The sequence below is a fragment of the Pelecanus crispus genome, chromosome 3, assembly GCF_030463565.1.
Source record: "Pelecanus crispus isolate bPelCri1 chromosome 3, bPelCri1.pri, whole genome shotgun sequence".
Lineage (NCBI taxonomy): Eukaryota > Metazoa > Chordata > Aves > Pelecaniformes > Pelecanidae > Pelecanus > Pelecanus crispus.
The window spans coordinates 97,388,091-97,509,986 of NC_134645.1; the positions used below are offsets into that span (position 1 = coordinate 97,388,091).

Consider the following 121,896-nt stretch of genomic DNA (forward strand, 5'->3'; position numbering starts at 1 on the left):
GGCATCAGTGTCAGAAAGTTCAAGGCCACCTAGTGCAAATATTTGTTTGACGTCATGTGATGTACACTGTTCCTTTAAAATAGTTTAGTACAGAGGCAGATTTCGATGTCTGTAATGATATGCCTGCTATATAGAAAAAAGTAAAATAAAAGAGGATGTTTGTTCACTGACTCCGACAATTTCCATGACATGGTGCATTATGACTGATGCTTCTTAGTAGGGCATGCAAGGCAGCCAAGAGTCATTTAAAAACATGTGTTGTTTGTCTCAAAAACAAATGTAAGGGAATACAAATAAAAGCTGCCCTGTCTGAAATTAGGCTGAGCAGTTTAAATCCATTTTTCTTGAGGATATTCAGGATGCTGGGACTGCCTGCAAAATTAAACTAATTTATTCCTACTATCTACTGCAAAGGAGTAGTTTACCTCCAGTACATCTTGTCTAGAAAATAAGCCTCTTTATCCTAACATTAATCAGGTATCAATGTCCCTACATGTAGTAAAAACTGAAAGTATGTGAGCTTTGGGTTCTTGAAATGGAGGCAAATGACATGTCAAAGCTCCTGTCCCCAAAGGCAAAAGAGGACCTGCTTTCACAGTTCACCCACAGCAAAACACATCCCAGTTCAGAGTGTGAATGTTTTCCAGATCTTACACTTGACACAATTCAATCTGTGCTCCCATAAAGGGTAAAGGATTTGAGATGCAAAGATATATTTTGGTTTGCACCTTGGTTTCTGGATTCATGTAACCAAGGGCATGACTTACAGAGGGTCAGATCCTGCATCCTATTGACTAAGTAGTGCTTTGGATTTCAATAAATACGCTATTACTTCATGTGGGTCAGAGAGCAGCACGGGCACTTGTGTTAAGACACTAAACCACTATTCAAGGGGCTAGATCCAAAGTGCACTAAAGGCAAGTGAAAAGCATGAACCGACTACAACGAATCAGGCCTAAGCTCTGCCAGAGAGACAGAACAGAACTCCAAGTTTGTGAAAAACATTGTAAATTCTAAATACAGCTGAAGTAAAACAAATAACCCCACCTAAAATAGTTTTGCAGTTAAAAACCTATACATCGGTATTAGAAGGCACCCAGTTCAGGAAGTTCAGGCCTCTTCCCATGCTACCATGCACTAATTTCCTTTTTAAACAAAAGTATAGATGAGCATAAAATACAAAAATATACATTTTAAGCAGTAGCAGAATTTGAATGAGAATTAGAAATTGCTCAAGGAAAGGGACTGCCTTATGCACAAATGTGCACATGTATACACTCCATCTCAAAAAGGTATGAAAGAAAGGAAATCAATAGCCTTAAAATTTCTGTTAGCTGGTATGACAGCTATTAACTTCATTTTAGTAACTAGGAATGTTATCAGCTTGGCTTCCTTATCAAAAAGAAGTAAGCATTAGATATTACAGGCAGTGTTCAAGAAGGATAAATAGGCTGCCAGACAGGAAAGACGTTCATACGCTCACTCAGGAGGGAAGAGCTCCCACGCTCACACGATTCCACATTCATAGACACCTGAAATTCTCCCCATGTGCAAAAGAGCAGGTCTGGGAGGAAAAGTGCCTGCTGCTCTTCACCGTCCCTCTCCTCCATCCCACTTCAGCAAAGCACTTAAGCATACCAGGATGGGCTTAAAAGTTAGGCAAGCATGTCAGTTGTTTTGCTGGACTGAATGTAAGTCCAGCCCACACCTCCTAAAAGCCTTGCCAACCAACAGCAGGAGTTGCATGCACAGATGGTGTTCAGGGCCAACCAGCTGATATGGCACAGAGAGCAGTAAACAGCTGTTTAGGGTTATGCCACTTAAATCGTTGATAAGACAACACTGCGAATGCAAGACATCAATGATGCCCCAGAGTGACATTTCTAGAAGACTTCCGAAAACCAGAAAAGGATCAAAGTAATCTTCATCCTGCTGGCCATAAATATGCCAGTGGACACCAGCATTGTCATATGGAAAGAGAATTAGGATTGAATAGCCCTGGAAAAAATGTCTCAAACATAGACTCCATCTTTGATACATTTACAGTAAAAGCCTTTCAGAGTAAAATGCATGAGAACATCCTGAGGCCTTATTTTCAAACATGATTAGCTTACGAATTGGCAAAAAATCTAGCTCCTCTGTAATGATAAAAAAAGACTGACAATTTTCTGGAGCATTCAGCAGTTTGTGAATGCAGCACTTTTTGGCTCTTGGATCTGCTCTGAAGCCAGCTCCTTCTATTTTTCTTATTATTCCCCAGGAGAGCATACAGCAAAATTCAATATTAACATCAAGTGTCATGTCTGCAGAACGGAACAAAGCGAGCGCTGATACTAAGCTCCCAACACTCTGCTTACCAAAACCCCAGTGGAGAAGCAGATAGTGTTTCAGAAAAGCATGGTAAACTAACATTAAGTCCCTAAAAACCAAGCACAATTGAAAGCTGGGGTGAAAAGGGAGTGGAAACATGGAGCTAGGTTTGTATTTTCTCAGACTGCTTTCTTGGTTAACTCTGTGCTTCTTCAGAAAATAACTTCAGTATGAAACTAACACTTGGAAAGTTTTTCCAGCAGACACTTAAAGAATTTTTCTGGCACAGCCAGAAATTTACCATATGGGCCAGCCCAGCTCTCCCCAAACGCAGCAGGAGTTTGGTCACTGTAATCACTAAAGACGGGCTGGTATCTGAACATAAAATTTTCTTTGGATAATTTATGGAAACCTCAGATGTGAAACATAATCTGTTTCCTTTTACAGCACCCAACCGCACAGCAAGTTTACATGGAGGACAAATAGCACACAGAACAAGGAGGCCAACGAAGAGTGCTGAAGCAAGGCTGGAGAACCATCTCGGTGGCAAAGACTGCAATCACTTTCACAGAAGTCACAAGGGGTTATACTTTGCATTACTGCTGAATTGTAGCTTCTCACCGCTCTTCTCCCTGTTCAGAAAGGTTAGTTAACATTAGTCAATGAACTTCTGAGAACTGACCAACAAATTACCTTCACAAAGAAAGCATTTTTAAAGGATGCACTAAACTCTGATGCAGATCTCATCATACACTGCAAAATACTTCCCAGAGTGGTGGGTGTTTAAGCCTAAGCATTCATCTTTGTTCTTTTCCCAAAACATCAAAACGTTCTCATTATCATTCAGGCAAATGCTTAGTGAAAGGCACACTTTCATAGACTCAATCTCAACTGTCAGACCCAATCTGTTCAGAAACCTCGGTCAAACATTTTAAAAGGAATTTTGCCCCTACCTACGCAGTAACCCCCCTGACAAAGGAATCGGGATGCTTTACCTGGCAGGTTACTGGCTATGACATTTGAGAGCTAGGTCTCTCACAACTGACGCTTTCTCTCTCACTATTATGTTTGGGAGCTTCAGCTTCCTGAATCTGGGACTGCCCACCTCACCTACCTCCTGCTCCTGTATTTTGCTCCCCAGTTTCCTGAAGGGTTGCTACAGACCTGAACAGACTAGAAGCCTGGAAAGCCATATTCATTTCAAAAACATCAGTGTATGGTAATTGCTGACAGAACAAGCTTTTGTGAAGTTTCATTCCCATAGTGGGTTTTGTGGTTTGAAGGTTGTCATTCCAACTAGGGACACTGTACTTTCTTTTTTTATTAGTAGTATTTTTTAACTGAAATTATATTCAGTTTCTTTTCAAGCCTCAAGATTTTTAAAAAATAAAAATAGAAGATGCATCTTTATGGGGCATAATGCTTACCCAACAGTGACACCCAACTAGCTCTGAACCAAGTCAGGTAAGAGAAGCAGCACAGTCATTTGAACATGCTGAGCAGCTGTGTATATTAACCCTGGCAGATCTCCTTGTTGGCACTGCTATATTGGCATCCAACCCAGTTCTTATACCTATACCAGCTGTAACATCTGCCACACAGATGTAACTTTTTGATAAATGCGAGAGCATGAGGAATCCTTAGACATCGCCGAGCTCTGAATATGACGTGAATCTTACTGCCACCATCACATAAAATATACACCTGCAGCTTGGGTCACCAGCTATGAGAGTGATGGAAAATAATAGATTAAAATAAAAGCATGTTCCTGTATTAGATAGGAAGGAGTTCTTTCAGAAGAACTCAGAATCATGGCATATGTATATATGTTGACCAATAATATGTCTGTGCTAAATAGTAATAGGAATGGTGTCTTGTAAAATAATATTTGAAGCAATCTTTTTCTTAAAGTTGAAGCCTTCTATTGCAGCACTGATTACATCATACAAATTTTAGTCCTTATGGATATTAATATCTTTAAATTAATATTGATGTATTGAGAATTTATAGACACTAGATGTATTTAAACAGAATAAAAGTATTTACACATGTGCATTTATATGTGACTTTTTTATACACGTATTCATTAGCCTATCTAACAGGATTCTTACAAAAAAATAGGTCCTGACCTCTTCTCCTAGTCATTGCAGCATGTGGAAATTCATTTTGGCCATAGATTCTAAGTGTTATGTGTTTTTCTCAAATAAAAATTACTTTAATTTGTTAAGCCACTAGGACTTAAAACATGCTCTAGGTTAATGGACAGTTTTGTTACATCTGCTAATTTCCTATCTACCCTAAAGGAGGGTAGATTTAGGCTGGATATAAGGAAGAAATTTTTTACAGGGAGGGTGGTGAGGCACTGGAACAGGTTGCCCAGAGACGTAGTGGAGGCCCCATCCCTAGAAACATTCAAGGTCAGGTTGGATGGGGCTCTGAGCAACTTGATCTGGTTAAGGCTGTCCCTGCTTACTGCAGGGGGGTTGGGCTAGATGACCTCTAAAGGTCCCTTCCAACCCAAAGCATTCTATGATTCTATTTTAGTTTAAACTTCTGTGATTGAACAAACATTTCAGCCTACATAGAATAAATGTGATCTTCACCTAGCTAAAGTAGAACACATCATAGCATATTTGGTTGCCTTCTGTCTTGTGCTAAAACAAACCAGTGTGAAGATAATTGCCTATAAAACTTTTTTATGCTTATCTCAAACCAAGCCCAAATCCTTAATAATGTTTCAGCTGGCTGGTGTAATGAAAACCACTCTAATATCTTCTCCAGCAGCTTGTAATCTTTCTTTGCTTTTATTTTGCCCAAGAGCTTTGTACATTGCTGCCTTTCTCTAAAACACACTCTATAAAAAAAAAAAAAACCAACCACCAAAAACCCAACCAAAAACAAATCAGAAAACTTTGAAACTGTTTTTCCCAGGTACATCTTTTTTACATAACTATACAACCAAAACACTGGCATTTTCTCCAGTGAAGGACTCTTAGATTAAATAAGAAACAGATGAAAAAGACACTTGAAAGATAATCATTAACTTGGTAAGTGAACCACAGTGAAGTTCCTGCTTCATTTTGGTAGTTTTGGGAACACATTGGGCCAGATTGAAGCCCATTTATACCAGCTGACAATTAAGTTATGACAATTCACACCAGCTGAGGAACCAACCCATTAGGACAGTAAACATGTATATGGAAAAACACTACTATTTGTTAGAATATTTGGCATGTCAGTGTCCAAAAAGGCAGCAGTTCAATGAAAAAAGTAAATTTCAGTGCAATGTGGCTTTCTCTTCACTATAATTTGCCCTATTTCCACAAAAATAAACTTTCTTTTAAACTTCTGAATCACTAAGATCCATTTGGAATGACTGACACTTACTAGGTTCATAGTAATCCACTATAGTCACTGAAGCATCTTGGATATTTGCCACTTTGAAGTCTCTCACAGCCGGAATATCCACACAAACCTGTGTTTCATTTAGCTAGAAAAACATAAGAGAAACATCCTGAGAAGTCTGGTGATGGGGGTTTCATGGAAGAGGTAAGGAATTCTAGCTCAGTGGTAGTCCCCTTCATTTCTAAAGACTTGGAGTCAGGATGCATATAAAGATACTTATTTCATTTGTAGTTATTTTGGCCGAATTACAGACTTCTTGAAAGGTCTACCTTCTTATATATGATTTTTAAGAGGCTTAATCTAGAAACCCCTTACAAATATAACTGAGTTGTACCTACCCAATCAGTCCCACTAAAAACAGTGGAACTATTAATTCAATGTGAATAGCAGGTGTTGACTTCCCCAAATACAATCCATAATGTCTTTTCAATTTTAAACCAAACAATGGCAGAGTCAAGATTAACATCACTACAAACACATTTCTTTGTTATTTTCAACTTACAGAGTCTAAGTATAGGTTGACTTTTCCATTGTCCTTTTCCATCTTCTTAACTCTATTGTCTAATGGAATGAAATCTGGTGACACAGAGAAACCACTGAGTAAGCCAACCTCCATGAGGACCATACCACTACTGGGAGCTGTGCCAGAACCCAAGTACCTTTCCAAAACACAGAGACAAAGAAACTTTTAGTAGAAATACAGTAGTCCACTCTCCAAAGACTTAAATCCCAACCATGGAAGCAATACTGCTTAAGAATACTTAAGAAACAAATGGAACAAAATGCCCACAAGAAAATTTCTAATGATGAAGAGTTAAGAATTGATTTCTCTATTATTCTGCTTGATAATTTCAACTACATATGCAAAAGCAGGTTTAGCACTGAGAGAACTACAGTACATAAACCATATGAGAGACTACACTGACACCACTAGGAGCTTTCCATTGGCATCAGGTGCCAGGTTTCCATATATGTGCAGGTTTACATCACAAATATGCAGGAAATACTGCAATTAAACACGTTTCAAAAGAAGTAATTAAGAAACTGTTGTAGGAACTCTTGAACTGAAATATACATATTTCCTCTTATGGACGGATTGTTTTGCTTTTATTCATTTTTGGAGGGTGAGATAAAGGTATACACCAAAAATGTCTCCCAAATCTTTTCATATTTCCTTCATAGAGATTGATGGTTCCGTTAACAAAGTCATCATCAGATTATTTCTCAAAGGTTGAGTTTTAAAATGCATAGCCATGTTATTCATCCAGTTTTGGAAAAAGAAGGTTTAATAAGTTGAGTTCTTTCTTTTTTCCTAAATAATACTTATTATTACATATTCTTCCAATATGAGAATCAGATGCTGGACTAAAAAGCTGTGCTCTTTTGAGCAAGCCTTACATACTATGGTGCACAGCAGAACTAGCAAAATATATTTATGGTGTTCTGTGCTACAAGTGATACTTAAATGACCTGCAAAAGATTGTATTGCTTTAAACAAAGTAGGTGGCAGAAGAGGTTTCCTGCCCTTGGCATGGAGGGTCAATGATTATTGTTATAATAGAATAGAAGTGTCTCCAAACCTCATTTTGAAGGTTTGACAGTAGTTGAAAGTAATTGGATAAAACTGTTTCTTTGTAGACCTGGATGGTTTAAAAAAGGGAAGGCTTGCTTTCAAAGCAATGCTGTTAAGCCTGGCAGCATGGCTGATTGAACGCAGATATGACTTTGAAAGAAATACAGCACAACTGCTGACTTCAGTTGGCTCATGAGATTAGAAACAAATGAAACCATCTGTTGGATGATGTGCTGTGCCAAAGCAGATGCTATTGAAAACAAATAACTGAATTGGAACTGGATGTAATTATTTCTGCATAATTACCAATAAGAGGGGAGGAAAATACCCAAGCTGTCTAGCCAGCCTGGGATGCTACCAAAATACCAACAGGTAACCAAACCAGCTTGGTATTGTCAAGAAGTGAGTAAGATATATCCCTAGAAGTTATGAGGATCTGGCTGTCTTAACAAAGAAGACAGACAGCCTTAGGGGTGGCTCCTGGTATCATCTCTTCAACTCCATAGTCTCCTAAAAAAGAAAAAAAATCACTATGCAAGAAGAATGACCAGTAAGAGAATGAAAGAAGACTTGAAACTTGTACCCGAAGAGAACTGAGAACCTTTTGAATTGAATTTTATGTTTCAGCTCTTCAGCAACATGAGATCTGTGTGAGACTCTCTCATAGATGATGCAAAGAGGAGAAAATAAATACCAAGCTAGTGTAGGCAGAAAGCATAAACAAGAGAGCGAGTAGAACCATCAGCAATCAGCTTCCCATGCCTGGAAATGGTATGCGGGCAACAAGACCAACCAGAGAAGAAAGCGGCAGCCCTGGGGATTTGCCTCTCAGACAGTGAGTTAGCTCCTCTAACCAAGAATCAGTTCAATTTGAATGAGACATTATCTGTCCCAGTGTCATAAATGATACCCAGTTGAGATGACCATGGCCAATCACTATCAAGCCGGTTGAAAGAAGGCAGAATATTCTGCAGATTAGAGAAAGAAAAAAATTGCGAAGCTGCAGCCTCCATTACCTGACTATGCATACCCACAGCTAGCTAAACTGGTTGAGATTTCAGCAGTCTTTCTGTATTTGCCTACTTGGTTTCTCTACCAGAAAGCCACATCACACTGTAAAGATTATGAGTGGACCAACTTTAAACTAATTCAGGAATTTAATACAGATAATGCATATATTATATACAATATATAGGGGGAAAAAGAAGAGGATGACTAGTCTACCAAGCCAAGCAACCAGAGACAAAGTCTCAGCCTAAAGAATAGAAACATGGATTTACTAGAACTTATACCAGTCCACTTTCCATGATGAGTTGATGGATCTTAATGTTCCAAATACTCTCCTGGGGCAGTTTTATAATGCCACTAGATTTTTCCCCTATCATTTGAATACTTTACAATTAAAACATCATCACCCTAGAGCCTTCCCAGAGGGATGAAGCCCTTCCTGTCTGTATTCCTGAGCCAAAGGTCTTAGCTAGAAAATCAGAATGCTCAGCCAAGACTTATCCCAGACCCATCATGTAAGCCTTTTACTTGTCAGGAGTTTGTGCTAGACTTTAGAAAGCTGTTGACACTTCATAGAAAACTTTTAAAGAGAAAAAGCTCATTCTATTTCAAGAGCTCTCATGTATTCTAGTGTCCCTGCCCACCATCTGTATCACTGAATTGGTTACCAGAAACACATAAAAACAGGGCTCTGGCTTTGTGCCTGCTGACTATTTCCCAAATTAAATCAATCCTCTCTGTACTGAAATCATATTCGCTATAGCTGATTATTAGTATGATGGTGTCACCTAGAGGCTCCATCTCCAGTCACAGCTCCTTGTGGTAGGCAGAGCATAAAATTAGTTCTAGGCATATGGTGTTTAAAGTTTAAATAAATAACAAAAAGAGGATGTGGAGGAAAGGAATGCAAGAGTAATCATGGCAGATCAGGTGGTACTTTGCAAATCTTGCATTTACAAGGAACCCATTGTAATATCACAAGAAGAAAAAAGTGTTTCTAGAGGAAGTATTCACAAACAGATGAAATCGTAAAATACAAAGAATGTAGTCATCTCAACATTCTTGTATATAATAAAAGATAGAAGATAAAAAACATAAATATATGTAGATATAATGTCCCATCGGGTTTTCTGTGAAATATGCAGTGCTCTAAGTACAATAAGAAGTGCATACTGAAGAAATTGCCAGAGAACAAACAACTTCATATATTTCTTTTAAATACATGTATAAACACTTTCACAGCAAGTAAAAATGAGGCAGCAAAGCAGAGAAACAACTTGGTCTAATGACTGGCTGACGTAGGAATACACAATATGACTGTTCAATGTCACCTGTTCTCATCTGATCCAAATTCCATCCAGGTAACATCTGGTGGCTGTTCTGTGGTCTCTGAGATGATGCTTCAGCACTCTGAGTTCAGTTCTTAGTAGGTGTTTACTGAACAAGAAACATCATCCTAGATGCACCCCTCCCTCCCTTATTCAGCAGAAAGAATAGAATTAGACTGGCCAAAAAACTCATCACCTCTTTCAACTCTAGAATGATGCTTACATTATATTGTATTACCAAATTCACAACTGTAAGGCATATTGGTAAATGAAAGACCACAAAGATACTTGCAAAATAAGACAAAACCCCAGCTGAATTTATCATTATGTAAACATGGATTTTGACTCCTGCCAAAATTGTTCCAAGCAAAGTTTATTAACAGACATGACCAAAGAATGATTACTTCTATTGCATGGTGTTTTCAGCACTTCAGAACTTCCTTCTCTTTTTACAAAAAAAAAAGAAGTATCTATTTCTAGATCAAAGCAAAGCATTCTGTTCATGAAAGGTAAAGAGTAATGGGCAGTTGTCACAGTCTGTTACTAGAAGTTAGAATGTGGAAGACATCGGTTCCATTTTCAAGTCTGTCCACAGCTCTCCATACAGCTAAGCAGCACTTGCTCCGAAGAGCCTTTAAGGGTTTTTTTGTATTTCACACAAACTCTTGAATATCCCTCTGTCATTTAGGGTACCACTATCTTTATGCATACCAGTAAAAAAATATGACCTGGCCAGCAACAATTTTGCACAAAAGATCTATCACTCTATTTATTGACTTATGAATTGCTTCTTAGTTTAACTACACCCATTTTTACAAATTCTTTTATTCTCTTTAGTTATATGTTTATATCCCATACATTAGCAACTCCACACAAACAAAGGGGTAATTCAGCTCATTTTAAATCATTTTAAAGCTGTACAGACAAAGAGGTGTATGAGATGCTCCAACTGAATTACCTACCTTGTGCACACATTCAAGGTCAAATGGTTTTTATCGTCTTTGTCATCCTTTACATCAACATTCAAGTCAAAGGCTTCTTGTTTTCGGACAGATCTGAGCCTCTGATCAGTGTGTTTTGTGTTGTAAATAACATTGAGCTGTGGATTGCAAGTAGAGGCATTAGATGACATGCATAAAGCAAATCTGTGTGGTTAAAACACTACGTTTGTAACAGTCTAACGCCAGAGGAGTGCTCACATGAGACAGGATACATGGCCTTGTATTTGACAGTTGCACACATGAGATTTACAGGAATTCTCTGAAAGAAATATCCTTTCCGAACACTTGGTAATGCAGCAGCACCAATGCAATTAGCAGGACACAACTGAGGCAAACACAAGGGAGCTCCAGGACAACCAGCAATTTTCTCCCTAGTTGCTGTCTGCTGGTTTATAATGTGTGCAGCTACTTCCTGACAGTGTGAAATGGGATGAATAAAGGCAAACTTCAGAGACTGACACCCACTGGGTTAAAAGAGACAGGCTGTGTATGAAAGCAGAGGAACAGCAAATACATAGCGTATGTCCAGAATTTGTCTTCAGTCTTCATGTCATAGCATACATACACTCAAAACAGATGAGGAATAGCATGCTACTCCAAGCTCAGAACAACAGTTTTCTTGCAGTTAAGTAAGTAATTTCATCAGCTGGTTCATCTCTGCAAAGACAAAGCTACAGTCATCAGTCTGCCTCAAGGACAGAGCTTTCACTCTTTCTGCTCAACAACTGCCACGCTGTGCTAAGTGAGCCAAGCAAGGAAGTATAACTGGATGTCCAATGGAAGACAGTAACATTAATACAAAATAAGCTCATCTGTTAGGCACAGTTTGAAGTTTCCAATTCTTCTAGTGTAGATGTGTATAAGATGCTTGAAACAGTGGTAGAAAAGTGGTAAAACCACAAGCCCTTAAAAGAGATCTGAATAATTAGGAGATAGCCTGATTATCTCAATATCCTGTAAAATTACCAATGCCAACAGCCAAAGCAGAAATGCTGGAGCTGGAATTGAGCAACCAGTGAGTACTCTCACATTATCAGCCACGACAGAAAATTATGCCGTAAAAAACCAGGCTGTACTGCCTACAGAATTGAACTTGATGAGGTAAAGAAACAGATGAATCATTACCTGCAGTGTTTCTTTAAAGCTGCCTTGGTACCAGACTGGAGGATGACAAGTGCAACAGCAATTTTTACAAGAGTACTGGGGGTCTAGAGAACTGTGGATATCAAGTAAACTTGGTATCTGTACCAGAAAACACAGTCAAAACTATAATAAAGAGTCAAATTATTGGATAAATAAGTAAATATGACATGTTGGATAATAGGTTGTTGCTATAAACCCACCAGCTACCCAAATCAAATGAAAAAATGTGGACAACGGAGCTCTGTCTAATATAAGCTACCTGGATGTTACATTGGCATGTAGCTGGTTAGGAAGATTATTAGCCAAAGGTACCGGAACAAGAGAAGCTGCCAAGGGATAAAGGGCTGTTAAAAGACAGGAATAGAGGGTAGGAATGAATGTTCATACATGAAAGGAGCGGAGTCCTAAACTAATCTGTGCTGGGTGACCAGCGTTAAACACATCCATACATGATGTAGAAAACAGGGTAAATCTGATGTGATAAAGTTTGCTGATTATACTAATGTATTTGAGGTAGTAAAGACTAGGATTACTGCAAAGAGTTGCAGAATGAAAGAATTTTTATGAACATAATAATGGGTTTTGAACTGATTACTACCAGATATGTTTACCATTTAAGAAATGGTAAAAAAGATGAAAAATCAGCCATAAACAGGTAAGTTGGAAGAAGGACACAGTAAAGGTCTACAGAATAATGACCTGCATGGGAAAGATGAAGGAAACAGCTTCTCATGCAATGCAAGATTAAACTGTGGAATTCCTGCCCACAAGATGCCGCAGATACTAAACTGTACAAGCATTCAAGGGCAAAATAGACAACTTCATGGAGTCAAAATTTTCTAAGCCCGCAGAAACTATCTCCAGCTGAAGGTTTTGAATAATACATGGTAAGAGGTGGAAGACAGTCAGGTAGTATATTACATGTATTTATCTTATACTCCCTCCTGAGCATCCACCTCTGGCTGTTGTGGAAAACAGAACATTGGGCTAGACTGAGCTTTGCTCTGACCCAACAGAGTCCCTCTTATGCCTTCTTTCCAAACACAAGAACTAGGGGAGCAGACTCAAGAGGAGAAAGAGGTAGTGCTTCTTCATGCAATACACCATTATCTGCAGAACTACTTGCTGCAAGAAGCTGTGGTTCTTAAAAGCTTAGAAATATTTAAAAAGTTTTTCGTTCATTTATGGAAGGAAAAAAAGCTATCAGGAAATATCTACCAAGCCAGAGAGAGCACACAGAGATGACCTGTGCATTGGGAAGGTCCTGTGTTGCAAACTGGTGAAGGCCAAGAGGATATACCAGTGAGATATCACTTCATGCTTGCCCTGTCTAGTAGCCTTCATTGGTCATCCTCTCTCTACTGGCCGCTATGGGATACAGCATAATGAAGTATATCAGTTGTCCCAGCACACCTGCTCTAGCATACTCGTGTACCTATACCCAATAAAAGACACCAAAAATTAAATTTAACTTTGAGAAAACATTCTAAGGTGCTTCAGGCTGATTAACACCCAATGTGACGTTGATGGCAACTGCAGCATCCCTTTGCTGTGGCACAAATGGGACACCACCTCTGACAAAGGACAAGGGAATGGGTTGCTGACTCAGCACTTCAGTGTGATGAATCAGAAAGCTCAACTTTCAAAACCTTAGAAAGACAAAATCAAATTCTTCAAGAAACTAAGAAAAAAATCTACTATCAAAGAATAGTTGGCATTATTTGGTGAAACAGTGATTTTCACCAACGACAGAACAGTAAGTTTGCATACAGTTTTTGCATCCAAATAATCACTACCTGTTCCTTTAGTCATCAAGATAAAACAAATGGCAGGGCAGGGGGGGGATCTTCTTTGATTTTGGTAGAAAGATTATCAGAAAGTGGCTCAAATAGCTCCCCTTGCAAGACCCCAACATGCACTTTGCTTGGCTAAGGAAAAGAGAATGAAGAGCGTTTCTGGAAAATCACAGTCCCTTTACAACATTTTCTGGCAGCAAATGGAAAACTGTCAGTCCAAATTTCAAGGTATGACAGGGGCTTGTCCAAGTTATAGGTTAGCAAGTCAGTTATAGGCCAGCAAGACTGTGCAAACAGAGGAGTCTTTAATTTCTGATTTTTGCTTTTGCTGTTACGTCTCTCACTCCTTGACATGAAAGTTATGCTCTTTCTTTCAATCTACACACGATTGCCATTGCCGTGCCCTGCATTGCTGAATTTAGCATGCTGTATGAGTACAGAGCCAATCCTGTACAGGCGCTCAGGACAACCACGGTGCAACAGTGAAGATTTATCCTGTAAAACTGCTCCGCAGGAGACGGCAGTACCAAGGATGAAGCCAATTTAGAAAGCCTGCCAGTTAAAGGCATGCAGAAAGTTTGGTAAAGACAAGCTGGCAGTGCCTCAAAGATCTGTCATCACAGAAACAAAGCTGTTTTAACTTTTGCCAGATAAAGCCAATGAATGGGAATTTACTGCCAATGCAGGATGTCTGAAACCACATACTGAACAGGTCAATCAGCTAGTATTTTTATGGCATAAGTTATTGCTGTTATGGTCTGAATTTCCTTTCCTGATTTCTCATGACAATGAAGGAAAAATCTTTTTCACAACACAGTTTAATTAAAGCTGCCTTCTTTATACACTCTTACTTTGGGGACAGAAGGCTATTATACAGAAACTAGCATTAAATTAACAAAACGAGCAACTGCATTTCTTCTTCACCCTTTTAAGAAGCAGCTGCCAAAGCGAAAGGCAAAACTGGTCCAGTCTTGTCATATTGCAACCAGCTCTGGTAAGAGGACCAAAAAGAGAAAACGAGAAGATAATCTTCTGCATGAGAGAGATGCTTGTAATAGTACCTGACCCAATCAAGTGAACTACGTTTCAAAAAAACATGACTCATTTATAATGCCCTAATCAATGTCTCTTTCCTTATCCTTTTTGTTCTTCAACTAGCAGCACAAATGTGCTTGACCAAGGGCATGAATTCAATGAAATCATCTCCAATATTTTTCTGCCCCTCTTTGACTACTTAGTATCCACTCAAATTGTGACAAAGAAAATATGTGTGCATTTCGCAGCGTACCTTTTTCAGTACCATCACACTGAATAACATTCAGTCCCTTGCCTAAGTCTAGTAAAAATACACTGAGTGGAAAAAACAGTCCATGTGTTTCAGCAACAAGTAACAGGTAATTCTCACTTTTTTCCTCACTCCCTCTCTATATATGACCGGGAGATCAGGGAGATCTTGTTCACTTATCCACTTTGCCCATACCCATCCTCCTTGAGCCTGCCCACCCTCCCCTCATTGCTAGTCCTGGATTTCAGTGGCATTTTCCTTCCATCCAGAAGGCATGGGCCATGCCAAATTTTTGAGGCATTTGCCAAGCCCAGTTCACAGTGGTTCCAGACAGCAGAGAGGTGTTTCTTCCAAGACTTTCAGCAGGTCACCTAGGGAAGATCGCTTCTTCGACTCCCTTCTCTAGAGTGCCTTTCATATATCCTAACCCTACAATCTCTTTCCTCTTGCAGAGTCAGTGTCTTAGGTCATCTGGCACTTAGGGACATGGTTTAATGGTGGACTTGGCAGTGTTAGGTTTACGGTTGGACTCGATGATCTTAAAGGTCTTTTCCAACCTAAATGATTCTATGACAGTATGTGCCCACATAATGAAGGGATGAGCTAGGAGACTTTGTTGACAGCAGGACCACAAAGCTACAAGTAAATGTCTGCTTTTGCAATTATACTATCCAAAATAAATACATTTTATGAGATCCTGCAGGGTCCAGAGTGAATGCACTGCCAACTCGCACACACAGTGAGATTTCACAGAAAAATAAGGGCTTTTTTCCTAAGAATCCATTCTGTTGGGAAAGCAGCCTTTTCCATTAATGGACCGAATCTTGTGTTTTGTGATATTTAAATGAATTACTGTTTTGACATGCTACATTTGGTCAGGAAGTCAAATCCCAGAACAGTGAATCTCACCACTGTACTTTGGCGGGCCTAAGACAATGAAACCCAGCTGAAGAAATGTGATCACAGTGTCATATGCTATCTAATTTATTAAATGCGACCCAGATCTAGCTTGTGTCTGGGAAAAAGAGAAATCTCATTCAAATGGCATCAGTGCTCTTTCTTTTAGAATACCAGACCTGCCAAAGAAGCAGACGGAAAGAATATATCCCAGCAAAGAAAAGGTTTTGGAGAAGATACTCCAGTATGTTAAGTACAATATTTTGAATCAAGTCACAGCATCTCTGACTCAAAGCTGCAGGAAAAAAGGCAACAGCACAGTGACCTAAATGAAGAAGATAACCTGGCATTGGTTCTTGAACACTAGCTGTTTGGGAGCACATTTGCATGTTCATACAACAAATCAGAAACATAAACCATGGTGCTATACACCCCCAAGGAGCCCTCTAATCACAGAGTCAACTACTGGCTATTCTGGGTGGAAGACTTCTGCTCAGTCTTCACCAGACATGCCGGTTTGTATGTGAAATTTTCTTGCTGGCAAAAGCCTAATTGGAACTAGTGTGCTTCCACAAAAGGCATTCACTTCAACAGATTAGCATCTTCCAGCAAGAAACAATTTGCTGAAAAGTTTTTGATCAGCTTGCCTGACAAATTAGTTGACTTAATATCAGGGAGTATTTCTCAACAATGAGTAAGTTTAAGTAGTCTTAACTGTTCTGGAGCCCCAGTTTGTTACATTCCACATACACACACACACACTGAAACCACAGATGTGTGAACGCAGTCCTGCTGAGATGTTCATTCCTATCTTGGCTTGCAGGTCTGAATCTAAACTATCCTCTGAAATTTTTGAACTTTGCTGTAAACTTCATTTGTACTTCTGGGAATTAATAAACACGGGTCATGATTTATGGCACTGCAGGTTTTGCAGACTGGTGCTGAATCAATAAGGTGTATCTCTAGCTGCTGTTCACTGCTGACAGGCAGCTGTGAAGATTTCTCTGTGAAGGTCTTTTATCCAAAAATGTATTTACCAACCATCACCATGCTTTTTTGTTTCCCAGATGCACAAGAACACTGAAGTGAAGGTCAGGTTGGAAGGAACTTGAGAAGGAATCTGACCTGGCACAAAACTTTGAGACCATTAAAGGCAGCCTAAGTTCAGTTTTCCAAAATATGACTAGAAGGAGTCTAGTAGGAACTCACTCTGGTTTTGCAATACACTCAGCAATTATGAGTTTATCTATATACTTCCAATAAAATGAGTCTCTCATGCTCAGAGACTAATATTTCTGTATTATCCATAGCTTTTCAAAGTTATTCTCTTTCACCTGTGTGGTTCTAAGCCACTATCATGGACAGGACAGCAGGGAAGGGAGACCCATTAGTGGCCATATCAAATCAGATCCAATACTGTCGTCTTCTCACATGATATTTCTCATATGGTTAGAGAAAATCCTGGACACGGAATTTCTTCAGAACATAATCTCTGATATGGGGGAAGAACAAGTAGTTGAAAAGCATAAAAAGGCTATTTAGGGTTTGCATAAATATTTACAGAGGACAGGGCTGCTTTGATACGGCTCTGGCCCATGGAAGTGCCCCAGAATTGTCAATCATCCAGCAGCACTTAAAAGGCCAGGCCACTGGGCATAAACAATCACGTGAACATGTCCATTCACACAATATTTGGTTCACAGCATTCTTCAATTAGTAAAGTGCTTTGGTACTGATTTAAGACATTTCAGAAGATTGTTCTTATTAACATGTTTTATAAAGCTTCCAAACTATACCTTCCTTATAGAGAGCATATCTTTAGCAAGAATAACTGCACTGCGTACCTGAAAGACAGCAAATCCTGTTCCCTCCGCTGTCACTGTAATTGTCATTGGTTGTACAGCGGCAATCTGAAAGAAAGATGAGTAAAACAGTATTTTCAAAGTACTTTCAGTCAGCAGACTTTACAAAAGCATTCCTCACTTTCTACAGTACCTCCTTGGTCTGAAGCAGAAAACGGTTTCGAGTATCAATTGAAAATGTTTCTGGTGTTTCCAAAGAAGGTGCTGTCACTGTCACATCCATTTCTGTTTTGCTTGCAGTAGTGACTGTTGCGAATAGACTCAAGGCTTGCAGAGCCACCACTGTGTCCTGTTGAGAGAAACAAATCCTTCTGTATTAAACAGAAGAAGCCTGCACAGTGAACTACCTGTGTACAGGCCATGCCTTGGGGAGCTCACAGTCCCTGCATTGTCCCATTTGTTGATTATGATGGAGTCCTCATGCAGCCACCTCCACATTCCCATTGGGATTCCATTGGCATGAAGGATCCCAGCACAGGGACAACAGGACAACAAGTTAGCTACTGTGGCATGCAATGGAGAATGAGGTGGGAGCCAGCTAAGGAAGTTTTCCTCTTGTGCAAGGTATGTGGAAGACCTGACACGCCAGTAGACACAACAGTCAGAATCACACACCACATAGACTGTGAAGAGAAAGCCAATGAGGAAAGTAATGATACTGCTACTTTCTAGATTTATTTAGTGACTATGCATTAAATATCCAGTTCTGCACAGGAGTTATTCAGGGTACCTTGATCACTGAAGCAAAAGCTATAGGTCTGAAAAACTATGAACATTTACTTAAAAAAAGCCTGAAACGAGGTTTTATCAGACCCTGGCAACAATTTCAAAGGGGTTCAGCCTAGTTTTTATACTCCACATTTGATCAAAAGGTTTTGTGCAATTGTTTAACCACTGCAGAATATGCTTATAAGCACATTATTTTATATATATAAAAAAATATTTTTTGTTTGTCTTTCTGTATGATTGCAGGCTTAGCTCTCCAGGTTTTGAACATAAGAGGCAGTTTTTGAACATTTGGTCCAGCACAGTTTAGTGAATGAGAATTTTAACATCTACTATTTTCTGGAAAAAAAATACAGTAATTAATTATATGTCTCTAATGCTTCTCAGGGATTTTTGCTGTTCGTGTAGTTCATTTTGCACCTATTTTTAACCAGTGACAGTGAAGGAATTGGCCTTGCAGGCTTGGCCTACAGAGGTGTTTTATTCATTCTTAGGTCACTTCTAGTAACAAAATTCTAACATAACAGAAGCTCATTAACTCTGACATGGTGACTGTGCCATACCTTAAGGTACCAGTACATGCTCCTATTCACTCTAAATGATTAGAAACCACTTTCCTTCCCATGCCATGTCCTTGTCTGAGATGAGCTGCTTCACTGATTAAAATCCAGAAAGATCAGCTGATTAGCAACAGTGACAAAGTTGCTGGTACACTGAACCAGTACAGCTGGGATCCCAACTCCAGTGCTTAACGTGGTGTGACAGAATAGATGCAACTAATGGGCTACAGGAAGATTTAATAGTCTGGAGTAAGTGGCAGACTTTTTCAGTAGGAGGCCAATATTTACCCTGAAAGAATGTCTTCAGTTACTCCTTTGCAGAAGACAGTGACAACGCATCCGAATGACTAGGCACTTACTCATACTACTCATATATCAGTTTCTGAAGCCCAAATTTACAAAACTTCTTTCACACTGAAGTGAATGAAACTACAGCGACCTATCACATCTCTATATCTGATCCATCTTATAGACCTAAGGAGCTATGAGATCTTGTTGGAGAATCTGATCTTACACATCTGAAAGCAGAAATATACCTGCCCTTACCTAAGCTGTGGAAACCAAGGAATCCCTTGAAGCGTCTTTTGCAAGCCCTTACAATTACATTTCTCACATTTACATTTCTCACCCTAAATTAAGACAGAGTTCAAGATGTCTAGAAATGCTTTCTACCATTGCTGAAGGTAACTTCAGAGCTCTTCCACATCATAGGTACAAATGACTCTCAGAAACACAAATGAAAAACAAGAGGGCAAAGAACCACCTACAGAGAAGATAAACGTGCCCCCGGGCATGCTCTAAAGCAGAAGGCATACCCAAGGCTTTTCACCAGGAGACATTCACAGCTGAAGCATGAGGTACATGGCTCAGTATGACAATCCTGCATCTAATACACAACCTGAAAAGTTAGGGAATACAGTCTCAACCTAGACCCATACGCCCCTCTTGCCCAGCAGGCTTTGCAGAATTTGCTACTCTTCCCTACCATTTAAATCTACATTCATATATACGCTATTTTTTGTATGGATTGTTTTCCTGTGTATGAGATATGTACATTTTAAGCTCAAACATAAGCATTATAAAGCAAAATATACTCATTGCAAATACATAGTAAGCTATACCACATATAGAAATTGCAGTGAGTTATCATATACCCTAACTTACAAAACATCACACATGCAACTGATTACTTTCCTCCTTATTGTTTAACAATATATTAAGTTTCTAATGTAATAAACTCATGGAAGGAAACACTTCAAACATTTTTTTTTAAGGCAATCTTAGAAGTTAACAAAAACTATGGGGTCATTTCCACAAATTAAAAACGGCATCTAGAGAGACACTGGAGTAATTTTGAAATCAAAATAGTTTAGACTATGGAAGAACAAAAGGATTAAATCCATTTCTTAACTTCACCCTCAGGGGTAAATGGTACACTGCTGGACTTTCAAATTTTCAAGTAAAACTGGTTTCTGGAGAATAGAGAAAGGCTTTTTCAACTCATTGAGTGCTTCAATCAGCCTCTTCAAATAATAAGCAAGAATTAACACATTAGAAAAATACTAGAACTTCAGGGGAACCAGGCTGGTTCTTAAATTGTGTTTTATTTAGTAGAACTAATTTCTCTCAGCTTAATACCAACAAACATTTGAAAATAATGAAGGATAGTCTGTACAGCTTGGTACCAAGCAGCATGATGAAATGTGACCAGCATTTGTAGTTAATTTAAAAGCTAGTTTAAATTAATGCAATCCAAAGTACTATATAAATTTTCTGGATGCCAGCACAGCTTACAAGATGTGGTTTCAGTAACATGGAAACCTCCTGGAGATAATGTAGATCTTCCAAATTTCATGGGCCATCAAAAATCTACATAATAATGAGGACAAAGTGCATTATTAAGTTAAGACCAACTGCCAACAGAGGCACTAGGTTAGGCTGTTTCTCTAAAACCTACTCCCTTTTCTTATCTTAAGTTAAAATAGCCTTTCAGGAGTTTGAGGACCCACATATGGAAAGAATAGAAAGACGTTTCTCTCCTTGGAAAGAAAGTAAGCACAGATATTTATCACACTTGCTTGGAAAATCTGATTAATTATTTTTCCATGGGCATCACTACTTAATTTAAGATCTTTTGTTATTAATATTTTATATAATCAAGGTGACCCTCTAATTCTGTTTTTTATTATACTTGCCAAAATACTAAAACTGGTAGTCCAGCTTTAAGATGCCAATATCGCAAAGAATGCAAACCTGCATGTAACCAAGGCTGTTACAGCAAAACAAAACTCAGTAATTGTGATGTAAAAAACAAATGGTCCCTTTTTTCTTTTTCTTTTTTTAATATACAGTGCTCATTTAGAAAGTATAACAAAGCCCCTTGAGACAAGATATTACCTGAGTAGATGAAAATCCCCCAAGGTGATTTCTTTGCCGACTTAACCATTTCATAATAGGGATCCCCTCTGCTAATCTGTCTTGATGAAAGTGTGAGAGCAGAGCATATGCTGCAAGTTCAATATCAATGGACCGTGGCTGCCATGAATCAGAAATTTCAGAAGCAGGTGTTATCCAGAAACTAAATTCTCCTGCAAAAGGAACCAATAATAACCTCAGATCCATGGACTGAAGTCTTTGGACTTCTGGGAAAGACTTAAGGGAAACATCCTAATTACCGCTTATGTATGGGATCTAGCAAGGTTCTTTAAAATTGTGTTAATGTTTAGGCGTATGTCCCATAAATGACTGACTTAAGCACTTCTTCAGCCATCAGCCATGGCTGATCTAGATACAAAATAGTCACTCCCATTGATTTCAGTGAACTTTACATCAATCCTTTTGTTGTCAGCCTGAAGTGCTCACGTAAAGGAGCCCTTGTGGAAAGGCCACCTTGTTGCCGGAGTGCTCCTTTCTCTTCAGGACTAGAGAAGGCATCGCAGGCAGCACAGCTGCTCACTAGGCTCATTCTTGAGTGAAGGCTTCCAAAAAAGTGACTTCCTCCCTTCCCAAAACTGACTGTCCAAAAGGCCTAACTCAGTAAACACAGAGCAACACCCAAGAGGCTCCATTTCCAAGCTAGAACATTAATTCCTTTGGATTTTTCAAGAGGACAGCTACTATTTTGAACCAAACCCTTGCATTTTTGATACTCCATATGGTCTGTTCTTCCCCCAAAACAGGGAACAAAGTTCAGTCGTGCCGAACTTGGAAGAGGTTAAACATAATGAGATGATGGGTCCCTGCAGAAAATGCAACACACCTCTGTATTGTCTTACAGAGAGTCCAATCCTTCAAACCGCGCCCCCACCACCTCCTGATCTATCTGAACTACTTTGGAATAGCTAACCCCATCCATCTCTCTTTAATCAGGCTGATCTTGCAAGTGCACATAACAACATGGAAAAACTGCTAAGTAATGTTCTTCAACAGCACGATGGTACTCCCATCAGGAACATGGTAATTGAGACTGAAAGGTCTAGCTTTGTTGTGAGTTGTTATTCATTTATGGACACTTTTCATTAAGGCTGTCTTGGAAGTTCTTAGCTTATTCTCTATATCATACTCAAAACAGGTTTGAATTTAGAAGAAGGATTCTCTTAATCTCTAATTCTATATGCAGCGTAGATATATGATAGATATTTTTAAATTTGACAAAAATCTATACAACTGTATAAGATAGTGCGCAATACCTTGGTGTTCTGCCCTCTGGTTCAGTATATTCAGTGCTTCCTTTGCTTTTGTACTTTTTGCCCAGGACAATGCGTATGTCACAAGTGCCAAAGTGTAATTATCTGAAATGCCTTCTTCTAATTTATCTTCTAGAAAGTTTGTAGCCCTCTTTATGACATAAACATGCTGGAAATGAAGATCATATTGAAGAATGTAGAGTGAATAAAATATATATTGAAATATTATAATTTAAAAGAAAAATTTGTACAGAAACATTACTATCACCAAACAATAACCAAGAAATACTGAAAATCTCTTTCAGAGTCACAGGCACGAACCTCAAAGGCAAACCTTTTGATCTGGCACTGTCTTTTATGAATGTGAGTAATCTCAATTAAATCAGTTGGAATGACTTAATATCTCTAAGGATAGTTCCCCCCATAAATTTCTTTGCAAGTTCTTGGACTAAAGCCACAACAATATTCTTGCTAAAAGCAACTGCCTTTAGATTTTGCAAAGGCACATAAAAGTGAAGGGCCTAACAGCACAACTTTGTATTGTCTCAGGTAGATAAACTAAAGTACAGGGAAGTTTAACAAAATCAGGTTAAATTTTGTCTCTGTTCAGATGTCCCTCTATTTCCTTAAACTACCAAGTGTTTGCCAGGTAGTATGACAATTTATGAAGTGTTCCGGTAACTATGAATTCTATTTATGAATTCCAATACCTGTTTATCTGGGAACCCTAGGAGGGATGACATGATGTAAGCTGTGAGAGTGACTGGGTTATTGGTGCCTCCTTGAAGATCACTGTGTAACACTTTCCCAGGCTCATGAAATTCTCCACTTAATTTCTGATGCTGGACAATCCATTTAGCTGTATCCATGAGTACATCTTGGTCAATATCTATGAATGGACGAGCTTGAAGGAAACATCTTAATACAAAAGCTGATAACCTTGGGGAAAAGGTTAATCAAATATGACAAAATTAGCAACATATTACAGCTTCTTCTGTTTAAGATGATGTAAGAATATTGTGATGCGTAAGGTGTTCTACACACACTTCCCAAGCACAGAGGAAAACACATGCCTCAACCAGACAAGCAAGTAGACTAAGCTTAATCCACCAAAAAACGAAGCTATGTCCTTGTTCCTAAAGATCATCCCTTTTGCAGCTCTTATGTTTCAAAAATAAACACAGAGTATAGACTCCAAGTCTGCCAGCACACGTTTATCTTTATTCAAATGTCGCTTTCCTGCCTTCTGCTGCTAGGCTGAAGTGGCAAAAATCATAGTTTACACAGTAATGCAGTTAGGAGTGTGATGTTAATTATCATGATTACCCCTGTAATTATACCATTGAAACAACCTTTGATGTTTTATTCATTAATAATCCCAAGTTCTGCTTTGACTCCTTTCTTTGCCAAACATGCATTTATGCAACCTGACACTGCACTACTTAAGCACTAGAGTTGCCAGTATAGTTAAATTATCTTCATTTTCCAGTCCATCAATACTCAGTCTAAGGCAAATCCTGCTGATGTCAATGAAAGATGCTCACTGACTCCAGAAGGAGTGACTCAGTCAGTGGTACAGTAACTGTCATGGTTCTATTTAAAGTCAGCAGCATGTACTGAAATACATAAATATATTTAAACTAACTGAACACGGATTAGCTGAACAAAGTCTGGAACATGTCTCTGTTATCTATCTAGCTTCCACTACTATGCTCACTCTGCCTCTCAGGGTAAAATTCAGCACTGAAAAGGCTTTTTTAGCTGTATTTACAATCTCAAAAAAAGCAGGTGTAAGAGAGGTAAGTAGGACAAATTTTTACCATCAGTAACTCTGTTTATCCCCTAGGAAATGCCTCAGTCAGTCTTCTGCCTCAAGTATAGAGAGAACTGAAAATCTGTTTGAAGCAATGATGATCACATAGCCCTAAATGGTTTCAGTCAACTGCAAGAATCAGTCATTTAATTATTATTCTTCGTTCCTTTGAGGAAAGCAACAGAAAAGGTTTTAGACCAAGCTGTTCCCCTGACTAAAATAATTCATCATTCATCTTTTGCAAAATTAAAAAGCCCTGCCCTAATAATGGACTTGACAGCACATTATCCAGCAGAATGACCTTAGAGTTGGCCTAAACATCTAATGAAAACCAGGCAGAAGGCTAATACAGCTGGAAATTTTTACCAGCTTCACAAAAAATTTTTAGTCACAGGGAAAATATCTAAAATACTCAAATTCCACAGTGAATCTGGCAGAACTACTTACCATGTGCTCCCAGAGGGATCTTCATTTCCAAAGGCACTAAAAGAGCCATCATCCCTCTGAAAAAGCAGCTCTCTCTGGTAGCCTGAAGTGGAAAAGCAGAGACAGGTATTGAACACTTTCCTCTCATGTGGGTTCCAGCACAAACTGTCTGTTGATGTGAAGCGAGGCACTTTCTAAGGCTGAGAAGGGCAGAACTTGAGCTTGTATTTCATAAAAAAATCTCCCAAATATGTGGGAACACACAAAACTGTGCAGAAGATGATGAGAAAGCGGGCAGCAGTAACGCGAAGGATCCATCTACAAAAGCAGAACTGGAAGCTCCTGCTCCTGCTCCTGCTCATCTGCCACCAAACACGACAGCGCAGTGCAGAGAGACACATTCCCACATAACTCAGTGGCTCCGGGAGCACAGCAGCAAGCACAGAGCAAAGCAGCAGCTATAGTTTAGTGCTTCATCACTTTGGGGAGCTGGAGTTGTGCACCTACAGAAACACTCTATCTTTCCAGCAAAAGGAAGGACAAGGAAAAATGAAGTATTTTCCACCTGGAAGGGCAAGGGTACAGCAAAGCTACGAATGCTGCTCAGAAAGAGACCCTTTCAGCAGCTTGCTTTTGCCAAATCAAAGGACTAGCTATCAGAAAAAGCATGCTGGAAGAAGCTGTTCTGAAATGAGTGAAAATTTTCAAAAGACCTGAAGTTCCTGAAATCCTGAGAAGCACCCATTTAAAATGTATCAAAAGATTTTTCAGTATCCAGAACAAGTGCAGCTTTCTCCTGACTGCTGAACATCTATAATAAAAGGGCCCCAAGGGCTCACTGGCTGCTCATGACCACCAGCAGCATCCTTACTCAACAGCTGACTTCAGTGCAGAATGAATGCTCATTAATGTTACAAATGAAGAGCTTCCTATGATGTGCTGCTCACTGTAGTTTCTGATATCTAAAGCCTTCCTTCCATTTTGCTTGCCATTTGTGTATGCAGAACAATAATTGTATTTATTTATAGCATTTCACAAGACATCTTTTCTTCTTTCCCCCCACCTTGTCTTTTTCCTTGGCTTTACTCTTTTGGTTATTTTAATTAAGTAAGTATATTCATTAGTCTAACACTTGACAGATACAGACACAATACTGAATCAGCCAGGCAGAAGGAAAACCCTCAGGAAACCATCATTAAGTCCTACAGGAATGAATGAATTTACAAATATGTCTTGTGAGGTCCATCCAACTACAACTGTTCCCCTGTGTGCTAGCTTCATAGAAGCTAGAATGGGGCTGCTTTCAATTTGTGCTGGAAACAGCATTGATAACACAGGGATGTTTTCGCTATTGCTGAGCAGTGCTTACACACAGTCAAGGCCTTTTCTGCCTCTCCCACCACCCCACCAGCGAGTAGGCTGGGGGTGCATAAGAAGCTGGGAGAGGACACAGCCGGGACAGCTGACCCCAACTGACCAAAGGGATATTTCACACCAGATGATGTCATGCTCAGCATATAAAGCTGGGGGAAGAAGAAGGAAGAGGGGGGGGGGGGGGGCGTTTGGAGTGATGGCGTTTGTCTTCCCAAATAAGCGTTACGCGTGATGGAGCCCTGCTTTCCTGGAGATGGCTGAACACCTGCCTGCCCATGGGAAGCAGTGAATGAATTCCTTCCTTTGCTCTGCTTATGTGTGTGGCTTTTGTTTTACCTATTAAACTGTCTTTATCTCAACCCATGAGTTTTCTCACTTTTCGCCTTCTGATTCTCTCCCCCATCCTACGAGGGAGGGAGTGAGCGAGCAGCTGTGTGGTGCTTAGTTGCCAGCTGGGGTTAAATGACACCCTGCAAAATGTTCCTTGCTTTCACTGATAAAGGATTAATCACCCGCTTACATACTATCCTGAATATAGATACATAGTGACTGAACCACAGCCTTAATTACTGAGGAAAAATGGCCTGGCCCCTCAATCTAATTTACAGTGTAAGATGAAATCCTAGTCAGGGTCTCTCTATAATAGAAGAGATATAGATATAAAGATGTGAATCTGAACTGCTACAGTATACCAGTGCACCTTCCCATATAAACTCTTAGCCCTTACCCCAGTAGCATCAGGCTTAGTTTCTGTCTCTTTAGAAGAGTTTGAAATTACAATTTCAAATATAGGGGGTTTATAACATATTTAGCACAATGACAGTGGTTAATTACATGATTAAAACTGGTCATTCTTTCCCATACAGATGACAAATCTGTCATCTCAGTTAATGATTTTGAAGAGTCAAGCACTCTTTAGTGGGAGGGAAAAAGAAGGAATGAGTGGCATTTCTCACCAAGGAAAGCAAAAGTCACTGTCAACGTTTAATAATGCGCTATGAGGAACATGAATACATGTATATATACAAATAGATCGCTTCCTCTTCAAAACTATCTGACTGCAAGGCCTGAAAACTGAGATCTGCTTTGCAGAACAGGCAATATACAGCAATAAGTAGTATAACCACCACGCCGCTTGTAAAAGCACTAAACCAAGACCAATAGCCTGCTTAACAAAGAATGCTGAGCAGCCCTTACACAGGGATGAATTTATCTCAGAATTTGTTAAGACTGGGAGGGATCAGAAGAATGAGCAGAACCAGAGGGAGGACGGAGCAATCACTCAGCTATTTCCTACAGTCTGCTTGCTTTCTTCTCAACGCCAACCCCACTGCAGTCACGCAAAAGTCTCCAAACACGAGCGTATCTAAGACAGGGAAGCCTGCAGAGATGCTGGAACAGGAGACCTGGGCGCTGTGAACTACCATGTTCGTTCCAACGGACAGTCAATCAGACATGAAAAATGATAGTTCAAATGTCAACACATACAAGTGGAAAGGCAAGAAAAAGAAGGTTCCTATTACAAAGATGTACACTAGTACTCCCAGAGGACTGGCTGGAACCCAAGAGATGTAGGAGGCTCGCTGAGCAAGGCTGAAAGAGGAGTGCATCAGGAGGACTTCAGAAATGTGTGAAAGACTAAATGGTCTCGCATTTCAAACAGCTTGGAAATACCGCTCAGACTCGTTGCTTGCTTTGGGTCTAGCACCAAAGTTTTCAGACTAACCAGGGTTTTTTTTATTTCTGAAGAAGTGATTTCAAGATGGGATCTGTCATTCCCACAACTGAAGGAATTTTTTTAAAAGGCAGCTTTTCTCTTGCTTTGCCTTCGTTCTAGGTAAATAAAAACTGCTAAAAGAAAGATCATATAGCAATCTCTGCTAGCTATATGATCCCTTCTTCTCACAAGCATTTAGCCTTAAAATTAATTGCATACTTCAGATTATGAGGTCACTTTTCCAAATATTTAGTGAATCCTGACATGTGAAATAAAGTTTGGTTTAAATTAAACTTCATGACAATCCTTTCAAAAACTGAGCTTATAAAATTTACATTTCAAACTAAAGATAAATTTCAACTTTAAGATTACAACAAGTGAAATCAATTGTTAAAATAAAGCAAAAAAACAGAATTTTTTTAGATTGTGGTTCTTTTCTATCTTAAGGTTACAAATATTTCATTATACTCACTGTTTTGGCTACTACAGTGTTAAAAACACATACCTAAATTCAAAGCCCCAGGAACAAGTTAAGTAACACAATGATTTGTATATAAGTGACATTTAATCCTGTAATTTTCACTTGATTTGAAATAACTTTAATAAATCTGTTACTGGAAAACTTCAGAAAATTATGGTAGCAAAACTCAGGCTTCAAAGAGTGGTAGATTGCTTACAAACTTCAGAGTAGTTGTTTACATAACATATCTCTTCTCCCCCACCTTACTTTTCAACTAAACCATGTAGTAGGAAGGGTTTAAAAAAATCACTTAACTGCTTTTGACAGAAAATTGGGATCTTGATGAAAGGAAAATTTATTTGAGCTGTGTCTTTTCTAAGGGAAACGTCAACAACTTTAAAAAAAATCAAATACAAAAAAAAAAAATCAAAGATTTACAGAGAGTAAACAAAGTTTGAAAATGTCATCATGGTGCCTCAGTGGGGGTGTAGCTCACATGAGGACGGTCTCATTCCTCTCTGTGGACCAGCCTCTCAGCATGCAGACTCACATGTGGCAAGCATGGTACATCGCAATTAGACACTGTCTGATCCAAAAGGCACAGAGAAGCATAGTGCAACTATGTTCTCCACACTTTGTGATGCCCTGGAGTATTTCCTGATTAAAATATACAACAATTTCCAACTAAAATTTTCCAGCTTTTGATTTCCAGCAGAGTTCACTTCTGACCAAGTCTAAAACTTCAGTGGGTGAAAGCCAGCCACCAGAGCAAACGCCACTCCTTGAGCTCTACAGGGACAAGGCAGGATGGGGATGGTGTCACTGAAGACAGATACATAGGTGGGATGAATATGGTTCACTCTGCCCACTGACTAATTTTCAACCTCAGTGCCTCAAGCAGAGGTCAGAAATGTTTGCTCATACATGGTTTTATCAAAGGAGAAATAACAGCCGCCTAGGAAATCCATATGAATTACATTCTAAAATGCATTTTTCATCTAAAAAAAAGGAACTATATACAACCAACATGTTTTTTCTAAGCAAATTTGCCTTTGTAAACAAAATCATTTGCTCTTTAATTCTGTCAGCCCAGAAGAAAGAGGAAAAGAAAGAGAAGATGGGCTTTTCTTCCAGTTCTCATGACACCAACAGAGCAGTATTTCAAATACCAAATGCAGAGTCACAGATATTTTTTTACTAGTAAGAGTTCTTAAAGATCTAACATCTTTCTTTTAAGCATACAGACCTTTTCTCATAAATGATACAGCTTTTGACTTAATATCCTCTCTCAGCTGCCTGGTTTTAGTCAGGTATTGCAAAACATAAACATTTGGAGCAAAATTGATCATATTCTGTTCACCACAGCCATAAGGCATCTTAATCAATGATGACAAACCATTGATAGAAGGCCCAAGTAAATCACCTGGAAGATAAAATTTAATAGAAATAAATTAAAGCTTATTGCAAATAAATGCATACATCACACATAAAGGGTGGTATCATCTAAACAGGGAGAAAATATGATACATTAGGAATGTTTGTACTAAACACCACTAACCAGCCAGAAAAGATACTTCCATCTTCTGATCAACTTTGTGCCCACTGACCCATCTCCCCACAGACCTTTCCAACTACAGAATAATTTCAAACAGCCACCATTTAAAAAAAAAAAAAAACAAACCAAAAGATACAAAAGATATTTAATCCAGGAAAATGTTTCAGTAATGGTACATCTTTGAAACTTCCTGTATTTCTTCTCTAACCCACATCAAAGCCTAGGTGTCACAAAAAAACCCAGTCAGTCGGGTTTTAGGTTTTATTCTGCAGACAAACAGAATTAAAACAGGATATTAGCCAACTTTGCAGGACCTTTCTTACTAAAATCCCACTCTCTCTCTAACTCTGAAAATGGATAGTCAATGCCATAATATCATAAATTAAATAAATTAAAGGAGTAACACACTCCATCCATAAGGTCTTCCTATACTTAGTCTAATGCATGATGGTAAATTATTTTGAATTAATGATTCAACTATTAATATAGCAATTAATTAAAAATTAATGCAGTTCCCTAAAAACCTATGAAGCAACAGCCATACTGGTCAAAATCTTTTAAGGTTCCTTCAGCAGGGGCTCTGAGAGAAGCTCTGGCAAATCCTGCTAGGGTAGCTCAGGTTATTACACACCAGCCTCCCTGCTCTACTTGACAGAGTTTACTACTTCTAGTTATTATTGGCAACTGCTCTGTTCTTTAAAAACCACATATGCCTGCAGTGCAGAAGATGCCAGCAGCTGGATTATGGACACATATATCTTAGATACTGAGTTCAACAAGAGCCCAGCAGGCAAAAAACTATTTAAAAAAAAATATAGCTGACCAGTAAATAATAAAGATGGAAACAGAATAAAATAATCCTTACCAACAGCAGTGACCTGCACTCTCTCACTGCCACTTACAACATCAGAAAGGAAAAGTGAAATCCAAAGTTTTTGACACTGCTTGTGGTTTATTCCGAGTCAAATCCAAAAGGACTGTCTGAGAATATGTCTGTTCCAATCCTTCAGCCTATCAAAATTAAGACAGGATTATTGTAATGTCCAACAGTTTGTTGTTTTTTAGGACAGGATTTGTGTGCTTACTGTACTGAGGGATCTAAAACACTGTATGGTATTTTGTGCTGCTTGCTAACACATCAAGAACCTGAGCTATTGGCCCGTCCAAACTCCTACAGAAATGTTTTCTCCTTATAATCATAGAATCATAGAATCGTTTAGGTTGGAAAAGACCTTTAAGATCATCCAGTCCAACCATTAACCTACACTACCAAGTCTACTCTAAGCCAATCAAGGGTAGACTAGACTAAACCATGTCCCGAAGTGCCACATCTACCCGTTAAAGACCTACCTCCATGATTTGCTTCTCAAGACCATGTGTCAATTACAAAAATACACCTGCAAAGTCAATGAGAGCACCTCCAATTCCAGTGAGCTCCACACCAAGCACAGAGCTCCATGGCCAAGCATATGCCAAGGCCAGAGGTGGAACCTTTCATGCTGTCTGCAATCCTACAGCCTGTCATACAAGGAGGACTTAAACTGAAGTTAGGTACATGACCATAAAGGTCATGCAAAGTCCCTTGAGAAAAACTGTCCTTGAAGCAGAGAAAATAAATGGGTTTCTTTCCTCAGCCTACACCTTAGTCTAACAGGCTTTTATTCTGTTCTGCACAACAACTGAACTTCAACAGAAAGGGCAGTAAGTGGCTCCAGATGAAAACAGCTCACAACCCGGCACAACAGTGGTTTTAAGCGGTCTAAGGCGAGGCCAAGAGAGCTGGCCCTGTTCAGCCTGGAGAAGGCTCAGGGGGATCTCATCAATGTGTATAAATACCTGAAGGGAGAATGTAAAGACGACGGAGCTACGTTCTTCTCAGTGGTGCCCAATAGCAGAATACGAGGCAACACACATAAATTGAAATAAAGGGGATTTCCTTTTAAACATAAAAACATGCTTTTTTAACTGCGAGGGTGTTCAAACACTGGAATAAGCTGCCCAGAGAGGCTATGAAGTCCCTCTCCTTGGGGATATTAAAAACCTGATTGTACATGGTTCTGAACATTCTGCTGCAGTTGACCCTGCCCTGAGCAGGAAAGTTGGACTACTCCCTTCCAACCTCAACCATTCTCTGATTCTCAATGATCTTAAGCATGAGGTGTACAAATGTCTACCACCTTCCACTGAAATGGAGTCTAACATGAATCAGACTTAGATGTCCAAAGTTAGGCAAGTCTTATCAGCTTCTGGTTTATCAGAAAGTCTGAGGGCTAAATTTCCGCCACTAGCAAAATACAGAAATGTTCGTGCAAAATACAGAAATATTCATACAAAATAGGCTTTGAACTAAAGCCAGCTGCATGGCAACATTGATCATACTTATGCATAACAGAGTTATTTGGTCCACTCTCCACAGATTATTAAGCTAGCTGTAGCACCAGGGGTTCACTGATGCACAAATAGGTTTCACCTTGCTTTCAGAAGCATCTGTTGTAGAACAAATCTATGTGTTCATTCCTGGAAGGGGATCTAAAGAATTTTAAAGGAGAAATTACTTTAAAAGAAGTGTTTTCTACTTAAAGCCACCTGACCCAAAACCAACCTTACAGAACAAGAGGCAGACAAGTAAATTGGTTTGCCTTTTTGCTGCACTCTGTTGTTTATTTTAGGAACAATTTATTTCAGGAACAAGCCAAGCTGCAGACTGTTTACCTTTACTAAAACTTTCTGGATGATAGCATCAGAAGCAGCAGATGATATTGCTGTCACTTTGATTGGAATCTCTCCCAGCTGTTTTGGCTTGATTGGGAATTGAACAGTTTTCCCATCTTCACTTGGTACAGATATAGACTGTTGATTTTCTGTAGCATTTATTTCATTGGATGTTAGAATAATTTCAAAAGCATCATTCATATCCAGGATCACAGTAACCTGTAAATACAGTAACATTTGCAATACAAAGTGTTAATTTTGAAAAACTGCTTTCAGAAGCTGACACCTTTTTTGTGTATAGAGAAATAGCTTTATGGTCCACTCACTGAAGAAAATATTGAAGTTCTCACAAGAGAAAGACATCGTCTCCACCAGTGATGAAAACCCTGCGGTGTCTAGTAACATTCAAGTACAAAGAGACTGTTATTTTACCTCAGCTTCTTCTTTCAAATAATTAAAGATGTTCACTTCCAAAATGAACTGCTCTCCTCTGATCACAGAGTATGGAAGGTTCAGAAAAATGAAGAAAGGTTGAAAAGCTTCTAGCTGTAAAACAAAATCAGCAGTGAACCCCTACAATCAGATACTAGCAAGAAAATGACTATACAACTTGTCTTCTAATCCCTTTTAAATTCAGATGACAGAGTACGTTTACTTGTACTCTACAGTTAACAAAATGTATTTCTGCAGGGCTGAAGCAGAAGCCAAAGATGCTTCTGGTCGTTAGCACCTTTGTGGGAACTCAGCAGTGCCTTTCAGATGAGAGCTGCTGACAGCTTTGACAGGACAAGTTCCAACAGAGGCACCTGAATTGGGACTAAGAGTCTATCATCTGGCAAGTTTGGAAGCTGTGATGTGTCCTGAGATCTCTTTAAGGTAACTGGGAATTGTTTTGAGTGCACAAGTAATGGATGATTAAGAATCTGTCAGTTGCCCTATCTCCATGTCAATACAGAAACCCATGTTGGAATACAAAAGAACTCTCCCGAATTCTGTAATTCACCAGCACCTTAGAATGATGTGTTATTTTGTATGAGTAATCTTGGCATGAGTTCTTTAGTTATATTTCTAAAAATACATCTTTTCTTAATTAGAAGAAAAACTGCAGAAATATACCAGCAAGCAGTTACTTTTATCTGTGAACAGAGGTTTTTGGATGAAGTCTTGGCTCCAAGAAGTCAGTGGTAAGTTCTCATCAAGCTGAATGGGATCAAAATTTCACTGTTTATGAACATCTGTACAATAAGAATGGCTGAAGCATGATATCCTTTATTACTGAAATGTCAACTAAAAATGGTTTTAATTTGGTTTTCATTAAAAAAATTCTTCCAAGTGTTTTGAGTTTCAGATCCAAAAACCCCTCAGCTTGCTTTCTAGCTAGCAAATATGCCAACATTTTCTTTTTAAAACTTTGAAAAGTTGTTTGCTAAAGCTTTCAGTGTCAAAAACTTCTTTAGATATTAGACATTAGAGAAGTTCTGAGGGAGAATTTTTGGTTAGTTCTTAGTCCAGGTTTTCCCTATGTACCTATTTGTCTTTTTTTTTTTGCTTTTCTCTAAAACACTTGCAATACTGAAGTTTTACACTCAAGAATATTCTGGTATATTACAATAAAATACGATAGGGTAAAATTATCAACACTCCATGTAGTAGAAGTCAAATAAAAACAAGATGCAAAGCAGTAAATGACATTAAGCACACAGATGTCACTTATTTATTTCCCCATTACCGTTTCCATGCATTTCTTTTATTTGCCTCTCTGTATGGTACTGATTAACATGTTTCAGCCATATGGAACTCTAAGCGCAATCTAAACATCCCAACAAGGGTGAAGTACTGAACAGTACATGTGGGTGATTATAGTTAAATAATAATCTCAACATCTGTTCTGCTTGCAGCCTTCTCAAATTTGAGGATGAGAGGCCAAGTATATATTTTCATACAGTTTGAATCAGAAAACTATTCCTCTTTCTGTCCCATCTCTGCCAAACTGAGTGAAAGAAATGAGAATCATGATTCCAGTCTCAAAGGAGCCTTAGCCGCAAAATCCAGATCAGGCTCCAAATTCTGTGGTGGAGTTATGATCAGGATGTTCAAAGCACATGGTCTGTGTCTGGTGTAGCAGCCAACTATGAAATCTGGACCTAGATCTCGCTTTGGATCCCAAAAGTTGCCCCTCCCCAAGAATCTGAGGGCATGAGAACTTAATGGGTAAGTGGCTGTCTCCAAGCTATGCTTGCACTAGTCCTGGCATCAAGCTGTAAATCTATGACCCAGTACTGCACAGTCTCAACCTTTCTAACCTTAGGCACTTAAGTGGAGCTGTCTCAGCCAGGAACATAGTTTCTCTAGGGTCTTTACATAATGAATGGAAGGAGACAACTACCTTCAGAGGATTATTCAACATATATAAAATACTAGCTAAATGAGACTTCAAAAGTAATTCCTATTTTAAAGAAGCTAAATAACTCTCTCTAAGTAGCTGTTTCCATGAATACAGAGTGAGCCTAGGACAACCACACTTGAATGTTGGGAAACTCAGGTTAGAGATCTAACCTGAGGAGTGCTGAATTTAGCTTAAATTGCTAAACTTCTCAAACACTTGGAAGCACAAAAAGAGCATCAGGAGAAAGGAACTTGGCAGCAAGAAGCATCTCATCCACCACTGGCTCTCAGTGTCCACTCTGCTCCTCAAGCTAAGTCACCCAAAAAGTAGCACCTATGTTTTGTCCAAGCCTGGTTTTGACAGATAAATGAAAGCAAGGCGAGAATTTAATCTTTAAGCAATTCTCCTATCCTCCCTCCTGGGGTTAAGTGTCAGCAGTAGCATGATCTTTCCAGCAGACAACATGCCTCTCCCATCGCAGCCACCTCTTCCCAGCTAGTCGGTGCAAACCTCTCTGCATGCACTATCAACTCATGGAAAGCCCTCCTGGCAGAGCCAGGAAAACATAGAAACACGCTGTCCTCAGGCAGTCATTCCCCCCTTTTTACATACAAAGATTCTGAAGTGGGCACATCCTGAAAGTGCTCTAACAAAACAACTGCTCCAAAGGAAATAGGCACCCAAGTATCTGTGCAATGTCTGAGACATTCATAGGAGCAGGAAGGGGAGGCAGATACAGTATCACATATGTTTTCAGTGATGATGTCTTCTTTACAGTTTCAATACACACGGCCTCTCAATCACTTTATTAGTATAAGGAGATGAATGCTGTTAGAACTAAAATACAGCTTCCAGTAATAACCTACAGTGCTACTAGCATTTAAAGGAGAACTGTCTAGTGCCATGGTACCTCCACTGGAGCAGTCGTCATTCCAAGCCCATTGTTTTCAGACATCACAAAAGCACTGGCTACCCAGGATGTGATGGTATCAGGTACAACGACTTCCATTGTGGTGTCTGTGTCAGATCTGATGGCAGAAGGAGAGAGCAGACTTCAAAAGCATCCATTTACAGACATCAGTAAGTAGACATGAATGTTTAAAATGCATCACAACTTAAGTCCAAACTCTTGGCCGGAAAAGCTGTTGATTATCTGTTTTTCTTTTCCTAATCATTTAGAAATATTTGTGATGGGATCAAAATGATTAAAAAAAATTAAAATTACTTTAAATCACATGAATTGAAGGTAATTACATTGAATCACATTACATGTAATCAACTTTTACAGATCCTTTAAAACAATCCCAGATGATGGCTGCTTCCCGAACTTCTCGGCTGTGAAAGAATACAAGATTTGTGCTTCATGACACAGGTCAGATTTCACCATCATTTGACAGTTTGAACTGCTCACTGAATTAAGTGTAGACAGGAACAGATTTCCCTTTCTGGGCTAAAACCCATCTTCTCACATACTGTAGTGGAAAAGACTGGGTCTCCCTATCTGTTATCTCCACATCTGTAAAAGGAAGAGAGTTTCTTTTGTCTCCAGGATTTTTATCTAGTTTCTCTTGAAACTACAAGGCCTTCAGTCAGCCATTGTCCTATTTTGTGCAGTTGTACAACGCCTCATTTGGTGGGTCTCCAATCTTACTTGTGGCCTCTAGGTGGTAGTAGAATATAAATAATAATACATTTTTAAGCAGTGTTCTTCAGCATCAGTGCAGAATGCTACTAAAACCTACAAAATAACAATGGCAAGTATAATCAGTTTCCATTTGCTTCTAATCTTATACCTAGTTTTAGTGTCAATCCAAAGCCAAGTCTCTGGAAAATGTGTCCTCACATATGGATTGCTGAAATCAGGAGGTCCATTTTTAGATACTGGCATATCACCACCGAAACCATCTTCTATGGATATCATTCCATCATCTACAAAATAAAAAATATTGTGCTACTTATAAATATCTAGGTTTAAGAAAAATCAAATTAATACACTTAAGAAAAGTCCAATTAATACAGTGTTTGGAGTATAATCTATAGCTTTGTTACATTTGGTAACACTACTCCATGACATTAGGAACTATTTCTTTTTTCTTGCTTGTTTGTTTTTAAGAATAAAAAAAGTTTCACACAAACTTAAATTTCTACATGGCCTCTCTGGAGTGCTTATGGAACTAGTGTAATATGGCTACACATGATAAACCACTGCAACATATATCAACTGGAACTGCAAATAAAAACTCCATTCACCCTCAGGCCTTTAAGGGGTAGCGTCACTCAGGACAGCAGCAAAACCTAATTTTTTAAAATACTAGTCATATGCATTTTGTATGTCTTGAACCTCAGAAATGGTAATGGTTTGCAAGGCTGGATGCAGCCTGTATGCAGTACAGTAAGTAGGACTAATAGGGGCCCTAACCCATGGACCTCCTTCCCCACTCAGTAAATTAGATTTGGCTACATTTATTTTTATTACTTACAAAGATAATGTTCCTCATCCTCCTCAAGAATTGCATCAGTTGATACCCAAAGGCTGCATTTCTGGATAAAATTTATACAGTATATCTCAATACAGGACATTCAGGACATCAACAGCGCTTATCTATTTTTCTTTTGTTTCTTTTTAAGAAACAAAAATCATAATAAAGCAATCATAGGACTAAAGCAAGTAATATACAGGAACCAACAAACTGAGATCATCTGAATCTGAATATTGCCTTAATGACTGAAAACTTCAAAGGGAAGACAATATCAAGCATAAACCAATCCATATTTATGAAAGTATAAACACATTTCTTTGCATTCAGGGTATTTACATATTGAGAAATTTCACAATTCAAAACCCATATAAGCCATGAAAACAGTACATTGTCTACAGTCCCAAACTTTAAAAAGGGCATTTTCTTCTAGCAAGTGATGTGCAAATCACTAAGCAGTAAAAAAACCCAGCTTAGAATTTAGAAAAAAAGTACCTGAAAGACACCAAAAGAACCTTTGACCAGGGGGAAATACTGCACTGTGCTGTATAAATTGAGCTCATGGAAGACCTAAGACAAGAAAAACAAAATCATCCAAAGAGTGAATGCAAACTCACATTTTTCAGAACTTTCACTGTTGTGGATGCTAATTCACAGAGTTGTACCTCAAGCAGCAGCTCGCTTAGCTCTTATGTCAAAGAGAAAAGAATCTGTGACAGGATGAAGGGGATTAGGCTGCAATTGTTTCAGGATTAATGGAAGAGTGACCAAGACTATATACCTAAAATAGGAGCCTACAGCCCACTGATATTCTATGGCAATTACGCTACGTCATTTGAGCACTTTAGGAATGATGTATATTGTCAGCTCTTTCAAACTGTTGATGCATGAGAGCTTCTGCAGTTAAAGGGAATTCAAAAAGATGAATAATTTATTCTGCTCTTCAAAAAATAAAATTCTTTATTTTATATTACTAATTTTAAAGAGCACAAAGCACAAATCATTAGGGAGTTTTTCTGACTTTTTTGCCTTTCCTGAAAGAAGAAACTGCCACATGTTAACTGAGCAGTTTATCAAATGGAAGAACAATAAAGTATTAATTGGAATCAGAAATGCTGGGCCTATTACCTTGTAAGCCTTACAGTCTTTTCCACTCGTGTTGGTAAACTACTTGCAGAAGTAAAGGAATATTTGCATAATTAAGGACTAAAAGTCCTGCCCAAAGAACATTACTCATTCAGCATATAAACTGTAACATTTCCATAAACATACATCTTTCATACACACAATAATGAAAACCTTTTTTCCCATTTACTTACAGAATCTTCTGTTATGTCACTACTTTGTCCTAGAAGCTTTGTACTTTTATCAACAACTGCAAGTCCAATTACTGATCCTGGTTCTGTTGTACTGATTTTAAGGGAGACTTTCTCAGATGGCTTGACCTTATCTTTGCTCCAAGAGATTTTAATCTAGAAAAAAAAACAAACAAACAAACAGCACTGGTTTAAATTATACAGTGATATTTACAGCCACTAACAGCTCCAAGGAAGCATTTTCTTAGCTTAATTGGCTGTAATTGAGAGTCTGGATTTGCTTTTCCTGGGACCTTTGGGAAAATACTGTGGCATTCATTTTGCTCTCTTGCTCTCCTAGCTCATCAGTTCCTTGGACTGGTGGGAAGTCAGCATCAGGATCCGTTGTCATTTCAACCAGCTCTTAGTATACAAGCAGCAATCTCTTGAGCCACAAGGATACAACCAGTTTCTACAGCTGACAGCAGTAAAAGAAACGCATTCACTGTTTATCAATGCACAACACAGCGTGTAACATAGTTAGGGAAAGACTATTTTGGGAAAAAATTCAGCCCTCAAAGATTATAAATAAGTGTTCCACAGTGCAATCAATACAGAAAAGGGATATATGTAATAGGTACATGGGTACGGAAGAAGGAAATGAATAGGCTAATACAGCATCAGCATGCCTTCCCTGGGATACTGAAGAAAGGGTCATCTGCTGTAAGGTCTCTCTTATGCATCCCATCTCCATAGCATCAGATGATAATGCAGATTTTCTCTTTAAAATGAACAATTTTACTCTTTTTTCCTCACCACTACTAAAAAGTCTTGAGGTAGAATTCAGCTCCACACTTAAGTTACCTACATTTAGCTGTCCATGTTTCAGTTCAGTGTTTAAGCTCCCATCACACACAGAGTCAAAAGAAATAATGGGGACTAGATAGCAGTTTGGCTCAGCATGAAGCATAAATCCAAGCGGTGGTGAAGAAAACAGTCCTACAGGTTCCGCTGACTGTACTGGCTGCAGGTGGGATTCAGTTACATAAACACTGGCACTTAGTGACATTTGAGACATTCAAAGGTATCTAAGACATCTCCAGTGGTGCTGCCAGACAGGACATGTAATTTACCCTTCTGGAGTAGGCACTGGAGTCCAGGAAGAATAACTTAAAATCACACTCTTTTGGGGCAACTATTTTCTGTAAACTGAGTTTAGGCACATAACTCACAGAGATGAGACTCAGTTGCCTGAAGGCACCTGGAACCACTTGAGATGTCCCACAGCACGCTGTCTGACCCTCAGCTCCCATTCCAGGAAGGGGTATGTCTCCCATAGGACCTTTCAAACATCCACCCTTCCCATGATGACATCTTGAATACCCTGTGGCCTCTTGGACAACACTAGATGTCTGAGCTTAAGCAACTGAATCCTGAACCTCCATGTAAATACATGTATTTAGATGTCTGAATCTACAGCCCCATCACACCCTTCCTCTGATAAATCTGTGTAATGGTATCTTCCAAGCACATTCAGCATGAAAATCACAGAGCAACAGTAAACACACTAATGCTGCCAACATAAATGGGATTAGCACCATGTACTTCACTGTAAATGGGCATCAGACTGATTCATGCAGAAAAATGGTTTGTTTCTGGATATGCTGTGGCACTGGAGCTCTGTATATTTAATTTTACCAACTCATTTACAGAAATTAAATGCTTGGCAAGGCTACAGATTAGAGAGACAGCAGCTTTCCACAGTACTGAATTCATTTCAGTGGCTAGCATTGAAATGGCAAAATGGAAATAGCTTGAAATTTTGAAGCTTTTGAGATCAGTTCTTTCCTTATCTTACATTTTTTCACTATCCAGTGAAATATAGCAAACACAGTAAGGCTGATCTTAAACTCTCATAATTTATCGTCTCAATTTTTCATCCTCTCTATATATGCACTAGGATCGTGTTTTTCATCCATAAACTACATTTAATCAAATTGGTATTTTCAAGATCAGGCCTTACCTCATTGCTACAAAATACAATGCAATCTTATTTGTGGACACTGCAACCAGTGGAAAGATTTAAATTTGTTTCCGGAAGGCTGAACCAAACTGTTATGCCTTCCTCATTAGAAATATCTTCTTATGTCTACAAAACTCCCAAGTTTCAACTAAACTATCTAATTTGCTTTCTATTAATTTAGATTCTTTAGACACTGGTACGTAATAACTATAATCAACAAACGTGTGCCTGCAGCTCTCTCGCCATCCTGCCTCTCCACTTCCTTATCCTGTGATAATAATGCTCATATCCTGAGTTTGGATAAATCATGAAGTGAATGGAGAAATTTTCCATGCAGGGGTAAGACAAACAGTCCCCCTACTGATGTCTGGTTATAAGTGTTAAAGTTTCCATAGGGAAGGAAGAATCTGAACCCATCAAGAGCCTTTGGGTGGTCTCAGCTGTCAAAGTCACAGTGCATCTTTTATTTGCACAAAGGACCAAATCTCATCCTGGTAAGTAAGCTGGAAAAATCAATTCATTGCTGCAATAGTAGTTTTCGCACTCCTCTTCAAGCTTTTTTGAGTTAAAGTATGCATGGTCACATGAAACACAAACACTGGTCATGTTCACGGATGACACATCACATACAATGTGACCACTGCCTGGCTAGAACAAGGTCTTCATAAACATTTATAGTTTCACACTTAGAGCACTTATGAGTACCTTTCCACTATACTGGCCAGAGCAACCTTTAGCTCAGTAATTGGCCAAACTATTAAAAACACAAGGAGATGCTGTGCGTCTGTTTATGTGGGAAACAAAGGGCTAGAAGAAATTTCTTTCAGATATGCAATAGCTGGACCCTAAATGCACTGGTATTATCAAGTCTTTCCAAGGACTGACACAAACCTCAGATGAGATCCTCAGTGAGGAAGTTTTTACGTTTACAATCCTATGATCTAAAATACTGTCTACCATGCAACAAACAGACAAAAACATGATCCTGACTCAAGTTCAACACTTACCTTGTCATCCAAAACAGGCTGAATGGGGACAGTGAGAGCATCATTTACAACCACTCCAAGCTCATCAACGTAGAATACAAGTATACATGCCGAAGGAGCCCAGGAATTTTCTGCTGTTAAACTGAATGTTTTTGCAGCCTTTGTGCCAAATGCCATAATTTGTTCCTTAGATAACACCTGAAAGGGAAAAATTAAATACTCAGTCTGTTGATATCTCAGTATGTCATAAGTTCTGCAATTCCTTCTACAAATAGCTGTTAAAAGAAGAGACATATAGCTGTGATATTGGTTTTTTCACTAAGTGGTTGACCAGTTCTATGAGACTGGGTATGGAACAGATGGGTAATACAATATTTAAATATTAGAAATAGATTTTTTTTCATGCTTTAATTCCTGTATCACTATGGACAAGTAAAGAACTACGAGTGTACAGCACAAAATATGCTATGAGAACATAAAAATATAACAGTAACATGGCTGGGTCATGTGGGTCATCTATAATAGCATTTGAGTTTCATCAGGAATACAATTTTAAAAGCAAATCTCCCAAACACCTCTACTTACCAGACTTGGGTTTGCACCGTGGAAAGTGTGAACTGGAGCCCACTAACGTGTTCCAGTTAAAAATAGGCATTCATTTTACCAGACCAGATTAGAGCTAGTCTGAAGGTACCTTGAAACACCTGGAGTTCAGGCCCACAGCATCAACTTTTTCACTCTAACTCTGTTCCTATTAGACCATACCACTTACTAATGAAGACAGAGCCATGAAGGGCAGTTCCCTGCCTTTGACTGCATGGACCTGATTTTTTTTAAATCTTCTAGAGAGCGTTTCTATTTTAGAAAATACACACGAATGCCCACATTTTATATTGTCCAAAAGTTTTCCTTATTCAGTTTACTATTAAAGCCTCTGAAAGAAAAAGAATTGCAGTTATCATGATCATTATGGTGTAGACTGTGCGCAAGACAGGCATGTGTTAAGGACAGGATGGGAGACTGATGATGGTATATATAACAAACCCTTCAATCCAGATGCTGTACAATACAGTACAGCAGCCGAGCCGTTAAACAAGCCATTACCCAAGCCATTATTTTAAAATGCTTCCTACGAAGTTCCCTTGTTAACAATGCCACCCTGCCCAATGGACCATCTGTTTCCTCAGCAGGCAGGTCTTCTCCTCACCTTGTGCCTGCAGGCTCAGCCCTGACAGTCCTGAACCTGTGCCCCCTGCTTGCACCTGCATCTGCAGGACCTGCTAACAAGCCCCAGCTTGGGCTGCTCCTGGGACATCCCTGTCCCTTTTCCCATCGTGGGTGCTCTGCACAGTCACAGACAGTATTGCTCTCACAGTTGCGCCTTGTCTCACACATCTGCAAGCAGAGGTAACCCAACACCCAAATCAGAGATGCGCTTCTCCCAGAGAGCACCTCCTTGCAGTGCCAGAGGCATTTCTGCTAGGTAGCGAAATGGAGCGCTCTTCAAAAAGGACCATCCTAGGGGAAAGGAAGTTTTTGGGCCACCTCTTTCACAAAGCACAATAAAAAATGCCTAATCTCTCTAACATTCAATCACATTCCACTCACTGGAGTATTTCTCAAGTTGGTAAAAGTCATCTTGGATTGTCCCCATACATAAAACCAGTAACTTACCAGATAGTGGAACTCTCTCACTGGCTTGTTGCTTGCAATGCTCAGCTCAAAAGGCTTCCCAGCCTAGGAAAAGCATACGATTCATATGGATCAGCATGGAAACATGATGAGTAACTTGAACGGTTCTTACCTTGCCAAGTTTTGTCTCAGACTGTACCTTTATATCCTGGCTCTTTGTTTTAACCTGGAGATAGGTCTGGCTGGGGGAGGTGAAAACATCATAAACACCTATGTCGGTCTTACTGCTGAGGAACTCTGCCTGCGAGACAATGCAAAACAAAGCTCTTATCAAAACAGCAAAATCTGTGTGCTGCTCACTTATATGGTATTGTTTACAAGAGCATGGTAGCCTCAATGGCAGTACAGGACCACTTGTCCGCTTGCTTTGGGTATCTGTTTTGTTTTTTCCCTTGCTATCTTGATGCAATTATTAGATCACATTTAGACAGGATCTATCACTTTCTTTCCAGCTCTAACACGACTATGAGGTAAGGAAAATAAGAGTAGGTGACATATCAGCTGTTGCAGATGGCAGGAACAGCGTATCATTGATCACAGACCGCTCAATTTGGTGTGTCGCTGCTCCAAAGCAACATATTACAAAGCAATACCTGAACTCTCAGAGTTTTTGTACCGGACAGGATTGGAAACTCAATATCAATTATTCCATTTTCTGGGACCGTGTAATTCAGGACATGAACTGTCAGATTTCTCTCCTCTGTTGCCTCATTCTCAAGGTGAGAAAGTGAAGAGTGGTGAAAAAGCAGGTCTGACTGTTGTGCCGTGATTGTAACAAGATTCTGCCTCTCTTCAGCTGTCAGCTGGTTGCTATCAGAACGTGTCACCTTTAGCTAAAAACAAAAATAAAGAAAACACCCATCAAACAGGGTAAAGCTAAAATGCACAGCGCATGACATAACAATGTATTTGCACTCACATCATATCAAAAAAACAAGGGTATCCTCAGATTTCTCACACATCAGTTATTTTTAATCCCTTGTGAACACTGCAGGTAGGCAAGTCAGCCAAGAACAAAATTATTCATAACTCCAGGGATTAAAAAAAGAGCAAAAGCAAAGCAGATAGAACTGAAAGGTGACCTGTCTTTCAGCTCTCCCAATTACTCTTCTTGTTGAAAATGCTTGTCTTATACATATCCTACCTACAGTCTGAATACTTAATTTTATCACTTGTATCTCACCACCACAACAAAGGACAAGCTAACATTATATCATGTACAGGAAAATGTGTCAGATGAGCAGAGATGGTGCCGAGTCAGATGTCTTTATGGATTCATCAAATGAGCTGAAGAAATGACTTAAAACAAGACCAAAATTGACAGTCTGCGACTTCTTCACTCCAGCATCCATCAATCAGCACTACAACTTACATCAACCTCTATTCCCACATTCAAGCAGATTCTCACCCATAGTAAAACCATTCTCCTTCTGCATTATACACTCCAAAAATCAACTTCTACATTTAAAAGCACTGAACTAATGTTTCGTTTCTCTTTGTCAGTCCAGAGGTCTGTCACTCCATTACTTCTCCTCCTCTGCCATTATTTTCCTATCCGCTCTCTGTACAGCATGCACAGATCTCCACTTACTAGTAATAGCAGCAGTTGTTCCTTCACACTCCTCTGGGAGCATAACTGATACCTTCTTCTCTGCCAGCTGCAAGCATTACTAAATGCCTCAGCTACCTCTCACTCAGCTCATCTTTGGAAGAGGAAGAAGAAGCAGGTCAGAGCTGGAGTCAAACTGGGATGCTGGCAAGGAAAATGAAAAGGACGAAAACCAAAGACCCAAACGATCAGGCTAGCACAAAGCTATGGCTTGAGCCAATCTACTGTGAAAGTGTATATTCAGCCTATTTTGTTGGTATTTAGGTCTGATTTCTATACAGTAAAGGCTTGAGAATTGTAACATTGATTCCCCTTTTCAAGCAAAATGCAGTTATGCAATATGCAACCTCTGCTAAATGTAGAAATACTGAACACAAACTATGGACAGCATGAAGAACATGAAATACTTCTGTGAGAGGACTGCAGCTGGTATGAGAAAGACAGGACAGAAGGCAGAAAAGACACTTTCACTTGAGAGCAATGTGGTTTGACAAGTTTTACTGAATTTTGTAACAGATGTTTAATTATATTTATGTGCATTATATAAAGTATATATTTGTGTGTGTATATATACACACTTCCATATATAAATATTATTAGGAGGGTTGGGACTCAATAACTACTCTATTGTTTTAAAGCACAGTTACCTAACAGAAAACAATCAGCCAGAAACTGAAAAGATTTCTCTTCTATAAGAATGCTGACAAACTACTCAAACATATCCTGCCAAGACCACAGCATTCCCTGCCACTTTATCCTTTTCTAGAGCAAACGCCTCTAAGTTTAGTATTTGCCACTATGTACCATGAAAAAGAGGTAATTTGAAAGCAAATCTGTAAATTATACTTAAAAATTTGAGGCAAACTATGGCATCTAAGCAAAAATACAGGAGAAGCATTCACATTTGTTTATGCACAAATCGTAATAAACCAAAAGAACTTACAGTAGCTATGAAGTTCAGAGAAGGTTTTATAACTCTAGAGTAGTCCATAAATTCAATAAAATAGACACTTTGCTTTGGAAATATGATGGTACTTGAATTTTGGGAGATTCCTGTTGAATAATTGTATGTGTTTAGATAACATGCTTTTAACATACATATTCCTTTAGAAGCAATACTATTTACAGTCCATGATTTTTAAATAATTCTGTCATATTTTTCACCATTTTCACTCCTATCACTCTTCATCCTTCCAGCTAAGGATCAGTAAAAAGGTGGTGTACGTACTGGTACTGTCTTCCACAATGCTAAATAAGCCATACCCCGTAGTGCTCTACTCCACACAGACTATGTCAGAATGACAGAAGGAAGAAACTTAAGAATCCCAAATCAGCCAACTTCACCTTGCCAGGGTTTCTACAGAAAGTCTATAATGAAACCTAGCTTCTGGGACAGGCAGAAATTTTGTACAAATGACTTTTTTCTAATATGCATGGTGTAGTGGAACATGAACTCGCCAAAAGGCTCAGTTTGTCAATCAGCCAGTCTAGAAGAGGGCAGACAGTGGACAACATGGGGCCAGAGAACTCTTTCTACTGATGTGGTTTACAAACAAACAAGTAAGGTAAGTTTGTGATTAAACTTGCATTCATAAGACTCAGGCTAATGCTAGCAATTGTTTATGTCTACTCTTCTCATCAAAAGCAATCAAACATTGACTGCACGTATTTCTTTAGCATAGAACTGTATTCAGCTGAGTTAACAGCTGGTTAAACTATTTAATATCTACGCAAGCAACAGTTCAGATAATATATTTTTTTCAGATAACATATTTGCACGTAGATGGTTTGTACTGCCATCAGCATACAATGCTTTTCTAGCACTCCAAGCCCTTCCGCATAGCGGTAAGCTCTTCCAACACTGCCTACTCTTTGGATTTCTGTCAGAAGACATCACACAGCCACATACCTGTGAGTGACTCGGTGACCACTGCGATAATCTCTATTGGTTCTACGTAATCACTGTCACCTTGGTGCCACGACTGATCAGCGTTCAAGTTTTGCAACATAAGCTTGTTACAGGTTACATTCACAGATCCATTTATCTGCAATATAGGGAAAAAAAAAAATCTTGAGCCAGCAAAGTCAAGGATAACTTTCCATCTAAAATAGCTTGTTTCTGGTTAAGTCCTGTAGCTGTCCCCACACACAAGTTCTGGAGTGTCAACACCAGGAAATTATGAACGCTGACCTTTATTTTTTGCTTTCAGTAACCATTTTTACTAAATCCAGTAGAAGTTAATTACTTTTTAGAGTCAACAACGCCTTATGGAGAAAGTTACTTTTTTTTTTCTAATATCTACAATTATCCGCTTCTACATGGCTAGAGCAGTGGTGCCTATGCTTTACAGAAAAAACACAATGAACAGGTCTGAGGAGGGGAGTATACCCTATCCAATATTCTTGAGCTCAGAGTTTCTGTAGGCTAAATGCTGCTGAAGGCAATGAAGTCAGCCAGCTGCTGAAGTCAGCCAACAGAAAACAACAGGCACACCATTTAGCAAACATTGAACCTGTTTTAAACATAGTCCATAGCTCAAAAGTAAAATGCCTGATTCTGCAAAAGGATGCCATGAATTTATCACCACTTTTAAGTCTGCAGATCAAAACTGCATGCCTTGTTAAATTTCATGCTCCAGGTTACAACTAGTACAGTAACTCAGATGTATTTACTAGGCAAACCACTTTGGTCTCTACCATGCTAGAGCTCCACCTAGACAACCGCAGTGGTCTCCTCTGGCCTTGTAACACAGGGCTGAGTGTGCAGGGGCACACACAGGGCCAGGGAGCCTTCCTGGGTATGGGTCCTCCATCACTTATGCTGCTACAGCAGCTCCTGGGAAGTTTTTCTACCTGGGCCAACTAGCACTCTCCAAAATAACTTCCAGACACAGTATGAGGGATCACAGCAGCCAAGTATCATTCCCAACAAGCAGTCTGAATGTAGACACTTTATTCTGGAAATTAAAGAGAGTTTAACATTATCCATTCAAGTCACCCCATAGCCCATGCCAGCTGAACTCAGCACCCGAGAATGGTCCCAGGCATATTTAACCTACAAAAGGAGACACAGGCTTGAAGTCTACAATGCTACAAACTGCTAAGGGAAGACTCACCTCCATTGTGGTTGTTATATTTCTCTTGTTTGTCCAGTAAGAGACAGAAAGGCAAGTGACCGTTACAGTTCCCTTTACTGGCTTTCCATATGTGTACCTGAAACACATCAAAGTCAAAGTCAAACAATGCACCACCTCCGAGGCTTGGGCTCCTGAAAAGCCCTCGAGCCAAAAAGTTCTACTACAATATTCTTCCCTAGCCTCAAACATAGCTAGAACACATTTGTACTTTGAAACATGGAGTTTTCAACACTGAGACCAGTTTATCGACACTGAAGTCAGAAGCCCAAAACCTGGAGAACATACACAGTGCTGCTCTTTCCTGCACAAGAGCTGTATAAACCTATTCCTATTATTATGGGCAGTACAATGTAGGAAAATTAACTATATTAAGCTAAGCTGGAAGCAAGTTATTGAATAGAACACCAATGCAGCATCATAAATAATATGCAGTAGAGTTAAAATGGGACGTGGGAAGTGCAAGTGTTCTGCTTCCCAAATGCTGCTAACACAAAATGAGAGATCTCAAGATATTTGTACTCAAATCATTTAATAATCACAGTCCAAAGAAATCATGGCATTATTACATGGCAAACATAGTTTGCAGCTGCAGCAAATCTGAAAACTGTAACATATTCTATGATTCTATGATATTCACTTCTTAGACTGCCATTAGTAACCTTTATTTTATTAATAATAAAATAAAAATTTTGTATAAATGTTTCCAAGTTATGCATAGCCATGACATTATCAGATTCAGACAGAGAAGGGGGGGAACCCAAAATCATTCTAGTCAATCAGCAGTAATACATTCAGATGTGATAGCTTTAAGCTCTTTAAATCATTATGGATTTGATTGGCAGCTACTTAAGAAATATCAAAGCAGAAAAGCAGAGGGAAAGAATAATCAAATAGCATAGTTACAGGAAGAACTCTGACAACACTGCCTTGCACCTGAAATCAGTCTTTCCAAACAGACCTAATTACAGTAATAAGCTGCCATTAACCTTGAAATTATACTGCCATTGGGTAGCATCCCTGTACTTAATCTAATAATACTGCAGAGATGAGAAAGGAAAAGGGTTTTATGACATCTACATGTGTAAGGGACATATAAACTCTTCATATACAGAGGCATTATGCCTATAAAAACAGTCACCAGGAAAGAAGTCATGCCCTATAAATAATTATGACGTATCAGCAAAACGTTGGCACTGCTGGGATTCAATCTCAGAGGTGCCTTGCTTGATCTGCTATTTACAAACAGAGAAGGACTCGTGGGAGATGTCGTGGTCGGAGGCCATCTTGGGCTTAGCGACCATGATATGATAGAGTTTTCGATTCTTGACGAAGTAAGGAGGAGGGCCAGAAAAACCGCTACCATGGACTTCCAGAGGGCAGACTTGAACTATTGAGGGAGCTGGCAGAGGAGCTTTCCAAGCCACTCTCCATCATCTGTCAGCAGTCCTGGTTAACAGGGGAGGTCCCTCATGACTGGAGGCTTGCCAATGTAACGCCCATCTACAAGAAGGGCCGGAAAGAGGATCCAGGGAACTACAGGCCTGTCAGCCTGACCTCGGTGCCGGGAAAGATTATGGAGAGGTTCATCTTGAGTATGCTCAACAGGCATGTGCAGGTCAAACAGGGGATCGGGCCCAGCCAGCATGGGTTCATGAAAGGCAGGTCCTGCTTGACCAACCTGATCTCCTTGTATGACCTGATGACCTGCCTGGTGGATGAAGGAAAGGCTGTGGATGTCATTTACCTGGACTTTAGCAAAGCCTTTGACACAGTCTCCCATAATATTCTCCTTGGGAAGCTGGCAGCTCATGGCTTGGATGGGCATAGTCTTCCCTGGGTAAAAAAACTGGTTGGGTGGCTGAGCCCAGAGAGTAGTGGTGAATGGAGTTCAGTCCAGTTGGCAGCCGGTCACGAGCGGTGTTCCCCAGGGCTCAGATTTGGAGCCACTCTTGTTTAATATCTTTATCAATGACCTGGATGAGGGGATTGAGTGCACCCTCAGTAAGTTTGCAGATGACACCAAGTTGGGTGGGAGTGTCGATCTGCTGGAGGGTAGGAAGGCCCTGCAGAGGGACCTGGACAGACTGGATCGATGGGCCGAGGCCGACTGTATGAGGTTCAACAAGGCCAAGTGCCAGGTCCTGCACTTCAGTCACAACAACCCCATGCAATGCTACAGGCTTGGGGAAGAGTGGCTGGAAGGCTGCCCAGCAGAAAAGGACCTGGGGGTGTTGGTCGACAGCTGGCTGAACATGAGCCAGCAGTGTGCCCAGGTGGCCAAGAAGGCCAACAGCATCCTGGCTTGTCTCAGGAATAGTGTGGCCAGCAGGAGCAAGGAGGTGATTGTCCCCCTGTACTCAGCGCTGGTGAGGCCGCACCTGGAATACTGTGTCCAGTTTTGGGCCCCTCAATACAAGAAAGACATTGAGGTGCTGGAGCATGTTCAGAGAAGGGCAACAAAGCTGGTGAAGGGTCTGGAGCACAGGCCTCATGAGGAGTGGCTGAGGGAACTGGGATTGTTTAGTCTGGAGAAGAGGAGGCTGAGGGGAGACCTTATTGCTCTCTACAACTGCCTGAAAGGAGGTTGTAGTGAGGTGGGTGTTGGTCTCTTCTCCCAAGTAGTTAGCGATAGGATGAGAGGAAATGGGCTCAAGCTGCGCCAGGGGAGGTTTAGGTTGGATATTAGGAAAAATTTCTTCATGGAAAGGGTAGTTAAGCATTGGAACAGGCTGCCCAGAGAAGTGGTGGAGTCACCATCCCTAGAGGTGTTCAAAAAACGGGTAGATGTGGCACTTTGGGACATGGTTTAGTCTAGTCTACCCTTGACTGTTTTAGTGTGGACTTTGTAATGTTAGGTTAATGGTTGGTCTGGATGATCTTAAAGGTCTTTTCCAACCTAAACGATTCTATGATTCTATGATTCTAACAATTTACTTACTTTGCAGTGACAACACCAGTTACATCTTCCTCTCTCAAAGAGTAGTATAATGGTGTTATTATCATAACATCAAATTTTGGTAAAACTGAAAAAAAAAATTTACAGAAAGCATTAAATTCACACAGGAAATAGTATCTTTTTCTTTTTTTAAGAATAAGGGTAGAACATGTAATATGGTAAAGACTGCTACAGTTTCCTAGGGAATATAAGGTAACATATATTTTAAATCCAAGCCTATACATGCCCCAGACTAAGACTTTTTGTTGAAAGGAGAACACCAAGCATCATAAAAGCAGCCTGCACACAAGCTTGTAAGACTGAAATATAAAACATTTAGCTTATTCAGCCTTTACAGAATCATCAGCAAGCTTCATGATCAGACATTATACAGATCTTTTGGGATGAACACATTGCCTGCATGATCCTGGAAAAACAGGGACAATAACTGCATCTCATAGGCTTAAGATAAGTATTTTAAAGATTGCATGACATCCAGACACTACGGTAGTAGGTCATTAAAACTACCAAAGATAAACAGGGCAGCTGATAAGATTATGTTTTTCCCAGGACACAGAGTCAGTCTCACAGAAGCAAGAGATTTGGAAATTAGACTTCTGGAGCATTCATAAGGTTCGTGCTAGCCAAGGGAAGCTAGTCTAAATTAATGGAGAATCAACTACCAATTTTGGTCACTACTAAATGCCCTTAAATAACACTTACCATATTCCATCACTTTAAAGCTTTGATAATGAACTTGACCCTATTGAAAAAAAAACATATGAGAAAATACATACCATTGTGGTTAGATTAGCAAGTTTAACATACTTCTAGGCCAAATCCCACCCATATTCAAGTTAAATTACAATTTCTGGTATGATGTGATTTTAAATCATGGCTCAACCACTACCAGCTCCTGTTACAAAGCTCCTGTAGGAATCAGTAGTATGTATTTGCACCACAGAAGGACACAGAAGCTCACATGTGGCAGTTTGTTAGCCTGTATAAGAGCTTGTGCAGCTTCCGATCTGCAGACATATACATATGGCTGGTTTCTGTATAAAAAAACAAATATCTGAGCTAGCTAGCATAAAACTAGCTAGCATAAGTGCTCACAGTGATGAACCATGACTGACCTACTAGCAATATCTTTGCTAGCTCATTTAAAATTAACTCAAGTATCTCTATACAAAAGAGAAGCTCCTACAGTGTCTATCTAGAGGACAAGACGATTTCAAAAGCATGTATAATCTTAAAGTTCTTCATTTACTCAAAAGGCAGCTAAAATTTTGTTACAGTCTACAGTGCGTGCATACTTCAGCAGAGATACTCTTGGGTTATACCTTCCTGTCTTTTTATTTGTTAGTTAAAAATCAATGGAAGAAATAAACAACTATACAATATATTGTTACTTGTGTTCTCTTCTGTTTTCGAATTTTTCTAATTCTTTCACTTATTTCCTGATTTTCCTTAGAAAGGTATCTGAAAGCATATTCTGGCATTTCTTTGAGAAGTGGTACATCAGGCCTTACACGGCACGTTATTGGGAAATTAATTTAAAGTTTTTTTCACTCTCTGAACATTAAAAATTCAGCAGCTATTTCTGTTCTTCAGTACAATGACAGTTGACCAAAAAGTCATGGTAGTCAGCCACATAAATTTTGCTTTTTGTTGTCTTACTCAGTCGTTCTTCCTTGCTAAAATGTGAGTAAATCAAGTTGTGCCAGGGGATGTTTAAATTGGATATTAGGAAAAATTTCTTCACCGAAAGGGTTCAAGCATTGGAACAGGCTGCCCAGGCAAATGGTTGAGTCACCGTCCCTGGAGGTATTTAAAAGACATGTAGATGTGGTGCTTAGGGACATGGTTTAGTGGTGGACTTGGCAGTGCTAGGTTAACAGTTGGAGTCAATGATCTTAAGGGTCTTTTCCAACCTAAATGATTCTATGATTCTAACCAAGCACGTACGTCATTTGTCTGCAGACCAGACATATAACCCTCATTCAATGATTTTTCTCACAGCATCATACCAAAAGCTGCCATTGGCAGGGAAATGGCATGAGGTGATTTACCAGTAGCACCTAGAACTGGAGCTCTGAATCTCAGCTGATCTGCTTGACACAGGGATTACACTGGAGCAATGATTTTCCAAGAGGAAAATCTGAGCTCAGCTGGGCTGGAAGAATGGGCTGAGAAACCAAAGGAGTCTCCACTTCACAAAGGACAGGAAGGGAGAGGCTCCTTTTGAAAGCCTATTTTGCCTCTTCGCTTAAGAGTCTTCTGGGAAATAGGGGAAAGATCAAGAAAGACAACAGTCTGTCACTAGGAGGTGGCTATTTTGAAAGGTTAATATTGCCAGCTGCTGCTCAATTGCATGATGAGGTTATGTTGATGTGGAGCTCAGAAGTCTGACTACTTTGATTATTCCTGAGAACAGTGACACCACTACAAGTTATCATATGTGCTGGAGTATCTCAGTGAACATGGTTTGAAATGTGGGGCAAAGGAGACTGAATATGGATAACCAATTGTCAGGTAGCATCAAGATATGTCAGATGGGAATGAGTGTCTGTGGCAAGAGAGGATAAACTGAGAACTCCTGTGGGAAAAAACCCTAGGACCAGGATCCAAGCTGGAAACAATTATAACTGATCTCCCTTACTTGATCAACAACTTCGCAATTAGACATCTCAGACCAAGCCCCTTATACCTCTATATTTACACTTTTCCTAGTAAAAGACTTCTATCAAAGTAAAAAACAGACTGCTACCGATTTCATGATTAATTCACTGATCACCAAAATAATTGCCGTTATCTCTATTCCTACGTTTCAAAAGATATATGCAGGATCTGCTATTTTCACATTTGTGCAGATCATAATCCTTACAACACAAAATGCTACAGCACTGACATGCAGTCCACTATCAGATTACTATCAAGTAATCTTAGGAACAGGTACCTTAGGAAAATGACCTGTAGTGAATTTATCTCATGTCTGGTTCTCTGTACATCTTTTATTTCCAATGTTAAGCATATATATGTCACCCTTGCCATAAAGCAAACCTTGAACAGAACATTACCCCAGCTGGCACAATGAAAAAGCATCTCCCTTGAAAATGAGATTTCGTTTCACATTACCTTAGAAGTCCAAAAAAAGAATTAATTAAAAGCTAAGAGAACTGTAAGCAGTAGAAAACAGAGATTAAAGTGAGACTAGCACTCTTGGCTGCACTTTCTCTAAAATGACAACCTTTATGACAGGAAGTAAGCTGTGCTTCACAGTGCAGGGAAAAGAAAAGACCCTACTAGGTCATCTTGATATCTTGAACACTAAGCCATATTTCCCACTAACACACACTTTTCAGCCAAACTGGTTTGGACTAGGACAAGTAACAGCACTTCAACCACTCTGTACCATTTTAGATCTTCAGCGCAGGGCTGTCTCTCTGGTAAATATTGTTCAAATATTTTGGAGTGGAAGTTGTTAAACCAGTTTCCGGGAGTGGTAGCTTTTAAGACAAGCAGTTACTTATATATATAACCCAAGAGAGATTTTTTTTTTTAAGATAGGAAAATAACACCATGCCTATTCCACTTGTTTCCAGCGCTGCTTTATTCTAGCAGTTTTTGTTTTCCATGCCTTGTCCTTCTTCTTAAAAACACTCACCCTTCCAGACTATTAGAATTTTGCTCTAAATCAGCATTTCTTAAACTGCAAAACATCTATTACATTCTGTGCACGTTGCCCAGAGTATTAAGACAGTGCCAAAAAGAGATCCATGTAAGTATTCTGAGATCATAAGGAAGATGGAGCCTTTCTGCAGTTGAGCCTTAGATGCTGTGGATCCTGATCTAACAATTACTAACAACTACAGTCCAGATTTTGCTCTGCTATGATGAACCAGTCCTGTTTGAAGTCATTTGGGTGTAATCCGACAAGTGAGATCACAGGAATTGTTCCCCCAATATTTTTTCTTCTTCTTTGGCAATCAAAGTCCCTGAAACAAATCTGGTCTAGGTCTATTTTCTTATTTGTTTCTGACATTTACATACGTCACAAGTTATAGCATCAGGAAAGACTCTGGGTGTGGTCTCAGGGCTTTGCCCTGAAAAAGCACAGTGCTGGCACCGGCTGTATTCCCATGGCTACACCGCCATCTCACGGCCTGTGTCAGAAACACTCCTCCGCTTCTGCTTTGCAGCTAAATAAAACAGATTTTTATCTAGACAGAATTAACAGAAGCATTTCATGATCACTTTTGTGCTTTATTTTCACATGCAGGAAATAAACCCCAAAATCAAATTCTGTATGAATTCGCAAACTTCTGTTCAAATCCACCAGCACGGTCTCCAGAAACTAAGCAGAGTCCCACTAATGTCACCAGTATTCACACTGTCAGATCCTGATTAAACATCAGTGCTCATTTGCGGATTACTGAATACACAGCCAATTCCAAAGGTTTTACATACAGTCTGATTTTGAAGGAGGGTGACACTTTTTTTAAGTAATGATACAGCCTCAGACTCAGTGGATCAAATGTGAAATCTGTAGCTGACCTAGCAGTAAAACATCACTGAATTCACTGTGGATACACTGTAACATACATAAAACCTCAAAAGTTAAAAAATTCAAAGGGTAAACTATATAATCAACCCCAGTTGATTTCGAAAGTTGCTCTACAGCCGAAGCTTTTAAAAATATAATACTCTTCAAAAATATTTTAGAAAGCCCTCGTTGCACCTGAAACATTACTACTCTTCAATATTTGATCATAAATTTCCAAATAACAACTTCCATAAATTACATTACAAAACATCTTATAACTAGGAACAACTTCTGGACGGACAAGCCTACTACTAAAACTCAGCAACTAAACGCCTTTCAGCACCAAGCTCCACAACAGGAAATATACCATATCCAACTAAAATACAAGGTGGAGAACTGGGAACCAGACTGTAATTACTCTGTCTTGAGTTTTCTTGGAACAGCTGTACTAACACCTGAACTCTTATTAAAAAGTAGTACAGGATGTTTAACACCAGCAAGCAGCCAGAACCTGATTTAAAACAGGATTCAGAGGCAGTACTTCCAGGAATCCAAACTCAGTACACTTGGGAACTGATCTGTAGCCACTGGAAGGGAAATGTAATTTACTGACTTAACGACACTCTTTAAAGACAAGAGGGAAACCTGAGATAGAAAGGCTGGACAGCTGACTATTTAGCGAGAAAGCTCAGATCGTGGCATCAGGATAGCTAAGTCATGCAGAGATCAGCCTGGGTTTTCCATCTGAAGACGTTCCTAAAGCCTTGAGTAGATCCATAAGCTGCACTGGATCCCATGTGGACCCAGGGCTAGCAGACTAGTTAGGGATAGGTAGGCATATCTATTAAAAATGCCAGACACATACTAAGTATTCCGTAGCAGTAAATCCACGTTCTCAGTGACCTCTGTTATCAGGAAGGGATTGGTGAATCCATACAACTTTATACATGACACAGAAAAAACCTGTACCTCCCTTGGACAGCAGATCAGCTGCAGAACAGCGAGGAATATCCAGGCAATAGCTAGGAATAGCCACTCGGAGTGATCCGCGTCACTCACTAGCTTTCACTGAACACCAACCAAACCTCCACCACATCACCTACATGCAACCACTTGTCTTAAACCTCTAACTGAATCCCATCCCATGTGACCTTGTATTTCAGGGCATAAGCTCACTTGTAACCAAGAGAATCAGAAAGAGTTTCCCATCAGAAAAGTTCTTTTCCTTTATTCTCCAAGGTTTCTTGCAGGTTTCATTAATCCAATAACATGCTACCAGAAAAATGACAGTCTGTGAGACAACCCACTAGATAGACCTAGTGTCATAGTGTGAATATTGCAATAGTTATTTAATATATTCTGCACAATATAGCCTTATCCAACATAACATGCTGTGTAGGCACATGCTACAGAAATAATGCATATTGCCTTGTTATTATATTCTTTTAACATAGAATTTGAAAATTAAAGCAGAGCAGGTGTGAATGATGGAGGAAAAGGAGTCTGAAGTAAACAACGTAAGCTTCTATGTGTGGGGCTTGGGGCTGCTGTTTTATTCCCAGAATTGTAAGAATAGACAGTTTTTTCTGGACCCCAAAGCCTACAACTATTTTTTTTTTATATAATATACTGTTCTTTTTCTCCTCTATTTTAATTTTTTAATTTCCAATTCAAAGAGTTTAATGACAGAAGGAACCATTTAGCCTGACCTGCTTTTATCCCAGGTTTGGTTACTCAAATACTCAGCAACTCCAGCAATCTGCATTATTATAATGAATCTTCCAAAAAGGCAACCATTCCTGATGCTAAAACATTGAGTAACAGAGAAGCCCTCACTCCTTTTTTTTTTTTTTTAATTTGTTCCAGTGATTAAGAGCCTCATTGATGAAAGACATACATATGCCAAAAGGAATTTGTTTGGCTTCAATTTCTATGAGTTGGTTCATACTATGCCCTTCTATGACTTGAGAGACGTTCCCACCCTGCCATACATTTTCCACGCTCATTAACCTTCTGTAGTACACACTAGACAGCTAAAATTTAGAATACCATCTCCTATGGTCTACTAACATCTCACTTCACTTGTCTGTTTTCACACAGCTGTTTCATTAGCCCAGATGAATCTAAAGCATTTTTCTTTCAATTTTACAATTATTTTTTTCCTTTTCTTTCTGTTTTTGTTTCAGGAGGGAGTGGCACTCATATTCAGATCCTGAAAACAGCTGCTGCAGTTCCTTCAGAAGTGTCCTCCTGACTTAAGGATTACTGAAGACTTTGCAGAAAGTGCAAGCAAAGTTTCACAAATACTTTTTTGCCTGGCAAGCAAGCTGTTGAAGGAGCTCACCACTGTCACCAGCCTTTGTTCCCATGTCTGAGCCACACTTCCCCACCTCCTGAAAAGCACCTGTGCAGCGGCGAGTGGGCTGTGCTGTCAACCAGATCAGTGAGCTGGTCTGGGTTAGGCACAGAAAAACACAGAGATGCTTTTCAGTCTGGGTCACTTCCCCAGCGTGCTTTAGATCTCAGCCTATAGCTGCCTCAGCATGACTGAGAAGCTATTGAACAGCAGCGCAGGGATGGGAAGGAGCAGCCAAGCACAGGGACGAGGGCAGGAACAACTTAAAACATTTTTCCCATCAAAGACAATAGTAACGACTCCACCCACATGAGAATGTGTTTGAAAAGTCCAGTCCCGACACTCACTTGAGCACCACCCTCACCTACCTCAGCCTATAGAAATCTATCAAGCCTATAACTGGTACTGGTAAATATTACTTCCAAGTAATAATACGCAATCACATGAGTTTTTCTGCTTTCTACCCCATCACCTCCCTTATTAGAGACATTAAGCAGTCCTGTTTGTACTTGCTAAATGTCTCTGAACGGCCACTGCAAGCCAAGTCGGAAATGCAGTTCCTAAATTACAGGCATTTAAAGCAGGCTGAATAAATCTGACACACAGAGTTTTGAACAGCTAAACCTCCACCTATTTTTGCAACATGTTCCATGGTGTATGAGGAGTGTACAGCTTAAAGGATTGGACTGATAGAACTATAACAATAGCAACGTGCAAACTAGATCATACCAGTTTTGTTATGGAATAGTTCTACTTTACTATTCAGCCTTTCTATTTTGCATAGTTATTTTTTCCTCAGTAACCCCTCAGTCATTGTGAATTGCTGAAACACCCTAAAACTAGGCAGGATTTGTAAATAACAGTCTTTGATTCCACATCCCTTGAGACAGTGACTGGCTGCACAGCAGGGCACAATGAGTTTCTGTATACTCACAAAATAAATATAAGGGCATTTCACTTGAAAAAAAAATTAGTACTCCGTAAGATCTTTCTTTTACATTAATATTAAACCCCCTCACTTTTAAAATAACTTTTGTATTTTAGAATCAAAACACAGACCTTAGGATAAAATATATATGCTTTTTTTTATATCTTTCCTTACAAAACCATATACTGCTGAAAATCTTGTGAGGTTTGCATAATACATTGGGTTTGCCATGAGGGAAGAATTTCCTTTTGTCATGGTCCATGCTTATTTCTAGTTTTGCTTCACCAAAGTAAACACAATTTTATTCACATCTATCAGGAGAAATTAAATCTCTCTGTGATTTGGAAATGTTAATACTCACATTCACTTCCACCTCTATGGACCAGTCTCCTAGTGGAGGGTTCATTGATAACTGAAATTTTTTGGAAACTACGCCCAAATCACCCTCCTCCATCAACCACTGCTGAATCAATTTCTTCCGAGGGTCCTAGGAGAAAAGACAGGCTGCATGTTAAATGCGAGTGGTCTTCTCAAGATTTAGGTAGCAATACATATGATCTTTATTTGTCACATAAAGTTGGAACATATGACAAATTCCAATGTATAATTAGGTTCCTGTGGATACTTACTCGGATATATATATTCAGAGACGCTTTGTAAGGTTTGAGATCAGGATAGAATGTGACAATCCGAAACATCACATCTTGTCCCGGTTTATACATAGATTTATCAGTCTGGATGAATACGGAGATGCTCTTTGACATGTACATCAAGCTGGTGCGGTTAGAGAAGATGCGCTGGCCATCAGCATGGCCTTCCACCAGTAATTCATAATTCCCAGAAGCACTGTTCAAAGGCAGCTAAAAAGAAAATAATGACTCTCTGTTAACTATCCAAAATATTCTTGAAGATAATATTATTCCAAAAACATTTGACATATGGATCTGACATATTCCTGAACTTGTCAACTTAATGTAAATTCTCAAAAAGAGAAAGAGGATTTCATGGCTTTAAAGTGTCATTTCCACAATTACCTGAAAACGTTTTAGCAGAAGCAACTTTTCAACATATTTGCATGTAATTTTCAGTAGTAATCAGGTTTTCACCTATGTAAGTGTCTACGTATTCATATGCCATTCATAGACTCACACACACACACACTGTGCTCTCCCTTTTCACAGTTATTTAGAAATTTCTTGTGTTTGATTTTGGGGGCTAATTTTTTCTGATTTCATCACTTTTTGGTAATTAATTTTCCAAAAATAGAAGAGCTGAAGAAGCTATATGTGGGCAAGATGAGCAGGACAGTAAGAAAACCTTGCACTTCTTTTTACAAGCTTCACCTTCATGTCCTATGGGGTAGAAAAATCAAATTCAGAATTAAGATTTCATGAGGTGAGGTACTGTTTTTCAATAGAAACCTCACTGATTTTGTCTCATTTCAGTTTAATGATCCATAATTACAACACATATTGCAATTCATCTAGAAAGTAAAATAATTATTCTAAGTAATAAAGGAAGAGGCATTTTATCTGGTTAACTTATTTAGGATAGACATTGAAGGCTCCTTCAGTGCTGGCAGTAAACACAGACATCACTGGCAAGGAAATTTAGACCACGTAAGATCAGAATAACCATGCACAGGTCTCTCTCTCTCTCTGTCTCTCCAGTGGACAGAGGACATCTAGAGCTCATAACTCAGATGCATCAGTTCACTTCCTAAAGTTATGTGGGAGGAATCCCAGCCACAGGGGTCAAAAGGCTTGAAGCAAAGCTGCTGCAGTACACAGGAGTTTCACCCCAAGGAGAGCCTACCCAGACAACGAATGACCCCAGGGACATCCCAGCCCAGATGCCAACTTCTGTACTGCCATCTGCTTAGGAGTGTCTCTTTGAAGAAGGAAAAGGGTTTTAACACAACACACAGCTGGTTCCAACAAGTAGCCGTGCTAAAAAGCTCAAGAGTCACATGCTTCTGTTTGCAGTTACAACAGTAAATCTGGAGTAAAACCTCTCAAGTCAAGACAACTAAAACAGATAGGCTTGCATTTTTCAGCATGACATATGGAAATGGAGCACTCCTCTTGCACTGGTAATGAAAATTACAGCTGTTAACTCACCAGGCACAGCACTTCAAAAGTACCCTACCAAGCTCTATAATGAAAGGCTGTCATGCTGTCAGAACTCAATTTAAGAGCACACAGTGAGGTAACGGAAATTCCCAAACAGGGAAAAACGTCACAGGGTGATAAATGAGGTAGATGCAAATGTCTGTATCGAGCAAATTCCCTTCTCTGTGTATTTACCTATAAAGAGGAATCAACTACAATTTCATCCCTCTCTGTTGACTTTCTGTTTTTAAAAACAAGCCAGGAAAAAGAAGAACAGGAAGGGGAAAAATAAATAGGCTCTCTTTTTCACCCATGAACAGGTGTATGATGACACAGGAAGAAGAGATTCCCCCTTTAAAATCTGGACTTATATAACTAAATTTTAGGTGCAAAGCACCACACTGAAATACATCCTGCATTTTCTTCAGCTGCAGGTTTTTGTATACACATTGCCAAGAACATATGATTCACATATTTCAACACTCTCCAACTTCCACGCCAAGTATTCTGGAATATATTAAATAGGAGGAACAGCCTTAGTTACTGCATCTGTCAAATATTACCTCAAAATTATTCATTTACAAATATTACCATTTATTAAAGAAGGTGTATTCCCTAAAAAGCAGACAGGATTCCCTACAAGAAGTCCAGGAAACATTATAAACATTCAATATCAAAATGGGGGGGAAAATAAGCTTGTCTTGTCTCATCATAGCAGTGAATTGGGCTCTTACAGCATTGTTTTAACATACTTGCAAGGATTGTCTTTGATTTCTTCTTTAAAAGTCTATAAATGCCATTTAGAAACCTCATCTATTTTTCTGTCTCTTTTTCCTGTCATGAATAATGATAGATAGCGTAAGTTGCTCACTTGATTTTTATACTTTTTATATTTCAAAAGATCCTTCCTTCCTGCAACATGGTGACAAAACTGCCTGTTGTACCTTTCTTGATGTAAAAGCCAGAGGCAATGAAGTTTGCATTGCCACAGCAGTGTATTAGGATAGCTGAGGTACAAAGTAACCCACTTTCAGGTTCACACATCTATGCTAACAGAAACTGTATTAACACAGTATTTCCAGAAGGTCACTGCTACACTAATGGTAACTATTTCCCTCAGCCCCACCAACTCCTTCTGTAAAGGGTTGTTTCTCAACCCAAATATGAGCAAGGCAGCTTTTAACAGTAGGTAGTAGTAGGAACTTGCTGTGAAAATATTTTATCTTAGTCAATACACCCCCCAAGTGAATGGTATTACTGTCCCCATTTTGGCACTCCTAACGTAAGAGAGAAAAAGGCCATCCCACGTACCTCTCCTGACCACACCACCCACCATCACGAGCACCTCAGACAAGGAAGCTACTCTTTCCTCTGGAAAAGATGACGGCAGAAACCAGAAACTCATTACCCACCTTCTGCTACCAGGCAACTACACTTTGGGCAAAACCATGGCTACACAAATGAAAACAACACCTTACTATTAAAAAAATGAGTCAGTTTTCATCACTTCAGATAGTGGTGAGAGAGGGAGGAATTCACCTCACCTAGTTTTAGGTGCTTGAACACTTTAAGACCTGACCAGATTATATTAAGGAACTGGTTAATTTAATCTTTTTTTTTTTAAACTGAATTTTCTATGTTTGCTAATTTACAGTTCATACAGACGCATTTCAACCTAACAGTCCTCATAATGTTGAGCTCCTCATTAATTATCCATCTATCAAACATTTCCAGATTATTTCATAGGATATACAGTTTATTTGAGATCAGAATTTAAACCCACTGGATTTAGGGATACTCAGAGATGTTTAAAAAAATAAAGACTTTGGTAAAACTGTTTTCCTGACACAAATACATAATTCTTTAGATCAGGTTTTCAAGATGAACATCCAGGAATATAAATTCAGGATTCATACTCAACACACAATTCAGTATTACACATTTTTGTTGACAATTTGTCTTATTATGTACTTTCACTGAACGTGCATTTCCAAATCCTTAAGAAGACTGTGTATAAATACATTTTTATTTTAGTATTTCTCAATTATTGCTTTGCATAATTTTTTGAGCTCTAATTAGCCCTTATGGTGTATTTGAAATAGAGATGTAGCTATCAGCCAGTCAAAAAAACCACAAAGCAAAGCTCTGTGTTCAAGTTTTATGATAGCTTGTGCTGATGCTGGAAATCAGCTCCCAAATCCTGTAATTACTTGTTACAAGCTGCAGAGCACTTGATCTGAAAACTTCTTGGCTTATTGGTCAGTAAATACACTCATCTGAGAGTGTGAAAATAGCTAGGATCACATAAAAAAGACATTATTTCATCAACACCAACTGACGAAAAGTTACAAAGAGTCAAAATTTTCTGAGGAAGGAGGAAAGAAATACTTACTACTGGAAGAACAAGAGTCCCAAAGGAATCTGGATAAAAAAGAAGAAATACCACACTGTCAGAAACCTTATAAAAACTTACCAAAACACCAGCATTATCAGGTTAATCAGAAGAGCAGTGCTCCTCCCCCATTCCCACACTGCCCGTAATACCCATCAGATACCACAACCAAATTCCCTTAATGCAGCTACTCTGGAGCTCAGGACACACGGACCCTCCAGATAACACACATGCAATGGCTGCGACCAGCTCACCACCATGCGCACGCTTATCGGCCAGCTGATTGCTGCCAAACACCATATGGACATGAAACTAAAAAATATACAGTCTGGAGCAACTGCTGCATTAGTCACTATTGACATACTGTGTTTATACTTCATTCAACATCTCATTCCCCACATTTATTCCTCCCAAGTCCTGTCAAGGCCACTGTCAGCCACCATTAGGTTATGGGATAAGCAGCTCATCTCCACAGACACATGAAGAAGCACGAAGGAAGGACAGCAGGTGGGGGAACCCCGATAACACCAAGCCCCATTCCAGGGGAGCACTCAGCTCGTCACACACCCATCACCACAAGCCCAGAGGCACACCAGCAGGGGGTAACCCCAATACCCCAGTAAGAGACACGATCCCCCCCCACCATCAGGCTACCAGATTCAGCAACTCCCTAACAACCACTACCATCCCAAATCTGCTAAAAGAACCAGACAGAGCAGAACAGCCCCGAAAAACTGAAATGCAGTGCTCCATTAAATAATGGTCTGAGGGTGCCAGTGGTGTCCCAGCTGGGAGCTACCTGAACAAGGAGGGTATGGTTTGGCACTGCTGTCCTTGAGAATGACTTCCCTCTCGGGTACCACTGCCCTAAGACCAAAGCATCCATCTGCTTCTGCAAAGAAGTTGATTCTGCAACTCCTTCACATGTAAGAGAAAACCAGGATATTTTGTATTAATCTCCTCTGCAGTTTAGTAGGTGACTACTTTTTGTAGTCATATTTATCAAGATTAACAACTTCTTCAGAAGGAATAAAAAAGGAAAATACTTTAAACTGCACATTATTAGAAAAAGGCACAACGGAAAAAAACTGCCTTAATCCTGGCCATTCCCTCTAGCGCTAACCTCCTACCTGCTGGTTTCACTGCTATGAAACAAATCCAGCAGCATGGCTGTATGTCTGTGCTGAGCCATTACCTCTGTGATAACCTAAAGCTGCTTCTTCACTGGGCACCAGCTCTCAGCTTCCTCTTCACCAGATACATCCACTCCACCCCTTCCTCCCTTACATGGTTGATAGAAGATGTGCGATACCTTTTGCAGAGCTGCAGAAGTATGAACTTCAGTCTACAGCAACATTACTTCTCTGTTCAGTGGGGGCTGATGTCCATGTTCTCCACATGAACATTTTCCTTTACGTTGACATAGACTGAAACACCTTTACAATCTATTCAATTCTCTAGTCCACCTGAGTTATTATTTTCCATTGATTCTGCAGCTCAGATAAAGGCTAAAATTTTCAAAACATGCACAGGATTTACCACCCTTAAGCAAAGGAGCACCCAGAATTAACCATCCTTACTGCATTACATCACCATGGGAATAAGTAACCAACATACTACTGTATGCAGGTTAATATAACTTACTATTTTAACTATTTTAGATAATGTGGCCTCAAACATTTTTAGAATCCAAATGAATGTGCTGTTAAGGTCCTGGCTATCATTACATCATGGAGCCACTAGTACCACAGCTTTTATTTTAATTATGCAATGGATTTTAGAATGGAATGGATTGGAATGGATTGGAATGGAATAGAATAGAAGGGAAGGGAAGGGAAAGGGAAAGGGAAAGGGAAAGGGAAAGGGAAAGGGAAAGGGAAAGGGAAAGGGAAAGGGAAAGGGAAAGGGAAAGGGAAAGGGAAAGGGAAAGGGAAAGGGAAAGGGAAAGGGAAAGGGAAAGGGAAAGGGAAAGGGAAAGGGAAAGGGAAAGGGAAAGGGAAAGGGAAAGGGAAAGGGAAAGGGAAAGGGAAAGGGAAAGGGAAAGGGAAAGGGAAAGGAAAGGAAAGGAAAGGAAAGGAAAGGAAAGGAAAGGAAAGGAAAGGAAAGGAAAGGAAAGGAAAGGAAAGGAAAGGAAAGGAAAGGAAAGGAAAGGAAAGAAATTTCAGTTGGAAGGTATCTACAATGATTATCTAGTCAGCTGCCTGACCACTTCAGGGCTGACCAAAGGTTAAAGCATGTTATAAAGGGCATTGTCCAAATGCCTCTTAAACACTGACAGGCTTGGGGCATCGACCACCTCTCTAGAAAGCCTGTTCCAGTGCTTGACCCCCCTCTTAGTAAAGAAATGCTTCCTAATGTCCAGCCTAAACCTCCCCTGATGCAGCTTTGAACCATTCCAATGCATCCTCGTCACTGGATGCCAAGGAGAAGAGCTCAGCACCTCCCTCTCCACTTCCCCTCCTCAGGAAGCTGTAGAGAGCAATGCAGTTGCCCCTCAGCCTCCTTTTCTCCAAACTAGACAACCCCGAAGTCCTTAGCCACTCCTCGTAGGACATTTCTTCCAGCCCTGTCACCAGCTTTGTTGCCCTCTGGATGCATTTAAGAACCTTCACATCCTCCTTAAATTGCGGGGCCCAGAACTGCACACAGTATTCAAGGTGAGGCTGCACCAACGCAGAATACAGCGGGATAATCACCTCTTTTGACTGGCTGGTTGTGCTGTGTTCGATGCATGCCCAGATGCGGTTTGCCCTCTTGGCTGCCAGGGCACACTGCTGACTCATATTGACTCATCTTTTGCTGGTTCCATTCAGTTAGACCTTTTTATATCTCCTAAAAAGCAATGGGTTTATACCTATCTTTTACTCATTTGTTTCATGGAGTAAGCAAAAAGAAATTTAATTAATTTATTTAATTTATGTCCTTCTTGATCCTGGACATAAAAGCATTCCAAGATGAAGCAATCACTTGACCTCTGAACTCCAATAAACGTTAATTTTAAAAGTCAAGGAATTGTTTCCTTTGTCAGTGGTGAACAGAAAGAAGTCTCGATTGTTGTCCTGCCTACTTCCATAGCACTAAAGGAAAAATCCCATCCAGCATGTACCATCTATTCAAATTATAACCTGGGTTAAACCAAATGACTCGCATCCCACAAATGAAGTTTGTGGGTAGCACACTCCAGTACTTCATTCTGGTATTCAAAAGCTTAACGGGGATGGGTGGCATCGGGCCCTAAGCAACACAGTTCTTTCCACATGTTTATGCTACCATTAAAGCCGCAATTTTTTTCCTGTCATCCCTCTCTCCTCTTCACTCAAGAAGCAGCCCATGCAGTCGTTGACTCTGAGCAACGCCACCAGCCTTTGAGGTTTTCCAGCCAGGAGTCTCAGGCAAAATACACACTTCTTTTCCCAGTAGCCAGCGGAGAGGGCACCCTGCCCCACTGCACGGTGGCAGGGAGCCCCACACCCGGCCAAGCTTGCTTGGCACACAGGGCTACAGGACAACCGCCAGCTACAGGAGAGCAATTACACAGTCCTGCAGAGTACCCGATTCACGGGCAACGTAAACCCCTCTGACTCACTGATACATTTATTCCCAACATCTACCCAAACAACTCCATGCCCAAACAATCGCACTAAAAGAGACATCATTTTAGCTAAAGGAAACTTATGTATTCCTAACTCAGGAGAGACAGACTTACTGTTAACTAGGAAGATTTTAAGGGATTATGATATTTCACCGGTAAAGGAGGCTGGATGTAGGGTTACTAGCAACAACAGAGATAGTATAAAGCTACCTCTTGAAATTTCTCTCAGTTGTATACTAAAAGCCTTATTCCTCTAGTTCCCATCTCTCTGTGAAATAAGGCTGTGCTAAAGCTGGGTTTCGTATGACCACAACCCATGACACTATGTCACCAGGAAAAAAAAAAAAACAAACCTTTGTCACTGCTGATAATTGGTTGTTAACAAGGAACAGGAACTTAGTTTTATCTACCACACACGCGTGAGTGGATATGCTCATGGTAAGTATTGCTACACTAGCTTTAATCTATCCAACACAGCTAATTATAGCAACAGCTATAGCAGTGACTTCAGTACGTTGGGAGACACCAAGCACAAATCTGATATTCATACCACAGCCCACACCACGGGCTTTCTATGTGCATCTTTACCCAGACCACTGCAAACACACTAGTACGCACACACCGCAAGGGCAGAGCACCGAAGGGGACTGCTACATACCGCCCTGCGCAGCATTTAACAGCTTTCCAAGTAACCTTTCATATAACAGGGAACATACTTTGCAGCTTTCTCATCAGGGCGGTGCCTGCTTGCCTCCACCTATTTTTGAGAACAACGAGCATGCAAAAGACAGAAATCCTAAGGTAGAAATACTGCGTTTCTTCCATGTTCCCAGGCCTAGGAGACCTAATGTCATGTCTGAGCCAGATACAGCCATGAGGCAAAGGGGGAAGCAGTTGGGGAGGAAGGAGATTTAAATCACAGTCAATTCTCCTTCATGCAAGTCAGAAAGCATTTACCTTCAGAAGCGGTGTTAGGGAGCTACAGCCTCCCTGGCTGCCTTGATAAAGCCCACAGCGCCGTCTCATTCCCAGCCAGTGAAAATTATAAAAGAGGCTCCGGGGCATGAGGTAATCTTCCAATTCATGTCACTACGTAATTATTTTGTTAGGAACTGAGCAGCCTGGGCAGATCCAAAACTCTTCGGCATTGCAGTGAATTTCCCTGTCATGCAAGATTTTCCCATGTTCTCAGAGACTACCAAACTGCAATCAACCCCCTGGAGCTCTGCTCAGCTACGCCCAGGGATGGCTTTGGATGCACTCAAGCGAGAGCCATAGGCAAAATATTTCCTTTATGCCAATGCTGAATTGCTGAAATTCACCACATTTTTCTGTCCACTTGATGAATTAAAGTTCTATTTAATCGTACAGCAATCTCAAGTTTATAAGGGGTTAACCACAGTCCAACAGCTAGCCCGTGGCACTGCTCTAGTGGAAGCTCTGCTGTCATGCAGCTGGACACTTTTACCCATGTGCAGTGTGTAACACTTCCACATGATTTACACATGACATCAAATGGCAACAGTTGTCACGCTCCTTCGGCACATTCCTGCAAGGGATCCCTTCAGTTACTAAATACAGCTCCCAGCGATGACAGGTAACTAACTCCAGGCAGTAGAGAGTTCTTGGCATTTAGGACAGTCCAGTAGAAAAGGAACCAAAGGCAGTGTGGTAGTGACATGTCACCAGAATAGGTGGCAGTGGGAAATTAAGGCATCTTTTTAATGTACCTTGCCACCATGCCATTTGTTGGAGGTCTAATAGTTTTGTTATCAGCAAAGCAAATAGGAAAAAAATTCTACAGAGCCAAATATATGCATGTTTTTTTAGACTTATGGAGAGTTGCACAAACAATGGCATCTTACATTCTTCCCATTGCATGGGCCTGACCCAAACCCAGAAACTTACGCTACCCCTTCTTGAGCTGACACCACCAGCACTAGGACTAGACGTAAATGTTTCAGCTTCCACTCCCCAAAAAGGACAAAGGTTCCAGAAAAATGACTGTATGGCTCAGGACAGCGAACTAGAGCTTGTGCCAATATAAATCAGTACAGAAACACTTCAGTCTCTAACTAATTTACACAAACTCAGGTCTTGACTCTATATTCTAGCTCATGTGGCAGGTATCGCTACAAATAGGCTTTCTCACTTCACCTTTTTTACCTACGTCCTCATTCCTTCTTAGTCCTGTGTGAGAACGGAAAAGAAATAACTGGAGTCTCTTCAGATTGATTTACTGAAATGATGCCACGTCTTTCTTCTGGCAGCTGTGTTCACATATCCGTGCTTAGGAAGTGTTTACAGAAAGGCATTTTCTTTGCAGTGGTAAATGGAATTTTTTCTACTACGGAGTCTATTTCAAAAACTCACATCAGAGAAATAAAAAATAATGTTCTTCAATGTCCTTCCAGAATTTTCTTCCTATCCAAAATATATCCTTTTTCTGTGGTTTTTTTTTTTAAAAAAAAAAGAAAGCATAAAAAACAAGGCCTAAACTGTCCAGGGAGTGAAAAATGTTTTTTCTTCATGAAAGAAGGTCTGCAAATCTGTCAAGTTCACAGTTTTCTTTAGATGTGTTATACTCCTCATCTATTCTCCTAAAATTAGCACCCAAATTAGCACTGGTTAGTAACACATGTAGCCCAAAATACATAGGGTGAGCCACTGCTGTTAAGTTATGGCTAAATTTGGGCCAGATGATAAGAAGGAGGGGCAATACAGCACTCAAACACATGCAAAAGGGATTGCTAGCAGACATCAGTATACGGGCTGACATCCAAAGCCAAATGAAGCCAACAGCCCTGTAGCAAAGGGGCATATACTGGCTCCACAAAGCCTCCTAAACCTTTCCTGCCTGCCAGCACTACATACACTTCCCTCCACAGCCACACATTACCCTACTCCCTATTTCCACCGCCCCGTATCCTTTTCAATCCTTTTTGCAACTTGGGAGGCTAAAAGCAGTCATAAATTATAAAGGGAGAGAGAGAGGCAAGGTAGCAGTGCTGCCTATGGAGAAAGGCGTAAAGGGACAAGAGGAATAATCTGAGCTAGACCAGAACTTATCACCTGAGGGTCCGGTCAAGAGACAGGGCACTGCAGCTCTAGAGGATAGGAGAAAGGCAACACGCACAGACGTTTTTGCAATTAAAGCCACATTTTACCAAACGCTGCAGTTGCTAGCAAGTTCTAGCTTCAGTCTGCAATGCAGAGTGTAGGGCTATTTTCCTGAAAACCAGGACAGTTCATGACAAAAAAATCTTCTCCAGCTAACTCCAAAGGTTTTTCCCCAATCTGCTTTTACTCTGCAATGAGAAGAGTGGTGGAAACCCAACCATAGAAAGCACAACCAGAAACACCCATGGCCAGGACAGACTAGATACAGATTTACCAGAAAGTATGAAGAGGAGGGGTGCTGTCCTTCCTCTCCTCTACCCCCTCACCACGGCACTCCCTGTGTCTTCCTACTTCACATGGCAAAGGAGTCACAGTACCTCCCTGCTTGTCCCTTTTACCGGTTCAGCCCTTCTTCTCTTACCAGCACTGCCAGATCCACCCCTGAAGAAAACTACCATCTCCCACCCCCTCAGACAGACAGACAGACAGACAGACACTGCCGATGCTGGGCGACCCTTCCCTTGCCCTGCCGCATCCACGATCCCTTCCACAAGCAAGGACCGAGTTTCCTGCAGACTGGCCCTTCTAATTTCTTTTTAGACTTAGGTCATAATTCAGGCATTTAATTCTCCACTCAGCCTTCTACAGTAAAACAACCAGCTCTATGCATTATACTATTATAACCACTTTCATCAGAGTGGGCAGAGAGCGGCCAGTTGCAAGAACACAATACTTAAAACACTCTGTGGTTTATCTGACACACTGCATGCTGGGTAGGAAAACAAAACTGTTTCATATTTCTAAAACTAAATCATCTCTTTGAGCAGAGACCTTCTGACAGCTATCCAGCAGCTACCATCCCAGACACTTAAACACAAGTACAGGCTCTTTTCAACTTTTTGCCCAAGACCACCCTCTAAGAGCCATCCACGGACTTTCTGTCATACGCATGATATTATCACTGCCTACCATACCCAGAATACTATATTCCCATGAATTACAAATTTACAGCTATCAGCAAGACAAATTTTGAATACTACAGAGAAAACTTTCTTGACATCAGATCCAGCCTATGAAACTACGCAGACAATTCAGACTTAAGCCTTTTACGTAACTAAATGGGAAATTCAATTAATTCACTTAGTTTTCCCTTGGTGACTATAAACTAACACACAAAATCACAGGCATCTGCACATCCTGCTTTCAAGGCACTACTGGCCATCATTATTATCTGTTCTGATGTCCATGAAATAAACACAGACAAAGCCACTATTACTGCAATTTAAAGCTGATGCAGTTTTTATTCCGACTTAAAACATAGGGAAATCATACTAGGACAAAATGTGGCTAAGCCTGTCTATGCCAGAGATTTGGTAGTATTAATACCACCCTCATCACATCAATTGCTGCAACTGGAGCAAAATTCCAAAGGCAAATCACCTCTCAAACTCATTCACTGCAAATAAGACATTCAGGAACTATTTAAGTTTCCTTTTAGAGGGAGTGAACGAAGGTTTGTTTTCATATTGGTTTTCTTCCATTTTCTGGAATGCAATCAGAGTCTGTGATGACCAAGCCACATAACTTTTCTGAGATCACAAAATTATTTATATATATATAAAAATATTACGAGAGATTTCCTTCATTGGTAAATAAAGGCGATATAAATCCCTAATCATACAAAATAAGCACCTGGACCTCACAGCTACACCTCCAGGAACCTGGAGAAGTTGGGGAGAAGAGGTCTGTCACTCTGGCCATGTTTTCTACACACATACTTATTTGGACTGCAGTGAATCTAGGTGAACAAGCATCATCTCTTGCCATGAGCTATTCAACCTCTGCAGATAGGATCTCAAGTCTGCCTTCACAAACAGGTAGTCAGGGATAGCAGAGCATGGGAACCAGCAACACTGCCAGTGCAGATAGTTGTAAGAGTCTCATGAAAAGAGAAGTCACCTGTATATGACTGGAGACCCATGAATTTCCCAACTGCTTCCTGCCCCTGCAGGTACTTCTATAACCCTGAACACTTCAACTTGGATCTCTTTCTAATTAGACACCACTAAGGACATCACCCTAGACCCATCTGGAGACCCTTCTCTTTAAAGGTACCTTTTATGTACCTGAAGGGTAATAACCAGGTGCATAGCACACTTCTCCTGACACTTCACCCCAATTCCTCCCATCTCTCCCCAAATGCTTTCCACGTTGTGGGAGAGACTCACAGGGTCAAACCAAAAGTCTGTTTAGCCCAAGGTCCCATCTCCAGCAATGGTCAAGGACAGACATCTGAACAGCAAAGAAACAGAACAAGTACACAGAGACTTGTCCTTGGGTACTCTTCCCAGACTATGCAATCTGAGGCTTGGGGCTTGAAAAGTCAAAATTAGTGTCTTTATACTGGGCCAGTCCTTGAAGGACTTTTGTCTCATGAATTTGTGCAATCACATTTCCCATCCACAACACCTGGGACATGGAGTTCCACAATTTATTTCCATCTCATGTGAAGGCCCACCTTCTTCTGTCTGGTTTGAACTTGTCTCCTGAGAGATCTCCAATCTTTCCCTCTGCTCTGCCTGGAATTTTTCCAGTTGCTTCACAGCCTCCGTGAGGAGTGCCCCAAATCAGGCACAGCATTCCCCAGGATGCCTAATTAGAGCTGTGAAGATTACTAGTATACTTTCTCACAGCTTACAGAAAATATTTCTGTGTATATATTTGAGTACGCGTTTGCCTTCTTTTTTGAGCACCACAGTATTTCTTACAAGCTTTCCCCTTTTGGTACCTCTAAACCATCATGCACCTCCCCACACACACATCCTTTTCTGCAGGACTGCTGCCTCACCTTGTTCCACATTCAGTAAACGCACACTCTTTTATTCCTCAACAAGAGCAGAACTATGCAGTTGCTCTAGTGAATCACATTCCAGTTTTTCCCCTAATCATTTCCCGTATTCCCAAAATGAGTTAAAAATCTAATCCTTCCTCCCAGCATCCTTGCCACCTCTTCACTAATCGAATAAACATTCTCCCTTTTTCATCCACATCAGTCATACTGAACAATACAGTTTCAGGGCAACCCATTTCCAGTTTGAGAATGAACCACTCAGACCTACTTTGTGAATACCATTTTCCATCCAGCCACAAATGTATTTAATAAACGTTCCATGCTGTCCCTGCTTCCCCGGCTGGCTTGTCAGAGTGCCACGCCAGACTATCAAAAGCCTTACTAAAGTCAAAATATAACAATATCCCGCTTCTTCTCCACCTATAACCCCTGCAAGCCCATGGTGGAACACATTTTATTTGCAGGTTTTCAATCTGCCAGAACATCTCTCTTCACTCAGGCTCTCAAAACTTCACTAACAGTTTTAAAATTCTTTCAATCAATTCCCTAATTATTCTACAGGCAACTTTATTAGGCCTAAACATCTACTTTACCAAAGTACTGTTTAACCTGTTCCTCTCCTTTTCTTGCCTTAATTCTTAACCTTTTTCCATGGCAGTTAGTTGATCCTCTTAGTGAAGACTGAACACTTACTGCGTCTCAGCATCGCCAACCAATGCCCTTCTCATCAGAGTGAGTAGCAAGCCACATCCCTTGCTAGCTTTCTTGCTGCCAATATGATATTTGAAAATCCTGCCTTATTATCCTTCACATACTTTCCTACTCATGGTTTGGCCTTTCCGGTTTTTTTCTTTCTTACCCACGCTACTCCTTTAAGCTCAACCTTTGTAATCTGATCTCTTTTTCAGTTTATACACATGGTTTTCCTTTTTTCTGCTGTTTTTTGGCCAGTGATAAGATCATGTTTAGTTACTTTACCTTAGTTACTTACCCTTCTGCTGTGTTAGGGTAACGTGCACTTATCCCTTTAATATGAATCACTCAAGAGCTTTCTCCCTTTGCTTCCCTTCCTTCTTGTTTCTGATAGCATCTTACCTCCCAATTCCTGTTGTTTATTGGCATCACTTTTTTTTTTCCCCAAATTCACAGCCTTTACTTCATCCTTCTCTCTCCTACCTTTCCTAAAAGCTGTAAAGCCCCTCCAGTTCACAGTACCAACAGGGAACCCCACGCTGTTGCATGTAAGATTCCCTCCTCTGTAAGAGTTGCCCCATTGCCACCATTTCTGCTATGAGTAAATTATTCCACCCTTCTCAAGGTACTGTGAAACAGCCTGTAGGGCTCGATCTGCCACACTCTTCTCGGCTGGATATCGGTGAAGAACATGGTGACTGGAACAACTTTGCGTACGAACACATAAGCCATGAGCTACAGAAGGGCTCTTGCCCTCAAATCTCAAACAGCATCCAATCAATAAGATAAAGCTCAAGTACTGGATGGGATTGCTATTTCCATTTTTCTGCAGACTACTTAATGGGCCTGTTAGCAGGATGGATTCAACAACAGGCACAGAAACCGGTGGGTTTTTTTCTTATATGTACTCCAGCAATACAAAACCCCATAAGAGAGCACCCTCTACTAGCTCCCTTGTCTCTGGATCCAGCCCTAACACCTCCTTCCCCAAAACTTTTCCCTCATTCTGATTTTGCATAGGTTATCTGCATGTGGTGACTATTTGACAACTTATTTCTCATGAGGCACAGTTACACATACATTTGGAGCTAGAGTTTATGGACACAAAATCGTGGGACTCCTGCTCTCTTGCTGTTTGGCTTTTTAGGCATTGATGCATAATTAGGCAGAAAGGAGCTGTCCCACTAAAATGCCAGCAAAACCCTTTACCTCACAGATTTTCAGGATAGATTTGGTGGTCACCAATGAGTCAGTCATTTTATTCTGAGATAAGGTACAGAGGCAACTCAAGGTTAACAAAAGAGACTGGTGTACTTAGGCCACTCATTCACATTCAGCTGCTACTTTACAACTTACTATTCCTAGTGTTTTTCACTGTTTCACATACTAATGTGGTCAGAACCAAGTATGCAAAATATGCCTTCTCGTAAAAGCAGATTTTCCATTGTCTATATGGATGATCACTACATGTCTGAGCTTGACAGATGTTCTCACAAACTCTATCATGTTTCGTAAATCCTAGCTGAGTATTTACCACGTTCTGGCTCAGTAACCTCTGTTAACAAGTACATTTACTCCTGTCTAGAAGTACAGAAAAGCAGTGCTAATTAATTAACACGTACAAGTAACTTACAGAGAACCCAAACTATGCATGCTATTGGAAATCAGATTTTTCACTTCACAAAATAGTTCTCACTTGCCATGCCTTAAATACATTATGTAGTACCTTAAATACCAGAAGCTCTAACTAAATATTATTCTTAAGAATTAAAAATGTTCACGCAGTCGGGTAAATGACGACACCCCATTACACATGAAAGCTTTTCTTAAAACAAATCTGTTTTTTCAACTTACACGCTACTTACTCTTTCCAAATCATTCTAGCACCAAGAAGGAAAACAGACTTTTCAGAAGCTCTCGCAATTAAGCTATAAGGTTTCTCATACACTAACACACACTGCAATGTCTGGATAGCAAACCCTGTAAGACAAGACTTCTTGCCAATTCAAACTACATCTTTATTGATCAACGACTGGATAAATATGCATGGCAAGAGTCACCCTTCACTGTAATCACTGAAAATCAAGCCATTCATGCATAAAATTTAACTTGCCTGTCTGTTATCCCAATCTTTTTTTTGTTGTTGTTGACCCAGAAAACCCAACAGCTCAAATTGCACATAAGCCATTGTTATCTTCTGCAGTCATTTTCAATCAGGGTGAGGATCTTTTTGATACTGCATCTCCACAGAAAATGTGTCAAGGCTTGATACAGTGCACAGAAGCAGCTTTAGTTAGTGTTTGTGTTTTTCTGGAGTCCACTGCAGTCAATGGAAACCTATTCTCTCCTGGTGATGCACTGAGGTTTGTTTTTTTCTTTTTTTGGTTATGCTTGCTCACACAAAGTTTACCTGTAGCAGCAACATCCTGTTTGCAGACATTCAGTTGGTCTGTTTTCACTACATTTAATCTAATTAACTTAATTTCTGTACCAAAACATTGGTCTTAAATAATCTCCCTTGCTACAGTACATTAGGATTCTGGAATATTGAGCCAAGCTCAGAATATCAGCACTTCTTTAAATGCGTGTGCACGCACACTTTCTCCCTCACTCCAAAGAATACAAACTAGCCACTTATTAATAAATATATTTATTTTACCTTTTTTATATGAAAAGCACAATAAAGATGTGAACCAACCCCCACTGTTAAAACCTTTCTCTAATGGACACTTTCCCAAAAATCACTCCATTATCAAAATTCCACTTCCAGTAGCACTAAAACAGTGAATGCTTTATCAACCATCAGAGGGCAAGAATTCTCTTTCTTATATAAAGCTAGAGTTATATTATATAAAGAAAAAATAATTCAACGAGATCCTTTTATGGAGCTAACTCAGAAATTTAGACCAGTACATGTACCACACTGAGCTGTTGCTGAAGAACCAGAGCACGTCCTTAACTTTAAGCAACTGCAGATGCAATTTGCCAGACAAGTATGTAATAGCTCTTACACTTAGGTACTCAGCTGAACTCAGCCTGCAAGATTAAACAGTACTAATAAAAATGGTGTGCTCAGCCTGTCCTCTGTCCCCTGCATCCAATTCCCAGCTCTGCACCCATCTCAGTTTCATCAGCACAAATGTTTGCACACCAAACCAGGGGACCTGTCTGCCTAAAAAAATAGTCAACAAAATAAAAACTCTATTTTTCAGCGAGATCGGTTTCTCAAAGCAGTTAATCCCCTGCTTTTGCTGTCACCATGCAAGGAAAAATACAAAATACAGAGCCTAATTGAGCCAGCTTAGGCAACAGTGCCACTGAATTTGCAGCCTAACCAAGGTAGGTGATCAGTTCCAGCTTTCTGGATATTCAACATAGTCAACAACTTCAGCTACTCCCTGCCCCTCTTAATACTTATTTTGCATGGACACATGGCAAGAAAAGTCATCAAACTCATGTGCACCACGGGAACAGTGACATGACTGTATTAGCCACTCTGTGTAACTTAATGGGCCCACGTGACATATAAAGCAGCATTTTCTGGGCACTAATATATGCAGCAATTATGTCATTTAAAGAAGATTTTGTGCAGGTGGAAATATGTTTGGGTTTTTTCCTTCAACTGCAACAGCTGGCCTAACAAAATGTCCCCCAGTCTTCCTTCAGTCACATTCTTAAACTAACACAGCTACAACAATATAACTACGTATTTTATCTTAAGGTTGTTTTGTTCTTCAGTGAAGAATTTAAAGCTTTAGGATCTTATTTGGACAAACTGCTTTCTCTCTGACAAACTGCTTTCCGAGTAACAGAGAGAACTCTATTCACAATTGATCCACTCCTGTAGCAACTTCGGATACATGCCTTCAACACTCCATCCTCTGCTATAGGGCAGTTCCCTTGCTTCTGCCCCGTAACAGTTTTGCTTACGTATTTGTTCACAGAAAACAAAGGACTAACAAATTACATAACTTGACTTTAAAGAATAGATGGCCACATACTAAATTTTAAGATTTTTTTCAAGAGGAAATAGACTGCATGCTCAGCACCTTTTTTTTTTTTTTTTTTTTTGCTGTTCCATTTATCAAGTAAAAAAGCATGGAAATTCAAATATGTCTTTAAAAGACAGGAAAAATATTAGAAATTAACAATAAATCCATGCACTTCAAGTAACGCACTATAGCATTTCTCCTTTTTCCTCACTGTACCCATTCTGACACAGTGTCATACCTGTTCCTAATCACCCACCATTCCGTCTGACTGCAGCAACTCCCACTGTCAAGCATCATTCTCTGTGGTGTGCAGATAGAGACATCCACATATTTTCACATGCTTGGAATTACCAGTTGCTTGTCTGCTTTTTGATGTTGAAAAGGACAACAACAGACAGGTTGAAACTCATGCAAGACTCACTGAACTTGACGTTAAGCAGAACAGAAGCAGGAAATAAAAGCCAGTATAGTTAGAGAAAGAAAAGGAGAAGACAGATTTTCTTTTAAAAACAATAAATTGGTTGGTTTGAGTTTGTTTTGGTTTTGTATCAAAATACTGCCAGGAAAGGTTTGAAGAGGAATTGTGAACTTAACAAAAAGGCAAGCTCACTCCTAATAGCATAATAAACACATCAAAGTTATTTTCTCCACAGAATAAGAATGTTCCTTTATCCACTGCTGAATCCTCCTCTATGTCTAGTCCGATAGGCTTGGTCTGTACTTCTGAATAAGCAAAATCTAAATATGGTATGTAGTCTGTTATGGAGACTTAAGATTAAGGACCATAGGCATGACAGCCAGTCTGTTTTACTTGCATGCAGATTTTAGGTGCTAGCAAATCCATCCTCCTAAAGTATTGCCTTAGGCATACATCACCACAACTATTAGTGTTAGATTTGGACACTAACAAATCAAGTGTATAAATTTGATTTAAACAGGAATGAACACTTAGATGAATTTTTTTTTTAATTAGCAATAGCACTACAGGAAATTTGTCTCAGGTTGATGCTTTTTCACTGGCTGCTGGAGGGCATATACCTAATAACAACATAAAATTAGAGTGGATAACAAATACCCAACCTGAAGTAAAACGTGCCAATGCATAGTTCTGGAAAACTTTTTTAGAATATTTGAAATAGCAAGAGTTTTGATCAGATATGCTTTTTCTGCATCATGGGGCCATGAATTTTTTGATCTGGTCAAATGCACTCCATTACACACAAAACCTCAGTCTTCTCTACAGGTTGTGAAGAGAGGTGGGCTTTCATGAAGGCTTTGAGATGAAGGTGTGATGCTTCCTATTAAGGCATCTACATTAACTATAAGACATTAATAGAAAAATTAGTTGACACCAACAAGAAGAAAGCACATTATAGCAAGGTAGATTTTTCCAGGACCTCATACAGCCCCCAGACTCTCTATTTTTGACAAATAAAAAGCTAGAGTTTGTGTGTCATTTATATTGCCTCATACTAAGGCCAGTTTGAAAGCTGGATTATCTAGTCAAAATATTTTTTTTTTTCTCATGAGGGCAAATCTCAGGCAGGACATCTCTGTGCTTCTGTTCCCAGCTGGCCTTTATGATAAGGAGCAGTGATCAGGATATCTCAGTTTTCCAGCTACTCAGAACTGCCACCACCTCCTCTACTGCTGCCCAGGAGGCATACATTAAATAAGCCTTTGCTCTATGGTTTACTTATGGTTTACTAATAAATTGCTCTATGGTTTACTTATCTTCAATTCCCAACCCGTCCCATAATTCAGTTCTTGATCCTTAAAAATTTGTGTTTCTGCAAATGCACAGAGCTTCCAAATAACAGTGTGTGACACAGTCATCTCCACTTTTCTATTGTCCTCAGGTCCTCCCTTTCTTAGGGCATGAGAAGCAGCCAGCTCCAGATGCTTTATCACCTTGTTTGTTCCACCCTTACCGTTATCCCACTTGCTTCCACCCTGCACCTTAACAACAAGCCTACCAGTGAGCACCTCTTCCTCTACTTCTTCTTCAGCAGCCCCACGACGTTGACCAGACTACTTCCTGGCTCCTCAGAAACCCCACATCCATTGCACTTCGCTACTATGCGATTACTTTCAGAGTTTACAATGAGTTAGCACACCCATGCAACCACTCGCTATCCAGCTCCGTCGCCCACCTGCACACAGAGACAGCAGAGTAGAAGATTATTTTCCCACAAGTGACCTCTACTTGGTAAAATAAAGTTCCTGTTTTAGAACCTTTAGAACCACACAGAAGCTGTGATATTTTGGGACCAACAAAATATTTGTGGGACGCAAAACTAAATCCTTCCGAGCCAACTTAGAGCATGGTGCTAATAACGCCAAGTTCACAGGTTCAATCCCTGCTTACTGCAGGGGGGGTGGGCTCGATGATCTCTCGAGATCCCTTCCAACCCAAAGCATTCTATGATTCTATGAACTCCATTCTCTTACCTTTCTCGAACACCATTTCCCTGCTGAGGATGGTCTCGTTATCTCTGATCACTTCTCCCCTCACGGTGACCTGTGCTGGGCTGTCCGGCAGCAGAGCTACCCCAACTGTCACGTTCGCTCCAGGCCTGATGTTCCAGGGAACCGCCACCAGGAACGTAGGTCTGGAAAATCCAAACGGGCAGAGGGAGAAAGGGCAGGGAGTGAAATGCAATCCCCCCCAGAAAGTAAGAGCGTCCGCCGCACAGTAAGGCACGACACATGCTGCAAAGCTCTTCCCTTGCGCCCGGCGGCGGAGGCTGGAAGCGATGCTCACTCGCCAGGCGCCGCCGATCGCGCCCAGGGTTTGCGGGCCGGGGGGCAGGCAGCGCCGCTCCGCCCGCTCTCCGGACAGGCTGCCAGCCGGGCGCCGGGGAGCCCCCGGGGAAGCGCCCCGCGTAGCCCCGGCGCCGGGCGGGGAGGGGAGGCGCGGCGCCCCGCGCACCCGCCCGGCCCCGGCCCGCCCGGCCCCACGTACCCGGCCGCCGCGGAGCTGCAGAGGAGGAGGAGGAGGAGGAGGAGGAGGGGGAGGCGGACAGCGCCGCGGGTCCGCGCCATGGCGCTCCGTGCGCGCTGCCCGCAGCCCGCTGGCTCCGCCGCTCTGCGCGGGGCCGGGGCCGGGGCCGGGGCCGGGGCCGGGGCCGGGGCCGGGGCCGGGGCCGGGGCCGGGGCCGGGCGGGAGGCGCCTCGGCGGGCGGGGGAGGGAAGGGCGAGGCCGGCGCTGCCCCAGCGCCAGGCCCGCTCCGCCGGCGTCAGCCGCATGAGCAGCCGCGGGGGCGTTCCCCGGGGCGGCCCGGGGCAGCGGGGCGCGGTACGCGCGGAGCGTAACCCGCGTCGGCATCCGCGGGGCCGCGTCTGCTCCCCGCAGCCCTCGCACCCCGCACCGCCGGGCAGATGCAGCTGGGGAGCGGGTGGGGTTCGCAGACGAACATAACATCCTACAAAATAAACACGGAGAGTAATGCTTTCGGGCCGTGGCATCGAGCAGAGTGGCAGTCTGTTGTCGGGCACTGCCCGTTTATCGTAGAATCATAGAATCGTTTAGGTTGGAAAAGACCTTTAAGATCATCCAGTCCAACCATTAACCTACACTACCAAGTCCACCACTAAACCAATTAAAGGTAGAGTAGCAACCCCACGCCTCCTGGCTTAGTGGCTGGATCATTTATAATGGAAGTAAAAACTAGGAATCATTAAGGTTGGAAAGGACCTCTAAGATCATCATTCCAATCATCAACCCAACACCCCCATGCCCACTAAACCATGTCACAAAGTGCCACGTCTACCTGTTTTTTGAACTCTTCCAGGGATGGTGACTCCACCACCTCTCTGGGCAGCCTCTTCCAATGCTTGACTACCCTTTCCATGAAGAAATTCTTCCTAATATTTCCTACTAATTTTTCCTGCAGAGCCTTGGAGAGACTTGGAGAGCCCGCCGAGGCGCGCTGGCATGGGGCTCAGGCTCCGAGGCAAGTCGGGAAGGGTTCTGAGTCTGCATGGGGAGAACGATGCTGACAGAAATTCAAGGAGCCTTGTAGCGGCTTAAACGTGAACCGATTGGTAATGTAGCTCTGGCTGGACTGTCCTCTGTGCCCAATATCTGCAAAATAAGGTCATGTCTGCATATGCATCTTAACCCACTTTCAGAGTCCAAAAACTGCACTGAAGCAGCTTGGGTGAGATTCTGCTTCTTTAGTACGTTCATTGTAACTGTGCAGACTAGACACATCTAATGCTGTTTTGATTGATCTGAATTCTTTCATCCCTGCACCAGTCTAATACATTTAGAAATTCCACCCAGTTCTTGAAGTCTACCCCTTCAGAAGTGCTGGGCTGGCATCCTCTGCCTTGTGTTTCACAGACAAAATACAGTCAGTTATAGCCCTGAATAGAAGCATCATGTTTTGTTCTTACGAAAATCAGATATGAACAGTAAAGGTACATAAACACTGTGCTCTAACAGTATCCCAGGCAGTCATGCAGTCTTTTCACATCTTTTAAATTGCTTTTGTAAATTTTCATACCTCTGCCGATTCTTTTTGGAGCACCAGTCTTTGTAGTGACAGGAGAGAGGGTGCCACCTCTGTAGACTAGGGAAGGGGTGATATTACAGCAACCACAGCTGATGCCTGGAAGGTCAGTCTTGGCAGCTCCTCACCTGCAAAAGTGCACGATGAGGCAAAGTTTGAGAGGTATTTGCTGTTGTTAGTTGTAATTCCTTAACTCATTGCTTGTGGGAGACAGGCAGGGAAGATGAACAGTCACTGCCACTCCTTTTTTCTTGGAGATGGTGGGAAAAAGTGCTTACAAGTAGTGCTGCATCCCAAGCACCCCAGCCTCGGATGGTAAAGCTTCTCATAGTACACATTTCTCCAGTCTCTGGCACTGAGCCCAACTGGCACTCCACCATACCTGTCAATACTCATCAGCTCTCTTAGTCTCCGAAACAAGGTGGCCACGTCCAAACTTCCTATTGGGTATGGTCCACGCTAAGCCCCAAACTGCACCGTGAATTGTTCAAGAGAGCGCTTGCTGGCCAGGGCAAAACCATGCCCAGGTCAGCTTGAGGGTAGAGACAATTATCTTCCATTCTCAAGAACATTTGCTGGCACTGTTTAATTGGCTGTAGCTCAAAAGTCCATCAGTGAAAATGCTTCCAAATGTCACAGATTTTGCCCAGTTGTGCAGCGGTATTGTGGACTCCCATCTTCCCTTGTTTTTCCTAAGGGCTTGTTATTTAAAGATACTTTTGTATATGTATTTGATCTCTTCTTACACAAAAATACGAATAAAGGAATCCTACAGCAGGACGTAAGAGAAGGAATAGATTATTGATATTAGGATTTCATCTATCCTGAATAGATTTATCACTGATAAGAAATGGATAAACAGAAATTAAATGTTAGATGCCATTCCATAACAACATGCAAGCTCAATTTCTTACAGTTATATCCATGTACTTAGAGACAGGTTAAATTAATGGAGGACCATCCTACTACTTGGAGATCTCTGAACCTCCGAGTCTTCTGAACATACCCCCTTCATTCCCTTCCTAATCCAACATGGAGTTTCCTCTGCTGGAGTTATACCACCTTCTGATTCCTTCTGCCTTGTCAGAAGACATTTAAAGCCCCTTTTCATAATTTCATTTCCAAACAGGATATACTACGCTGTAGGTACTTGTAGAGGGTTTTCATGGTTAAACATACCATTTAGGAATCAAATGTGTTACATAAGGATTCAGTAAGTTCGCAGTTAACAAAAAACTTAAACACATAATAGCCCACTTCAGACATAATTTTAAGAATCACATCTTACTAGCATCTCAACAAGGTCTTGATTTACAAAAGTGCTCTGCAGCTGCTAATTTTCATTGTAACGTAAGTTGTGACTTCCCTGAAACACCACTTCAACTCCTACATTCTTTTATCAAATGTGGCCCTTCTTTGGTGCCCAAACAACACTAAATACTGAACAGGGAGTAGTCATACTGTGTGATGGTTCCCATGAGAAAGCCAGCCCCAGCAGCTCCCTTTCCCATTCTCCACTCAGCACCTCCCAGCTCTGCATCCCACAGCCCTCCCAGCCCTACTCTGCAGCCTGTGCCATACAGCTCTTTCTGGAGAGATGTTTACTTCTAACGCCTCTCATTTCAGTGGCTCCGTTTGCAACACAGCCCCACAAGCGGCTATTAGCACAGTATGTAGATAGGAAATTGTGGAGTGTGAGCAGATACGAGGTGAAATAAGGAAATTTTAAACCAACTTCAGCCCTATAGCCTATGTATGCTATAACTATACCATGTATCTCAAGCCTCCTCTGCACATTCCTCTGCAAACAAAGAATAAAAATTGCTCAGGAGTAATTGGAAAAGAAGCATAATTTATAGACAATTGGGTTAAGCGGATATCCTATTCACGCTCACTGAGTGTTAAACTATTTGTTCTGTTTGACTTGACTTGTGCATCAGGTAAGCATAATTTATCACGCAACCTTACTGATTACAGGACCGTTACATTCCCCTGCACTCTGTTAATCTGCACATTTCCATTTACGGTTTTCTACACTAGGGTTTTGTTATGCAGTTACATGTCACTGTTCAGTTTGATCTAGGTCAGACTGGTAACTCAAACAAAAACAAGCAGCACTTCAGTTTGCGCTAAACTGGTCAAATTTAAACTTAGGGGCGCCTAGATTTGAAAAGTTTTTGCATACCCACCGGTGTCTGTTATAGGGCACAAAACGTCCTCAGCTAAAAAATACCCATCCACCCAGAACAGGCCTATTAAACTGCTAGGAGATCTGTGTTTAACTAAACAAAAGACCTTAGCCGGGATACACATAATTTTCAAGACCACAGAAACAACCATTTGGCAGTGTCTCAGGCCTAAGTAGGTGTTAAATGCCTGGCTCTGACAAACCCCTGAGAGACTAATTTGTGCACAAAACTGGAAGCAGGGAACTGCACAGCAACTTATTGAGATCACCATGTGAGGGAAATTTGTTTTGGACCTGACTTCTGCATATTAGGAATAATTTTGAAATAGTATAACCTAGCATGAAAGGATTTAATAATCTTCAACTGCTCCAAGCCAGTGAAGTGGATACTCTGGAGACACAATCTGGGAGGTAAAACAGGTTGTCGTTGTGTTTGGCATGCCAACCAGGGAAGCTAGCTGAAAAATCCATCTCTGTTCAATTTTTGCGTTTTGGAGTTAAGCAAGCATTACCAGACTCAAGTTTTACACCCATCTGTGATATGTCACCATAATGAAAATTCCACTTTTACCACCTTCACTGCTCCCCAGGAACCTAATTTTGCTAATATTTCATGGTCTTTTACAAACAGAGCCTGTAAAGGCTGCAAAAGTCATCTACAGCACTGGCTACGGTCTCAGGCAGCTAACTATACTGTTGTCTGTTCCTATAAAACTTAGTTTAAGTCTAGCCTGAATACGTGTATCAGTATCAGTTGAAATCACACCTTTGAGATGCAGCCTAGGTATACACTAAGTAAAAATGTGTTTAAGTAAATACAGAGAGCCGGAATGGTTCCTTAAAGAGTCCAGAAAGCAACTTCTGCCTTGGTAAATAAGAAGGACCGCAGCACCTAGCAAGCACTACTAATTGTATGAAGATTGGCTGGAAATAAACATGTGCACAGCAAGGTCTGCTTTTCTCTAATATCACATGTAGAAAATAGTACTGTTTGGTAAATGTGAAAACCTAAGCACTACAGTACTTAAAATACTGGGGAAAGCCTCAGCAAAAATTAGAACAGCAAGGACTTGAATGGCCAATGCCCTCTCCTGCTTTTAGCATTAGACAGTGAAGTTGGCTGGTCAGACATTCAGCTGGATTCAGCAGGCATTCAACCAGATTGTGGTGCAAACAAAGCGTGTTTCCATGAAATGAGACAAATTCAGGGAAATCTGAAGAGCTATGTTATGTGGAAATTTGAACTAGAAGATCACTATAGTCTCTTCCAGCATAATACTCTCTCTTTTCAAAAGCTTAGCCAGTTGCCTTATGCATCACTGAACTCAAGGCCTGCAACAAAGCTCATTTAGGGGATGGATAAATCTTTTAATTAATCTCTATAGGCTCTGGATGAGGTCCTAGCAGAAACTGTGATTCAGCAGCTCATGGAACTAGGAAGGAAGCAAAAGTCTGTTTTATCACTTGTAGTGAGTGGACAAGAATTATAGTGAATACTAAAAATAGGTGGGTGGAAGATCATCCTGTGGTAGTAGGAGGGCACATTCCTTGCTTGGATGTAAGCCTGAAGAATTTGTGCTTGCTGGAAAGTACTGACAGAAGCATAGGATATAAAGCTCTCCCAAGAAGTGCTCAGTAATAACACTTCTGATGCTGGTTCTGATGATGGAATGTGTCAAAACATTTTACATTATGCTGACGAAGGGTGTGCCACACACTGAAACTTGCCCTGAGCTATCAGGGTGGAGTTTCATGAAAATCTGGTCTGCACTGCATTTAAGATCTTTTTTCCTAGTACCTGAAGTCATCTCTCTTGATAGATAACGTTACTTGCAAATTCACTTCCAACTTGAACTGTTACTCCAGGCATAGTGGGTAGGATTCACCTGGTCAAATGTGGACTCTGCAGTTGTCAGACTCTGCAGTTGACAGACAGTGGAGCAAAGTAGGCACTTTCCAGACCAGATTTATGTGACTCATTAAGACACCAACATTTGAATGAGCAGACATTCAAAAGTGGCCTTCTAAATGAATCAAGTGAATTCCAACCTAAAAGTACCAATTTCTATTAAATGTCTAAACAGGGAGTCAAGAGAAGTAGTTGAAATACATCTTGTTATCTCCAGAGCATGTAAAATGACTATAGCTTAAGTGTCCTTACTGAGTAGTCAATGAATCAAACCTAAAGATAGACATTAATTTTGACAAGCTTTGGATCAGGGCCTGTTTGAAGGTATCAGATTTTGCTTCTATTTGTTCAAAGGCTGGCATAAGAACAAGCAAGCAATGTCCAAATAGGAGAAAAGCTTTTTCTTTGTTAATGTAGCATAGAAAGAGCTCATTATCTTGAGCTTAAATATTTTCATAATATTTTAATTTTTATTATTAAAATATCTGTACACATTTTAACCATACCTATAACAATTAATGTGATCAAATCTGTAAATACTGTATTATTGCATTATATGTGTGCTTTCAAATACCACAACAAAGTAAAGCACTGTCTTTTAGGAAACACATCAAATGTAGAAGGATGTCATGGTTAAGACTTGATGAGGTTTTGAGAGATTCACTTTTAGAAATGAGCTTCAGAAAGAAAGGGAATTAAAGAAGGAATGACAAAATTACACTATGGGAAGTGTGAAAGTCTGAGGAGCAAATCTACAAATGATACACCTAAGAGTTCCCCTACAGCAAAGATAATTCTCAGTTACCAAGTTCCCTGGCCTTACAGCCCTTTTGAACTGACTGAGCAGTGCAGAAGGACCATAACAGAATGAAAATCAGGACCTTGCCCCCTGTCTTTCCCAGAACAATAGCTCTTGGCAGTTGATGGATCTCACAGAACGGTAATGAATTACTGCAAAATGACCCTATGCTCTTGTTGCTGATGTGCTGAAGGTCCTCCAAGGTGCAAGTAAATGTGGTATCCGTAACAGGTTTTTATGTGTAGCAAAATTTTCACATTTCCTCTGCAGGCATTCTCAGAGTAGACTGTTGGATTTACAGAAATCAATGGCACTGAAATCATTGCCTTCAGTGGCGTCAGGACTCAAAATTGTATTCTCCACCTCACTCAATTCTCTGTAACTTCGATATGAAGAACCGAGTTTTCTTGCATTATTTGCTGCATTTAGCCCTTAACTGTGATTGACATACTGTATCTTATCTGATACATATGAGCAGAACATTTAGGAAGCAGGTTCACATAATATCTTTTTTATGGCGAAGTAGCAGTTATGCCTTAATTTTATTTTGTTTTAGCATTTTTCTCTGATTGTAAAATGTTCAACCATACAGTAGGGGCATGTTAAAACATGTACAAACATGCTGTTTTTATGAAAGTGAGAGAAGTTAAAAATTTTTACAAATTATTTTGTAATGATTTGAGGTTGTCCTCAAAAATCTGTTTTCCTAGGGCAGTATTTTCACAATTGCATGTGATGAAATTCCATTTACGAAGCTTCATTAATCACTTTATCTTATCTGCCCTTATTCCCTTTGCTCTCTGAGGGTTTTCAAAAGGTCAGTGCAACCCCCCCTCATTGCAAATACTGCTGAAATGGCCAAGAAAAACCGTACTTTTATTAAACAATTTAGTGTGCATTAACACTATTTCATTTTAAAGAAGGTGAGATTTCCCTGACGATTCACTTATCTTAAACTACAGCCTATAATTAAACTGTAAATCTAAATTACAGCTTTTAAAAGGAATTTCTAGAACCAGTGTTTCCATAATGTCATAGAGTAGTATATCACAGCATTCTGGAGTACATGCATTCATACATTGTAACTTCACTTTTAATTAAGTACATTAAAAACTGGCAATTTTTTTACTGAATGTGTGTTTCTGTAATAGCTATTTACGACATTCATCCACCCATAAAAAAAGGGATGTTAGTACAGCAGTCTGTTTTATAGACCAGTGTATCCCTCTAGGCAGAGGCAGCTTCCTTTCAAAAGCAGGCTGACCTGAGAGCAATTCATAGTGTAGACAAACCTCATTTCCCACATTTTACACAAAAGTAAGTCAAGGTGTGGAGACAATGCCCTAAACCAATAGACAAAAGAGATGCATATGTTAACTCATCAGAGAGAGAAGACTGAGAGGGGCCTCCATGACACTTTCATAGAAAGAAAATAACAGGTGCTGATCTATGGGAGAAAAGTGTAAAAAGAACTAAACGTCAGGCATTAAAGTCAATCAAATGCAAATTAGAAATGAGGCACATACTATCCACAGAGGTTATCTTCCCGAGCACACTACCAAGAAAATCCATGACATACAGAAGATCAGGCTAGGGGATCTTCAGGCAGCATGATAAAAATCCATGAGGTTGCTCTTGAGCAGAGGGACCAAAATCATACACAGAGAGATGAATGTATCCCAGAAAGGACAGAGCAGGGATGTGTTCCCAGTCCCAAGGAAATTAAATAGAATTGAGAGAAGGGAAAGAAAAGCACCTAACAGTGGTGGAGACTATACTATTTCAGTCCTGGTTTCCTCTATCTTGGCATGTCCAGAAAAGGTGAACACCAGAAAAAAGATGACAGAATTAGAAGTAGTTGTTAAAATGAAAAGTTCTTGTAGGATGTGATCTCTTGCAGGACAGCTTTTTTCCCGTCTAAAAATGAAAACCAAACTTTCTGCTTGGAAATTGGTCAAAAGCAAAAATTATGACCATGTTTAAGTTTAGTTTGTCTTTTTTTTAAGTCTAAAAAGAAAGGAGGTAAAAAAAAATCCTTCACTTTCCAACCATCTCCTCCATTGTATCAAGAAGCAATAGCTATTTAGAGTAGAGGTAGGTAGTCATTAATTATGTAGGCAAAACCTCTCAGAACCTCCATTCTATTTTAGATGACATCCATTTGACAATCATATAACTTGAGAGTCAACCTCATGTTATGCAAGTTGTCTCTTACAGAATCAGTTCCTGTAGCAGCTAAAATGGCTTCTATAGACAGAAGTGATTAAGAATTATTTAAAAAAATACACTGAAACTGTTTATAAAACTTGCACAAAACTTTGTGTTTAGTTTAGACACTGGTAAATACCAGTTTTCTCTCCCTGAGGACTAACTCTTACCACATACTGCCTACAGGAAAGGAGGGAGGGTGAGGCGTCCCATCTCAGTGATTAACAAGGACCTGAGTAAAGGTTTCATGTTTCAAGTCACCAAATAAGCCTAAATAAGTCTAAATAAACTTAGCCCTTGAGTAATGCCACTATAGGATATTCATTCATGCTGTTCAAAAAGTAACTGTTCCATTGCCAACCACCCACAGCAGCACTCGTGTTTAAATGAAGAGGGTGTGGACCCAAGAGCTACATCTTTCCAAACCTTACTGTCGCAACCGAATGTTTGGAAATTGCTGTCATACGTCTGAAATGTGTCCTATATTGGACAACTTTCTAAGGCCTCCTAGCCATGTTTTTAGGATAAAGATTCACCCTGTGATTTTTCTGACCACTAACAGCAGTTCTGGGAGTTTCTTCTCTCCTTCTCATTTTGTACCTTAGCAGTAATTTACTTCAGATATTAAAAAAAACAAACAGACTATATTTAAAACACCTAGTGAATGTGATGGTTTTTTACTCCTGAGAGGGGTTGCAGGATCACAGGACCACAGGAAAATTCAGGGCAGAGGACTCAGGTCATCTAATCCAGCCTGCTGTTCAAAGCAGGGTGAGCAGTGAGGTTAGACAAGGTTACTCAGGGCTTTATCCAGAAAGATCCTGAAAAGCTGCAAGGATTGAGACTACAAAACCTGATGGCTAGATGATATAGATCTCAGGAGTTTGCAATTACATTTCTTACTATGCCTGAAACAGAGCTGTTAAAATTTTTCAACTGCATTTTACTTATGCTTAGCTGCAAGGCTCATGTATTTTCATCTTAATTGAAATAATGTAAACCACAACCAGGTTGCTATTTGAATGACTGCAGTAATTACTATTGCCTTGTTTCCCTTTCGCTAGTAAATAGAAATTTTGACAACAGGGCAAACAGCTCTTATACACTACATAATACAATCAAAATGAGAATTGGTGGTAAGGAAGCAGAGAGCGTGTGATACCACTGTTACAGCTCTCTCAGTGAGGTATGGCAGTATGGTATGTGTTGGACACTAGAAAGAGCTCTGAGTGAGCAGGTACAAAGGATTATGTGATAGGCATCAGGCCAGGATTCGATCCAACTGATATTCAATGTGTACATGGCCAGGCTGTCCCAAGAGTGATCCTGAGCAATGCTGACACCGAGTCAAGCCAGGGTTTACTCCCTGATGTGGGTCACAAAGAAAGTATACATATATTTTACATTTATCTTAAAAAATTCCAGCCCTTGAGGCTTGATGCTCCCCAGCAAATAGAAGGAAAAATACTTGTACGGTATTTAATGAACATATAAAAGTTATGAAAGACTGGAGAAGACTTTTCCACGCTAGCCAGGAAGAACAGTTCGCCTGCAGCTGTCCCAAGTGTAGGATAAGACAAAAAACAAACCTCATGAAGAAACTGAGAGTTCATAAGGGGTGTATTGTCCTACTTAGCTGAGAATTTTTAAGTCTGAATTTAAACATTTATATTACTTTCTAAATCCTGAGGTGGAGAGAGTGACAGCTCTAAGTCATACCATGGGATTAACAACTGCAAGATAACCTGGAGAGAGGTCCCAGAGAGATGTCCTGCAGCAGGCGAGGACATGGAGCCAGTTTGCAGGAGGGAAAAGACAAGGGCTTCGCAGAGGCCCCACCACTCCACAGCAGGATGAGGCTGAGCTTGCAGCAGGGTGCCAGAGACCCCCACGACGTTGGCACCTCTGAGGCACAGTTGGCTTCCACAGCCAGAGACCTGGATTATGTAGCAGCTTCTGCACCCTGCCACCAGTCACCATGCAGCACATGAAAAAGCTACGTAAAGGCTCCTCAGTTGCAAATGACTCATCTGAGACAGTATGAGCACTGCTGTGCAACTAGGTCAGCTTTTTAAAAGTTAACTAAATGGGACCCACCTCCTTTTCTCCCTCTCCCTTTCCTCTCTCTTTCTCTTCCTTTCCCTCTTTATTTCTTGTTTGTTTTGTAATAGTCCTGTTGTATTTTTATGTAAAGTTTTTATGTACCTCCTCTAGATGTAATAGCTGGGGATAGCTGCCAATATTTGCAAAAGAAAAAGCAGGTTGATTCTGTTATGAAAGTATTATAATTACCATAAACTTAGGCTTATTTTTGGAGCACAGAGTGACAAAATAGAGGCATAATTTTGGGCAACATTGTAACAAATTGCTTCAGTAAAAAGATATCACATTTACTCTTTCAAAATTCAACATTTTTCAAATCAACATCAAAGGTGAAGTGTCTTCACTGTTGCAAGAAGCTTTGTTTCTTTTTGCTCGGCACACCTAGATACCAAACATCTGAGAATCTTCAGACATGTCTTCCTTCGACACCTGCTGTTAAAAACTAGTAAAGTCATTCTCTATTTCCCCAACCGGTCTAAGGGATCTCACACTACCACACACATTTTCAAGTCTCCTACATTTTCAAGTCTCCTAGATTCATTGTTATGCAAGAGATACCAGTTATTCAGTACCTAATTCACAGGTTCTTACCTTATCTGGCATGCTGTGTTCCTTGAGCATAAAAACGTACATCATCCTGTCCTGCGTGATGGGTTCCATCCAGCTTTCTGAGATATCTGCAAAAATTATTTACTTAGTTACTGACAAGAGAAACATATTTTTCAGGATCTCTCACCTACTATGCATGATGCAAGTTTGCACGTCAGCACTTCTAAGATTAAGTAAAGTTTCTTCGTCACTGGAAATACTTTTGAAAAGTTTTATCATTAACTTTCACTACAGTTTGAAAGTTAGAAAACACTTAAGTGACAGCTGTAGCATGTGCTTGGACACTTCCAGGCTTTGGCAAATGCAGCTACCAATCAAGTTCCCAGCAGGCTTTCCCAGCAGGAACAGGACAAAACTCTATTGAGATAACCTGTGAGATACCAGCGTCTTTTATCCTCATCGTTCCATCTTTCATGACAGGATAACTCAGATTAATTTTGTTTTGCCACAGATCTGAAGAGCCTTAACATTGCAGTATTATATTGCACCACATCGTGGAGTGGAAACTTGAAAGAATCATTCTAGCCTGGCACCACGCAGGTACAAAGACATGGTTTCACAAGACTGAGCCACACAGCTGAAAGCGTAAGTCCAACATTTATGCACACAACTGGAATTCATAAAATACACCCCAAAACTTGTAGGCTCAAGAAGGGCTTGCATCACAACTCAGTGTATTCAAACATGCAGACACTATTCAGAGGATGTATCACCCTATGTTTGGTCTGTACAAGTCCTTCCCTCAGCATTTGCTGTTGACTGCTGTGAGAGACAGGATACTGAGGGAAATGGACCATTGTTCTGACGCACTATAGCTAGTCATATGTTTTTATAAGCCCATTGACAAAAAAATTGCACTTCTTAGTGAGCTCTCCAACATCCCTTAGTAGTCCATATATCCGCATCGAAGCATTTAAAGCCATTAACCCAGCAAATACAGAACTCATCTACAGGGCTGAGGGGCAGCGCTGATGGGGAATCTACTCTTTTCCCTAAGGACATTCATGGCTTCTACACATGAGGAAACAACTACAGGTAAAAAGAAAGAAGATTCCACAAAGCTCCGGTGCATTGTCTTGCCTAAGGTTCAGCATTCACTGCAGAGGTAAAACTAAATGCCACTGACAGAGGAGAAATAAATACGAGTCCATGTTTCCACGTATAGATGAGTGTCCTGAACAGAGGCCAGCTGTTTAATAGGAAATGTCCAGCATCATTACTACTCCCATTTCCTTTAGGAAGAATACCTTTAGATATCTAGACATCCAGATTGCCTGTACTTCCAATCTATACTTCCACTGGCTACCACAACACTGAAATTTAAGCGATACAAGGCCTAAGTCACTTCTCTGAATCTAGTTGAGCGTTGCCATATAACCCAGAGGAGTACTTTGTAGAGGACGCAATACATGCTTCCTTCCATAGAACCATAGAATGGTTTGCGTTGGAAGGGACCTTAAAGATCATCTAGTTCCAACCCCCCTGCCATGGGCAGGGACACCTTCCACTAGACCAGGTTGCTCAAAGCCCCATCCAACCTGGCCATGAACACTTCCAGGGATGGGGTATCCACAACTTCTCTGGGTAACCTCTTCCAGTGCCTCACCACCCTCATAGCGAAGAATTTCTTCCTTATATCTAATCTCAATCTACCCTCTTTCAGTCTAAAGCCATTACCCCTTGTCCTATTGTCGTGGTTTAGCCCCAGCCAGCAACTCAGCACCACGCAGTCGCTCGCTCACTCCCCCTACCCCGATGGGATGGGGGAGAGAATCGGAGGAGTAAGAGTGAGAAACACTCCTGGGTTGACATAAGAACAGTTTAAGAATTGAAATAAAGTAAAATAGTAATGATAATAATAACAATATAATAATGATAATAACAATAATAATATACAAAGCAAGTGATGCACAATGCAATTGCTCACCACCCGCCGACCGATACCCAGACAGTTCCCAAGCAGCGATCACTGCTCCCCGGCCAACCCCCCCAGTTTATATACTGAGCATGACGTCATATGGTATGGAATAGCCCTTTGGTCAGTTTGGATCAACTATTCTGGCTGTGCCCCCTCCCAGTTTCTTCTGTACCTGGCAGAGCATGGGAAGCTGAAAAGTCCTTGACTAGCATAAGCAGTACTTAGCAACAACTAAAAACATCAGGGTGTTATCAACATTCTTCTCCTACTAAATCCAAAACCCAGCACTATGCCTGCTACTAGGAAGAAAATTAACTCTATCCCAGCCGAAACCAGGACACCTATTACTACATGCCCTCAAAAAAATCCCTCTCCAGCTTTCTCATAGGTCCCCTTCAGGTACTGGAAGGCTGCTATAAGGTCTCCCCAGAGCCTTCTCTTCTCCAGGCTGAGCAACCCCAGCTCTCTCAGCCTGTCTTCATAGGAGAGGTGCTCCAGCCCTTGGATCATCTTTGTGGCCCTCCTCTGGACTCGCTCGAACAGATCCATGTCCTTTTTATGTTGGGGGCTCCAGAGCTGAATGCCGTACTTTATTCCATATGAAAGCGATGCTGCCAACTGAGGAAAGTCCCAAGCTTTTTACTGTCATGGCCAATGCCAAAAATTGAACTGCATGGAGTGCCTCTGCTAAAATATGATAAGAAAAGCAGGTATCATAAATATCTCCCCTCCCAACATAAACCCCCAGGGAAGAATATCCGCAGCGACAGGGAGCCCTGAGGCATTTGCAGCAGACAGAATATTTCCAGACAGATGAAAACACATTGTACTGCCAGAGTCACATAAAACATTTCTGATTTGGTCAGCATCATCTTATGCATGATTTAGTAATGATTTTATATTCAGTTTTACAGTAGAAGGACTGCACAGCTCAAGGCATCCTAATTATTTTCCTTTTTGACTGACTATAACTTGCTCTCTTGTGGGAAACCTGAGAAGTTTTTTGCTTGGATGCATGTGCATATCTTTTCTTGTCCTAATGATCTGATACCTTAACTTTATATTCTTCCATTTTGTAAATTATCACTCTAAACCATAAATATCCTTGTTAGGCATTTACAACATAAAAACACTGTATGCTGTACTGCATATAAGGGGACTTAGACAAATTTAAAAGTAGATATTTCAGTCTTCACTCATGGAACTCTGCTTATGTTACTTCCAGTTATTTAATAACAACCAGATGATTCTTATATTGTGAGTACGAGTTCTATTTCTCTGCTCCTCTTCTGTTCATCTTGAAAAACAAGACTTCAAAAGTCAGATTCTTTAAAAAGGCATAAATAAATAAGGGCATCTTGTAATATAAAATTAAAAAAGACTGAAAAAAGATGTGGGAACCCAGAAAGAGACAACTTTTTTATTATATCATATAAAACTTCATAACCTGACAGAAGAGACATTATCTTGCTCCATGAAGAAATGCTGCAACATAGGTTAGCATCACTGATATATTTTCCCAGGCCGCCACCTTCATTTTCTAAGCAACCTTCAGCATTTAGGGTTAAGGGTTGCTATTTAGTATAGGTACTGTTAAACAGTTTAAAATGTGTTCCTACATCATCGCAGCCGTATCCTGTCTGCACCACGGAATGAGAGCTTGCCCTAAGGAGCCATGGCACTGGAGGGAACAAGGGTGGAGTTTCTCTTAAGACCTAGGCACCATCCAAGGTTTCTTTTCCCAGCTGGACTTCAGAGGAGAGCGAGCCATCTGCTGCTCTACATGAGACATGCTGTAGCGTGTCTTTTTAGCTTGATTATCTGAAATGTCAGGGATTTAGGGAAGGAAGTGCAAACCTTTGCTGTTCTCCTGTCCCATGCTGTGGAGTCAGATGACAAGGGAAGCAGGGTGCTGAGCAGTGCTGTCCACCACCTCCCCAGCCTAGCACAGAGCACAGCTGCATACAGCATTGAAAGTAACAAGGGCAAAAGTGGTTGAATACAAACAACAGTCCTTCTTAGAAATAAAAATAAATAAAGTCAGAAAATACTGCAAATACTTCACATCAGGACTGCATCACAAGTATGACACAAAGCCTGGCAGAGCAGAGCACAGGCAACAACCAGCATTGCCTGGTAGGCTGGCCAGAGGCAAACCATGCCTGTTTACATACAGCTATACACAAAGACAGCCTCCAGGAATGATTCTTATCAGCCGTGACAAAGGCCAATGCTCTTCATATGCTCCTAAATCTGTATTTATGGGTGTCACCTTTTGACCCTGGGGCTGCAGCCTTGCAGTCAAGCTGCTTTTGGTGCAGCGTGTCGCTAAGTGAGTGAGGGTCTGCAAGATCCGTGAAGGAGGCAGCAGGGCAGAGAAATCCACGTTCCTTGCTATTGCAAGGTTTGGTGGCATTATCCCATACTGAGAGTGTAGGTAAATTTAAGATGCAACCTGCCTTGGTGAGAAGAAAGAAGAAAGAGGTTAAAAAAAGGGGGAAGCCTAGGAAAAGCTTTGTCTATCGCTCCAGTCCCTGAAGTCCCTCGTCCTCCCTGTGTTACGATGAGAGGCGTCTCAGGAGAGCTTGGGGTTCAGCCTATGGATGGAAGTGATCATACTCATGACCCTGTGCAGCACATCAGCCCTGGCCCGTACGCCCCCAGACTTCCTTCCTCACGGGCTGGGTGCTAGCGCATTGGGGTCTCTCTCTGGTGGTATGTACAGAAAGGCCAAGAAGCACACGGCATGTGTGAAATGCAAAGCTGAACTCTTCAAGTACTACAAACCAAATCTCCACTTCACATAACATGTTGCAAGGTATGTTTGATGTGTGCTTTGTCAGAATAAAGCAATTGGTTTTCCTTCTGTAATTTTGGCTGTGACTTCCAAGTAAGTTTGACTCACAGAAGACACCCTTAGGCTAAATTTCAGAACCAGAAGTCCTGGTTTGCTTCACATGTTCGCATAGATGTAATACCCTATGACCGGCACACAGCCGCAGTCATTCTATTGATACTTGCGAGCTCAGTACATCTACCTTGTGTGAAACGGTATAGCCGAATGTGCTGCCAGGAATCTTTTACATTCTTCCATTTTTCCAGTACGCAAAATTTTCCAGTAAGTTACTTACACACTGGTGTGATGGCATGGGGAAGTAGCAAAGCCAAGGGTTTCAGTGGATGGCCGGCGGAATCGTCAAAATGACTCGGCATGCAGCCCTGGCAAGGGCACCGACAAGCAGAGGCAGGCTCCTATGTAAAGGCCTGTGAAACTTAAAGACCTCTACCCTGTTGTTAGCCTTGACTGAGGCTGAAAACCACTGACTCCGAGAGGAAAAGCTGTGTTACACAGGCCACGGTGCTTATTCATTTATGTCGGTGCATTTCTCTGATTTTAAGGCCTCACTCCAGGAATCGGGCACCGCACACGCGCGCAGAATAACAAGGTCCTGCGCCGCGGATACTGTAATTTATCGCTGTAACGCTGCTCAAGCGGCCGGGCGTTTTAGTGGTTACAGCGAAACCCTGCACTGCGAGCCTGCCCCAATTCGGACATGGCTGCCACGCTTCCCCTGCACCGAGAAGCCGCCCGCCTTCGCTCGCGCGCCGCCACGCGCGGTCGCCAGGCCACGGCCGCCCTCAACGCGTAACGCTCCTCCGCGCCACGCAACCTGAAGCGCTTCTGTCGCAGCAAAGCTCGAAACGCATTCACAGCCGCCACCTCCCCGCGCCTGCGGAAGGCGTGAGTCGCCTGATGAGATGTGTCCTAAATACGAGGAACTTTTCCCAAAACAGGCGAGGCAGGCGGCACAGCGACACCCGCAGTCAGCCCTGCCGTTCGTCCCCAGCCGTCAGCCCGCCCCGCCCCGCCCTGCGGGAGGGAGCGGCCGCCTTGGCGCTGCAGGCGGGCGGGCCGCCGCCGCCCCTGCCCTCACCAAAGATGGCCGCCGAGGGCAGGCCGGCAGCCGCGCCAGGCTGCGGCTGAGGCTGTTTCCGCCCGCCAGCGCCCGTCACATGACCGCCGGGGGCTGCAGCTGCCGCTGCCCGGCACCGGCGGGGCAGAGCAGAGCAGAGCAGAGCAGAGCAGAGCGGGGTGGGCGGGCGGGCAGCGGCGCGGTGAGCCGCGCTCCCGTCCTCTCAGCGCTGGCTGCCGGCGGTCTGGCCCTGGGTGCGCTGCGCGGTCCGGGTGGCAGCGAGATGGAGACCGAGGAGGGAGAGGACCGCACCCCGCTGCTGAAGGAGTCGCAGCTCGGCACGGGTGAGAGGCGCGGGCGGCGGCACCGGGGGCAGCTGCCCCGGCGAGCCGTGCCCAGCCGGGCACCCCCCTCGCTGCGGATCTGCCGGCCCGGGGGCCGCGGAGCCCGGCGGCGCCGTGGGAGGCGGGCCGGGCCGTGGCGCCTCCCCGGCGGCACCGCGCCCCGTGTGTCGCGGCGTCGCGTTGCCATGGAGCCGCGGAACGGCGGGGCCCGGGCCGAGGGCGTCCCTGCGGGGCCGGGGCCGGGGCCGGGGCCGGTCCCTCGCCTGCCGCAGCCGTTGCTGGGCGGCGCGCGCGGCCGCCCTGTCAGGCCAACGGCCGCCCCGGCGGCGCCCGTCCCCGCGGCCTCGGGGGCTTCGCCTCCCGCCCCGCGCCGGTAAATGCGTTTGGTCTTGAGGACGCGGCGGTGCCGGAGAGCGTTAGGTTAAACGCGGCCCGGCCTCCTGACGGCGATTGGAACAGGCTGCCCGGAGAGGTGGTGGAGTCGCCGTCGCTGGAGGGGTTCAAAAAGCGGGTGGACGTGGCACTTTGGGTCATGGTTTAGTGGGCCATGGGGGTGTTGGGTTGATGGTTGGACTGATGATCTTAGAGGTCCTTTCCAACCTTAACGATTCCTGGTTTTACTTTCGTTAAAAAATAATCCAGCCACCAAGCCAGGAATCATGAAATTAATTATTACTCTACCTTTAATTGGTTTAGTGGTGGACTTGGTAGCGTTAAGTTTAATGGTTGGACTGGATGATCTTAAAGGTCTTTTCCAACCTTATATGATTCTATGATCAGGGCTTTGTCCTCAGCACTGACGGCGGGGAACAGGCGTGCAGCCCTGTTACCTAATTCACATCTAAACACCTGCCCTTGGCTTGGTGTCTCTTCAGGGGAGGCAACTGGGTAATTCCAGCTTAAATGCTGGCCCAGCTATTAACGATTGCTGGGGTCCACCGAGGTTATGGCAGAATTTCATTTTAAGCCAGAATCTGAGTAAGACTAATTGCTTGTTATGGAAGTGTGGAGAGGAAGGAAGGTGGAAGAAGGCACGAAGATAATTATAGGAGAGGAGGATCATTATGGGGTCAGGGCTTAACAACAGAGCTAATGTGTTTAGGGGGTTGTCTGTGCTGTTTGCTTTCCCAGAGCAGGCAAACTATAAAGAGTAAAGTAAGATTTTTGAGTTTCTTCAGTATGCATGGAAAAATACCCTAACCTATGTGGGAAACATATAACTGCAGCCACAAGGAGCCGCTAACAAAATGACTTAAAAGTGCCAGAAAGAGAGAAATTTAAGTTCAAGTCAGTTATTAAAGCAAGACTTTCTTAAGTTTGCACAATGCATCGTCCTCCAGTTGAGGTAGTTCACCTCACCCACAAGGAAAAATACAGCAGAAGAGCAACTTCCTTTAACTGCTGTGCAACTTGCAGCATAGACCTATTTTTTTAACTGCAATTTAAGAATCTTGTTCAATTATAGCTACAGTATTATAAGACATGCCCCTGAAATCAGAATTAACTGTAGATGTAGAACCCAAGACTGCCAATCGAGGTAAGTTCTTGAACAATTAGCTGCCTTAAACTTTAGGGGGGGTGAATGTCTGTGTCTCTTTGATTATGGTAATCTCCTGAAGAGGTGGGTGACTGAAACGCATCTGGAATCTTCTCGAATCTTCTGTTCTGGTAACTTGATCTAATGTTCTCAGGTATTGCATATGCACTTAGTGGAAAGACAGGGAAGCAATAATTTAGCAGCTATTTGTTTGAGACTTGCAGATCTACATGTTTGTTAGATTTTAATGATAAACTATTTACAGTTCAAAAAAATTTGACATTAGTGATCTTAAGTTCTTGCACATCTGTTTTGTGGAGCTTGCTCTCCAGACAAGGTGTATACCAGTAAGAAGCTTCCAGAGGAAGAGTAATGGATGTTCCAGTTAATCTGCATTTCCAAGGAAAGGTTACTTCGTCAGTGAATATCAGCAGAAGTCTGAATATCAATTCAGCCTTCTGTTATTATTGTTCAGCCCCAGCAAATACAGGCAGTGGAAAGGTTGAATAGCTTTACCTGTAATTATATTCATCGTTATAAATTATGCAACTATACATTTTCTACTTGAGGCAAATTGCTTTTGAAACAACAGTAAAGGACAGTGAAGCTGCCTGACTAGTTTTTGTGCAGTAAGCACTTCCTGCTTTTGGTGCTTATTGTTTTTAAAGCAAGCAATAAAATCTTGGCTGCTCTCCTTTCTGTCATTTAAAAATCAGATACGCCTTTTTCAAATGCTGCTGAGGCATGACTTGCAATTACCACAGGTCTGGAAGATGTTTTGGATATTTGCACAGTAGCCTCACTTATCACTCATTTACTAAACAAACATAACAAATACAGCCTCTCTATGTCATTTTAACAACTTGTGTAGCCATAAGGAACTTCACATAAAGTTGGTCAGGGTTAGAGACTTCAAAAATGGGAAAGTTCTACTACTTTCATGAAAAATACCATCTTGCAGAAAGGCTCTGTTTGTGCCGCCACTGAAAAAGACAAAATCACATAGGCTCATTCCTTGTTTCAAGGAAGTTACTGGGAAGGGCAAGGTCTTTAGATAGCTTGTCCACAGGGCGTGCTTTTTGGTTCTTGCTGCAGATCAGGGAATCCAGTCAAGAAACATACTGCAGTAGCAGATGAAGCTCCAGTCAATCCTGTTGTTCATAGATATACTTGTTCTATTCATCATTTGAATTCTGGATAGCCAGAGAAAGATGAGATCACTGTAGACTGATGTAATATCTGCAGGTACTGATCCCCAACCCTCCCAGAGTTTCAGACATCCAGGTTATAAAATTTTCCGTTAGCACCATGGTTTCCTCACAAGGGGGGAAACTCCACCCCCTAACTATTTGTTAATTCAGCAGATTCTTCGAGTAGTTTCTCAACAATTTGACATTTCTGCTCAGTAGGTTCAGGCGTTCCCAGTTCATAAAGAATATCTGCAGAGCTGTAAACTGTATAGATACAAAATCTATTGCCACTGGTGATGTGCTGGCCAAGTTACAGCTCAACTCTGATCTGAATCTCCTGGTACCAATGAACGATCTCTGCCAAACGCTTCTGTGTACTACTGTAGAAGGGAATCAATAACTGTGTTACAGTACAAAGTCTGATATCTGGGTTTAAACAGGTGACAGAGTTGACTTAATGCCACAACACAGATTTTATGCTGAATCTAAGACTCATTTTACTTTGTCAACTTCACTGTTATATGGTGACTGCGGAAGAGGGGCATACTGGGTGAGTGGGAAGCTGTTGCACAGTGCCACTGCAGTGTTTGCCATTCCCCTTTCTGCTAGTTTTCTCTGGCACCTGTCAGCAAATGCATATTCCTTCATAAGTAAAGTTACAGAAGGATACCTTGTCCTAGAAAACAGTCTGGAATCTCAATGACTGTTCTTTAATACTACTTAAAGAGTCTCTGTTTTTCTTGAACCGTTTTCACATATATGGCAGGCTTCCTGCTAATCTTAGGGGTTTTTTTTTGTGTGAAGTTCTACTTTGGATAAATACTACTGTATCTTGGGGAGGACTTTTGAAACCATGTTTCTAAATCCATTTCCACACACCACACACCACACTTCCACTGCAGCTCCTACACTTGTGCGGGTAGCTACCAGTTGTCTAAACAAGAATTACATTTGTTTTGCACATCGGTAGAAAAGTGGGCGCTTTTTTTCCCCCCCTACCCTCAGCTTCTACCCCTATTGGATACACCCCTTAAGACTAGAACAATTAGCTTGTTTTCTTGCCTATTCTTTTTCTTACCCATAAATTTCCAAGATTATTAGTAAAAACTGTTTATCAGTTGTTCTTATTTTGTTAGGTTCTGTTAAACCAAAAATCTTTCATTTACTCTCATTTCAGTTCCTGCATGCTGCTCAGCTCGATACAATCTAGCGCTACTGGCCTTTTTCGGGTTCTTCCTCCTGTACGCGTTACGTGTGAACCTAAGCGTTGCTCTGGTGGATATGGTAGAACCTAACACAAGCTTAGCAAAGAATACGACTTCCAGTGTGTGTCCAGAGCATTCATCCACCATAAATGTTCCTCGCAACACAACGGTGAGGTCTCAAACATATTGTCCTGTAATATGGCATGTAAAAATCTTTTTAATAGAAGTCTGTGATTGATGACTCATGCTTAGGTGGCAAGAGAGCAGGCTGCTCTTTACTGGATGGCCTTCTCCGTGGTTCTTCTAAAGCTGTTCTGAAAAATGATAGCCTTAAATGACTGGCTAATTTAGAAGTTCAGTGCTCAGGGTCAGGTTTTTTACGTATATCCTTTCTGTGCTATTCCTTATAAATTGGCTACTCTGACCTTGTACATCTATTATGACTTACTGTTTTATATGCCAGTGATCAACTGTTACTGTTTCATCTGCGTCAGAGCTCACATCACTGTCCGTATTTGCCTGTTCTTTGTACAGTCTCAATGGCATGAAATTTCATTACAAATTAACATGTAATATTTTTCTCCTCTCTTCTTTGATCTCTTTCCCAGATCATGATTCTTGTCTTTATATCCTTTATCTCTGAGTTCCCTTCCAGTAATCCTTAAAATCACATTTCTTAACTGAACAGAACTGCTGCATATGAAAAAGTGCTTTAAAAAAAAAAAACAAAAGCTTTGTGAGTTTGGATTTGCATAGATCTCACGTTATAATTGCAGTTTATTACTGAGCACTCTTGCAGTCTTCCTGCCTTCATTTTGTTTGCTTGTTTAGAGGTCATTTATTATTTATCGTGAGCAAATTGTAACTGCGAATTTTATGGGAAGAAGATTCTCTCATCACTTCTGTGAAATGTATGCTTCTTATTTAGATGGTCATAAATTGGGCTTTTGGAAGTGATCCCAAACTTCAAAATCACTTTATTGGGCAACAGTCCATGACTTCTTGCTGACTTCCTTTATAGCTTCAGGCTCCTTATCTCGATCATCTTTGCTTTTATTATTTTGTCCACTAAACTCATCTTCCCTCTGCTGTGCTTATCCCATTCTTCTACCTACCCCTGTGAATCCTGTCCTTGGCTGCTCTCCCTCTTTATACTAAATTTAAGCATCTGCATCTCCTTGTTTGCTTTTCTGACCATAAATTTTCTGCAGGAGAAGCTATTTTCTAGAGCATGACCAAATGTCCACATTGTGGTACAGAAGTGGGATTCACACTCATGCAGACTACATGGTCTGTACCTATGTCACCTAACCCAAGTTGCTTAGAACTCAAAAAAGGGATAACTGCCCGAGCACTTACATGTCACATTGTGATGATTTTCATACTTGGGTTAGATATGTCTGAACAGACTAAACTACCCAAATTAGCTTTCAGCACAACTTTGCAGTATAGATGTGTGTAGAGGAAGGAGACCCTAGGGAGGAGGCCATGAAAGATTTGTAATTTAGGTGTAAGGGACTAAATGGTGGATCAAAGTTATATAAAAGATAGTCAGAGAAACTGCATTTTGTTGTTGTGTTGTTTTGTTTTGGTTTTTTTTTTTCCTCTTTTTAGGGGGAAAAGTATTCTTGGGATGCTGATACTCAGGGATGGATCCTTGGTTCTTTTTTCTACGGCTATATTGTTACTCAGATTCCAGGAGGATATCTGGCCAGCAAAATCGGAGGGAAGCTGTTACTGGGGTTTGGCATCTTTGGTACCTCTGTATTCACCTTGCTTACTCCCTTAGCTGCAAATCTGGGAGTTGGTTACCTCATAGCTGTCAGAGCCTTGGAAGGACTGGGAGAGGTAATCCTTTTTCTCTATGTAACTTGAAAATGTATCTGAATAATTTATTAATGAATTGTAGTGATTAGACTCTGTGGGTGTCGGTATGCTGGAGTAGTATATGGATTATTTCATTTTGAGTAGCTTAGTTTTAATTTTTGTGAATAATAGATAAGTTTGCACTATATTTTAGCCTAAGCTTTTTTAATAAGAAAAAGGTTTTATTTGTAAGGACACTTGAGACAAAACTAGAATTATCCCTTCTCATTTGTCAGAAACCAGGAGCTCAGAACAGTATTGTTTGTATTCTTGCAGCTTTTCCAGTATATACAGAATCAAAAGCAGGAGAAATTAATTCTGCCTACTTACTTTCATGCCTTGCGCACTTTTTTAAAGTGGTTTCTTGCTAAACACAAAACGTAACAGATTGTACTACTGCTTTTTAATGAAATATGCTTTGAAATGTGCAAAGTTGAAGGGAGTTCTAAAGTTGTTGCATTTCAACAGAATGAAATGTTGTTTTCTAGGGTGTTACCTTCCCAGCTATGCATTCAATGTGGTCGTCTTGGGCTCCTCCGCTGGAACGCAGCAAGCTCCTTAGTATTTCATATGCAGGTGAGAAATTCCCACGCTGATAACAGGATTATACATTTTTACTGCAGTAACAGGGAGGATTGACTTAAATCAAAGGGATTTATATTATAAATTTTAATCAGCATTTAATCTGGAAAGCATAACATTGAATTAAATCTCTCTTTGCATTCATTACCTTCATTTATTCATGGCTCTTATAACCCTGAGAAAATGTATTGATTTGCAGCTAAGTATAAATTTCAGACTGACTTTGGTATAAAGCGGTGCGAAGAGTTACTGTGAAGCTGATTAACAGAAGATACTGCAAGTAAAGGGGATTTAGTATTAGGAACAAAAAAGCTGGGGCAGAATCACAGGATAGAGGTGGTCGGTTGTTTTTTCAGGGCTTTTTTTAAAAGTGTTTTTGGAGGAACTCAAGGAAGATGATGTCCAAGGTCCCAGGTATTGCTGCAAGAGCTCCTTGTCAGAGTCCAATATCCCCTGACCAGATGCTTTTAGATGTTCTTTGAGTGGAAGGTGTAATGTTTGATATCAGATTTACTTATTTGAAGATATTTGATGTTACTCAGGATTTTTGATTTAGCAGAGTGATACAAAATATGCTGAAAGCACAGTACAAATGTAAGTTAACACTTAGCAAAATATAGCAATTGCAATACACATTTGCATTACTGGTCTCTAATATGCTTGCCATCGTGATGCTGGGAATCCCCCGTTGCCGGGAAGGAATACGTGAGTTGAAGGCAGCTCAAGTCCATTGTTCTTTTAGAAATTCTGTTGTTACTTGTTTGGTTTTTATACTTTACATTGGGCTGTGCCACATATTCGCTCCCCGCATGCTGGTCTGGCTAACTCAGGGAGACAGTCACACTTTTAATGAACTCGGGGAGAAACATTTACACCACCAGCTGATCCACTCAACAGTTGATACAGTCAGCTGATGCACTCAAGTGACATAGCTGTTTATCTAAAACAAAGGTCACCTTCTGGGTCCCCTTTGCGTTGAGATAAAGTCTTTGCAACAGCTGTGGTCAGTCACACCCTGTATTATTATCTGAGCTTCATTCACACATTGCTCTTGCCCATCTCCACTGAGCCTTCGTCTGTTCTCGGGGTTTATTGGTCAGTCACATTGCACAATGCAGCATTTGTGGGGCAGGTGAAAAATGTAGCTTTCTAAATTTACTGGTCAAAATTGATATTATTTCTTTGAGGATGTCAAATTTTGTGTTCACTTGATGAAGTGATGGTTTGTTTCACTCGCTCTTGTTAGTATTAATGCTGTTGCAGCTTTCTTATTCAACCTGGGCTTCATCAAGAAGACAGGGCTATATACCATGTAAACTGTGGCTACAGTTTCTCAAGCAGCTAAACCAGTCTAGTGGCTCATTTGTGCCAACAGGAATGAAGCCTTAATCCTCTTCCTCACATTTTTTCACTTCCCTCCTAGCCAAGTGTCTCATTCCTTCCTTTGTGCTATTTCAGGTATTCATCAGATCCTTCCATGAACCACTTTAACCTACCTAATGCAGCAGAAAGCTTTTTTCTTTTTTTTTTTGTATCTGTTTTCTGCCATATTAGTGAATTAAATCTGCTTTAAAAGATGTCTTTGTGTAAGAGCCAGCACACAAGTTAAGCAGAGAGCACAGAGTTGGGATTGACATCTACTGCATTTAACAACTGGGAGCTTTTAAACTGTCTTTTTGTATCTTGTGAAATGATATGCTAGTGTACTAGTGAGAAGAGGCTGTGGTCTTGAACTGCCACTTGTTAGCAGTCATGGTGGGTAAGGCAGCTTGTGTAAACTTAGCAGAGTGTTTCCTTTTCCCCACATTTTCATGGTTGGCAGTCATGTGGTCTGTGGTTTATTTAATCATGATCATGTTGCTTTTCTAAGAGAACATATGATTGAGGTTATATGTAGTTGTTATTTTGATTTATATTTTGCATGAAGTACGTGGTTTTGTTGTTTGTGGTTGAAGCTTTCTGCCTCAAGTAAAAATTGTTTTCCATCAAGATGGAATCTAGGCAGCCAACGTATCAATGTAATATAATGTTGAGATTAGGTTTGGAGGAGTGATTATATAACTAATGTTGAGAGGCAAGGTCTACTATTTATCACCAGTATAGTTCCTAAGTATGTAAATAATATAGGTTGGGTTTCTGGTTTAGATTTGGGGTGGGAGGGGGAACCCACCATCCTTTGCAAAATGTATATTGAACTCAAGAATAGTTCTTTCCTGCTTTTGGCTTGTATCTGAACTGGAATCTGCTCATCTTGCCCTTCTTCCTTGCCTGATACTACACCCCATTGAATTCAGGGACCATGGGATTTGAACCTGCTGGTTATATGGATGCCTTCTGGCTCTTGTTTCTAGCATTCTTGTTTCTGTGGAGCTAGTAGGAGTGACAAGAAATGCAAATGGATTATATCAAGGCAGAATATTCACCACCCCAAGTCCTTAATTGTACTGTGGTCAGCTTTCTGTTGTTTTGCCACAATGCCAGTTGACTAATTTGCATTGTTTTGGAGGTACTAGAGCCATCATTTTATTGAAGATGAATATGCTAAGAATGCCTGCATTTTATTGCTTTTTGCTTGTAATTTTGGATGCTTAGGGCTTTGTGACTCCGTTTACTTGGAGCTGCCAAAGCAGCTTCTTGGGCCTGTGTTTCTTTAAGGTGAAATGGAAGCCCTCTAGTGGTGGTGACATCTTTTCTGCATGATTTATTACAGAAAAATAAAACAAAATAACTGTGAAATGCCACTTAGTTTAAGGGGTCAATAGGAGATATAATTATTGTTTTTCTACTTGGTTTTGCTTTCTTCCGGTAGGTGCACAGCTGGGAACTGTAGTCTCTCTGCCACTATCTGGTTTAATCTGCTACTATATGAACTGGGTTTATGTGTTTTACATATTTGGTAAGTGGGTTTTTTAAATTATTAAAAGTACAATCTATATTCTTGTTGAAAAGCATGGTATATTGTAAAACTTACTTTACATTTTAAAAACGTGCGTGATGTAGTGTTGCTATTTTATTCCTCCTGGGAAATTAGAGATATTTAAAGCTAAGTAGATTCCTTTGTGTGGCTGTAAGCAAAGCTGTCTCTAAGTTGGACAAAAGCTGGTACAAGTCAAATGCTCTTAAATCTCCCGCCACTTGGAAACAACAGGCTGAAATTTCTTATTTGAAGTGTGAAATTGAGTTAATAACTCTAATCCCAGGAATAAACTTCTACTCTGAATCAAAGAGCATGTGAAAAGTTACTGCTGTTTTAAATGGAAACTGTGTAGAAAATCTCTCTAGCAGTCACAGGAACCCTAAAGGAATGCCCAAAATGCAGGGCCTAGCATGTTTACTGTGAGTTGTGTTCTAGAAGAAGCTCAAACACGGAAAATATTTTCTAACAGCATGTCATAGATCTAACTGATGCTTTTTTATAGGTCTATTTATGTCGGAGCCGTTTCGTATTCTGCGTGGGGAAAGCAGAATTGAAATCAAAGACAAGGATTATACTTTCCTCAACAAAACCACTGCCAATTTTTGTAAAAATGAAAAGGGTTCAAAACAAAGAATTGGGCAAAATGAAATAAGTTATAATGTTATAGTTACATAAAAGTACAGTTGATTTGGACTGACTGTTGAAAAGTTACCTTTTTAAATGACAGTTCTGGGGTTTAGCTTAAAAAAGCAAAGGAGGATTGGTACATCAGTTAAGCTGTATGTAGTGATATTCTCCGTATGTGCACCAAGTATTTTTTGTGATTAAACTTAATGTGAATTTTTATTTTTCTTCTGGGCGAGCTATATCCTTTGTGGCTGTTCCATGTGACTGCTAAAAATACAATATGTATGTGTACGCAACTTTCTTGCTGTATGAGACACTTCCAAGAGGAATTAAAAAAAAAAAAAAAAAACAAACCCCACAAAAAACCACTTTCCTGCTTAGTGCTTTTTATTGTTTATTACCTCTAAATGTGCATTGTTAAGCCACTTTGGGGAACTACTGTTTGTAAGTAGATAGAAAAATAATATGCATTAAAATTATATTACAGTATTTGGAAAAAGCTTCTAACTAAATCATCTGAGAGTGTTATTCACTCAATATAATTGCTTATTTCTTTTATTTCTATCTCTTTACCCATCTCTTCCCAACAATAGGTGCACTTGGCGTATTATGGTTCTTCTTCTGGATGTGGTTGGTTAGTGATACACCAGAAACTCACAAGAGCATTTCACATGCTGAAAGAGAGTATATACTCTCTTCTCTAAAAGATCAGGTACAGCACTTCAGTATAGTCTTACTTAAGTAAGAACATAAACCATAAATACTGTCATTAGCATCATGCTCTGTTGACGTCTTCATCTGAGAGAGAGGCAGAATTTGTCAAAAAATTAAAAATACAGTGCAGTTGTATAAGTGAGAAACAACTGGCAATCAAACAAAGCATTGTTGTGGTGCTTTTTAAATAAAAAGCTCAAGTCTATCACTTCTTTTTAAACTAGATCCAGACTTGTATAGTGTCTTTAAACTTTGCATACAACATTTTACAACTTTTTTTCAATGTGTCTTCTAGAGTAAGAAAGAGATTACTGTTTGTGGAGAAAACATTTTGAAAATGCTAATGAGTTAGTTCCTAAAGTGTGCATAAGAGTTTATTCCTGTGACTGGGCGTATGTATTTATAACCTGTGAGGTTGGCTGAGAGGCCAAAGTTAATATCTAGGATTGAGTAGGAAAGATTCAGCTAAATAAACACAAGGGGTGACTTTAAACATTTAATCATTTATAGTTAAAGCAGGAGGCAACAAATCTCAACAAGAGAAGGCATACTTTTTGAAATTCTGATTACAAAACATAATAGTAATTGGTTTACTTTGCAATAGTAAACAACAGAGCAGTAACGTACATTAGTATACCTTCAGTGAGAACTGAACGCAGTAATTCATTCATTGCTGATGACTTGCATCTATTGACTGAGACTCATTTTCTGCCCTTCAGAATGAATGATCTGCATAGATTTGGGTAGGATCAAAACACTGTATTTAGTAAATGTTCATGTCAATGTCCTGATCACTCTTCTCTTCCCTTTTTCTCTGCCTTGCTAGCTTTCTACACAGAAATCTGTTCCCTGGAGACGTATACTGGAGTCTCTTCCACTCTGGGCTATCGTTGTGGCACACTTCTCTTATAATTGGACTTTCTATACACTTCTTACGCTCTTGCCCACATACATGAAGGAGATCCTGCGGTTTGATGCACAGGAGGTGAGAAAAATACAGTCACTTTCTTTTGAATTAAAGAAATGAAATAACAGAGATCTTCCCTGCTGTTTAGAACAGAGGAACCTGCTTAAGACCCTTGGAATGTAAATGTATAGCTGGGAGATGGTAAAATAAATCCCCACAATTAAGCAGATGCATTGAAAATGTTGCCTGCCTTGTAATTTCCATTTTTTGGGGGACTTATTTGACATTTAGCTTAATGCTAGCTTTCGAGCTCATTTTTCTGGTTGAAGATGCATGTTACCCATTTTAAACTGCTCTGATTTAAAACAATAACTATAAAAATATTTTTCTCTATTATATGGTTTGTATGATTGCTTCAGATTTTATAGCTTGTTTTATGGCTTCTGAAACACTATATCTTTGCTCAGTCATAAAGGAGAATGTTTCCAGTTTAAAAAGAAAAATAAAACTAAGGAAATCGTTGGACAAGTGACATTTTTTAAAGTATTTTAAAGCGGGGGGAGCTTCAGTCTGATTGGATCCCTTTCCAAATTGTCACTTTCCTTTCCTCAATGAGCAACAGAGGTAAAATACCTTTTTTTTTTTTTTTTTTTAGTGAGGTAAATAGGATGAAACAAAACCATAGACTTAAGGTCCAGAAATAATGCTTTTCAAGGAAATTTTTAAAAATGAAATTACTTATCAGGGAAAAATTGCAGGGATGGTGGGTGGAACATTCTTATTTATAGCAATTACTTGACTGTACTGGTCTTTCTTTAATGAGAAAGTTTCAGTGATAGTATAGTTTACCTGGAGAAGCTGGTACAGCTCAACTAAAAAGGTGGTCAGAAATTTCAAGAAGTTTAGCATAGTCTTTTCCTGGTTTAACACATGAGACTGCTTTAGAGCAAACTGAATATTCACACCATGCAAGAAATAGGTGATGCCAGCAATCTTGGGAGAAAAAGATGGGGAATCTCAGTGTTAGAAGAGAAGGTTGCGGTAGGGCAAGCTGCAAAATGGCTGGAAAAAAATAGCTGAAGTTGCTGGTTGGGTTCCTTATGCCTCTTGAGGGAACACCTGCGTAAATATCTATGACAGTCATTTGCTACAACAGCCCTTGATTGCATGGGTTTTGTAAAATGCTGTTGCATTAAGTGCTAACGGGTTCTGCTGTGAAGTGGTTTCCTATGTCTCTGGGTTATGTTTCTTCTTTTTGGAGTGACTGGGTTATGTTTCTTCTTTTTGGAGTGACTTGGAGTACTGACTGTTGTGAACATTAAAGAAAAAGGAAAAAAAAGAAAAGCTTGCATAATAGTGTTGGACTAACTTTGTTGCCACACATTTAGATGGAAATTGCATTACTATTTAAAATATTATACAGTTGCTACTGTATAGTCCACCAGTTTCCATCCTATAATAAAGGGATTGGTTAAAAATAATGCCGTGTCTCTGAATAGTGCTTCAAAATAAATTGTTTCTTTTATTAGTGAGACTATCTTCTATTTTTCAAAATTTTACTTACTGCTTTTGAAAGCTGAGCATTGAAACCCCACCGGCCGCATGTTTAAGTGCTAATAGAGTGGATTTCAGGTGGGGATGTGTTTCTGGTCTCACTTCAAATTAAATTTCCTAGGGAAGCTTTTGTTTCTTCTTTGACAAATATACATTTTATGATAGTGTATAAATGTGAGAGTATTTCTATCCAATAGCTACCCAAATACCTCTTTTTAATCACAGATTAGGTCAAATTATAGCTCTGTTATCAGTAATTATGCATAATTATATGGAGAGGTTGTAAACTTATGCAGCTTAGTAGTACCTTTTGTTTCCCGTCATCAGAAAAAAATGCAGAATCAGGCAGAAGTCTCTAAACAGCTCTTGTTTAAAGTAATAGGAGTTAACAGGTGACTCCAGTGTAAGTAATGTCAGGTCCTGAATAATAGCTTTGCTTTGGGATCATAGGATGTCCAGCCTGGATCTGATGAAAGTTGTAGTTCTGTATTTTGTCTCTGATTACAGCCAGCATCAGATGTTTCAGCAGATAGATATGGGATAATGTAATGTTGAAGAGTTATAGTAGTAAAAAACCCTGAGATTCCATATAGCTTTCAAAATTCTGAATGATATTCACATCTTCTACTTACTTTAGTAACTCATTCGATAGCCTGTCCTAACTGAAATTGGTGTTTCTGGAAACTTGCATGACTAGGTTAATGTCCACAAGATACCTTCATGTATATTTTTCTTTTTCCTGAACCCAGTTGCTGATTTAAACATTTGAGTTTTGGTCTGGCTGCATTGGTAGTTACAGATTAAGTCATGCAATGGAGAGTTTACACATTGGTAACTTTAAAATGCTTTGCTTTTTCTATCCCTAGGTTCCTCTCTTACGGTAATACCAACAATAGTTATGTGGATGGATGGTTTTGACACCTCTGGTTCAGTCTCTGTTAATGCTTCAGCACAAGTGATTTTTCAGCATATTGAATTGTCATTTCAGTGTGTTAACTGTCGTCTTTTTTTTTTTTTAATCTCCTTAACAGAATGGTTTTTTATCTGCCCTACCTTATTTTGGCTGCTGGTTATGTATAATTCTGTCTGGGCAAATTGCTGATTATTTACGGGAAAAACAGAACTTGTCCACTGTTTGTGTTCGCAAATGTTTTACCCTAATAGGTAGGTGCAAGTATCATCTGTTTGGAACATCTCATAGTATCAGTCTGGGAAAAATGAAGTGTTTGGGAGAGTAGTGTGACATTCTGCTCTGAGATTAGGCAGGATTCTGCATGGCTTCAGAGGAGCAGCTTTATTTCTACATTAATTTGTCAAGAGTAAATTCTATCTTTTTGCCATTAAAAAGTAGGCCTATTGGATAAGAGAACAATAAGAGATTGTCAAAAGCTTTGTTTAGGTCAAGATACATCATTCTTACAAGCAAACTGATTAAATAAATGGTCGGGTAGAATCACCATTAAAGTGGTGATAATTGCTTGACAGAATGATGCCTTGTGAATGGCTATCTCAAACTGAGATGGGATATTGTTCTGCCTGAGCCTATTCCCAGCTCTGTGTTGTTCAGTGTTACTTAACTGAATAGGAATACACTTGCAAAATTTATAGTTCCTACCAGGGTAGGAAGACCAAATAGAATCTAAAATGGTCTTGACTAGTTGGGAGGAGAGGTGATCTGATATCACTAAGAGATCAACAAGATCAGGTTTTTAATGAATCCAGGCAAAAGGCTGTATTCAGGAAGGAGAAGTTAATTGCTGATTAAAAGAGGAGGGGCAGGGGAAAGATATTAAAAAAAAAAAAAAAAGTCAGCCCGCTTGATGTGTGCCCATCCTTACTGCCTTCTCAATTCTGCTGATTCAGTTGCTTTCTTTAAAGCAGCTCTTACAATAAACTCTCAAGCATTTTTTATTTTAAGCCTGCACCATTTTGGTGATCCAGTTTACTGCAGGGCCTCACACCCAAGTATGTACAACTGAGCAAGAAACATGATGTTGTGTTAGGAAAGGCAGCACTGTTAGGTTGGCTTCATCAGCAAAAGCATGTACTTGGAGGTGTTTACAGAGATCATGATGGGGTCATATAAATGGGCTCTGGTACTGGGAAGTGGGAACTAAAGTTGACTGCAGACAGGAAGCAGCATGCACTAGCCTATGATGGCTGCTAAGCTGTTTCCAGTACCTGATGTAGCATCTCTAAAGCTAGCCTGGGGTCTCTAAATTGTACAGTAGGCTCCAGTATAGATATACCAGATGTTCAGATCTTGTAAATGTGAAATAAAACTCATTCTAGAAGGTGCCTACAGGAGAAATATACATATATATATATATCTATATATGTACATGCACACATATATATATGTATGTATGTATTTGTATGAACCCTTCCAGCTCTACTTTATTATGATCTGCAGAAGTCAGTGTTTGTTCCTGAAACCTGGAGAGTTAAATGGGGATAATTTCTTTGCAGTGTACTGTTCACCTACCAGTGTCAGTGCAGCTTCTATTATTTTTATAACAATAAATAAAATTAATTTGCAAAGTCACTTTCAGTATCTGTTGATATTTGTTAATTTTTTATCTAGTTGAAGTTTGCTCTTCGCAGCTAGAGTGGGATTTTTCGGGTCTGCCTACTGTTTCCTGAAGCAGCAACAGGTTTGCAACCCATCTGCTCTTCCTTAGAGGCCCACTGTAATGCATGTAGTGCAGTGCTGCATTCTGTACACTAGGTGGTGGTGCAAGTTGTATAGAAAATGTATACACAGCTTAGAGCCTCTTAATGTCTCTCACGTTGAAGGTCCATTGATTCTAAGATTTCTGTCTTAAAGGAATGATTGGACCTGCAGTGTTCTTAGTAGCAGCTGGATTCATAGGTTGCAACTATGCACTGGCTGTTGCATTCGTGACCATATCAACAACACTAGGAGGATTTTGTACATCTGGCTACAGCATCAACCATCTGGACATAGCACCTTCGTAAGTATTGCTGAAGCTATTGTTAGTACATGTGATACATTTATGAACCTTTTTTTTTATTTTTTTTTTTTTAATTTTATTGCTGGGCTGCCTGGGAGATTTAGCTATGGACCATGTGCTGTACAGACCTGGAATGTAAACACTGACAGTGACTCAGGTTTACAGTTTTAAGCACTGTATTTGCAAAAAGTGCAAGTCTGGCAGAGGATATGATATGAACAACAGTTTAGAATAATTCCATTTTTGATCCTGCAGTCATAAATTATATAATTCCTGTAATTATACTAACTAGATTTTTATCCTATTTGATTCGTGATCTTAATAGGACAGTATGTTTTGGAACAGCACAATACAATTAAGTGTTTCACTCTTAAACTTTTCCATCAGAGTTATCAACCTTTAGTGTGAACATTACCATATTTAAGCACTGTGATACAGGCAAATGATTTGTATTTGAAAAACATTCTATACACTGGTATCAAAATCTTCTTATGAGTAGGTGACCTGTTACCAGTAGGTAACAAATCAGGTATGTACAATTGCTCTTAAATGACTAACTTTTAAGAATGGAAAGTTAGACTTCAGTGTGTTACAAATTCAGAATCTGACAGATCCATCAGCTTCCCAAAGAGTGTGGATGTATGTGTATTCTTTTGAAAGTCCACGTAAGGATTGCACTGGTAAAAGTCAAGTACTTTGCTTTGTCATTAATTTACCTGTTTGTGGTAACACTTAGATATGAGCAGGGTCAAATGACTTTATGAACAAAGAAGAGAGTGTTTCTGTACTAATGTGTAAAATGAAAAGAGTTTAAGTGTAAGTGAAGAGGGGGGAAAAAAACCACTTTGTAGAAAAGTTACCTAGAAAAAAATTCTTAAGATCTGGACAACTTATATGGGAGACCTCGGGTCCAAACTGAAGATGGTATCCAGGAATTGACAATTGGAAGGGTGTGGTCATGTCCACAATGATGGACAAGTTTTGACTTAACAGTTATGAAATAGTGGGAGCCCAATTAATCTTGGCAGGTGAGATTAGGTAGCAAGCAAGAGGCAAGGTGTCAGTGGCCAGCTATAAACAGCTTGTACTATTAATTGAGTAAGAAAGTAAGAATAGCTTCTGTGATGCACTTTGTTTTAAATCAAGTAGAATTACGAATTTAAAAGATGTAGCTAAAGCAGTGCATCTGGGGTGTTATGGGTCCATTATACAACTTCTGTTTCAAGCTTAGCTTTGCAGAACTGTAACAATTTCATAAAAATGTAAAACGTTGGCTAGGAGTTGGAGTTATTTATTTTGTGTCTCTGTGTTTAAAAATACAAAACATAAGCATTAATGTCAAAAGACATTACTACTCTAAGTTACTTAATGGCAGAACTTGGATATCTGTGCAGTTTTGATTTGCCTCCTTTTCTCTGTGCATCACAAATCAGTCTTGGTGTAATTGTTGTAATATTCCCCTGCACAGGACCTTTTCTTCACTCAGTGTACAGGATGAATCACGCTCTAGAGGTGACTTAGCGTTGTATAGAAGGGGAGACTGACATTAATTCCTAAAACCTCTACCTCATAGCTGCAGTAGTGGGAGAGCACATAATGGCTGAGGCAGGGCATTACAGGAGAAAAGAAGGGTCATGTTTATGGTAGCTGAACATTGCTCTTGGGAATTCAGCCCTTTCAGTGCTCTGTCACAGAGTTTGGATGTGGTAAGTCAGTTGGATCAGACTCTAGTGCGATCATCTGTGAGCATCATGTTCATACCCTCTAGCTTTAGGAATCTGGACTCTTCAAGAGTTCTTTAGTTATGATGAGTGAGGGGAACTTCTTGAGGCTGGTTCAGACTACCATAATATGTAAAGGGAGTCTGCGATAGCTGGAGTCCAAACTTAAACAGCTCAGCTGAGAAGCTAATGTTGGATCCAGTGAGATTGAGGCCTAGCTGATTTATTGGTTGTTTTTGTATGCCTCTTCAAACTATTAAGTTTTGGCTTGCAAAAGTGATACTACCCAGACTGCAGACAGAAGTCAGTGGAGCTGTGCTTTGAATATATGAACAATGCTGTGAAATACTCTTAGAATGAGATCTTGAGGATCTCAAGTCAAGCCACCCAGTAGGCACATACATTCTTGGCCTATGTTTTTGTTTCATATCTGTAGGATGGGTTTCACATTGTCATCTCCACCTCTCAAGAGTGTTGTGAAAATAACCTAGTATTGTGAAGAGTTCTACTGGAAAGTGTTTGGGATGATTAAAATTCTAATTGCAACAGCTGAATAGTATGCAGAAAGTAAGGCTTGGGTCCATGCATTGAGAAAGTGAAGTGAAACGAAATATTAAATGGTGCTCATTAAGTGAGTACAATTCATCCTGTCCACTGAGTGCAACAGAGCTGTCACAGGAAAAAGGAAATTGCACAACTGCAGTGTGTCTCTGTGAGGCGTGCGCGCGAGGAATTTCTGTATGCAGGTGACAGCTGAGGTTTCCAGAACTAGGATGTTGTGTGTTTTCTAATTTGACAGATACTTCACTTTGCATTTCTAATGTGCTTATTTCAAGGGTGAATTTGTATATGACAGTATCCAGAGTATTTTAGGTGTTGAAAAAAGCCACAAGAAAAAAATGTGGCACGATACTGATACATGTCAGCAGGCGTAATTAGATTCACCGCATGAACTGCTGCTGATCCCTCTGACCAAATCCCCTTCTATTCTTCCTACCCTCAACAAAGTCCTGCTTTTATTCCCTTTGCAGTTAAACCATACAAGTTCCTCTAGCCCTTCTTTCCTCTCAGATAGGCTGAAGGGAGCATACTGATTATGAGTGCAGGAGAGGCAGGTGTCTTGCTGATAGTTCAGGAACTTTGGCCCGGCATTGCCTCTAGAGACCAATGGCCGCATACGCAGAAAAACTTTGCTGGATGAGAACATGGTCAGGATGGATGCTGTTTTATTGAAATCGGTGATTCTCTATTCAGCACATGCATGCTTTAACTCAGGGTAAATCTGTCCAAATGGAGACAGAGGAGGAAAGGGGCATGTTCTTGTAACAAAGGTAGTAGGAAAAAAAAATTCTTCAAATACAGAAATACAAAAACATCTATGACAAGAGGAAAAAGAAACCTTTTTCTGAAAGTCTGAACTTTGTTGGATGAAATAGTCAAGGCAGGTGTTCACAATTTCAAGGAAATGCTTGGCATAATTGCAGAAATCTGAAAACGTGGTCTGGATAAACTTGTGAAGGAAACCTCTGGTAAGAGTTTACCCAGAGCTCGATTTTTTTTTTTTTCCCTTCCTTTTAAATTTACTGAAAGATATTAGAATAACCAGAAAAGCCATTTCAAAATGCACTTAAATGCCCATTTTAATTGGTTAGAAGAATGCTGACTAGAATAGCAAAGGGTCCCTTATTGCTACTAAAACTTGCATTATACCAAAAAAATAATTATTATATTCACAGGAAAGTGAATGAAAATACTTATACTGAAGGAAAAACAGTATTTGCTATGTGTTTTTGGTTTCTAACATGTATTTATTATGCCATCAGTGTATTGAATTGGGGGGGTCAGGGATGGGAGGGAGACAAGATTGTTCTTGTGGGGAAAACGTATTCTATTCTAGCTCTTTAAATCTACATCAATATGCTGCCATGATTACGATTTTTAGCATTGCTGTTACCATGAGCCCTTGTAATATTCCCGTGGCTGTGTTATACACTAAACACTTCACATACCTGTTTTTTTACTCTTGATTTTACTACTTAACTGCTCTGCAAGTTGATTTGTGTTTGGTTATCCCCACTATGCCTTAAGAACCTCACCAACAGTTTACTATTAGTCTTGCTCTACAGACGTGTCACTTTTTGCTTTCCTGTTCAATATGGGAGTCTCCACTGTGCTGAGGGAGTGGCATAGCAGTTATCTGCATCAAACAGCGAGCGTTACCAAGAATGCAACCTATGTCAGAAACACTGGGCATAAACAGAGGCATTTAGCCAGCAATTGATTGCCAAAGATCTTTGGCAGCCAGGGAAACTATTAAACTATGTTTAGTTTTGAAAGTGTGTGTTATCAGTATGGTAGTGCTTAAACACGTTGAAGACAAAATGCATTTGGTTCTACTTAGAGGCTTTAAATGGAGTTTTGCTATTTGTGTTTATCTGCCTAAGGGAAACTTTTACACTTTCACATTCAGCTTCATAAAGGCCTATTAATTCTTAAACACTTTCCATGTTCAGAAGACTGCATGCTACATTTATAAGAAATAAGGATCATTTTAATTAAGGCATTGGAGCTCAGTCTAAAATACATTGCCATGCTTTAAACTGATATGTAGTGTTGACTTTTAAAAAAAATATCAACTGGTAGGCTAGATAATTGATTCTCTTTCTCAGGAAAAAACACATGTTTCTCTAATATCGTTGGACTGGATACACATACCACAACCTTTTGTAACAACGCTGTATGGCTGAATTCTCCTGTTCTGGTAAATGAAATGTCAAAGCTATGCATCTATCTTTAGAGATGAAATTGTATTTCTGTTGTGTTAAAATCAGTGAGGACATAATTTCACTCTGCTAAACAGCCTAAAATGATCACTGGGAGATAACTCCTTTCTCCTGTGGTAAACTGCAACTATTAGTATTTTGTATGATTCTTCAGCCAGCAAATCCACCTTGAAAATCTGAACTATAGGGATCTGTGCTCTGGTGGTCGGAAGGTCGAGCTCTGCTCTAGAATGTCTAGCTCGTTTCTCTTCAGCCTCTTCCACAAGTCTGCGCTTGTGGTACAGTTTCAAACATGATTTTTCAGTATTGCAACACTCCTATGAGAGAGATCTTTAATTGCTTAGAGATGAGGTGCTGAGACTCGGATATTAAGCAAGTTACCAGCTTTTCCCAGCAAGTTTTTATGGCTGCTGGTGCATATGCATGTACATATGTGTGATAGAGCAAGACGTTCATGGAACAGGAAGCTTCAGAATGGAGCTGCAGGAATGGCAACCAGCAGAACTGGTTAAGTCAGACCCATTTCCCATTGGCCTTGACCCATGGAAAGCTCAAGGGAAGGACTGCCGCAGTGCTCTGAACTCGGCTCTTTGGAACATACACTCCGTAGTGTAGGTGGGGATATCCATCCACACTGGTGATATTGCCTTCTTGGCAGACACTTTTTAGTAATGATACCTGAACCAACTCTTGCTGTTGCCAAACAGCACTCTGTCATACTCCTTGTTGTCTTCAAGGCATGCAATGTTTCTTTTCTAACTTCTCCAATGGATCCATTCCAGACAGTTTGGTTGTGACTTAGCAAAGGGTACGTGGGTTTGGATTATGGATTCTGAGCAAAGCCATGAGTAATTTAAGTTAAATTCCATAACTAACCTCTGGAAAAAAGAGACATAGAGAATCACAGAATCATTTAGGTTGGAAAGGACCTTTAAGATCATCGAGTCCAACTGTTAACCTAACATTGCCAAGTCCACCACTAAATCATGTCCCTAAAAATGTATGTACCAGGTTGTCAGTGAGGTGTTGTTAGAATAAAAGCAAGCCATTCCCAGTGGAACATTTGTGTGTTAATTTGTCTGTGTGATCAAGATGAGGCCTATGTGATCAGGTTAGGCAAAATTGTTTCCATGACTGATAAGCAGGATAAGTTAATAAGCAGTGTTAACAATTTCTTTTGCAGGTATGCTGGAATTCTCCTTGGGATCACAAATTCTTTTGCCACTATCCCAGGAATGGTGGGGCCAGTTATTGCCAAGAACCTCACTCATAATGTAAGTCTGATTGCTATTTTTTCAGTTGTTATTTTTTTATCTCCATTGAATGGAAATTCCATCTTCTCAAGTCTGCAATCATTAAATGAAATCTGCGTTATACACGTAAGTGGTACTGTTCTGTTGCTGTGAATGACTTAATTCCTAGCCTTTATTCTTCTGATTCTGATGAGGAAAATAAAGGTAAAACCAAAGACCTTTGTGTAGGATTTTAAAATTTTAGTGACTCACCCCTTATATTGTCTAGGAATAAAATGAATATGTTTTTATCACAGTAAAACTCTGTTAAAATGCCAACTAGATGAGACAGCTATGGTAATATTTTAGCAAATTAAGACAAGTTCTTACTTGTTTTAAAATCAGTCTTTCACGTGAGGTGTTGAGTTGTAAGGTCAGCATTTGTCAGATAAGTGAGAAACTAAATTCAAATGTGTGGTTTTTATAATGCATCCCTTTGTATGTACACTACAGGATTAGGACATTCTAAGCTGTATTAGTTTCACAAGACACCTAACTTTTGTCTTGTGTCTAACACCTAACTTCACCTAACACCTAACCAAGTGTTAGATTTGACTTCCAAGGTGTTTTAGTCAAAGGGTGATTTGGAGTAGAAAAAGAGAGCAAGGAGTTGTTTGATTTTTATTTTTTTTTTTTTTAAATCAATATATGACTTACTCTAAAGTCTTTTAAGAAAGGAAGATGGGAGCAGTAAGTTTATTGATACAGTTGAATTTTCGGAGTTGGTGATCACTCCAATGATTTCCTTAAAAATAATATGAAAATATTCATTAATACATGAATTTAAACAAATTAGTCCTTCCAGACATCTTAACAAGTGGGATATTTTTTTTTGGTTTGTTTTTTTTTCCCCCCATACTAATGCACTGTTGTGGCATTATTATGTTTTTGTAGTAAAATCATTTACAGGTTTGTTACAGTAGTCATCTGGAACTTAAAAAAAAAAAAAAAGGGAAAAAAAAAGTGCCTTAAGACATCTGCAGATATTACTTCTTATTTAAAAAGAAAAGAAAACAAGAAAAAAAAAAAACCCAAAAACCAAACAAACCGCAGTTCTTTGCTACCCATGTCTTAAGGCCTTTTTTAAATACCAGAGTTTAGAGGATTCCTCTTGAAATCTGAGTAAAGATAGCTACCTTGTTTGGGCTAAAAAGCTTATGATTCTGGAATATCCACACAGTAGTCATTAAGAATAGCTTACTGCATAGTGCAGAGCACTTCAGCTCGTGGATCACCTGACTTGAAAGCAAGGTAGCATCAGTTTTAAAATTACTTTTTCTTGAGTGTGGAGCTGCAAATTGACAGCATCTCTTCTTTTTTTTTTTTTTTTTTTTTTTCTTCTTCTTCTTCTCCTCTTTCCTCCTTTTGACAGAATACTGTGGGAGAATGGCAGACTGTTTTCTATATTGCTGCTTCTATTAATCTATTTGGAGCAATTTTCTTTGCATTATTTGCAAGTGGAGAAGTTCAGGACTGGGCAGTCAGTGGATATCACTTGCATAGAAACTGAAGGAGATGTTGAAATACCAAAGCTGTGCGGAATTCCGATGTGCTAGAATTCTGTGACCGGAAAAGTGCCTTCCCTACTGATGCCTAGGAGTCTTCAGAGCTTTCAGTTAAACAATTTTATCTGTATATCTTTTGTACTGAAAATCATTTGACGGTGTATGTGTGCTATTTCCTAACAAGAAACTACGTGGATTAAATATAATAGTTTCGTGCTAGGACTTGATATCAAATATATGATCAGAGACAACAT

The 121,896-nt window shown here is 40.3% G+C and overlaps 2 protein-coding genes across 3 annotated transcripts; one reads left to right on the forward strand and one right to left on the reverse strand.

The window, feature by feature from the left end:
* Window positions 1-2,751: 2,751 nt before the first annotated feature.
* On the reverse strand, window positions 2,752-81,182 carry CD109 (CD109 molecule). The gene is given in 38 exon segments (XM_075707895.1): window positions 2,752-2,942; window positions 5,698-5,800; window positions 6,218-6,374; window positions 10,587-10,723; window positions 17,591-17,656; window positions 17,742-17,897; window positions 21,292-21,482; window positions 22,584-22,749; window positions 23,291-23,519; window positions 24,841-24,922; window positions 29,617-29,793; window positions 30,791-30,836; window positions 30,838-30,936; window positions 32,638-32,856; window positions 33,070-33,183; window positions 35,934-36,051; window positions 36,817-36,952; window positions 37,504-37,564; window positions 37,996-38,070; window positions 38,820-38,972; window positions 41,826-42,002; window positions 43,479-43,541; window positions 43,636-43,737; window positions 44,090-44,329; window positions 46,049-46,158; window positions 47,015-47,150; window positions 48,222-48,318; window positions 51,181-51,265; window positions 51,901-51,940; window positions 59,369-59,494; window positions 59,637-59,867; window positions 63,511-63,539; window positions 80,210-80,370; window positions 80,724-80,822; window positions 80,824-80,863; window positions 80,895-80,934; window positions 80,936-81,037; window positions 81,039-81,182. Coding segments are annotated over 38 exon segments (4,698 nt in total).
* A 17,024-nt stretch (window positions 81,183-98,206) lies between these two features.
* SLC17A5 (solute carrier family 17 member 5) lies at window positions 98,207-121,693 on the forward strand. Of its 2 annotated transcripts, XM_075707907.1 has the most exons (12): window positions 98,207-98,280; window positions 98,421-98,456; window positions 102,170-102,368; window positions 103,814-104,047; window positions 104,554-104,641; window positions 107,457-107,543; window positions 108,785-108,903; window positions 109,732-109,890; window positions 112,398-112,530; window positions 114,194-114,341; window positions 120,029-120,119; window positions 121,510-121,693. In XM_075707907.1, exons 1-12 carry the CDS (start codon window positions 98,207-98,209, stop codon window positions 121,645-121,647), a joined length of 1,506 nt encoding a protein of 501 aa, XP_075564022.1. In that variant the 3' UTR covers window positions 121,648-121,693. The 2 variants fall into 2 exon arrangements, with proteins under 2 accessions (XP_075564022.1, XP_075564023.1); XM_075707908.1 differs by lacking the exon at window positions 98,421-98,456 and having other exon boundaries at window positions 98,207-98,267; window positions 102,172-102,368.
* The last annotated feature ends 203 nt before the right edge of the window (window positions 121,694-121,896 follow it).

Coding starts and splice junctions, on each gene's coding strand:
- SLC17A5 (XM_075707907.1), top strand. CDS start 98,207: ATGGAGACCGAGGAGGGAGAGGACCGCACCCCGCTGCTGAAGGAGTCG. Junction 104,642..107,456: donor CCTTAGTATTTCATATGCAG/GTGAGAAATTCC, acceptor TTCTTCCGGTAG/GTGCACAGCTGGGAACTGTA. Junction 114,342..120,028: donor CATCTGGACATAGCACCTTC/GTAAGTATTGCT, acceptor TTTCTTTTGCAG/GTATGCTGGAATTCTCCTTG.